General features: G+C 41.2%; 2 protein-coding genes across 2 annotated transcripts; one reads left to right on the top strand and one right to left on the bottom strand.

Moving 5' to 3' along the window:
* The first annotated feature begins 15,911 nt into the window (after window positions 1-15,911).
* LOC148018461 (calcium uniporter protein 2, mitochondrial-like) lies at window positions 15,912-17,885 on the top strand. Its single transcript, XM_087662241.1, has 2 exons — window positions 15,912-16,652; window positions 17,241-17,885. The coding sequence occupies exons 1-2, from the start codon at window positions 16,080-16,082 to the stop codon at window positions 17,694-17,696; spliced, it is 1,029 nt and encodes a 342-aa protein (XP_087518367.1). The 5' UTR covers window positions 15,912-16,079; the 3' UTR covers window positions 17,697-17,885.
* A 32,071-nt stretch (window positions 17,886-49,956) lies between these two features.
* Window positions 49,957-127,554, bottom strand: ERS (glutamate tRNA synthetase). Its single transcript, XM_087661949.1, has 13 exons — window positions 127,214-127,554; window positions 107,014-107,132; window positions 106,576-106,697; window positions 93,652-93,834; window positions 93,460-93,578; window positions 93,241-93,289; window positions 79,377-79,478; window positions 79,138-79,240; window positions 78,979-79,042; window positions 51,484-51,598; window positions 51,223-51,323; window positions 50,921-51,077; window positions 49,957-50,468 (listed from the first exon to the last, which is right to left on the bottom strand). The coding sequence occupies exons 1-13, from the start codon at window positions 127,552-127,554 to the stop codon at window positions 50,241-50,243; spliced, it is 1,803 nt and encodes a 600-aa protein (XP_087518075.1). The 3' UTR covers window positions 49,957-50,240.
* Window positions 127,555-144,179: the final 16,625 nt, after the last annotated feature.

The following is a 144,179-nucleotide window of genomic DNA, read 5'->3' as shown; positions in this document are numbered from 1 at the left end:
CATCATCGCCTTGGGTATATGTCTTTGAAATAAATGAAAACGCTTACCACTTTGCAATATCTTCCACTCCTCAACTATAAGTGTTTTGAGTCTTATGATCATTGTTTATATAGTAAGCAGACACGTAGTATGCATAAGAAGTTTGGCATGAAGGACATGGATAAGCCTTTGGCTTTGCTTCATTCAAATGTATGTGGTCCCATGCTCGGTGATGTGAAGTACTTTGTCACATTCATTGATGATTACTCACATAAAGTCTAGGCTTACCTATTAAGCAAAAATTGTATATCTTATCTACCTTTCAACATTGGCTTACTCTTGTTGAGACTAGGTATATGATGAAATGCCTAAGATCTGATAATGGGAGTGAGGGAGGGATTAAGCGTCAGTTGACCGCCCCTTACACCTCTCCCTAGGATGGTATTGTCGAATGCATGAATATGACGATTTAGGAGAGAGTCCGGTCAAGCAGGCTTACCACAATACTTTTGGATTGAGGTAGTCACTACTGCCATACACTTGATTACTCGGTCCCCTTGTACTATAGTTGATTGCCAAGTTGCAAAGGAGGTATGGACTAGGAAATCTCCATCCTATGCTCATTTGCGTGTCTTTGATTATGAGGCATTATGCCATGTTTCCAAGGACAAGTGCAATGAGCTGGATCCTAAGTACGTGAAATGCATCTTTCTTGGTTATAGGGATGCAAGTGAGATGGGCTATCACCTATGGGATCTGCAAGCTCGCAAGGTTATCCATAGCCATGATGTCATTTTCCATGAGGAAAAGATGCATAAGCACCCTGAGCAAGCATTTGAGGTACACATGGTGATTTTTTAGGAGTCGTCTCCTGCTCCCATACAGTCAACTAGACATCCTACAACAATTGATGTCCTAGTGGTCCAAGGCCCATATGTTGTGCAATATCATCTTGTTTTGAGACGCTCTACTAAAGCCAGACATTAGCTTGAGCATTTTACATCCTCCATGGATTATGTTATGGTTATAGATGCATGTGAGACTCTCTCTTACGATGAGGCCATGCAAGAGGTGATAGCCACGCATGGATAGGACTATGTAGTCAGAGTTTGACTCCCTACATACTACCCATATGTGGGATCTGGTTCCCTTGCCTAGTAGTAAGAAGGCATTGCCATGCAAGTGGGTATACAAGGTAAAAAGTATGCCTGGACGTCCCAAGCCCTCTTATAAGGCCATGTTAGTAGCTAAGGGTTTCAAGCAGGAATATGATATTAACTTCGATGAAGTCATTCCTCATGTGGTCAAAATGACGACCCTATGCTTGGTACTAGCATTGGTTGTTCAACTAGTTCTACACCTTTATCAAATGGATGTAAAAATGGCTTTTTTACATGGGGACTTGCATGATGAGATCTATACGCAACAACCTAAGGGCTTTGAAGAAAAAGGCAGGGAACACCTATGTGCAAGTTGAGAAAGATCCTTTTGGCTATGGATTCGTGTTTATACATAAAGAAGGCTCATGATGGTGCAACCTTATGAAGTTGATGGGCATTGGATGAGATGACATCTTACCTCATCCTGTTGTACTTATGTACATTTCTACTTTGTTACCTTTTTCTTGTTCTCTCCTCACTAGGGAAACATTCACACCTTTAAATGGGAGATTGTTGGGGATAAAGGTACCTGTGCCTAGCCACCAGTGTATTACTACACTGACATTACCCACACACATGCACATTGTAGGTGGCAGGCACCTATCACTATCACTTCATTCTTTATTCTTTCAGTGACATTTAAATAAAGGGAAGGTGAGTCACACATTATGATTGTTGGAGTTCCCATATCTCATGTCTCTCTCTCTCTTGCTCTTATTCCTACCATAGCTCTTGCTTCCACTCACGTGCTTCCACTCTGAGCTCACTCCCTTCACTCTAGTCATGTTGACCATTGCATTGATTGTGAATGACATGTGTTTGATATCTTTCCTTATGCTTGGAAAATCAACATGGTAGCTCTAGAATATTGAAAGTACCCTTCTCTCCTATTAATTCTCCTCTTTTTCTTCTCCAATTTGAGCTTTCTCTCATATGAAATTGAGATATACTTGGATCTTAGCATTGGAGTACTTTTTGAACACTTTTGTTGTGAAGAAAGTGAGATACTAATAGTTTTGTTGTAGAAAATGTGTTGGAAAATGAGTTGTGGAAAGGTTTTTCCTAGAAAATCCCTTGGTGGATTGTCAGATTAATTCGATTTATGAGTTGATTGTTAGGACTTACATATTGTCTTTATGTTTTGGTCAATTGTGTGAGTGCTTGGGATTTAATAATGATTAGAGCACTCAAAAAATTTAATGTTTGGAACTAAAGGCACCATGGACTAGTGTCAATTGTATATGCTAAAGGCCAATTCTAAATCAAAGTTTGTAAGTATTGTTTTTGTTGAGTTTACTATCAAGGTAGTATATTAGTGATTGTGTATGATCCCCTTTGAGGATCAAAGGTTGGTTTCAAACTTTATAACCTACCAACCAAAATTCCTCTTAAATGTTTAAAAAAATGTGGAACCTTGTCAACTCAAAACTACACTCTCGAAACATTAGATTAGACCTTTCCCTCTTAGAGAAAGAAGATGGAATGTGTTAACCTAATTCATGAATTGCCAACAATAACAATTGCCATGAATAATAATGTAAGAGTTTAGAAGTGGAAGAGCTTGCTTATAAGGTGAATATGTAATTTGGACTCTTATATCTTTGTAGAAACAAATTTGGGGCCAGATGAACTTATAGATAAAGGGACTCATCTCTTTGTAGAAAAAAAGTGAGGGATGGGTTCACTCCTATTCAAATTTTAAATTACCCAAAGTTGCATTAGAAGAACCACAACAAAATTTGTAGATATCTCTATTTACTTTTATATGAAAATGTATCCACAATCTTCTAGGTCACCTATCTGGAGGACAAAAGCTCATGAATGAGTAGACACAACATAGGAAAACTTAGAACCTTTCTTACTTGTTTTCAATTGTTTTTGAAGGTCACCCTTGACTAATCCCTTCTATAATAAGTGGAGAGATTGTAGATTGAATATTGTAGAGCTATAATCTTTTCAAGTTTGCCATATTTGTGCCGATCCAAGCCTTTGCCAATATTCATGACTTTTAGATTTTCTTGTGGAATATATAATCTCAATTGAAACCTCTTCTACTGATTATAAAATGCTATATCAGCCTTGTGACTCTTAACCGAAGATAAAGAACTAATGATGACCAAGACTCTTTTGAAGTCTATAGAGAGTAGGCTCTCTCTCAACATTTTTTTGTGTACATTGTAATAGAGCAATTGCTATACATGAATTGCATGCCAATTAATGCACATTAAGATGAGGAGTATGGGGGCTTGAAGGTTCTTGATTTATTAGAACATAACCATATACCTAGGGAAGATTTGCAAGGCTAGTCACAACCATAAGGCGATCGACTCATAATGAGTTTAGAAGAAAACCAATGACAATTTTGGAACCATCCTTATTTCTAGCCTTAACTAGTAATTTTAAGATTTCAAATTGAGACCTAATCAAAGTTATTAGCAAGATTGATTAGGAAGTGACAAAGAATAGAAAAACATAATCTCATCTATGCAAAGCAACAATACTCTATGTAAAATTTGTTAAGAAGCTGAGGCAGTAGTGATGGTAGGAATGGATGCCAACAAATGCAAGAATTGGGGTAGGATAGGGATTTTGTGTAGCAATCTAGAAGGGAGGAAACACTAGCTTGGGTTTAGATAGATCTCAAGTTGCTCCCTTTGTTTGAGAGGATGCTCACTTGAATGGAGCCGGAGTCTCCTATGCAGATGGCTATGGATGTTAGACATGTCACTCACAATCCTGCATCTCCAATGGAGTGAAATTTTGACCGAATACTTTCATACTCACAAATAAATTAACAACCTCCCAAACTTTCAACTAGGGAGACACGTACAATGAGGTTTAGGTAATTTGATTTTGTGTGTTTTTTATCTAAATCCTTATTCTTGAGTATTTTCGGTATTTTCGTAACGCATTGTTTACTTTCCATTGCTTAAAAATAATAGTTGAACATTAAAAAAATGTGAGTGGTCAAAAAACACTTACAATCAATATAAGATAATAGATTTAGTTCATGGATATTGAAGAACAAATCATTTTGTTAAAGTCTTGACTAATGCTTATTGGATATTTTACTTGAGTTTAATAAACTTTAAAAACACTTAAATTCACAATTTTTAAAGCCATGGATAATCTAAAAAGTGAAAGATATCTATTTATTTATTAAAAGTCAAGAAATGTGGAAAAGATCCAGTATGATTTATTCTTGTGCTAAATTAAGTTTCTTCTCTTAAAAAGGTAATATTTTTTATATATTGCTAGGTGTATTTGTGTAGCTTAAGGCATATCAGCTGCATTCTTTTTCAAGATTTTGTCCGTCTCCAAGCTTCTAGCCTTGTCTATGTTATCAACCGTAATCTCTATGTTGACCCCAAAATGATCCTTGAATGATATATAGGTTTGGATGTTTTTCTTCATTTTTTGATGGCCTCTCTTTTGTGTTGTTGGACTCTTTTTTCAAGCTTCATCATGTGATTGATGCATACCTTGCCGTATTTAACTATTTTCTTTCCACTGGTTAACAATAAAGGTGGCTTGCAATCATAGCCTTGCATTAATGATGAGGTCCTTATTGCCATCCTTGTCATATGAGTGCAACAATGGAAGTATGCTTGAGCATGCCCTTTTTTTAATCCAAAAGATAAGACATACTAACGTGATTTCTTTAAGTAGGGCCCATAGAGGTGAATGTGACTCTAGATTATGTATGAACAACATGAACACTACCTAATATTTATAAATTAACAATGCGAATTCAAATAACCACATTGAACCATGCACGCAAATAACCACATGAACATCCAACTCTAGATTGAGCAATCTCCTATCGACACACATCATTGCATATACCTAACAACATGCCAAATGAGAATGGCAAACATTATTGAGCACATACCATTGTCATATATATTGATAGCTTCACAAACTACAATGACCCCCAAAATTTGATAGATACGTCCAATTGCATACCTGGAAACAATCTGTTTGGAGAACATAACACAAGCCCATTTCATATACAAGACTCCTAAAAGAGATACTTGAGAGATCCAAACTCGAGTATGAAGACGTGCTTGACAATCCACAGATTCAGGAATCAAGATAGCATTAAGCTTTGCTACTTGAGGCTTGGGCAATGGGGATTCAAGAGTTAGGGATGGGTGTGGAATATGGATAATGGAGATTAGAGAGGTTGGCAGTTGGAGCTATAGATGAATGCATTACCCTAACTCCTTGATATATATAGTGTTTACTACAAGGAAAAACCCTCAAATCCAAGTGATGCTAAGTTTCAACTCTCTATTTTTACAATTTTAAAGATCTCTAGAATCAATAACCTGCTATTTAAATTTGTCACTTAATATTTCCAAAGTCTAGCCTACTTAATAACTTGTTAGTTCCTAAAATATCTTAGTCTCTTATTTCTAGGTTGAGTCATGGTGGGTTTAGACCTTAGGAATCTAAACTCTAAAGTAGTTTTCAATAATAATTTTATAGAAGGATATATTTTTTAAATATCCCTTATTTTGCAAATTCAAATAAGGCTTCATATTTCTTAGTCAAAACATGTTTTGGTTTGGATAGTATTTTTTAGTGAAAGTTATGTTTATAGTCTAACATATATCTTACCCTTGCGATGAGAAGGGTAAAGGTCATCTCTTGGAAAGCCCTTTTTGAGAAGGCTTAGATCCCTTTGGAAGGGTACTACAACCTTTAAATTTGAGTTCCGATTCTAACTCCCAGAGTTGCATTGCAATTTGTTGCAAAAATTTTTCTAATTCTTACAATATGCTAGTTGGTACGTTGTTGGCCACGCTCGCTACTATGCTTTGTGTGGTTAGCATCATTGCGAAGCTCACAAGGCTATAGCTCAGATGCTTCACATTTTGGTGAGCAAAGGGAAGCAACCACGTGACCGTGTGGTTGCTTCTCTTTGTTTATTCGTGCTTTCTATATCTTCATTTTTGTGAAACCTTCACATGATGCATCCTTTCATATCACATTCTTAGATACAACCACAACTTAGATATATCCTTTAGCTAATCCTAACCACTGACACTATATAGATTGATATATATGTTTCATACACACACACACACACACACACACACACACACACACCTCTCTCTCTCTCTCTCTCTCTCTCTCTCTCTCTCTCTCTCTCTCTCTCTCTCTCTCTCTCTCTCTCTCTCTCTCTCTCTCTCTCAACTACTTTTAAGGCTATCTAGAAATTTTGTTCTTATTAACATTAGTGGGTTGGGAAACTCAACCTAGAGAGAGAGAGCTCTCACAACTACTTTTAAGGCTATCTAGAAATTTTGTTCTTATTAACATTAGAGGGTTGGGAAACTCAACCTAGAGAGAGAGAGAGAGAGAGAGAGAGAGAGAGAGAGAGAGAGAGAGAGAGAGAGAGAGAGAGAGAGAGAGAGAGAGAGAGAGAGAGAGAGAGAGAGTGTGTGTGTGTGTGTGTGTGTGTGTGTATGCATGCGCATGCGCGTGCACATACAAATGATATGTACTACTTATTATTCAATTTAGGATAATTATTCAAAGTATGACACATTAATTATCCATAGTAAGACAATCACATCTTTTATCTTTCCATCTTTGCCCTTGAGTCCCAAATATATTATGTAATTAAGGCCATTAATGTTTGGGTTGGGATTGGTAACTAAAGGTATGAGGATACTTGCAAATAATTGATCATAAAAGTTATGGAGTTGCACATTTCTAGAATGTAAAAACCACTCCCATGGAAAAGACATTTGACCAATGAACCTTATAATTTTCAACTTGATGAATCTAATAAGAGCATCTTATCAAGAGTGTAAACAATATAGATTGTGAGTGTACAGATCATCTTTGTACACATCATATACAACACTTTGTACCACCAATGTCCTTACATGTCATACGATGCCCTTTTGATTGGCAACGATCTATCAAGTGAGGTTAGCCTTTTAGTAACTACCTCTAGAGCTAGAATCTCAATCAATTCATGCTTTTGCAAGATCACCACTATTGGTATATATATACATCAAGGCATGTGACCTAGCAACTATCAAATGTTCGTACCTTGTCATGTGTATCCCTTTTGCCCTACTTGCCCGCTCCTCTTGCTACAAGATCTAATGCAAGCATGATTGTGTTTATAGAGAGGCTTCTCCTAGAAATGGGGGAGTAAGAAACCAAACTCAGGGAGAGAGAGAGAGAGAGAGAGAGAGAGAGAGAGAGAGAGAGAGAGAGAGAGAGAGAGAGAGAGAGAGAGAGAGAGAGAGAGAGAGAGAGAGAGAGAGAGAGAGAGAGAGAGAGAGAGAGAGAGAGAGAGAGAGAGAGATTCACAATACGTATTACTTACTAAGAAGGAATGTAATTATTGAATCGATACTCTTTCACATAGGCTTGTATCTATTATTATCTTTGTACCCACTTGTAACCACTTGCATATTCTTATCTTTGTAACCACTTGTCTATTATCATCTTTGACACCACTTGTATATCTGTTATACAATTGCACAAATCTCTTGAGGGATAAATTGATCGGAACATTTATTTCAAAATATTATTTGTAGAAATTCACTTTAAGATCAATGAGTGTAGGCATATATAGGATAGAGAAACAAATTTTCATCTATCCCAACAATTCTATTCACAATTGTTATCATGCAACATCATTATTTCAAAGAGTGAGAATTGCACACTCATATAAAAAACTTGCATAGTGAAGGATATTGGAGGTATCAGTGAGGCCGCATATGAAACTTGTGCAATGCTCAATTGTCACTACTCAATCTTGTCATCTCCAATGGTTTGAAGCCATTTGGAAAAATGACTCTCAATGGAATCTTTTTAGCAGCCAAAATGTATGTCTGATGTCAACTTTAACACTCCATATGTTGCCACATATATGGATAACATACCACTACATTGGCAATGTACTCATAATTGCTACAAGCAATATTGGCCTAAATTCACAACCTAAGGAATTGCCCTACCTCTAGAAGAAGGTTTTTGGCAAAATATTATGTCTAAAAAGATCTATGCAAGGGTGGGGCATTGATCGTTATGAGGCTCTTGAAAGCTCTGTTATGCCGGGTGCGAAGATTCATGCATGGAGGTTCTATGTGCGGCTGATTTCATCGAAAGCATTGGTTCATACACCTACCACCACTGCCAAGAGAAGGGTGAGAGCTCTAGTAGTGCACCAATCGTCGCAATAGATCCTAAGGCTTATGCTAATAGCATCACTACCACCAGTAGTTCCTTGCCCAATATTGATGATGTATCCGATAATGATCAAGCAGTTACCAGTCCTACCACAATGATAGCATCCTTCAACACTACCCATTTTTAAATGGCATCCTCCTCCAATTGTGCAAGAACTGGCTATTGCACCCATGCAATGGTTAAGGAAAGCTAGATATGGAGTGAAGAGCGAGACATCGCAAAGTTTGCATGCACGGAGAGAGAGAGAGAGAGAGAGAGAGAGAGAGAGAGAGAGAGAGAGAGAGAGAGAGAGAGAGAGAGAGAGAGAGAGAGAGAGAGAGAGAGAGAGAGAGAGAGAGAGAGAGAGAGAGAGAGAGAGAGAGAGATGTTCAGCCTTCACTTCCAATTCATACTAGCCACCTTCTCCCATGCCTCTAAGGCAAACCACATCCTTGTCAACTTCGTCCACGAGTTGTAGCCGGCCGTCTTCGAGGCCTTACAATAGTGCAAAGGCCTGCCCTCCCATGCTATCACCCCCTTACTCATCGACCTTCCCCACCTTAGTGCCACGGCCCATGGTTGAATGCCATAGACCCTTGCCTTGGTTGGCTGGACACGCATGCCTTGTTGGGGGTAAAGGCGCATGTGCCTAGCCACCCATATATTAGTTACACCAATAGTACCTGCATACCCACATACTTATACACTATAGGTGGTAGTTACCCATCACTGTCACTTCATTCTTTATTCTTTCAGCGACATTTGAATAAAGGGAAGGTCAGTCACACATTGTGATTGTTGCAGTTCCCACATTGTGTGTGTCTCTCTCTCTTGCTCTTGCTCCTTCTACCATAGCTCTTGCTTTCACTCCGTGCTTCCACTTCAAGGCGGCTCATCCCCTTCAACTGGTATTAGACCCATCTTCCTTGAGGGCTTGAGCCTAACCCCTTCAGCTTGTGGAGAAAAGCTTTAGCTCCTCACAGTTTCAATGGCAGTCATGGATTTTTCTTCCCGAGTTATGAATCTTCCTCTTGCTTCTTTCTCGATTGCTTCCTCCACTTGAGACTTGTTTTGGAGCTTCAAAACCATTGCCTGAGCTTCAATAAGTGCTTAGTAGCACTCATCATTAGCAATAGGGGCACCAACATCAATGTGATTTGTGCTTGTTTGTTGTCCTTCCTTCTTCCTTATTAGTCTACCCCATCCTCTAGCTCCTGGCACTCCTTTCACGGCTCTTGGAAATCATTGGAAACTTCCCCAACATCTTTGGCATGAGTTTTGTCATTGATTGGAGCTCCTAGGATCAACCATTCACACTTTGTGATAGTTTACTATCATACAGTTCACAACAACACTTCATTCATTGTATGGAGATCACTTATGCTTCTCGGGATGTCTATTTGATGTCAAATCATCTAGGAATGTTATGCCAATGTATTGGAATACTTTTGGATTGATTTGAGTTCACCAATTTAATTAAATCCTCTTATCCTTGCCATTTTCTTTGCTAGCATTGCCTCAGTTTTACATAGAGGTTTTTCATTATTGTTTATGAGAGGACTAAATGCTATTTTATTAGTGAAAGCATATGCCTATTGCTCCTGGATGCTTATCAATCATTCTAAGTGACGTATCGATGCTTATTGTTCATGTTACATGCTTGATTATGCTTTTTCATTGCCTTTGAGCTAAGATTGGAGCTTTAAATCTTGACAAATGACTCTCATCCACTATTATATATGGTTATTTGATACTTCAGTAAGAGCTTTGCAAGATACTTGGATCTTAGATGTATGGATGCCTTCCACATAATGTTTTGTGCTTTGTTTGCTCATATGGCATTTGACTCTCATTCCAGTGGGAGCCATTGACATTTGGAGATTCCATTGAGCTTTTGGTTATGCAATTGAGCTTGAGGGTCTTACAGTGAGATCGTGGGACTTGTTGACATGTATATGCTCTTGTCATGCTTTATGTATGCAATTGATGTATAGTGGGTTGATCTAATATTTCTTTTGGAATGGCACCTATCTCTGTCACGATGTTGTTAGTGATGTATGCATCTTGATTGGTTATGTATTGAGCTTCCATTTCATTGCTCGGTCTGTTGTGCCTCTAGTTGATCTCTTCTGTTACCCATGAGACCCACTCTATGCACGATGGTTATGCCTATGGGATATATCTTAGCCTGACACAATGATTCTTTGATAGTTCTTGGTGCCAATCGCATATATACTCACTGCTAGTTGGAGCTATTCCCTGGCAATTACAATTTATCTTATATCAATGATTGCCCTCTTTTACATTGATCTCTTACTGTTGTACTTCATTTTTAGCATGCTATAATTGTAATTTATTGCACTATTTATGCGAGTAGTTACCTTCATTTGACAGTTCTTTGCATTGAGTTTGTGGCCAGTTTATTACTTGGTCAGCACTCCTTGTTTCGACTAGATCTAGCAGTGATTTTAGGGTTATTTGTAGTAATGACAACAGTATGTTTTAACATTTGTGCACTTATTTACCTTCATTATGGTGGCTTGTGGCACGATTGATAGTGCTATCTTTAATATTGAAAAGTTGGATGGCACCAACTATAGCTATTGAAAGCCCTAAATCTAACAAGTTTTAGTATAGAAAATGCAGGTTAGACCCTTGAAACGTACGGGTGTCAAGCCCAAACTTATTGATGCAAATGATTGGGCTGAATTAGATGAGTTACATAAGTCCACCATCATATTATCCCTCTCTAAGTAGGTATTCTATAATGTTGTCTTTGATGGGTAGTTTGCATGGGAATTATGGGAAAAGATTCATAACGTCTATGACAAGCAAAGCCTCATTTCTCAAATGTATTGGCTAAAGCAACTCATGGACCTTCACATGAAGGAGGACACTTCTATGTCAACCCACTTAAATGAGTTCATTTCCATTATTAGCCATTTTTCATCACAGGGGATTAAATTCAAGAGCACTCTTCTTCCCTTGTTTCTCTTAGTTACCCTACTTGAATCATGGGATACATTTTGTATTGCTATGTGTGCCAATATACTTATTGATGGGTTACAGTTTGCAAGATGTAGAGGGTGCACCTTGACTAAAGAGGTTAATAGGATTAATGTTAATGCTTCCCACACCTCACATGCTTTGATAGCTAGAGGAAATAATGGTAGGGATAGTAATGATCACCATGGCAAAGACTCTCAACAGTCTCGCTCTCAGTCATGTGGATAGTCTCGTAGAAAGTTCTATGGCTGTAAGTCCTCATTGACTTGTCATTACTGTAGGAAAGCAGGGCATATTCAACCACACTGCCATAAAATGCGTGAAGATAATCGCAAAGAAAAGGGTAAGAGTAAAATTCATGACAAAAATGATGATTACAACATTGTCCTTAGCAAGTCCAATGTTAAGATTGAAGAGATTAATGTTGTGCAAACCAATTTTGATAATGATTTCATACTCACAGCTTCTTCTCTTGATACTTCATAGTTGATTGATGCTTTGTTAGGTTATACTCAATGTTGGTTGATAGATTCAGAGGCCTCTTTTCATGTGACCCCTCATAGAGAGTGGTTTCACTCCTATTGTAGTATGACTAGATCTATCCATTCGGGTAATGACCTAGCATTGGAGATAGTTAGTATTGGTGATATCCAGCTGTAGTTTGGTTTAGGTTGCATATTTACTCTTCATGATGTATGCCATGTACCAGCTCTCACGAAGAGCCTTATCTCTACTAGCACTTTGGATTATGTAGGTTATGTAGTTTCTTTTGGTGATTCCTCATGAAAGATTACCCATGGGAATCTTATCATTGCATGTGATACTAAGTTCAATACTCTCTATTCCTTTCTTGTACCTGCGTTAGTTAACCATGTTTTGGTTGTGGATGTAGTTCCACATGTATCTCTGTGGCATCATCGTCTTGGGCACATGTCCTTGAAAGGAATAAAAATGCTTACTCGTTTGCGTATCTTCTATCCCTTAAACTATAAGTGCTTTAAGTCTGGTGATCATTGTTTATATGACAAGTAGACACGTAATACACATAAAAAGTTCGGTATGACACACATGGGTGAGCCTTTGGCGCCTGTTCATTCAAATGTATGTGGTCCCATGTCTTGCAAGTTGTTAGGTGGTACGAAATACTTTGTTAGTTTCATTGATGATGACTATATGCATAATGTTTGGGCATTTTCCATAAAGTAGAAATCAAATGTCTTGGCTATATTTTAGCATTTGCTTGCTTTGGTTGAGAACTAGTATAGGTATAGGTTGAAATGCCTAAGATCTAGATAATGGAGGTGGGTATGTGTCTAAAGCCTTTGAACAGTTTTGTGGCGAGAGGGGTATTAAGCGTTAGTTGATTGCCTCATATACCCTACCCTAGAATGGTATGAATAAGTATATGAATAGTGACAATTGAGGACCAAGTTCACAATATGCTTAGTTAGACATGCTTACCATAGTATTTTTGAGCTAAGGTAGTTACTACTACTGTACACTTCATACATCTGTTTCCATGTACTGCTCTTGACTATTAGATTGTAGAGGAGGTAGGGTCTGAAAAACCTCCCTTATATACTCATTTGAATGTCTTTGGTTGTGAGGCTTTCTACCATGTACCCAAGGATAAACACAAAAAATTGGATCCTAAGTCTAAGAAATGCATCTTTCTTGGTTATGAAGATGCAAGTGAGATGGGATATCGCCTATGGGATTCGCAGACTTGGAAGGTTATCCATAGCCATGATGTTATTTTCCATGAGGAGAAAATACATAAGTAGCCTAAGCATGTTGTTGAGGTATGCAGTGTGATGTTTCAAGAAGAGTCTCCTGTTATAGTGTAGCTAGCTAGACAACATGTAGCAACAATATCTAATGCCCCAATCACCCAGGTTCCTAATGCTTCACAGGATGTACAGGCTCTACAACCAGCTTTGAGGTGGTCTACTAGAAATAGATGATATCCTACACAATTTGAGCCCTCTATGGATTATGTTATAGTGACAGATGTTGGTGAGCCTCTTACTTATGATAAGGCCATATGTAGAGGTGATAGTCACTCTTGGGAGAGGACCACGTAGCCAGAGTATGACTCACTATTAAAAAAATCATACGTAGGATTTCGTTCCTTTGCCTAGTGGCATGTTGCTTTGCCCTGCAAGTGGGTGTATAAGTTAAAAAGTACCATTGGATGCCCCAAGTCAAGATACAATGCCAGATTGTTTGCTAAGGGCTTCGAGCAAGAATATGGTGTGGACTTTGATGAAGTCTTTTCTCCTATTGTTAAGATGACTACCCTACGCTTGGTACTTGCTTTGGTTGCTAAGCTTGATTTGAATCTTTATCAGACGGATGTCAAGATGGCTTTTCTTCATGGAGACTTGCATGATGAGATTTATATGGCCTAAGAGCTTTGCAGAACATGGCAAGGAACGTCTAGTGTGTAGATTGAGGAAGAGCCTTTATGGCCTTAAACAGACACCTCGGGAACGGTATCACAAGTTTGAAGTCTTAATGCATTCATAGGGATATTCTCACAGTGATATGGATTTGTGTTTATACCTTGGAAATGGTATCACAAGTTTTATGCCTTTATGCACTCACGGGGATATTCCCACAGTGATATGGATTCGTGTTTATACACGATAAAGGCTTATGATGGTAGCCTTATGATTTTAATCCTCTATATGGATGATATGTTCATTGCTGGGAGTGCTCATAATGGATGCCTTGAAAGGTCAACTCAAAAAGAGCTTTGAGATGAATAACATGGGACATGCTTCACATATTATTGGGATGTGCATTACATACGATCACTCTAAGGGGCTTCTCTACTTATCACAGAAGGAATACATCCAAAAGTTCCTTGAGCAGTTTCATCTGTAGGATATTCACCCTATTAGATATCCTTTACCTTCTCATGTGAATGTTAGTCAAGTCGATTGTTTGTAGTCTCATGACCAAGACCAAGATCCCTTATACATCTGCAGTGGGCAGTTTGATGTATGCCATGATAGCCACTCATCCTAACTTAGTATTTGTAGTGGAAGTTATGACATGCTATATGACTACACCTAGTAGACGACATTGGGATATCATCAAGGGTATCATGAGGTTCCTAAAGGGCACAACAGCTATGTGCATTTGTTATGGTGGCTAGAATACAAGAGTCATGGGATATAATGACATTGATTATACAGGATATGCAGACAGTAGGAAGTCCACCTCTGGCTATGTCTTCACCTTTGTAGGAGGTGTTGTTTCGTGGATATCCAAGGTGCAGAAATGCACGACCCTATCTACTATAAATCTAGAGTATGTTGCAACCACAAAGGTTTGCAAGGAGACTCTTTGGTTAGGTTGTCTTGTGGCAAATCTTGGCATTATTGATGTGGTCCCTACACTGCATTCAGATTTTGCTATTGAGTTAAAATCAAGTCTCCCATGTGAAGACGAAGCACATTGAGGTGCGTTACCAATTTATTTGAGAGGTCATTGAGGACAAATCCATTGAGCTTATCAAGATCTCAATTGACCAAAATCCTACAAATTTGCTCGCTAAAAGTCTGTCAATCAGCGAAGCGTTCTGCCTTCCTTAGGAAGTTGATGGGTGTTGGATGAGATGATGCCTTTCCTCATCCTGTTGTACTTATGTACATTTGTACTTTTTTACCTTTTTTCTTATTCTCTCCTCATTAGGGACAAATTCGTTTTTAGGTGAGAGATTGTTGGGGATAAAGGCGCCTGTGTCTAGCCACCCGTATATTAGTTACACTAACATTACTACTTTATTCTTTATTCTTTTAGTGACATTTGAATAAAGGGAAGGCCGATCACACATTGTGACTATTGGAGTTCCCACATTGTGTGTGTCTTTCTCTCTTCCTCTTGCTCCTTCCACCATAGCTCTTACTTCCGCTCTTTGCTTCCACTTCTAGGCTCACTCCCTTCAAGCCCCCTCGTCCATCGTCAATGTGGTATTTGGATCCTTTGCCATTGTAACGAGAGAGAAGACACATGCAATGGCATTGGGGCCGGAGGTGAGTATTCTTGTGGGAGAGGCAATGGAGATAGCGTGGTGTGAGGAAGGTGAACATCGGGCAACAGAGATCGTGTGGTGTGAGGAAGGCAAAGGTAGTGTCGGCGTACATAGCCCATCAACCATTAGGCAACAGAGAGCGCATGGTGGGAGGAAGGCAAAGGTAGTGTCAACGTTAATAGCCTAGTAACCATGACATAGTACAGTAGAGAAGATAGCATGAAAGAAAGCATTGTGAGGGTCTGGGTATGAGACACGAGATAGAAGAAAGAAAAGGAGAAGCGAGGATACCGGCATGAAACACGAGATAGAACAAGAAAAGCAAAAAATCGGTCAAATATAATGGAAATTTGTTTTCGAAGGCCTGGGATCACGGAGAGCGTCGCACGTAGGTTTGGGAATAGGCTTGTTACATTGGACAATTATAATATAAATAATAATAATAATATAATGTAAATAGATTTACTTATTTCGCATTTAAAGAAATGCAGCAAATCTTCTGTTTGTTTCTGGGTCAACAGCCATGCCTAGCAGGTAGCAGGTGGATGAAAGCGGAAGGACCGCGTGAGGGGGCTGTGTAAAGAGGAGCGTTGTAAATAGAGAAGAGCGACACAGCGTACAGGGGTTTCAGCACGGGAAGCATTTTAGAGAGAGAGAGAGAGAGAGAGAGGTGTTTCGAATGAGAAAAGAAGATGATAAGCGTCCGCCGATTAGCAAGTCGGCTCTCCGGCCGCCTCTTGGCGCACAATAGACGGTATGACTACCATGCCTGTTCTAGCTCCTGTCGCCATGAATCGGAGCCACATCTGCCAAATATGGTAATGAATCCGCGACTGCAGCAGCTACAGAACCCGACTGTTCGAGGAGGAGGAGGAGCACTGTACGGTCTGTGTCCCTGGTGGTCTCATCATCTTGTGGAGGCTTACTGCAGCAGCGGCGGCAGCACTCGAGATGTTGAGCCGTTACGGGAGGAGGAGCAAGAGCAGCAGCAGCAAGAGGAGGAGGAGGAAGAAGAAAGCGGGGACGTAGAAAGCCGAGACAGGACGGCGTTGTTGCGGCAGTACGTGGTGAGGTTGAAGAGGGAAAGGAACATTGATGGTGAGGATGATGAAAACTGGAGCCTTCCGGTGGCGGATCTGGTGCGCCACTGCAAACAGCAGTCGGGCGTATCGGACGAAGAAGCATGCCAAGAGATGGTGCGAAGGATGGAAGAAGCAGGGTTGCTCCTTACTTTTCGTAACAAAGCCATCTTTTGTCCACATAAGGTAGCTTTCTAGTAAGCCATCCTTCATCCCATTCCCCCCCCCCCCCCCCCCCCCTTAATTCCTTCTCTTCAGAACAGGAAACATTAATCAACGTCTGTTTTGATTTGAGGAACATTGATATCGGATCATTCTACGCATCGGTCCTGCCGTAAGGCAATGACGTTGCTGCCTAATTTCTTTCCTTCTCTAGCTTTTAGTTTTAAGAAACAGTGATGACCATTGCATCTTTAAGCTACCTGGAGCCAAGTTACTGCTCCGTAATTCATTTTCTTTCTGGCATTCTGGTTGTTTGAGAAAGAGTTGTGATCAGTGTAGGTATAAGCTATCTCATCAATGCTGCTCCGTCTAGTCCATACCTTCTCTAGCTTTGTCTACTGAGAAACATTGATGATATTGTACTATCGCGTAAGTCAAGCCAATTTACTGTTTTCTTCCTTCGGAGAAACATTGATTTCTTTTCCGTTTCTAGGTTTTCTGTTGTGAAAAGCATCAATGGCCCCTGTAGGTATAAGGCTGTCAATCCAATCTTATTATACGTTGCTCTTTCCTAGCTTTCGGTCTCTCAACACAGATACACGATTTTCACAGGTTTCGGAGGCCCTGGCCAAAGCCATACCTCTTCCCCTGGCTCTGAATAATGTGGCAGACGATCCGAGGGGTCTAGAATTCCAGCGCCTACACAAGGCAAAGGAGGAGATCGACGCGATAGCCCGCAGGCAAGTGCATCGGACCCTCTATGTAGGGCTCGCCCTCATCTCCTTCCAGTTCATCTTCTTCTTCCGCCTCACCTTCTGGGACCTCTCGTGGGATGTCATCGAACCCATCATGTTCTTTCTCACCTGCGCCGGCATCACTGCGAGCTTCTTGTTCTTCCTGGTCACGTCTCGAGACCCCTCATTTCGAGGCCTTCTGCACACGCTCTTCCTGTCGAAGCAGAGGAAACTCATGAAGAGGAGGCACTTCGACTTGCAGAGGTACAAGGAGCTGCAGCTGCAATCCTGTTGTAAGTCATACTCCCACCATGATGAGCTCGATCTGATGTAAATTGATGAATCCGATCGCGAGAGTGTATAGGCGGAAAATGTAGCCAAGAGTAATGCGGCCATGCCCAATTTTCCAACGGGCATGGGTGAACACTACACGACCCAACAGCACGAAATTGTGGGGCATTTTAACTTTTAAGATGTAAGGTTTCTGCATCGTTGTATAAGTTTTGTTGCAATACTTGTGTTATCTGTGTGTGTTTCCATTGCCTCTGTCTGCTTATGAACATATTTGCGTATTGTATGCTTGAACGATAGCATGCAAAGGCTGTATATAGTTCTAAGTCGTTTTAGGCCCTAGTTAACACATGTAAAACTCTAGTTGCAGAACTCATTGATAGTGGATAGTTGATGTGTGAACTCGTAAATTTCATGTGTGTGTGTGTGTATATTTAAAGCTATTATTGAACATTTTGTTTACACAATTAAATTGTATTCCAAGCTACATGTTCAATTTAACTTGTGTTAAAACATAAATTACATAAGTGAAGTGGTTACAAATTTCCACACACACAATTGTCCCCTCATTGAATTCTACTAGAGATTATCAGCTCCAAATCGAAGCCAATCCTTAGCATATTGTCCAAATCTTGGTAGATACCTTACACAAAATTATGGAGGAAAAAGGTCAAGGATCCTTCAAACCCATGGAGGTAGCAACCTAGTTCAATACTATCCTCAAACAAGATGGAGGTGTGGTGGATCAAATTTACTACATTGGTAAAGGCTTTTTCAAGATGGTCTTCAACAACAAGGAGGCGGCCAAAAAGGTATAATGTCAAGGCGTTTATTTTTGGATCATAATCTTACTTATATCATGCCTTGGCAACCAGTGGATATTTGTTGAGATCATCTCAAGTGTGATTGCCTTGTGTGGATGGAATCTACTTGCTTGTGGAATATGTTGTCCAACATTGTGAATGGCTTGGGTAAGCCACATACGGAGGGATTCATATTTTTTCTCGACGAATAAAATTGGAACACATGTTGGAGATTTCGAATGATGTATGAATCCCTTGGCAATATTCTCATCAATATATTTTCTAAGCCCTATTGATTCATCTTGGGATAGCTTATTGATGGGGCCGAAAGGAGGTTGAGCTTTTTGTAAATCTATTGCACAATCATAAGGTCAGTGTTTCGATAGCATATCCATTATATATTCCTCTTATGGCAAGCCCCTTTTGAATTTGAATGTCTACTTTGGAATACCAATGAATAGTAACCAAAATACTTGGATGTGGAAGTTCCTTAAGTCGGTGGTTGCTTTAAGCTTCAATAGTGCCAATTCGTAGGAACTTGCCACAATTGTGGAAAATGGGGGCACTATTTTCTTGAATGTCTTGAAGCTATCAAGGGAAAAAGTGATACCAATATGGCATGCGAAAAACCCTCCTGATGAGCAGATGTCAAATCACACAAAGCAATAGTGCTTGAAGATATTGAGATTAGAGAAAATCAAGAAGGATGGCATATTGTCAAAAATGGTAGAGGGAAGAACAAACTTGACTTGGCCGTTCTTGAAAGCACCATAGAAAGAAGGATGGCATTTTGTTAGAAATGGCAGAGGTAAGAACAAACTTGACTTGGCCATTCTTGAAAGCACCAAAGGCTACCACATATTAGGAACTTTTGGAATGGAGTTGCCATACCTAAGTCTAGTCAAGGCAAAGCTAACACCTTTACAAACACTAGCAAAATTCCTCTAGATCAGTTGGGATAAAAATATCATGGGATGGATGCTCAACTACGCATGCTATCTAATTATGAAGGGGCTAGTCTTTATGGAGCAAAGACACGATTGATTCACTGCTAGAGTTTTTGCAGAGAAGAATGGGCAATCACTTGATGCTTAGTTTAAGTAGTAGAATACATTGGGCATAGCAGAAAAGGGGTATGAAGGAGGAGATCATGGAAATCCCAAACAAAACGGTCAAGTTTGAGAATCTTAGGTTGGTACTCTTAATGCCAAAGTTCTCAATGGAGATGCAAAGAAAGCACTCTTTTGGGGTTAGGTTTACTCACATCAAGATGATATAATCTTGGTACAAGAGCACAAGCTGCATAAACTAAATGGGAGTTGCTTCATATATAGAGATTACACTTGCTTCTTGGGTGGGATTGATGGAGGTGAATCTTGTTGCATGATAATTATTAAAACTCGCATGAATCCAAAAATGTTTGCGAACATGCAAGATGGGAGGTTGTTGATTGTATCTATTGATTGGGAGGGAGATCACCTGAATGTTGCAAACATCTATGGATATGATGATTCTCAAATGAGGAAAGAGTAATGGAGCATGTTATCCAATGTCTAGTGCAATAGGCTACTACTTGGGGGTGAATTCAATATAGTAACTCAAAAGGAGGATGCTTGCATAGATGCATCTTTGATACATGGGGCAAAGCAAGAACTTTGGATGACTTCATGATAGAGCTTTCGACTTGTGGATTTACAAGAATATTCTGGAGAGGAGAAGACATGGCTCACCTATAATTCATTGAGCTTGCCAGGACACTAGGCAAGGTTGGATTGATGGTATAGCTCTGAGGAAGGTAATTGGCTTCCCACTACAGTAATAATAAAAGTGGACCGCACATGCATGTTGTCGGATCATCTTTGAGTTATGTTGCACATGCATTTGTTTTGATTTGATAAATTGGCAAGGCAACACAAGAATTTGGTTGTGAAAGCTTGGCATTTTAAGCACGCCAATTTTCAATATATGGTCAGAGGTGCGATAGAAATGCTTGGAGAAAATTATGGAAATAGGAACAAAGATCCTTGGGGGATTTCTGGGCAAACAATCCACCAATGCATAACTCTATAAGGAGTTTGGCTATGTGAATAGAAATGAGCTGCGTTGAGTTGGGTAGACAATGTATTGGCAAAACTTTCTGAGGTTGTGGGAATCGAAAGCCTGGATACAACCGGAAGCCAATCTCTTTGTTGAGTGTGGCCTACAAAATCTTCACCTAGGCCTTAGCCTTGAGATTAAGCCCAATCATGCAAAAAGTTATTAGTCGATGCCTATATGGTTTTTTGAAAAAGAGATCTTGTTTGATAACGTATTGAATGTTATTTTGGTAGTTGAATGGGCACACAGGTCTCACCAGCAAGTTATCTTTCTGCAAATGGATGTTGAGAAAGCCTTTGATTAAGTGAGTTGAGACTACCTTAGGAAGGTTATGTTGCATGTCGGTTTTGATAGTAGGATAGCCAATCTCCCCTCTATACTAGGTGAATAGGCACATGCTCAAATTTCAATTAATGGCACACTGATTGAGCTAGTGGCCATTCGACAAGAGGTAAAGCAGGGTTGTCCACTTAGGGTGGTTACACATTGCCCTGGATGGCTAGGGCAATGTGCAACCTATCCAATGTTGTGTTTACATACCAAATTGTGGGTAATGCTAACACCAAATGGAGTGTGGCCCAGTGGCTTTAAGGCTCTGATGCATGGCTATTGGTAGGGGTTCAATTGTTGTTAGATATGCTTTACCCTTTTAATGTAAATAAGTTGTCATGTAGCTTGTTGGATATGGACAAGTTTTAGGTGACGGTGGGGGATCTCCCTCGCCCAAAAGTGTCCAATGTCCATGAATCTTGCGACCTATGAAAACGTGACACATTGTTTGAAGAACACATTTTTTTTGTGAAATATCCATCCATAGTTTGGTGTGTTACCAGCCTTAGTCCAATACTTTTTGCACTAGCTACACATGCCCTCTTCTGTATGCTAGACTCTCAAAGGAAGGAGGGCTTTCATGGGTTACACCACTATGGTCTATTTATGGTATTGAAAACATCCAAAGATAATGTGGACAAAGCCATGCAAGTTCTAAGTTGATATAAGAAAGCAATTGGCCTAAGAATCAATGTGCTCAAATCCTCCTTGATCAGTGTCACGGAGGACTTTCTTGTTGGATAAGGATGGAAAGGTCAAGTAATTAACAGAGGCCACATTTGTAGACATCTTGGATATCTTATTGGCATTAGGATAACTAAAGCATGTAGGACCAATTGGATATTGGAGAAGATAAGGAAGAAGATTAGTGGTTGGAGCACTGCATCCTAGCCACTACATGTCAAATTAAAGATCTTAAAAATTTTTGCCTTCCCTATGGTTAGGTTCTATCTCCCTTCACTAACATGGAGCAAGAATCTACAAAAGACTTGGGATAGTTTAATGAGTAGGTCTTTATGGAGGAAAGGAAGTGGAGAAAGGTTTATATCACCTATAGCTATGTCATGCCTTAAGAAAGAGGAAAATAAAGGAGGTCTTCATATGTTGGACATAATTGCAAAATCAAAGAAAGGCAAGATGAAACTGTTTTGGGAGCAACAAGAACCTTGGACAATCATGTTGCTGGAGTTGCTTAGAGAGGAAAATAAGAATTTTTGTAGGGATTGGAAACTTTATGTGGTTCAACTTTTGAGCACGCGTGCAACAAGGATGGTTAAATATCATGGATTGATCCAAGATTTGATAAAATATTGGGTAGAGTATCTAGAGAATGTGGCTCAATCATTGGGTCACCCTAGTTATGAGATGAATGACAACGTGTTTTGGTCTTGGAATTTCCTTCCCCCACCTACACTCATGTTGGGTAGAAGGGGGAAAACTCTTGCAAAGACGGATGCATATAGAGTTTGTCACTAGTTCAAGACAACTTTCAAAGATGCCGCAACTAAATATCACATTCTCATAGCAAGTATACTTGCTTACGAGTTTATCATGTTGTTGTAGCTAGAGGAGGCAAGGGGTGACTCAACACATTAGATGGGAATTACTCTCTTGAAGTTCGATGCATTCGCGTCGTATCAGTTAAAACGTGCTTTTGCTTCTCACAAATACGACGCGAAGATTAGAATTTTTGACCCACGGTTTGTCATCGCACCGTATTAGTCATCTGCAAATACAGCGCGAGGAGCTTCACTTCAAACCTGTTTTTTCACCTATCGCGCCGTATTTGTTATTTCTCTTTGGGCATTTTTTACTCATAGTTTTTAAATGTTCTAACAAGTCTTATTTTTCTGCAGGTTCATGGCTAGGACAAAGCAAACTGCAAGGAAGGTGTATATAGACAACAAAGAGAGTGAGGAGGAGACAAGGCTTTCAACTTCTCAATCTTTCCATCCTGAGATCCCACCTACCCTTGGTTGCCCTTAGATCCCACCTACTCCTAGTTGCCCTCAGTCTCTTGCCATGGAATCTAAACAATCTAGTGCAGAGATAGTGTCTTCTCTTGCCCAAAGTCAGCTTCATCATGTACAGTCCTACCCTACAACAACTACTAAGTTTCCAACCACCCTTGGAGCCCCTATTTGAGAGACTTCTGGGCCATGCTGCTTCCTCTCAAATATAAATTTTTTGTATGGAAAGTCATGATGGGCACCTTTTTCTTTGCCTAGAAATTGAAAATAAGAGGCATTATAGATGGTTTATGTGCATGTGAAGTAGAGGAAACTCGCATGCATAACACATTCATACCATTAACATCTTTGTGTGTCTATCTATGCCTCTCTAGTCTACCTCCATGAATATCAAACTTCTTATTTTCATTAACATCTCTACATGTTTATCTATGCTTCTCCAGTTTACCTCCATATGCTCACCTACCTTATTTTCATCGATATCTCTATGTGTCTATTTGTGCCTTTTTCTAGTTTACCTCCATAGACTTAATTGTCTTGTTTCCATTAACATCTATGTGTATCTATTTGTGCCTCTCTAGTTTACCTCCATAGACTTAATTGTCTTGTTTCCATTAACATCTATGTGTATCTATTTGTGCCTCTCCAGTCTACCTTCATATATATCAAACCCCCTATTTTCAATAACATATTCATTGATCTATATAGATTACCTTGACACACTCATCATATATTCAACAAAATTGTGCACTTAATTTATATAACTATAACTTTGTCACAACAATCAAAAAGCAAAATGAATACATGGAAGAATGAGCTGCACATTGAGATAGAGCTTGAATATGTCCATTTATTCAAAAGAACAAAGTATACTAGAAAGAATCATTAAGTTCTACAAAGCTATCAATAGATAGAATAGAAACACATGGACTTTGGGTTGATAGGAGAATCTATCCAATTGATCCCCTAACCAATAAACCTCTAGTTTTCTCAAGAACCATAAACTTGGTGAAATATGTGTTTGAGGGTGAAAATGAATTGCTTGGTTACACTAGGTGGCTAAAAGGTATTCATAACTTGCTAGCCAAGAATTTGTAAAAACTGATCATGATGCCATCGTTGCACATCAAATTCAAATAGAACATCTAATAGGATATGTAAAGTAATTGAATAAAATAATAACTCAAAAAATAATCTGACTACCACAATGTAAGACATTCTTCATGACATCGATAGCTTGTATGAGGAGACAAAGCCACAATTGGATGACTTAAAGAAGACCAACATCAAGTTGACATAAGAGTGTAAGCGAAAGAGAAAACTAATTAATGAGTTGATTGTAAACATTGGTCAATGGAAGTGACATATCAAGCCATGTAATGTTACCTAGAAAGAAAATCTAGGTGAGGGTGAGCTTGGATTATCCATTTGAAGATTATTGAAGACAAGTATTTTGGAAGATACTTTGAGCAATCTAAAGTTCAAGGTTAGGAAGGAGAAGATGATTGAATCTACATTAAATGATGTCTCAAACAAGTTCTTAGTTGTGAATGCACCATCTATTTGTGGTAGGGCCGACATTAGCATAGGGCCTTACTCAAAAGTATTCAAGGGTGCTAATGTTGGGTTTGGTTGTAGAAGAGAAGCTGAATTATACATTTTCCTAGACCTTTAAAGCTAACAGAGGCTTGAAGGCTACTCAATGAGGACTGAGTCCCTGAAGGGGAGCTTGTACTTCATGTTGATCGTAGATGACTACAGCAGGATGACTTGGGCCTATTTCCTGGCTTTGAAGTCAGAGGATTTCTCTCACTTCAAGGATTGGCTTCTCTTTGAAGAGAACCGTTCTGGCTGGCGACAAAAGACCTTGCGTTCAGACAAGGGAGATGAATTTATGTCTAATGAGTTTGCTCGTTTTTTTGTGCAGATAGGGGCATTCACCAAGAGTTTGCTAACACCAACACTCCCCAAGAGAATGGCATTTTGGAGCGGAAGAACCGAAGTGTGATCGAGATGGCATGCACCATGATGGAGCACCGACAGGTACCTCAGTTTTTGTGGGCCGAGGTAGTGGCTACTGCAGTTCACATCCTCAATCAATCTCCCACTTCAGTCGTTGACAGGATGACACCTTTTGAGACTTACTTCGAGACTAAGCCTGAAGTCTCTTATTTCAGGATCTTTGGGTGTGACGCTTATGTTCACATTCCGAAGATGCAGCGTGATAAGTTTGAGGCGGCTTCCCGACTATAGGTTTTTGTTGGCTATAGCTCCCAATCCCAAGGTTATTGCTTGTTTGATCCCGTCAAGCGGGATGTCTACACGAGCCGAGATGTGCGGTTTGTGGAAGTTTTGGCCACAAAGGGGGGTGACGAGCACCCCGCCCTTAGAGATGTAGGGGAGAGTTGGGCTCTCGAGACAGTTCATTTGAATCCATAGCCTCTTGATGGAGATTCTTCTTCTGATTCAGAGTCTTCTCTTCCATGCAGCCACCCCTGAGGAGTTTCCACTGATGGATGTTCCTGAGTCTTCCGCAGATGTAGAGTGACGGGGAGAGGTTCATCCCCCTCCTTGTTGGGCCCATGACACACTCCGAGATTCAGGGATCGAGGGGGTCCCTGAGGAGTGGGAACCACAGGATGGACCGCAAAGGTCATGAAGGACCCAGGAACATTCTTCGGAGCTTGTTTGCTCCAACTATTGTTTGGTGACCCGTGTTATGCACGATCATGAACCCACTTCCGTGAAGGAGGCTTTGCAGTCTGATCATTGGCGAAAGGCCATGGAAGCCGAGTTGGAGGCTATTGAGAGGAATGGCACTTGGTCTCTTGTGCCTCGTCCCTCTCACAAGAAGGTGATTGGTGTCAAGTGGGTCTTCAAGACCAAGTACCTTAGTGATGGTTCTTTGGACAAGCACAAGGCTCGCCTTGTTGCTAAAGGTTTTGCTCAATGCCCAGGCATTGATTTCCATCATACTTTTGCCCCCACTGCTCGTATGGCGACTATTCGAGTTGTTATTGCCTTGGCTGGCCATAGAAGATGGCCTATTTATCAGTTGGATGTGAAGTTGGACTTTCTTAATGGTGATTTGCAAGAGGAGATCTATGTTGAGCAGCCTCCTAGCTTTGGATCCTCGAATGGGAAAGTTTACAGGTTGAAGAAGGCCTTGTATGGTCTCAAGCAGGCTCCGCATGCATGGAACGAGAAGATTGACTCGTTTCTTCAGTCGAAGTTGGGATATCCACACTCCAAGGCTGATCCGCAGCTTTATGTTCACACTTCCGAGGTTGGTTGTGTAATGTTTGTGTTATATGTTGATGATTTGATTCTAATAGGGCATCACACACAGAAGGTCCGAGAGACCAAGACAACTTTACATTAGGCATTTGAGATGACAAATTTGGGGCTTCTTCATTTCTTCTTGGGTCAGGAGATCTATCAGTCTCAGAGGGGGATTTTCATCTCTTAGCAAATGTACATTCAGGAGCTCTTGGTGACTTTTGATATATCGGTCCATTACTACTCCTATGGATCCAAATTGGAAGGCGACTTCACACTCAGATTCTCCTGTGATGGATGCTTCACGCTACCAACAGTTGATTGGATCCTTGATTTGGCTTCTCAACACTCGTATTGATCTTTGTTTTGCTATGGGTCTTTTGGTAGGGTTCATGAGACTGAACCCAAACATATGCATGGCAGGTTGCCCTGAGGATTCTTCGGTATTTGAGGGGGACCTTTGACTTAGGGATTTCTTATCCCACAGGTTCAGATGCTTCAAATCTGGTTCTTACAGGTTGGAGTGATGGATTGGGTTGGTGATATGGACCACCGACGACGGTCTACTACAGGCTATTGTTTTACCTTGGGTACATGTGTTATCTCTTGGAGTAGCAAGAAGCAGCCTACGGTCACCCTTTCTTCTACTGAGGTGGAGTATCGGGCTACATCTTCCACCACATGTGAGGTTGTGTGGCTTCGGAGATTGTTGGAGGAGCTTGGCTGCCCCCAAACTCGTCCTACTCTTCTACGGTGCAGCAATGAGAGTTGCATTGCCTTGGTACGGAATCCTATATTCCATGCGCAGATGAAGCACATTGAGATCCAGTATCACTTCATTCTGGAGAAGCTTTTGGATGGGACCATTGATGTGGACAGGCTGTGTTAGGGTTTTTGCACAGTTAGGGTTTGGTACAGCAGTACGGCAGAGGGCAGAAGCCACGTCAGCAGACTGCTCAGGTGCCATTTGGTAGCATGCAGTGCAATCAGATAGTTATTTGGCATTATTTTATTGCTTTCGACTGCATTTAATGTATCCGACCTGGTTATTTTTATGCATTTTATTTCTTCTTTTATATAGTAGTCCTCCAGCACATTGTTGACACATTATTCAGTGATTTCAAATTCTGATCTTGAGATCTGTTGGCTGAGACAGACTATGCTCGGGGGACTAATGGAGATAGAGGTCATCCAGTCATATACATATGCAGATATTTCCTCTGCCTCCTTGTGTATTTCTGCACTCTTAAACAACATACTACACCGCAAATTTTTTACGTTTACACTGTCTCCTTTTCTCTCTCTTCTCTTCTCTCTGTGTTGTTCACTCTCTCTCAATCTTTGTCCTACGCTTCTGCATTGCTGCACTCTGACACTATTTTGGTGGGGTTCGCCTTCCGTTGTGCCGATTCTCATGGGTATCTTTTCCATTTCCTTATACCGTAGTCTCCTGCTATCCATTTTGAGCATATTTAAACCCCAAATGGAGGTACATCCTAAATGGTCAAAATATCTCATGGGATATTGAAAATTACTTAAAATACATACTAGTAGACCAATCTATAAAAAATTGGGCGGTAGTGACTTGCACAACACAATAAGGCATTTCTAAATACAATGGTGGATTCCCCCTTACATTGTGTTGATGGTAGACCTTGGCATTGTGTTGGTGATAGATCCGCACAATGCAAGGACGGGGTATTTAAAAATCTTGAGGGCCCCTCTCGTGCTATGTGCATCCATACTTGCATTGGACCTGCACCATGTGAGGAGGGGTGACTTGAAAATCTCAAGTCCCCCCCACCCTTGGGTACATTGTGCAATCATAGGAGCCCCTCTTGCATTATGTGGATTCCCCCTTGCGTTGTGTGGGTCCTCCCAAGTCGACATTCTAGGTGGAGAATTAGGTAAAATTGATAGTGCCACTATATTTGGAATGGCCCAAAACCCTCGTCTAAGATCGAAAAACACTCAAAATGGACACCATGAAGAGCTTCTCTCGCATTGTGCAGATCCTCCCTAGGTTATTTTCTTTTCTTCATATCTCAGTCTCTCAATGTTCGTTTTGAGTGTTTTTTGACTCTAATTAGAGGTTTTGAGCCATTTTGGATGCAATGGCACCATCGGTTTTGCCGAATTCTCCATCCAAAATGTCACCTTGGGAGGGACTAAACAATGCGCGGGGGCCCCTCCAATTTTTTTTAGGGCCACCCCTCATGTTGTGTGGGTCCACCAAGTGACCCTTTTTCTTTGTATTTTGTCCTTTTGATGTTTGTTTTGAGATTTTTTAATCATAATGGGGTTTTGGGGCTATTTTGGATGCATTGGCAACATCATTTTTGCCAAATTTACATCCCGAAATGTCAATTCGAGAGAAACTACAACAACGTGAAGGTGGATCTTCCAATCTTTTGGAGCCTTCCCCCCCCCACCTCTGCAGGTCCTCAAGGGTGATATTTTAAAAAAAATATATATTGGCCTCCCTTGTTCATTTCAGGTATTTTTGGACCCTAGAAAAGGATTTTAGGCTGTTTCAAATGCAATGGCACTATCGATTTTCCAAATTCTCCATCCAAAATGTCAACACGAGAGGATCAACACAACATGAGGGGGCCTTCTCCACCTATTTTGGTGGGGATTCCCCTCGTGTTGTGTTGATTCTCTTGGTTATCTTTTCCATTTCCTTATATCCTAGTCTCATGTTATCCATTTTGAGCATATTTAAACCCCAAATGGAGATACATCCTAAATGGTCCAAAGAGCTCATGGGGTATTAAAAATTGTTGTAAATACACACTAGCAGACCAATCTATAAAAATTTGGGTGGTAATGACTTGCACAACACAATAAGGCTAAATACAATGGTGGACTCCGCCTTACATTGTGTTGATGATAGACCTTGGCATTGTGTTGGCGATAGATCCACACAACGCGAGGGGGGCACTTAAAAATCTTGAGGGCCGCTCTTGTGCTATGTGGATCCATACTTGCATTGGACCTGCACCATGTGAAGTGGGGTGACTTGAAAATCTGAAGCCCCCTCCCCCCCCCCCCCCCCCCCCCCCGTACATTGTGAAGTCATACGAGCCACTCTCGCATTATGTGGATTCCCCCTTGTATTGTGGGGGTCCTCCTGAGTTGACATTCTAGGTAGAGGATTTAGTAAAATTGATGGTGCCTTTCGATATTTGTTTTGAGAAAAAAAAATTCATCATAATGGAGGATTTGGCCCCACAAGTGTGCGACCATCGTGAAACAAATCCAACCATCTTGGGTGCAATGGCATCATCATTTTTGCTAAATTCTCCACCCAAAATGTCAATTCGGGAGAAATTGCACCATGCAAGGAGGACCTTCCAATTTTTTGGAGGCCCCCCCTCGCATTATGCAAGTCCTCGAGGGTGACATTTCTATTTTTTCATATCTTGGCCTCCCTTGTCGAGTTTAAGTATTTTTGGATCCTAGACAAGGATTTTGGGAAGTTCCAAATGCAATGACACCATTGATTTTACCAAATTCTCCATCCAAAGTGTCAACTTAGGAGGATCAAAACAACATGAGGGGGCCTTCCCCACCCATTTTGGTGGGGGTTCCCCTCACGTTGTGCCAGTTCTCTTGGGTATCTTTTACATTTTCTTATATCAATCTCGTATTATTTCCATTTTGAGCATTTTGAAATCCCAAATGGAGGTACATGTGAATGGTCCAAATACCTCATGGGGTATTAAAAATATCTTAAATAGTAGACCAATCTATAAAAAGATGGGTAGTAGTGACTTTCACAACACAATAGGGCGTTTATAAATACAATGGTGGACTCCCCCTTACATTGTGTTGTTTGTAGTCCTTGGCATTGTGTTGGTGATAGATACGCACAATGCGAGGAGGGGGCACTTAAAAATCTTGCTTGTTCCAATCACATATATTCCTAGAACCAAATTGTGCATGTGTTTGTACTTGCAATACCCTATTTCTAGTCCATCAAATAAGAAAATTGACTTGTAATGATACTCCAAAATAGGATCAAAGCCATGCTTTGATACTAATGTAAAAGAGGCAAATTTCATAGCCAAGAAATTCAAGAAATAGAATCTAGAAAATAGAGAAGTCGTGATTAAGATTATCATAGTCTATGAAGTGATTATTATTATGAAGTATTACACCATGAAAATTGATATAAGCATCAAGGAACTCACTCCTTGTAATGGTGGGGCTAGATACTCACCTCCAACCTAGGTGGGATATGAACTCACCCATGCCATGGTGGAAGGAACCATGAATGATTGTTGGATTCTTGTAAATGATCAAAATGATAAAGATATCTCCATTTGGCTAAGTTACCTTATTTATAGGAAACCCCTAGCTTACCAGGCTAAAAACAAACTAAATTTTAAATGTATTTTAGTTTTAGTATCCATGAAGCTTGTGAGAACTTTAGAAAAGATTACATTACAATTAATTATATTGAGAGATTTTGCAATTTATGGTATATAATGATATATTTATTGGATATTGAATTGATAAATAGAAGGGAGGTTTAAGTACAAACTTTCCATTCCACAATATATTGAGGATGTTTAATTACTACATTAGATTTTTGTCGTGATTTTTTCATTGCTTGTCCCTTTAAGTATTGCATTACTTTATTTTGGATTGGTTTGTGGAGCAATCTTTTTATATGTTCATTAATATAATTCCAAGTCTTTGTGGAGGAATCAAATTTTATAGTAATTCTTGATTATACAAGTCTTTAGGTGATGGTTTTACTACCCTCTTTTGCAACCTATTCCCTTTCTTACATTAGGGGAGATTTGGACTCAAGTTTGGGCCTTATAAGAAATTTCACCTCAGCTTAGAGAGAGAAACATTCAAAATTTATTGAAATAATACAAATTTTAGTTTAATTAAAATTTCATTTTCTCTAAAATGTATAAATTAGCATGAAGCTTTTAAGTTGTCAATTACTCTTAATTAAGATTCTAAAGGTTAGTACACTTTTAAAAAAATAGACTAGTTAGTACTCCAAACTTTATGGCTCGTATCTAGATCAATTTGAAATAATGGCACACTTCCTTTTCACCCAAACTTAAGCCAAAATACCATACCAAGGCTCAAGCTATGTTTTGACATGTTCCGTCTCGACATATTCTCATTTGAGGTATTCTCATTTCTAAGAAGCATCTTCAAATAACATAAAGAAGCTTATGAGGTTTTAGCAACAACACAATGGAAGATGGACAAGGCCTAATCATCAACAAAGAGGTACCACAGGGATGTATATCACCTCAACATCAAGCTTGATATACATACAAATGTTTGAGGAGATGGACGAATCTACATTAGAGAGGCATTCATGACATGTACATTATCTTTACAATGAACATGATCATGAGTATGAATCCTTAAGTAAGAAAAATAAACATTATATTGTCTTCTGCTTCTAACAGAATCTTAGGTTTTTGACAGTAACAAAAAGCTTTGAGATATGTAGGATATGAAGTTGCAAAAGAGTGGTGTAAAGAAGAGGATACATGCAACAAAGTAATATTTATTATAAACATCTCTTGATGCTCATTATTTGTGTATCTCAAATTTATTTTCTTTGCTTTAATAAAATTGACCATGGATTTTTAAAAATAGGTCCATCCATTCAATCAAAAAACATTCAAGTATATGTATCAGAATGTTATTGAATCTATCAAAGTAACAAATTCTTTAAGATAAAAATGTTATTCATTGGAGTTTTGCTTATATAAAAGGTTTGGTTGTATCAAACAAAGAGTTAACACGTTCAACCATGGGCTTCAAAGTGATTTACTAATTTAAAATTTATTGAATTCAACAACACAGCTAATACAGTCACATCCCTCAACTTCCAAAAGAATATAATAGTATATCAATTTCGTCAACTCAAGGGACTAAGAAACCATGGTATGAAGCTCATTCATATTATTCATCCATACAAGATGCACTGGAGTGGACAAAGCTAATATTCTATATGAATTTTACTAGTGAACATATATAAAGCTTGTTCCACAATGCCAAGCAAAAATAAAGTAATGCAACACTTAAAGTGACAAGCAATAAGTGAATCATGGCACAAAACTAACATAGTAATTAAACATGCTTAATATATTAGAAAATCATAATATTTGTATAAGCCCCAAAATCACAATATAATTAATTGTACCAAAAAAATCTTCTAAAGTTCTCATAAGCTTGATGGATACTAAAACATTTACAATTAATTATACCATGGTTATCAAAATCACAATACAATACATTATACCAAAATATTTTTATTATTCTCATATATAAGAAAATCATCACTCCATATTGGAATAGTTTATTCCTTAACCTTCATGGATGAAGGATTCAAAGGCTCTTGTGACCTCTCCATATGAGAAATATTCAATTTACACTGGATCATTTTGAACTCTTATCTTAGTGAAAACGTTATTCTCATGATAGGATACATTATGATATTTCTATGTTAAGGTCCTTGTATTAGAATGAAATTTGATCTTGTTAATATTGAAATCTATCAAAAGATATTAAGACACCTATGGATGGCCATGGTACTATAAAACATGATAGAAGAAATGGAACAACCTCTCAAATTATTGTTATAATTGCACATTGTGTTGACCCTAGGCACCCTAGGCCAACACAAGATGAACGAGGCCCATCGATGTAGTCTCAAGGATCCCCCTTCATGTTGTGTTGACCTAAGGCCCCCCTTGCATTGTAATAGCATACATCTAACATAACACGAGGGGGAGGGGGTCCTCAATAGTTTTAGGAACCCCTTGTGAAGGTAGAGCCCTGAGTGAGAGCACAAGCAAACAAAAGCAACAAAGCTGTGAGATATGGTGGCTGGAGCAAGAGAGCAAAAGAGAAAGAGAAACTCAAGATGTGGGAACTCCTTTCATCACAATGTGTGAATAGCCTCCCTTATTCTAGTAACTAAAAGAATAAAGAATGAACCACCAGTGATGGGCGCTCACCATTACATGCAATGTATAGGTGTGAGGGTACTTTTAGTGTAGTGAATACATGTAGTGGCATAGATGCATATGCCTTTACCCTCAACAACCTCCCACTCAAAGGCAAATGTGTCTCTAGTGAGGAGAGAACAAGAAAAAAGTAACTAAGTACAAATGTACATAAAGTACAACAGGATGAGGATAGATGTCACCTCATCCAACGTCCATTAGCTTCCTAACGAAGGCAAAACCCTCTATTGAGAGACTTCTAATAAGCATATCTGTAAGATTTTGATCAGTTGAGATCTTGACAAGCCCGATGGACTTATCCTCAATGACCTCTTTGATAAAGTGGTAATGCACCTCAATGTGTTTTATCTTTTCTTGGAAAACTGGATTCTTTATAAATTGAATAACATTCATAGAATCTAAATGTGGTGTAGGGACCACATTAGTAATACCAAGGTGTAATATCAGAAGGCCCAACCAAATAGCCTCCTTGCAAGCCTCAGTGGTGGCTGCAACATACTTTGCCTCTACGGTAGATAGGGCCATGCATTTTTGCACCCTAGACATCTAAGAAACAATACCTCCAACAAAGGGGAAGGCATAGCTAAAGGTTTACTTCCTATTGTATGCGTGCTTAGCATAATCATAGTTTGTATATCCCATGACTATGGTATCATGGCCACCATAGCATATGCATATATCTATAGTGCCCTTAAGCTATCACATGATACCTTTCATGGTATTCCAATGCCACCTGTCAAGTGTAGCCACATAGCGTACCACAACTTCCATTGCAAATGCTATGTCATAACAAGTGGCTACCACGGCATATATGAAACTACCCACTGTAGATGCATAGGGGATCTTGGCCATCTCGGCCTTTTGCTCATCAAACTGCGGACAATTGGCATGACTGACATTCACATAAGAAGGTAAAGAATAGCCAATATGCTTAATGTATTGCATATGAAACAACTCAAGGACCTTTTGGATGTACTCCTTCTATAAAGGAGCCCCTTAGAGTGATCTCATGTGTTGCACATCCCAAGAATATATGAGACCTATCCCATATCCTTCATCTCAAAGCTCTTCTTGAGCTAACTTTCAAGGCACCCAGCTCATCATGAGCACACCCAATAATCAACATATCATCCACATAGAGTACAGAAATCATAAGGTTGCCATCATGGGTCTTCTTCATATGTATACACAAATTCATATCACTACCAATATATCCATGTGAATGTATAAAAGCATCAAAATTATGGTACCATTTTCTAAGTGCTTGCTTAAGGCCATAAAGGCTCTTTCTCAACTTGCACACTAGGTGTTCCCTGTCTTTTTCCTTAAAGCCCTTAGGCTACTACATATAAATCTCATCATGCAAGTCCCCGTGTAAGAAAGTCATTTTGACATCCATCTAATAAAGCTCTAGATCTAATTGGGCAACCAAGGCTAAAAAAAATCATAGGGTAGTCATCTTGACTATAGAAGAGAAGACTTCATCGAAGTAAATGCCATGCTCCTACTTAAAACCCTTAACAACCAATCTAGCCTTATACGCAAGCTTGGGGCATCCAAGGGTACTCTTCAACTTGTACACCCACTTACATGGCAAAGCACACTTTCCAATAGACAAAGGAACCAAATCCCACATATGATACGTTTGCAATGAGTCATACTCTAACTACATGGCCCTTGCCCAAGAGTGACTATCACCTCTATGTATAGCCTTATCATAGGTAAGAGGGTCACCAGCATCTATTGCCATAACATAATCCATGGAGGGTACAAATCAATCATGCTAACATCTATCTCTAATAGACCATCACAAAACAAGCTAGGAGGCCTATACATCTTGTTTAACATCATGGTCATAGACCACTAGAGCATCAATTGATGCACGTTGTCTAGCTAGCTATACAATGATAAGAGGCTCCTCCTAAAATATCACCCTACGTACCTCAACGACTTGATTAGGCTACTCATGTATATTCTCCTCACATAGAAAATAACATCATGGCTACATATTACCTTCTGAGCCTGCACATCACATAGGTGATAGTCCATCTAGCCTCTATCTCCATAACTAAGAACGATGCATTTCCCTTACTTAGGATCTGGCTTATTTTACTTGTTCTTGGGAACATGAAAGAAATCCTCACAACCAAAGACACATAAATGAGAATATGATGGAGGTTTCCCAAACCATACCTTCTCTGCAACATGATAGTTAAGAGTAGCACATGGGAATCAATTAATCAAATGTATAGTAGTAGTAACCGGCTCAACCCAAAAGTGCTACAGTAAGCTTGGCTAGCTAAGCGTACTATGGACTCTCTCCTGAATCATCTTGTTCATACACTCAACCATACCATTCTGGAATGGGGGATACAAGGCGGTCAACTAATGCTTAATACCCCTCTCATAGTAAAACTACTCAAAGGCTTTAAATACCTACTCACCCCCATTGTCAATTCATAGGCGTTCCAACTTATACATAGACTGGTTCTCAAATAAAAAGTAAGCCAATGCTAAAATGTAACCAATACTTCTGACTTCTACTTTATAGGGTATGCCTAGACCTTATGTGAGATCAATCAACAATGAAAGTAATGAAATACTTTGTGCCATCTAATGACTTGCAAGGCATAGGTCCATAAACATAGAATGAATAAGGGCTAGAGGCTCATCCATGCATGTAATGCTAGACTTCTTATGTGTACTATGTGTTTGCTTGCCATAAAAGACAATCATCACAAGAATCAAAACACTAAGTCAAGGGGCAGAAGATAGTGCAAACGGTAAGCATTTTCATTCCGTTTAATGGCATGTGCCCAAGTGCCCAAGGCAATGATACCATAACCATACATGTGGTACTACCACCACTGCCAAAACATGGTCGATAGACCTAGATACTAGTAAGGGATAAAGAGTGCTGGACTTGGCACCTCATGCTAGGACAATATTCACATGGATAATCTTCCATGAGGAATCACCAAAAGATACAAAGTAATGTGCATCATCCAACTATTCCAACAAAGAGTAGGCTTTTGGTCAAAGACAAAACATGGCATACATCATGCAAAGAAAAGATGCTACCTCAAGTAAAATGAAGTTATACATCTCCATAACCAATAATATCCAATGTCAAGTCGTTATCCAATTCGACAGATCCTATCATGTTGCAATAGGAGTGAAATCACTCTCGATGAGAGATAACATCAAACAAAGCCATTCAATCAATCGGCCAATACTAAGCAGAGGTGGACGATGCATCAATCAACTATGAAAAATCAAGAGAAGAAGTTGTAAGTTTGTAATCATCATCAGAATCAATCTGCACAACATTAAATCTCTTCAATCTTGACGCTAGACTTGCTAGGAAAATACTACAATTATTATTATTTTCCTACATTTTTCCCTTTCTCTTTTCGTTATGCTTGTCATCACGCATTTTATGGCATTATGACTGAATGCAGACGTATGGCCACCAAACTTACTGTGAGACTATCCACGTGATTGAGAACAAGACTTCTAAGAGCGTCTCCTACAACAGTCATATTACTGCTCTTAGCATTATTTCCTTTGACTATCAAAGCGTGAGAGATATTCAAAGCATCGATATTATTTTTGTTAACCTCGTCATTCAATAATACATCCTCTACATCATGCAATTTCAACCCATGAGTAGTAGCATGCATAGCAATATGGAATCTATCCCATAATTCAAGCAATGTAACCAACAAGAATGGTTGTAGATTGTCCTTAAAGTCACCCTACGAAGATAAGTGGCTGAAAATAAAATGAAACTCATTTAAGTGGGTGGACATGAAAGTCCCCTCTTTCATGTGAAGGTCCATGAGTTACTTCAACCATACATTTGAGAGGCAAGGCTCTACTTGTCATAAACATTATGGATCTTGTACCATGATATGAGGTAGTCTGTGATTCAAAGATTATAGAAATCTTGCTTAGAGAGTGAAAAAATGATTGTAGATTTATATAACTCACCCAATTCAATCAATCCTCTACATCAAAGCATTTGGGTCTTACACCCTCATGTCTCAATGGCTTAATCTACAATTTTTATACCAAAACTTGCCATATATGTGCCTTCAAATAGATGTAATTAGTGCCATCTAGTTTGTTAGTGTTAAAGTTAGTAGTGTTATTTTATGCACTAGTCATCATGCCAAGAAATGGGAGCACATTACAAGAAGGTGGACTTCTTTAAATTACTACAAATCAACCCCAAACTTACAACCAATACAAGGGCTAAGCAAGAAAAACTGCCAAAAGTAGTGAGCTCTCCACTAATTGCAACCAATGAACTATCAAGACAAAGTGTTTGCCCTCATAAACAATGCTGAAAACTTCAATTACAGCATGCTAAAATAGATATATTAGTAAATCCAAAACAACTAGTGGATAAATCAACAAAAGACCAAGCTCCCACTACCAAGAATATACAAGGAAATAACCAAGATATGTAGAAGCAACTAGTAGTGAAGATGCATACAATCAATACTAGGATCTGTCACACCTCAATGTGTTAGTGAACTATACATCTAGTAGGTAGAGACATCATGCATGTAGTAGGTCTTATGAAGAATAAAATAGAATTGCCAAATACATGACAGATTGAGCAAGGGTAACTCATCTCAATACATAGCCAAGAAATTTGTATACATCAATAATAGCACACTGTCAGAGATATGTATCGGGTCCAAATCAAGAATCAAATCAACCTACTAGGCAAGTAACCGCATCAAATAAGCATCAAGAGAGCATGTACATAATGAGTCCCACTGTCTCAATGAAAGAAGCTCAACCGCATAAGGCCAAAGCTCTATTCAAATGCAAAATATCCAAGTAGCTCAAGTGACTCTCACTGAAAAAAAAAGGAATGCCAAATGTGTAGTGCAAGCTCAAAACATCAAGTACATGGCCACCTGAAATCCAAGATACATCAAGCATTGAGGCAAGACCATAACATCTGAGTAAATCTTCAAGCCCATAATAGTAATGGTGGAAGTAACTAAAGCATAAAACCAAAATGTCAAAGCATCCAATATAACTCAAAGGGGAGCCTCAAATGGCATCATAGACATGTCCAAGCCCATACATTAGTGCCAAGTAGTCACATAAGTATGTGTCATTCTTGAGAAGCATGTAAGCCTTCAATACATAAGTCTTTCAAGTTAAATGCTTGCTGCCCAAACACTAGACAACAATAAAACCCTACATAAACTAAGCTCATTGAGCTCAAAGGAAACTAATGAACACCTCAATACATCCTCATGACATCCACTAATGATTCGAGTATCAAATAGGCATCATAGGAAGCATACATAGGCCTCGAGCACTGAAGTAAAACTATCTCAAACCTATATACAATAGGTCTGTTGTTCGTAATTGGCAATAACACAGATTTGTGAGCTCACTAAGTGCAAGATGCTAATGCTAGGACGATTCCAAAGCCTTTTCCATGTGCCAAAGAAGAGCAAGGAGTGTTTGAATGAGTGTTGCAGGTCAAGAAAAGGGCATAAAATTCATGCACAAATCACAATGAGTAGGCTAAGCTCTGTGCTAGTCTTACTAGTCTTCTTGGCTACTACTAAAGCCTTACCCTAAAGAAGCGGGAGCAAAATGCATACCTTGGAAAGAAGAGAGTTGAATTATTATGAAACCTTCAAGCTGAAGCTTTTTTCACGAGATGAATGGATGAAGCTTCTCAAACCAATGCTTTAATAACAGTTGAAGGGAGAAGCCTAAATGAGAGCATGAGCAAGCAACAACAACGAAGGCATGAGCTATGGTGGATGGAGCAAGAGAACAAGAGAGCAAAAGAGAGAGACAAGATGTGGGAACTCCTTTCTTCATAATGTGTGATTGGCCTCCCTTATTCTATTAGTCATTGAAAGAATGAATAATGAAGTAACAGTAATGGGTGTCTGCCACCTGGAGTGTACATGTGTGCAGATGCTATCAGTGTAGTGAATAAACGAGTGGCATAGGCACATGCACCTGTATCTCCAACACCTTGCATTATGCTAACCTAAGGCCATCACGACACATGAGAGAAAGCAAGGATAATGCAAGGAAGGTACCCATGGTAGAAAGACATAGGTAAAGATACAAAGAAATGAGAAAGGTACCAAAGAAGAGCAACATAATAGGAGAGGACCTTGGGCTAACACAATGTAAGAAGGGGCCTTTAAGGATATTGAGGGTCCCCCTAATCGAGGGCCAGCATAATGAGAGGAGGGAGAGAAGAGGAGGGAAGGGAGGGAAAGGGTACCCCTAGAATCACACAATGTGAAAAGAGGGGGACTTGAGATTTTCAAGTCGCCCCTCCTCACATTGTGCAAGTCCAAAACTTATCCAATGCAAGTATGGACCCATATAACACGAGAGGGACCTCAAGATTTTTTAGTATCTTCTCTCCTTGCATTGTATGGCTCCAAGGCTAGCACAACCCGAGAGGGAGTCCACCATTGTGTTTGTAAAGGCTTTATTGTGTTGTGCTAGTCATCACCACCCAACTCCTTCATCAATTAATAATATCAAAATTTATATTTTGGGTATAGAATTAGGAAAATTCAATAGTGTTGTTGTATCTATAAGACCTAAAATCCACAATTGGGATTGAAAAATACTCAAATGGACACTAGAAAACTAAGATATGAGGAAATGGAAAAGATAACCGAAAGGATTGGTACAATGTGAGGGGGCTAGCGATCATCCTGGATGGACAATTTGGTAGAGAATTGGGTAAAACCAATGGTGCCATTACGTTTAGAATGGCCCAAAAACCACATTTAGGATCGAAAAATGCCCAAAATGGTGGACATCGAGAGACCATCCTCCTAATGTTCATTTTGAGCATTTTTTGACCCTAGAAGAGCCTCATGGGGTGCCAAAAAAAATTGCTCAAAATGAACATCGGGAGATCAATTTATGAAGAAGTGGGGTGTTGATGAGATGGGGCACAACACGATAAGGCTTTTTGAACAACAGATGGCCTCCCCCTTACGTTGTGTAGGCCCTATTATAGCACAACATGAGAGAACCTTGGGCTGCTAGAACGCAAGAGGAGACCCTCCAACAATCTTGAGGGCCCCTCTTCATGTTGTGCTTGCCCAAGTCCCCCCTCATGGAATCCACCCACTGGTCATCTATATCTAAATTATTGATAGAAGACAAGAGATTCAAAATATATAGTTTCAAATGAAATAGAAACGAAGCACAAGAAGACACTAAATGAAAAGTAGGAGTGAGAATGTTGGGACGAGAGACACTTCATTTAATACTCAATAGTTTTAAGAAAAAGATAGGGATAATAGAATGGAGGGAGAGCATTTTGATGTAATAATCAAGAATTTCAAGAAAACAATAGGAAGAATGCAAGGATGTATAAGACAAACTTTTGATGTCCCTATCTAGTCTCTTAAATTGTTTAGGAGCCTCCTTCTTTCTGTGCCTCAACGAATTTGTCCCCAAAAATATCTAAAAATGTTTTACATTAGAAAATTTTAAGAATAAGATAGGACATTTTTAAAAATGAACATTTCCCTTTTTATTGTAACAATAGCTCTCTCCTTATTGGTTGAGAGGCTTTCTCTCTCTAAAACTAAAAGGCCCAAATGTGAGTCCAAATCTTCCCTAATGGTAGTAATTTTCATGGCTGCTTCTCCAAATCAACTTTCTAAGTTTGACTTCTAGTTACTACTAAAACTAGAGGTTTCTCAAGATATTCTTCTACTTTAAAATACACTTAGAGGAACCTTTTCTTCTTGATGCTCTTAGTTTTAACACTTTTCTTCTTTCTCATAACTATCTTCTCCTAAAGTAGTTTATGAGGTCATGCAACTCAATCAAGTCTGTTGCAGCTCAAGCAAGTGGATGTTGTTGATGAGGTTCTCGTGCACTCCTCCATCATTGTAGATCCTTACTATTGGCATTGCTCTCTCAATCATGTACCTTGCCCATAATTCACAGTTGGGATCCACAAGGTGTCCTTCATCTCCACAATAATGGCATGCTCTTGAATGTGCTTTTTGTTACTATCCTACAAAATTATTCTACGATTGTCTAACGGAAATCCTTCTTGGTCCCCTTAAGAATAATCACATTCACTCTAGCAAGTTGTACTCTCACCCTGGGTTGTGTAAGCAATACTTGTTAGGTTTTCCAAAAATTAGGATTATACCAACATCCCTTAGTTTCATGACCATTTCTCAAACATATCTTACAAAACTTTTCTTTCCTTTTTCTATCAAACAATCCCACGTCTTTTGAGTTTTGCTTAGTATTTCTATCCATCTTACGATCTGTAATCCCCTTGTTGTCCTTATTCTTTTCCCACTTCCTACTCTTTTAAGAGTCCTTTCTTGAGCCTAGTGAGGTGATTGTTGAGACATCCTTCTTGTTCTAGTTCTAAGACTTAAAGGATTGACAACCAATTGTCTTTATACAAGAGGGCCAAAAGAGAATAGTGCCTACCACAAGAACATCTCACGTTCCTCTCCTAAATTCATCGAGGGGTTTCAAATTAAATTTGAGGTTTAGGATCACCATCCTCTCTTGTTGTACTTGTGGATGGCACATCCTCCTCTATAGGTTCCACAAAATGTAGATGTGAATAATGCAGTTGTTGATGAGAGAGCAAAGATTGAGAAGTCCACAACGGTGCTAAAATGGCTAGTGCAAATATCATGTGATGACAAATTTTGAGCATTAGTCTAGTTGTACTTGCTTTGGCACTCTTGTAGTGCATATTATGCATCCGATTATTTTAGACAAGTTGTTTCTAGTATGTGCAATGAGAATGAACTTGCTTTGAAAAGGCACAAAATTCAAAAAGTTGAATGATTGCTATGCAATTCGTGTAAAATGGTACTATTGTTAAGAAAGGCACTTGGTTTTTATGTGACTTGTCTCCTTGCAAAAAATCCATTAATACCAAGTGGATTTACATGTTGAAACACAAGCCAAATTGTAGTCTATCACTCTTAGTCTAGACTCGGTACAAGTGCTTTAACGTCAATGAGACCTTTGTTCTCACTTCTCATATAACATTAATTTATAGCATTTGTGCATTAGCAATTCATAATGATTGGAACATGTAATAATTGGACATTAAATTTGCATTTTTCAATGGTCATCTGTATGAGGAAGTATACATATTTCACCCTTGTTTTGTCAAAGAATGATAGGAAGACAAAATGTGCAAATAGAAGAAGGCATTATATGGTCGAAGGTAAGCACCTATGGCTTGGTATGAGAAAAAATATGCATACTTAACTACAAATGGTTTTCAAAATAGTCCAACTAAAGCAGCTTGAATGCCAAACATGATGGTAATGAGCTCCTAATTTGTGGCTTGTATTGATGACATGCTACGCATTGGTCTTAAGAAGACAAATATTTCTTATGTTAAAGTTGATTTCAGTTTAGGTTTCAAAGTGGTAGATTTTACCCTATTATATCATTATGTAGAAATTTATTTAAGCCTTGTAATGGAGACATTATTGTAAGACAAACAAGTATATTGAGGCATTGTTGATTTGGTCTTGAGAATTGCAAGGATATTGCTACTCCTATGGAGACACACTTGAAGTTAAGTCTTCATGATGAAAGAGACTATTTTGATGTCTTTCTCTATAAGTATCCTAGTGGATGCTCAATTCATGTATGCATATGAGGTATTACATTTAGTTTTTAGTCTCAAAAATGAGCATTTTATGCATAGCCTAAGTACCAAGCATTGGCAACATCTAGTGAAGTGTACATTTCGCTATTTGATTGGTATTTTAACCCTTGGGCTATTTTATTCCAAGGAAGGACCATAACTATCAAATTTAAATGGTTTTTTGGATTCCCATTGAGCTAGTTATTATGAGCATCTTGTATCAAGTAGTAGTTTTTGTTTCATGCTTGGCGACTCATGCATATGGTGGTTCAACGAGAACACTATGGAACTTAAAGTTGGGAAGCTTGGTATATGAGACAACTTCGAAGGCTACATAAGAGTGTGTTTTGATCAAATTCATTTTGATTGATTTGGGTGTTGGACAACCATCTGCCACTACCATCTTCACTGATAATTAAGTGCATTAGAGCAAATAGTTCTACTTACAATATAAAAGAAATCAAACAAATCACTATGCTCTTCTAAGAACACATTGGCTGATGTGCAAAAAAAAAACTCAACAAATAAATCATGTCAAAAATGATAACATAACAATATGTAGTAATGATAATGACTATTGATCACAAAGTGACACAAAGTGAACAACTTCTACCATATACATAGATGTGTCACAACTGAGAATATGCTATTGATAATGACACAAAAATTTTATTAAGAACAAGTATAGATTAATACATTATACATAATAGAAAGCTATTCTATACAGACTAGACATAATGAAGGAGCAATGAGTCATGACTAATAAACAAAAGTTTGCATAGCACTTTGGAAACATCAAATCCATGACCAGTGCATTTGGTAGTGATAATGAGCACACCTAATTACAACAACCATAATGAAAAACAAGTTGTATAATAGAAATAAGAAAACTTTGGAAACATCAAATCCATGACGAATGCATTTGGTAGTGAAAATAATGAGACCACATCTACTTACAACAACCATAACCAAAAATAAGTCGTATGATAGAAATATGAAAACTTTTTAGACAAACATTTTCTTTATTAGCAACCTTCTCTAAGTTTTGATCTACTCTAGTATTTGTCAAATTTAAGAAATATTTTTCTATTTAGGTGAGCTTTTTCAAGTTTTCAGCTAGTACTTATTATAAGTAGGCAAGTTTTTCCATAATTTATTTTCCTTGGGTAAGCTTTTTAGACCCAACATGTATTTGAGTACAAGCACTAAGGCTCAAATTTTAGAATTAAAGGGCACACTGAAATATTTGCTCCAATGTAATCTTAGAGGGAAGGAAGAGCAAATTTTAGAAATATTTGCTCCAATGTAATCTTAGAGGGAAGGAAGAGTAAATTTTTGTGCTCAAAACTATTAGAATTTTGAGAGGAAGAGACACTTTGAAGAACAATTGATGCTCCCACAAAGCTAATTGGGCTATAGCCTTAGAGGGAAAAGGCAAATATTTATAAGAATCATAACTTGTTTTGTATCAAAAAATGCATCTTCTTTGTACATAAAGATGTTAAATTTTTAAGAGGAATTGAAACGTGAAACATTTGAAAGCCAAGTTATACTTGGAAAAACTCTTAGAAAGTATGTATGCAATATGCTTGCAAATGGAGGTTTGTACATTACTACGTGCATTGTTGAGCATGTGTGACATCCTCATCCTAGTGATCACAAGACAAAAAAGCTCACCTGATTAGGATAAACATTTGGTAAAGCTTCCAAGAAACTCACCCAAATCGACATTAACCCCAAAAAGGCAAGCCTAATTACAAAATCCTTCCCTAGAAACGTTTGCCAAATTCTTTAATCCAATTTGAATGCCCTCCTCACGATACTACAAACAATAAGAACGAACACAAAGAACACAAAACCAAACACTAAGGCCAAGAAATGCAAAGTCCATGGGGAAAAGATAGAGGGAAAATTTTAAGCATTAGAAGTGACTTTGAAAAAACGCATGTAGTCTATACACCCAAGGAAGTTACAACATGAAAAAGATCTCAAACAATACAAACCTTGTATTAAAATTTAAATTTTCCAAACTTTAAAATTGATAAAATATACATGACTACCAAGCTAAAAACCATCCTAAATAAGTGACTCAAAAACACCTATTATTTAGGATCAAAAGATTATTCTTTTTTTGGTAACAATAGCAACTACCATGGAATATACATTAGCTCAAGTTATCCATAATGCTAAAAGGTAACTAAGAAAACTTGTGTCGACTAACATGCATCCATAAGTACGCATAGACATGATTGTGTGTGCATAGACTTTTATTTGATGCACTTGCAAAAAAGCCATACCCTCTTCATTAGAGCACATTAAAAAAAGTAAATCAATTTTCATGGTTTAACATGGAATCCTACCCAACTTATTTTGCAGTGCATGAAATTTAGATCTAGCACAAGTGGTGATAGTACTCTTATAACACACAAAAAAGATAACAATGGTGCCTATTTTGTGTTATCATAGAAGAAATTATTTCTAAGGTTTGTACTCAACATATGTTAAGGTCATAATTGAAAGGGAATCTCTTTACTGAACATAAGGTTGAAGTTGAAAATAAATATTAGGATGTGTTGGTATTTAAAACATTCTCTTTTAAGCAACATGATTGAGGATTCTTTAGTAAAAATTCATCCACTATATAAGTTTTCCTCCATTGCATTTTCAATGCTTAAAAAGTTCCCAAAACTACTTTGATATGCATGAAATACAATAATATAAGCATCATTACTACTGAATAAAAATTGTTAACTTTTTAAAGCATGCAAACTTAGAAGTCCAAAGAAAAATTGTAAGGTTATGGGCTTCGTAGCTATACCATAGCATTGGACCCAGAAACACCTATATGGGGAGTAGTAGTGACTCTAAGCTTACTTGGTTTCCACTCTACATGGGATTCCCTATATTCCATGGTGAATCCTTACACGTGCAGCATCACAAGGGTGTAGTCCTGAGACGTGCCTCAATGTTGTCTTTCTATATCATGAATACAAAGGATTCCTTATTGATATATCTTATGTATCCTTCTGTTGTGTCATTTCTATGTCTCATGACAAGTTATGACTTGAAGACCCGTGAAGGTCCGTAACCTTGGTATCAGAGCAACTCTACCATAGAGCATACTAGCTCAAGAGGGGAATAGGCTCACGAAGGATAAACTACTTATAACACGTCACGCAACACAATGTGACAGATACGATGCAAATGCCCCCTTGGGGAGCGTGTTACCTAGTAAAAATGGAAGAGAATCTATTGTGCCAACAAAGTTGAAAGAGAGTTGTCGCATGATAGAGACATGTGGCATACCATTCGAAGATGCATCAAAGAGATCTGAAGCTATGAAAGGGCACTTTCATTGGAAAAGGAAGACGAGATGTCACTGGCTCAAAATCACATACAAGAAAAATGAGATGTGGCTTAGACTAATCGAGTAGACAAAGAACACCAACAAAGCACTAGAGAAGACCCACAAAGGAACAAATATGCTATGTAATCTCAAAGAGAAGACTAAAGAGTTGGATGAAGATCTGAAGGAGATTAACTACTAGTTCATCATAGTACGCAAGAGACCCAAGCTATAGCAAGTGAAGATGGCACGAGACCTCAATACGAAGCTACAAGAAGAAATTGTGTTGAGATGGAACTAGGACATTTCCATTGGATCTAAAAAAGCCAAAGAGCAAGTCAAACCATACTTCAAGCAAATGAGAGCAGAACGAGTCCAAGAGTTGAAGAATGGAGTGAACCAACCAAAGATAAACCAAGGAGCCAAGAAAATAAGAAACAAATGAAAAAAAAAAGTTTGGTCAGATAAAAATAAAGATAAAAAGAGAGGATGAACTGAACCCAAATTTTGGAACACCTCATCCCCAACAAGGAGTGGACTACTACTACTACGACTACTATCCTAAAGACTACTACCAAGAAGGCTTCCCTGAAGACCAATACCTCTACAATGAATACCTTGCTGAAGAATATGGGTACTACTACCCTGAAGATTTTTTCATCAACCACGACCCAAAAGGAGAATACCTCAACAACTACCCCTATCCCGAAGAATGCCAAGCCGACGGGAATCAAGAGAAGGAATGAAAGAGTATTATGTGAAGGGAGAAGGATGGAGAATAGATGTGTGTTCAAAGGTAGAAAATATTATGCTAGAGTTAGGATACAAGAAAGAAGATGAAGATAGGTGAACATGTCAAAAGGATAAACCCTTGCGTCCACAGGTTGTAGCCCAATTGAAAGAAAAACCAATGTTAAAAGAAACAAAGTTTGAGAAGTGGGAGGACAAGCTAAAACCTAATTTCAAAACACCTCCATCCATTGAGATTTTGAGGGTGAGGCCAAGTTAGCACCCTTCTATGAGGCACGTGAGGCCTTTGATGAAGAGGATGATAAAGAAGTGAATAAGAAGATAGACCTAGAAGATGAGAATGAAATGGCAAAAACACCTTAAGCAAGGCATCCCCTACATGGAGCCAACATTTCTACGTTAGATGATGATATATGTGGAGAGGAAAAAAATAAAGAGTGAGAATATAGAAGCAAAAAATGGAGAGAAAGAGCTCAACCCAAATCTTGGAACATCTCTACCCAACAACCCAAGGAAGAAGAGAAGGGTAAGGACGAGCTCAGCCTAGATCTTGGAACACCCCGAGCCCGACTACCACAACCCCAACCACCACCCAAACCCACAAAGTTCAATGATGATAGGCTAGTAAGAGAGTTAAAGGAGAAAATCATGAAAATATAGGATAAGATAGAAAGAGATAATTGAAAAAATAAAAAATAGATTTATTAGATGGACCCATAAGCAAGATCAAATAAAAGATGAGACGAGAAAATAGAATAAAAAAGATAGGAGAACACGTAGAGTTAGCTAGAAATAAGCTAGATGAGAAAGAAAAGATAAAGTAAAATATGCAGATACAAGTAGGAGAAAACAAGAAGAAAGTTAAGAAAAAGATTAAGCAAGTAGAAAGAGGCAAAGGATCTAAGTTAAAAGAACAAGTGTGAAGAGCTAGGGAGCCAAGGGAAAAAGATAAGCTAAAATAAGAAGGGCGAGAAAATATAGATCAAGGCATGAAAACTAAGGAAGAAGAGATAGAAGTTGACTTAGCCTTGGGCAAGAATAAGAAGGAAGAAGAGAAGCAAAAGATAGCCCTAGACGACATAGACCGAAAAGAAGGAAAGATAGAGAATAAGAATAAGAAGTAGAAGGAGACGAAACCAAACACCAAGAAACAGAGATATGCCGCTAGAGCCAAGATGAGAGATGAAAATGCAAATGCCTCCAAAATCCCCCAAACTAAACTCTTGGCTAAGGATGAAACAAACCAAGCTTTTGATCCAAAGCCACATCCCATCCCAACCAATTTGGATCAAAGTAGAAACCAATTATACTTCAACAATGGAGTCATCGGCTACACCTTTGAGCCTGAAGAGACAAACCCTCATGAGCTTGGACAAAATAAGTTAGAGAATAAAGCCTCATAGAAGAGAGCACGAGGGAGTGCCCACAATGTAATCCAATCAAGGCAACTTAGTGCCATGGAAGAGAACCTTGTTAGTTGAGTCTTGGAAAACTTTCCAACTCTCTGTTAAGGTGAATATATTCAAACAATAGAACTTGTTAGGACCATACTCAATACTAGTAAATATTAAGATCTCGACATTCACGCCACAACCAATGCAAGGAGTTACCATGTTAATTCTATGAGTTCATGACACACCATGCACTCCAAATATAAATATCACCCCAAGAACTTCAATGATACCTCTACTTTTTATAATCCCAATTCTATTCTTGACTTGGAGATCAGAGCAAAGCATCTTGGCAAACCATCCGAGACCAAAGTTTCCAAGGCCCAAGGCGACAACAAGGCAAAAAGGAAGGAATGGCACAAGAAGCAACTCAATGGACTTCCTTACTTAAGGCACGGCATAACATGGCCACAAACACACCACCACGCCTTGACCTTGATAGTGCAACAACTTGAGATCTCACCTTCAAAGCTTGGCATGCAAAGCCATGAGCACCAAGCCACATAAAGTTAGGACTATGAAGCCTCCACTCCTCAAATGTAATTCAATGAAGGGTGGATTAGAATGCAAAGCATAGAACTAAGTCTAGATGGGTAGACCCTAGCCAACTTGATAAAAAAAAGCTTTGTGAAGACCCCCAAGTTGTAGTGCGACAAACACTCACCAACTTGAAAACCCTCACATGTGCGACATCGTGATGTAGTTCTAAGACATGCCTCGATGTTTTATCTTTCTATATCATTAATACAAAGGATTTCATATTTATATATCTTGTGTGCCTTTTCGTTGTGCCAATTCTATGTCTCATGGAAGGTTGTGACTTGAAGTCCCATGAAGGTCCGTAACGTGTGATGGCGATGGTTTGGGGAGAGAGAGAGAGAGAGAGAGAGAGAGAGAGAGAGAGAGAGATGTCTTGCCAATTTTGACAAGCTATTAATTGATTGAGACTTTCCATTTAGCATTTAACCAAGAGCCAAAGCTTCTTGCCATGTATAAAGAGGAAACTAAATGTGAAACTATATCATGTGAACGAGAGCTAGGTGAAATTAGGAGCAATCAATACGCTATGCCTCAAAGATCCTCCAACTTTAACTTTGCACATACTAACCTATGGAAAGGATCTTTGAACTCTCAAGAGAAAAAACGATGTGGAAAATCTCTAAATAGCTTCGTCTGCTTCACCCTCTTCGTTAACGCATGAAATAGAAAGGGCACTAATGAATGCGCGAAAGAATGATCTTTTGGGTGGACATGACTCCTCTTTTCGCCCTTCTCCACCAAAATGAATGAACCAGAGAATGAATGGACCCCCTCCTCTCTTGCATGACATCACTTGCACATGTTTTATCAATTTGATTTTTTCATAATTCTTAGTTCAAAAGTAAATGGCCACGCCACGTGCATTTTAGAAACACGGATTCTACGCCTTGGGATAGGTTTCACAACCATCGATAAGATACAAACGAGCATACGATTTGCAGTTTTAAGTAAGGACCTTCAAGTGTTGCCATTGTAAGTAGGATCCGCCATGGGAGCATTTTATTCCCGCGCAAGTCAATGACAGCAGGTTCAGGTGATAGTTAGCTCCTACAGATTAACGTGTTCATGAACTTCCACTTATATTATAACCCATGTTACCAGGACGTGGCGCTTCTTAGTGGTAAACCGTAAAAATAACTCCACATCCGACTTACTGATGCAATTCGACATCAATACAATACACAACCGCGCTATACACCCCTCGGAATGATCAAGGCCACCAGTATTAGACGATGTGGCTTGATTTGTTTCTTTAGTTTTGAGATTAATTATATGGTACAGTCAGTACTGTAGAGGCCGTACCTGTCACATATTTCATACATATAGCACTTACTGGGCCAAAACAGTGGCACTTTGTGCTTTCACTTTGTTGGACAATCCACTGAAATCTACCATTCTAAGTAATTTTATACGCTCTTCGAGTGTCACCAGACCTGCCTGAGGAGTTATGATGCCACAGTTGCCAGCTTTATAAAGCAGATCAATGGCGCTACCTATATCAGGTCCCCAGGTCTTCCCTGTTAGAAGTAACCTGATGGGCATAAAAAGTCTTTTGCCCTGTGCACGAGCACACAGAAACAACTTCAGTACGTTCAGGTCTGCTTCCGTTCAAACAATTTAAACAACGGCCGGTGCACACCAACAACATAGCTCTAACATTTTCCCTCCCTATGTCTGACGAAACAACAGCCAGCAAAAGCAAACTGCGAGGACACAACATACTGGGAATCTGGAGAGGCTAATATCCATGTACACAGCAGACAGCATCCCAGAAACACAGTGCCCATCCGGATCAGGAACTTCCAACCCACAACCTTACGATTATGAGCTCAGTTCTTAACTACTAGAAAAGTATTGAAAGACTTGAGGACTCTTCTAGCAATATACATCTGTTAAAAACGAAATACTGGGAACAGAATGTTAAAGCTGAGAATGATGCAAACAGATTATCTGAATTTGAAATCAGAAACAAAACACGTCTCACAGGACCCAAAAAGCAAGAAGCACACCTTCCTCTTGAGAGACTTTCCCACACCTTTGACCCATTGTTGCCAGCTATCATGCCCAGTTTTGATTGCACTCTCTAACTCTCCAGTATCATAGGCAGCTAGGATAGCCGCAGCCACTTCATGCAAGTTATCATCGACAATCTCTTTCACTGCAGGACTAAACAAAAAAAATCTATATGAACTTAGAATCCACAATAAGAATGCAAAAGTTCTGAAGAAGAAATAGAACTGAGAAATATACAGCCAAAAAAGGACTAGTAGAAGCTTTAAAGAATGTGAAGGATGGGAAAAGAAATATCTACCTGTTTAATGATTCAGTCAATGGATAAGAAAGTAGATCAGTTAATGCTTTTCCAGAATCAGAAATTACCTCCACACCACCTTTTAAGATTTCAACTGCTTCCTGCACAAAAAATCAAAGAGCCAATAACGGAACAGGAGAGTCATGTTTCATTCACAGTATTATCCTTCCAATGAAATTAACAGCCTGCACCTGCCTATGCAGAGAACATAAAAAGTTTAGAAACCATGTATAACCATCATGAGTTCATTGGCATACTCACTTCTACAAACCTCCCTTCAGATACTACAAGAAGGCCAGTTTCCTTCCAGTAACTTCCAAACGTTTGGGTGATATCACTATTTGGTAAGGCTTTTAGATATTGGCCATTTATCCACCTGTTTGCAACCACAATTAGCTCATTCAAATATTTTAAACATATCCCTTTCGCTGCATGCACCTAAATACAGATCAACTATACTGCAACCATAACAAATTTCAGGTAAAACACCCATCAAATTCATTGCAAAGTTCTCTATTTTGACCCTTTTTGGTGGTTTTTGTTTCCCAGTGGGGTTGGAGTGGGAGATGTTTTCTGCAGCATGCTGCTAAATACACATTCAGCTACACCACTAGGACCATATAGAATTTTCAGATAAAAGATGCATCAAAGTCTCTGGACAGTTCTTTCAGTTTTAGAGGGGGATTTCTAGGAACTTGAGGAGCTCTTTCAATCTTTCCACTCTTACAGGCCCTTTTCTTCATGCAGCTGCTTTGCAAAAGCTTCCATGCTTTCGTTAGCTCATCGGTATTGTCATTTGGTCCGGTCAGCGATGGGACTCATAGATTTCCAACCAAATACCATCTTTTATGTGACTCTCATAATTCAAACATAAACAAGTCCACAAGTATCCAAGGACATTCTATACATCATACTGCTATTACAAACAAAATGAACGGTGCATCATATATTAAGCATCAAGACCAAGTCGATGTTGCAAAATAAATACACAACAAAAAAGTACAAAGAGTAAAGACTCAAGAGCCATAAATGTCTAAAGGCTGAAGTACACATGTCATATTATTCAAATTGCCAAAACATTGCTCAAAGATGGCACACACGCCGAAACCACAAACTGCATTAGGAGCAGCACCTATGGTTGTGGATGCACTCTTTAAGGCAGTGACTTTCTTACACAGGTCATAGGAGCTCCCATGCCATAGATGTCCCAAACTGGCATTGACCTCCTCCAAACAACTAGCAGCAGTGGGCGAGAGGGAAAGTTGGGGTACTCACAAAGGGCAACTTGGATGAGCTTACATGGGTGTGTTTGTCTATAAGCTCTACACAAACAATCTATGATAATAAGTGATGTTGCTTGGTTTAAAACACTCATCAAGTATCAAGAAAGTGTGAGAAAGTGGCAAACCCCTTTTTTGAAACTTGACTGCACTTAACATATCCAACAATATATCCAAATAAATCCTTCTTCAACAACAATTGCATTGTATCAACATGTTTTTAGGAAATACATGCATAGTGAAGTGATTGTGATTGTGTATAATTTGACTAGATAAGAGGGATTATCAAATTTTTGGCCAGCTGGAATTACACGTAAAAAGTGCCAAAGAGATCATCTTGCCCTTGGCATGCACTGCTTCCACAGCATCTTAATACAATCGATGGATATGTCTTGGCTTGCTTGTGTGAGCTGACCACCTCTCCCTCTAGGAAGGAAGATGGAGTTGTACAATAGCCACTTCCTACATCTCATTAAAGATAGATTTAGTATCAAACCACAATATATGGGCATGTACCTCTCCTACAGTATGCAAACTGCTATCCGCAAAATATGCACCTCCTCACATCTCTTGAGGATAGAGACAGGCAGATGGACAAATATTCCAATAGAGGACACAATATATCAGCTTTGTGACTGAGAGTCAAGGCGAATGAGCACTAGATATTGATGTACAATGTACTATACAGTCATGGACTAGTGCAGCCGAATCCCCCTCCACAGTACTGGTCTTTTCCAGACATTCAGCCACAAAATGCCCCAGTTGTCCACATGAAAAGCAATGCCCTGCCGAAATTCCCCACTTCAAGCGATATTGCAACAAAGGCATTCCAAGACAATTCAAACGCAGCCAGTTGGGCCTCTTGTGCGCAGTATCCCACAACATGCACAAACGGTTGCGATTTGCAGCCCACAAGCTAGGGGGAACCAATACTGTGTCAATCCCTCCCATGGCATCCTTAAGCAATGGCCAATAGACTGCCGGACAACATTCAGCTTCAACCCATACTGGGCATTCATGTTGTAATAATCATTGGAAGTCCACCAACGGTTTCCAGCCCAGCACATACATGAGGCATTTGTCGAAGAACAGTGGAACTCTGGCCAAAAGTTCATCCCGAGTGCTTGTTGATTTGAGCAATATCTCATAGAAGCCTCTCAGGCCAACAAAAATATCCTCCACACAATCACCTTGCAACATGGAGTTCAGCCATTGGTGAACCCAAGAAAGCACCACCATCCTACTAGTGAAAAAGAGAATGATTACTCTTTCATAGAAGGCTGAAAAAAGAGCACACAACACTCTTGGTATCCACAATAGCATCCACTACATCCTCTTTATCCTAGGTTGGAAAGGATTTGTGGTTGTGCTGAACATATTCACTCAGCAATGTATTGGCAAATTCCAAGAGACATTCCAAGTCCAAATCCTTGGACTCCTCAACCACGGATGTCGCTTGGGCATAAGAACAAATAGCATGCTCGGATTGTGGAGGGGCTTGAAAATCAGCCATAAAATCATCAAGGTGCTCACTTCAGCAGAAGACATGCTTAGTGCATTTAACAGGGGGTTGCACATGAGCGCCGCGCTAGACATCGGAACAGGGGCAGCCACCTCCGTGCAAGGAACCATTTCTTCCCGCTCTTCATCATCCAAATCAAGCCCCAAGGCATCCACAACTTGATCTATGAAAACCGTGTTTAACTCTTGCATGATGTGGAATATTGGTATTCAGGTACTCTCCTCGGTCTCTCACTTACTCTGTTAGATGGCCTGTGTAAGAATAGCGGGCAGTGCTCTCTTTCTTTCTCTAGTTGGCTCACACAGACCCGACCCTACCCCTCCACAATGCTGAAGCAGAGCGTCTCTCTCTCTCTCTCTCTCTCTCTCTCTCTCTCTCTCTCTCTGTAATCAGTGGTGTCTGGTTGGCGATGTGTAAGTCTCACAGGCCTGCAAACTTCTTTCTCAGACTGTCTGTCTCGTATCTGCAAGGTCGTTGTCTGCTCTCCCTGCCTACAAAGTTGTGGGCAGAACTTCACTGCAAAGAACCCTAATCGCAATTGTGTTTGTGTCAGCTCGCAAGTTGGCCTGCCTTATTGCAGGCCTGTTTTGTGTGCATCTGACTGAAGATCCGCTCCCTAATTCCAACCTGTTCACAGCTCAAGCGCCCTCTTTTGCAAGCTATTTCCCTCTGATGTTCCATTCTCTCTACTCCTTTGGCCTTCAGCAAAACACCAATATCAAAGAGGGAATGTTAGCAATTGTGTTAATCCTTGTCTCTTCCTGTATCTATCTCTTGGTTGTGAGCCTCCATCTGAGTCAAATGGGGGAGTTCATAGCTATAGCACAGGTGATGCTCACCACTTCCTTCATCCTTGGAATGTATGTTGGAGGTAGCACAAGGCACCTTGACTAGATCTGTCCGCCCAGCTTGTCTACCATCCCACGTGCCCCCTGACAGGAGCGCTCAGTTGTGCCTGTTGTGGACTGCCATGTGGCCTCTCTTGCTGATCGGTCAATAATTTGGGCAATCAACAGCTAGTTTAGACCTTCCATGGTCTTGGGGAAACTCTTCCAATAAGCAACACTTTACCTTCCTTCACTGGGATTCTTTTTGTAGAGTCTAACCTGCTATAACAAGATTTGTTGCCTTTTGCCTGTATATAGACTGATTTTTCACATGTCACATTACCCAGATGGTCATCCCCTTTTATATCCATGTGGTCTCCATCATCTTTCCCTTCAATGTTTTGGCTGTTCCAGCCATAATTCTCTCTCTTCCTCCTCATCAAGTTTTTCTGCTCCATCTTGGCACCCTCACTACCCTGTCATCTATTTGTTTTTTGAGCCGGGTGCCTAATCAAACTCAAAGGCGGAACCCTGTGCCACTAGCTGTTGCGCTATTTTGACATGGTATTACATGTCTAGGTTGGATTTTTTAACACAATCTTGGCCAAGTTACTTGTTGATAGTCCCTTGGGAATGAAATGCAACCATGCATTCATTGTGTCAATGTGACACCGACTGTTATGGCCCTAGCAACTGGTGATTGAGCATGTGGTGAAGGATCTGTTGTGCTTGATATGCAATAGTTGGCTGGCTGCTGGCTGTCTTGCCGATGGTGTTTTCTTGCCCTTTCATTGACTACTATCTTGATTTGACTTTTGATTGGTGGCTGATTGGACAACGATGTTTGCTTGCATGCTTCCATCTGTAATCTTTTATCATCGTATTTGCCAACAACCCATTTTGATTCGTTTGCTCAGTCATGTTGGTGGATGAACAATCTTACCCTAGCATGGAGCATTAGGTACCAAGGTTAATCCAAGACAATCCCTGCAATTAAACTTAGGTCTTTCCTCAGATTTTCCTTCCCAAGAAAGAAGAGGAGACACTAGAATTTCCAGCTGCAATGAATTCACCACCTGTCTATCACCTGTCGGATGCCACTGGGACTTGGAAAGGACCATTGTCCATGAACACACCAAATGGTTAAGAAGAGCCAAGGCAAATGTAGAAAAGTGAGCCTCACCATTAAGCACATGCCACCACTAACCGTGAATCTTTGTATTACCATGCTAAAGGCGCCGATCCTCAAGGAAAGCACGGGCAATAAGAGTCTAGGGTTATTGGCCAATACATAGTGCCTGAAACAGAGAAGAACATAGGGTTGTTGTATGAGTCCCCACATCCAAAACAATCACACCTCCCATGGATTTCAAGGTGCAAACATGACTCCACGATATCCAACTTAATCCAAGATATACTTGTTTGCACAAAATCTTTCTTCCGTCGCATGAAAAGGAAGTGTCAAGTGAGATCCTTCAAGGCAACATTGGTCCAAGGCAACAATGTCAAGAAATAGGTGAGCATGGCGAGCATAATAATCTAGGCTACTTTGAGGCGCACATGAAATGGCCAAGCTTGAGATTTCCAATAAACAAACTTGGCTTCCAATTTTTGCGATATCCATTTCAGTAAAACTTTCGGCTGCAAGGGTGACCAAGATGTCTCACAATGTCTACTTGCTGGACAAACATGCCCTACCACCCTAAATTTGGCAAACAGAGCCTGTGCAATCAATAAGGGAAGATTTGGTAGCGTTGATTCGTAACCCCGATGCATACCCAAATAATTCCCATACATCCAAGGCTATCTGAAGAGTAGAAGCATTCGCTTTCAAGTATCCTCAATGAGTGTCTGACCAACAAATTATCGTTGCAAAGGTAGAGATAGACCAACTAATTGCCCCATATCCACAAGATGCGATAGCATGGAAAGAGTAGGGTCAGTAGCAAGTGCAAAAAAGAGTGGGCTAGGGGGACAGCCCTGCCAAACCGAGCACGCAAGTGAACAAGCCTCGATGACTCCACCATTTAGTATAACTCACAAGATGGCACCCATATTGATTGTGTAGATCAACCTAGACATGCAAGGTCCAAAATCCATAACTTGCTATTGGTAATAAATGGCCATCATGCCTCTTATATGTGCATGGGTGTGAACACACCCTTAGCACATTGTACTTTCATATATATATATATATATATATATTCTCTCTAAAAACCTGAAGTGGTACACTCATCATTGTACCAAAAAAACGTATTCAATCTCTACTCTGCTCTCTCGCACTCTCTCTGTCTCTCACATTGCGCATAACGACTGTCTACCTCGATCTCCGTGCCTATTCGATTCCTACAAACTGGTATCAAAGCGTAAGGTGCTGCAGACGATCGTCAGGCTGGGGTAGAAGACCAGAGCTAGCAAGAGATAGCTCAAAGGCGAGCAGGAGAGCCGCAGGCATGCCCCTGTGCTGGAGAGACAGTCGACTGGTGCAGCAGCTAACAACGACTGCAAGTGACGATTGACCAACGTGGTCCAGGCAGCAGGCGTGAAGCAGTTGATGAGCAGTGGCAAGCGTAACAAGCAGCAACGGGGCTCACGGAGGAGGCCAGTGGGCAGCACACGCAACGTCTACAAGCGATGTCTACAGAGAGCTGCGACCAGCCCGTGACGGACAGGTGACGCGCGTCAAACAGCAGCCAGCGGGGTTCCAGGCTCACGGCAACACCTAGCAAGTCAACAGATCCATTAGAATTTTTCGCGTGTAAGCACAAAATCTCAAATTTGTGCAATTTTAGCCCAAAAAGTTGGGGCTTCGCCAGACTGAGCACGGTTTGAGAAAAATTAAGGCATTTGCGTTGAAATTGCAGACATTGTGCGCATTTGAATTGGGGATTTCGCCAAAATTGCTGAAATTTTGCTCATTTGAGTGAAATTTCTCAACATTTGGCCCAAAAATTTGAGACTTTTTCCATAATTGGAAAATTTGATGCAAGACAAGCAAACTTGCCTCAAAAATTGCAGGAATTTGTGACATTTTGTCCCCAACATTTGGAGCTTTTCATGTACATGCACAAATTGGGCTGAAATTAACCCAATTTCTCGACATTGAGGCACATTGGACCCCGTGCAATTTGGGGCTTTTGCCATTTGGGCAAAATTTGTGCAGCATTTGGTCATTTTATGTACATGCAGGTTGAATTCTGTGCAATTTGGACATCAACACTTGGTAAAATTTGGGGGTTTTGCTGAATTGCTTTATTTTGGCAAAATTGGACAGTCCTATGCATGACAGAGGAAATGCAGATGTGTGTTTGACACTTTGAGCATAAAATCTTCGGGCTTTTGACCGTTCGTGTCAAATTTTATGCTCATAGGTACATGTACAACAAAAATTGCAGCTGAAATTTTGGGATTTCTCATGTAATGTGATGCACATGCCCTTGGAACAGCTATAATCAATTGGATAATGCTGTAGCACTTGTTTTGGCACTTCTGAAAATTTAATTACAGATTTGAAATCTGTACTTCTGTGTGGTCATTTATTGCTGATTGGTACTTGTTTGTACCTTGGTCACTCAGGTAACAGTTTGGGCCTGCATTTACTGGTTTTTTGGTCACATTTGGGCTGAAAATCATGGCTGGCAGCAATGACAGCAGTAATCTCATGCACATAAAGAAGCTTGAAGGCGCACACAATTTTGCAGTTTGGCAAAAGCAATGCTACAATATCTTGTTACAAAAGAAGCAAGCAAAGACAATCAAAACCAAAGGGCCAAAGCCCACGGACATGCATCAAGATGATTGGGATGATTTGAATGAGCTTGCACGCTCAACCATAGAGCTATCAATTTCTGATGCCTTGCTATTCAACATTGAAGGTTTAGATTCTACATATGCTATATGGACTAGACTAGAAGAACTGTATGCATAGAAGAGTGCTGCAAGCAAAGTGTATTGGCTGAAAAAGCTTATGGATTTGCGTATGAAAGAAGGTACAGCAATGTCTACTCACTTGAGTGAGTTTAACTCCATTTTCAGCCAGCCGATTGCCTTGAAGTTCATGATTGATGAGGAATTTAAGGCTACTTTCTTGCTTTGCACTCTACCAGAGAGTTGGGATACATTCAGGACTGCTATGAGCAATTCTAATGTGATCCTTTTATATGCTGATGTAGAGAGTGCTCTACTTATGGAAGAAATGAATCGGCATAACAATTCATCCAGTAAGTCTTCCAATGCTTTGCATACTAAGCAGATCACAGCAAAAGGGCAAATATGATGGCAAGGGACGCAATAAATCACGTGGCAAAGATGTTGAATGCCATCATTGTGGCAAGAAGGGTCACTTTAAACGTGACTGCTACAAATGGAAGAAAGAGAAAGGAAAAGGCAAGAGGACAGATGATTGCAAGGAAGAGAAGAAGGACAGTCATCCTAAGAAGAGCAGTGTAAAAATTGAAGAGGTGAATGTAGGTAGTCACTAATGACAATGACAGTGGGAGTGACATACTCTTTGTCTCTTCACATTTTGGTGCACAAGCTTTACTTGCAGATACAAATGATGACATGCATACCTGGATTCTTGATTCAGGTGCTTCCTTTCATGTCACCCCTCATCGTGAGTGGTTTTCTACCTATACAGGGGGTCGACATGGTGTTGTCCATCTTGGGGACAACTATGCATGTGAGATTGCACGTATTGACAGTGTGCAGTTACAGTTTCACCATGGCTCTGTCTTTACACTTCAACATGTACGGAATGTACCTTAGCTTAAGAAGAGCTTGATTAGCACAGGGCAGCTAGATGATGATAATTTTCATACCACCTTTGGTGATAAAAAAATGAAAGATCTGTAAGGGATCTAGGGTTATTGCCAGAGGTTACAAGAGTGATACTTTGTATCCACTTCATGTATCTAGTGTGCGTGACCATGTTGTTGCCGTGACCGAGCAACCAAGCGTTTCTTTGTGGCATGGCCAGTTGGAACACATGAGTCAAACATGAATGAAAGTGCTTTCTCGTTTGGGTTACTTGCATTGTCTTCGTTATGCTAATTTTGAGCATTGTGATCATTGCATTTATGGCAAACATCCACAGACGTCTCACAAAAAGTCTCTTTCTTTGAAATCTTCTCCTCTAGAGTTAGTACATTCGGATGTATGTCAAATGCAAGGATTATCTTTAGGGGAAAAGAAATATTTTGTCACCTTTGTCAATGATGCCACACAGAAAGTATGGGTTTACCCTATTCGTAGCAAGGATGAAGTGTTTGACAAGTTTAAAAAATTCTTGGCATTGGCTAAAAATCACACAGATAAGACACTTAAGTGTCTTCGCTCTGACAATGGTGGGGAATATGTGTCCAAGGCCTTTCAGGCATTTTGTGACAACAAAGGGATAAAGAGGAAGCTCACTGCTCCTCAATCCACCCCAAAATGGAGTTGCAAAGCATATGAATCGGACCATACAAGATAAGGTCCATACGATGTTGTCTCATGCTGCATTACTCCATGGTTTTTGGGCAGAGGCTGTTATGACAGCCGTTCACTTGATTAATTGGTCACCAAACAGGTCTTTGGGGGAGGAGTTCCCCAAGAAGTGTGGTCGGGCAAGCCACCTTCATATGCTCATCTGAAAGTGTTTGGCTGCGAGGCTTTTGTGCACATTCGTAAAGAAAAACGTAGCAAACTTGAGCCAAAGTCTTGTAAATGCATTTTCCTAGGATATGGTAACGAGGGTGAAATGGAGTATAAATTGTGGGATCCCGAGAAAAGGAAAATAGTACGCAGCAATGACGTTATCTTCCGGGAAGATCGCATGCACAAACAGCCCGAAAAGACTGAGGAGGTCCGTAGGGTTGTATTCCGAGAAGAAATACCTTTTGGACAGCAAAATGTGCCTGCTCTACAACAGCAAATACCTTCTGTAAATGAACCTGTAAATGCAAGAAATGATGCTGGTCAACCAGCTATTGCCCATGAAAATGAGCCATTACATGTGCAAGAACAGCCAAAACAGCAAGCTGTTAATGCTGATTTGCAGGCTGAAATGCCAGGACAGCATGCTGAAAATGGAAATTTGCAGGAACAGCCAGCAAACAATGACCATTGGGTTAGGAGATCGTCTAGGGCTACTAGACAACCTGACAGGTTTGTTCTTGGTGCAATTAATGTGGCTGAGTATGTCATGTTGACAGACTGTGGTGAACCGTCTTGCTTCAAGGAAGCAATGGATAGATAGGACAGCAAGAAATGGTATAAAGCCATGCTGTCAAAGATGGAATCTCTTGAAAAAAATAGCACTTGGGACTTGGTGCAGTTGCCTAAAGGGCAGAAAACCCTTCCATGCAAATGGGTTTACAAGGTGAAGGTCACTTCTAGTTCCTCACCAAAGTACAAAATAAGATTGGTTGCAAAAGGGTACAAGCAAGAGCACGGAATCGACTTTGATGAGATTTTCTCTCCTGTAGTCAAGATGACTACATTGAGAACCATTTTGGGCTTGGTTGCAGTTGAAGATATGGAACTCATACAAATGGATGTAAAGACTGTGTTTTTACATGGTGATCTGCATGAAGACATATATATGCAGCAGCCTGAAGGGTTTGTTGAATAAGGGAAAGAAAAAATGGTATGTAAACTCTAAAGGAGTTTGTATGGGCTGAAACAAGCACCAAGAGAATGGTATCATAAGTTTGATATATTCATGCAGTCCCAAGGCTTTCATAGAAGTCAAGTGGATCACTGCTTGTACACCAAGAAGGCAGTAGATGGCAGCCTAACTATCTTGGTTTTGTATGTTGATAACATGCTGATTGCTAGCAGGGATACTCATGCCTTGGATTCATTGAAGCAAAGTCTTCATGGCAGCTTTGACATGAAGGATCTGGGTGATGCAAATCACATTCTTGGCATGCGAATACTCAAAGATAGATCGAAAGGCTTACTTTATCTATCTCAACAGGAGAATATCTCCAAAGTTTTGCAACGTTTCAATATGGAGGGGGGGGAAACAATTGGGGTTGCATTGCCTCCATATATGAAACTCAGTGCAGAGGACAGCCCTACATCTGATGATGAGAAGCCAAGATACCATATGCTTCAGCTATTGGCAGTTTGATGTATGCTATGGTTGCTACACGTCCTAACATTTCCTTTGCAGTGGGAGCGGTTAGCAGATACATGGCAACCCCTGGCAAGAAGCATTGGGATGCAATGAAAGGTATTATGAGATACCTCAAAGGCATAAAGGAGTTGTGCATCTGCTTTGGAAAGCATAAGGCATCTGTTGTTGGCTTTACAGATGCAGACTATGCTGGTTATGCGGACTGCAGGAAGTCCACTTCTGGGTATGTATTTACTTTCACAGGAGGAGCAGTCTCTTGGATCTCCAAGCTACAAAAGTGTGTTGCATTGTCTACTACAGAGGCAGAGTATGTGACTGCCACTGAGACATGCAAGGAAGCTTTATGGCTTTCACGTCTAGTGGGAAAACTTGGCATCTCAAAGTTACCTATTCTCCCTTGTGATAGTCAAAGTGCTATCATGCTAGCACGGAATCCTGTCTTTCATGCAAAGGCAAAGCACATACGGGTGAAGTACCACTTCATTAGAGATGTACTTGACAGCAAGAGCATTGAGCTTGTCAAAGTGCATACAGATGATAACCTTGCAGACCTTCTCACGAAGGGTCTTAAAGCAGAGTGGTTTACTCATTGCCGACAGATAATGGAAGTTGGATAGATATATTTATTTCAGCTTTGCACATACTTAGACTTAGCTGATTCTTTTCTCCTCTTAAGGTACATTGCCTTTAGGTGGGAGGTTGTTGGGAATAAAGGGCCACCGTGCCTTTTATATGTGCACGGGTGTGAACACACCCTTAGCACATTGTACTTATATATATATATATATATATATATATATATATATATATATATATATATATATATATATATATATATATATATATATATATATATATATATATATATCTAAAAACCTAAAGTGGTACACTCCTCATTGTACCAAAAAAACATGTTCACTCTCTACTTTGCTCTCTCGCACTCTCTCTGTCTCTCTCACTGCGCGTAATGATTGTCTGCCTCGATCTCCGTGCCTAATCAATTCCTACACTTGCATGAGATCTACAAACAAAAGACCATTCCAAGAAGTCTAAGGCCTTTTCCAAGTCCAATTGCACCAGAACAATATCTTGTTGTGTGAGCCGTGCATAGTCTATGGGCCTCTGTGCATTCAAGAGCCCATCAATGAAATCGGTCTCCACTATGTAAATTCGAACAGCGAGGGAACTTTAGGAATCAACTTACTCAACCCTTCTTTCCACAATAAAGGCATGTTGCTTGGAGCCCAAACCTATTGGCACATGGCAGCCAAAGGTTTAGCCAAAAGTGATGCATAGCTACTCACGGATATCAACTTCCAAGAAGTCTTGCATGTCATGGGGAACTTGATCTTTGACCAAAGCATAAAAGGGTGCATGGCTTGAGCAATCTAAGAAATCTATCACGAACCCAAGATTTGCAAAGTATTCTCGACACTCACATACAATAGATTGGGGGTCTGGGCCCATGTGACCCTCTCTCTCTCTCTCTCTCTCTCTCTCTCTCTCTCTCTCTCTCAAAAATTAACTCGCCCACTCCCAGTGGCTGCCGACCATGCATACCTACAATTTGACATAACCTGCAGGTATGACCTAAACCCCCCCCCCCCAGCAAGCAACCCCCCAAGATTCCCCAGGTACCACTTTACCAGGCTAACTGCGAGCGCATACTCCGACCATCTCTATTGGAGCCTGCAAGAAATGAATCCCCACGCACCCCTGGAGGAGGTCACAGCTTAGTTGGCGGGCACATTACACACCTCAGCTGCCGAATACTTCCCCCACACATCCCCCTCCCCCCACTCCACCCCTCCGAACAAGAATGTCCCACAATAGCTGGTACGACACAGAGTGCAAGGAAACCCGGCTCCGTCTTCAACAGGAGGAAGCACGGGGAGTACTCACGCATAAACAAGCACGGTTGATCTTCCGTCGCCTAGTGCGACGGAAGAAACGAGCCTACCTCTCCAAAGTGGAACACGAATTCTGCCAGCTATTCTTAGGACAGGACAGCAAAGAGGCATGGAAGGCGTTTCAGGAACCCCGAGCCAAGACGCCCATCACCTCCCTAGACACTTGGCACGCATATGCAACCTCACTATACCAAGTACCCAAGCAGCCTCAGCTACCCCGGCCCCCAGGGAGCAGACCCGGATCATCCACATTCTTCAGCACGGGGCGGGTTCGAGAGCCATTGACAGACTCCAAAATGGCCGTGCCCAAGGCCACGAAGGTTTGGTAGCAGAGCATTTGACCCATGCTAGAGACATATTGGCACCTCTCCTAGCACACATGTTCAACAGAGCCCTATGCGAAGGCTTCCCAGCCAGTTGGTCAACCCACTCCATAATACCTATCCTGAAGGCCGGAGACCCCATGGTTCCCACGAACTACCGAACAGTCATGGTTAGCCATGTACTAGCCAAGCTCTATGGATCCATACTGGACCACGAGCTGAGCAAGTGGGCAGAGCAACACCAACACCGAGAAGCAGGACAAGCAAGGTTTAGGAGGGGGTTCTGCACCCTTGACCATATCCTCACACTGAGAGCCATCATAGAGGAGGGCAAAGCACATGGAAGACGGGTGTACTGCTGCTTCATGGACTTCCGCAAGGCCTTCGACACAGTCCCACGAGCGAGGCTCACGCAGAGACTACAGGAACTACAAGTACCAACCGAAATACGATGGTGGATACTGGCACTACACGAATCAGTAACGGGCCGAGTTCAGGCACCGAGAGGGCTGTCAAAGGAGATCACTAGCACCATCGGAGTCAAGCAGGGATGCCCACTCTCGCCCACCCTATTTGGCCTCTACATTGATGAGGTCTCAGAGTACATAGATAGATTGGGCGAGGAGGGATCGAGCCTGGGAGGGACATTGATACCTATCTTACTATATGCGGACGACATAGTCCTCATCTCCAGCACACCCGAAGGGCTGCAATGCCAACTGGACGCACTATAGGCCTTCTGCCAAGACAAAGACCTAACTGTGAACCTGGGGAAAACCAAGGTCATGGTGTTCAACACGTCAACCCAATGGCTCCGACGGTCGGTACCCCCCTTCACATACAGTGGAGAAACCGTGGACGTGGTCCAAAGATACGTCTATATGGGGATTACATTCTCTGGACCGAGATTTACCCTGAGAAAAGCCGCGGAAGATAGACTAACCCGAGGCTATGCAGCCCTCGAGTCAATGGAGAACCAATGTGCCCGCATACAGTTCCAGGAACCCCGGACAAAGCTCTGGCTTTTTGACACCTTGGTCACACCAGCCCTCCTGTACGAGGCTCCCATATGGGGTCCAATCTCTACCACACGCGGAGGGCCCCACAAGATCAGCCACTGCCTAAGGAGGAGGCCACCTATGAGGGATGGGACTAGATGGAGAGACCCCTAATACTTATGATCTCACGGATGATCCGAAGCAAGCCCTCCGTACCACACGAGATCATCCACACAGAGCTGGGGGCACCGCCCCTCGTGGCTAAGGCCCTCTTCCAGACCGTGACCTTCTTGCGCCGAATATGGGACCTGCCCCGGCACCAGTACCCCAAACTCGCCCTGAAGTCATCCAAACAGCTAGCAACACAAGGGGACACTAAGTGCTAGTATGCCTGAACAGAGACCTGGCTACGGCTCCATGGCCTGCACATGGACCACCTCCCCCCACTACAATATAGCCTAGACTGCCCACACCTGGAGCTCAGCCGAGAGGAGGTAAATCGCATCACCAGAATGGATATCATCCAGACAGACACCGCCAAGACATGAGTGACCCCCACATCGGAACTAGGAACCAATAAGGCTTTCTACCAAGAACACTTCATGCATATCTCCCCGGACGGCTTCATCACCCGCCCAAGCTACATGGACACACACCTGTCTCACAAGGTCAGAAGTGCCATCGGACAGATCCGCACGTCCTCACACCAACTACGGGTCGAAACAGGCGGATACGGGACCAACCCCCTCCCCCCAGAAGACCGAATCTGTCAGCTCTACCATCTCGAGCCAGAGACAGAGGAACACTATATCTGTAGATGCCCAGTGTACTACGAAATCCGGGGACGCTTCCACTGCCTATTCAGCGAAGGATTCGGACCACTCTCCAAGGTGATGGAATTCAAAGACCAGAGATGCCTGGGGCTCTTTCTACTGGAAATACAACGCCACAGAGACCACCTCCTATGAACCACGGAGCAAAGACAAGGAGCCACCAACCAACGCACAGTCAACGATTTCTACCAAATACCAGCTACCCTCCCCACCACCGAGGCCCCACCAGCCCAACCGGCCTCCCGGCCCCCAGGGACCACCTTAGAAATAGCCATAGCGAGAGGTAACGCCCGGCGACCATGCCCCGCCGGCCCCCGTCCCCGCAGAAGACACTGGTCGAAGATACAAGGGATACTACGCTGCCATCGGAGGGCCCTGCCCCGCCGTTTTAGCCTCTCCATGCTGGACCGACCCATGCGGGACATCTTAGGATGAACACCCCAGGAACAGTTCCACACCGCACTGGGAGTACCTCTAGATTGTATCTAGTCCAAATATCATTTTTATACCTACTCAATTTAGTTCAAGATAGCATAAATGTTAGCTTCACTAGGACTTTTGAAATCTCCCAGACATTTGTATGCAACATTTTGGTCTCATAGGCCAACTTGGCCTGTTATAAGCGTTAATATAACTTTCTTTCTTTCTTTCTTTCTCTCTCTCACATAGGTAATTATATTACTTAACGAAAAAAAGTACAAGATTACATGATCTCCTTCCCTTTTTCCAAATCATCTTAAATTACAAGATGTAGGATGGGTCTAGACCTTCATTCATAAACCCACTTTACAGAAGATCAAATAATTGAAGGAGTACAAAAGTCACAACAAAGAAGCAGCAGATTGTTTTATGCCAAGGAGCTAAATCCTCCCTAGGGAGAAGATCAACATGATGCACAAGATCTAACTGCCAATGGAGAAGACCCTTGAGTTTGGCTATGTGTCCCAAGTCGCCCACGGCATAGTCAAAGACAAAAGCCTTCCGCGAGATCCAATTAAGCCAACAGCCCGAAAATCTGAAAAAATGGAACAAGACCTTCATATTTGGCTGCACCAAGGTAGGATACTTGGCCCTAGCAAAACCCCAATCAAAGGGATGCAATAATAGACTAAAAACCGCTTGCCAAATATTTGTCAAAAGAGTCCATGTTTGCCTAGCCAAAGGGTAGGAAATAAATCTATGATGCTAAGATTCCACACTAGTTGTACAAAAAAAGCAGTTGCCATTTGAGATTCCGTGCTTACAAAGGGCCAAGACAAGGGGAAGCCCACCAATGATCTCTCTCTCGAGACGAACGTGTCATCATCACAGATAAACACCAATGACGGGGCGTGGCACCCGCCTGAGGTTTGCAATATGGAATTGCAACGGAGCTATGAAGACACACGCATGACTATTCCAAGACACCTTCACCGACAAGGATATCATCCTATACATAGAAACCCACCAAAGCCCAGGCACACGCCTACCTGAAGTGAGGGGATACAGATGGGAGACGGCATGCTGTCCTAGAGCCCGAATAAAAGAAGGAACCTGAGGGTCCAAAGGAGTCGCAGTGCTGTACAAGGAGGAGTTACAGCCCATGGTGCATGTCATGCGGAAAAATGAGGCGGCCCGGTTCATGTGGATCCGGATACACATAGATTGCCCTCGAGACATCTACATGGTGGTGTGCTACTTTCCCCTGGCACACTCCCCATACGCACCATAGAAGGGGGAGTCACCATACTTATCACTGTACGAGGACATCATGCACTACTCCAACTTGGGGGATGTCATGTTGGCTGAAGACTTCAATGCCCGCACAGCGCAAACACAGACTCCCTTCTTCGAGAGTGAAGACCACATATACAAAGAGATAGCACTGGAGGAGATAGGGCTGAATGCACCAAGTATGGCAACCACCTACTGGCGCTAGGGGACACGCACGGATTAGCCATCCTCAATGGGTTGGACAAATGGCTAGGATCGGCGGACACCCTCACATGCTTCCCACATAAGCATGCAGCTAATTGCAACAAACGAGGGGCACCACGAGCCCCTACACAAAAACTAGGAGAGCAAGCACAGTGGATTACATACTCGGGCCCCTATCACTTATCCTTGACATCTAGTCCTTCAAAAAATAACCCCACCCGCTCACAGTGGCCGCCAACCATGCCTACTTGCAGTTTGACATCGTCTCTAGATATGGCCCAACCCCCCCAACAAGCAGCCTCCCAAGATTCCCCAGGTACCACTTCACCAAGTTAACTGCGAGCACTTATTCCGACCACCTCTATTGGAGCTTGTAGGAAATGAACCCCTACTCACCCTTGGAGGAGATCACAACACAACTGGCAGGAACACTCCACACCTCGACGGCCAAGTATTTCCCCCACACATCCCCCCGTCCCTCCCCTTTGACTTGAACTTCCAATTCCTCGCTAACTTGCGTAGGATTTTTCTGATCAAGGTGGTGGAACAGGTAATCAACATCGGAAGCAGGCTCAGGGAAAATGGCTGATGGAGAGAGAGCATAACCCCCCCCCCCCCCCCTCTAAGGCACAAAGGATGCGGAATTTGGGCAGAACAGAATTTTTGAGGTCGCGAGATCAGTGTCGAGCTATGAGTGCCAGCCTACATGGAGAAGGTGCCTCTGTGACATAAATATGAACACTTGGGTGGCATTCTACAACATCCTCCCATTCAAGCGTAACAACCCGATATTCATGCCATACCCTCGAAGAATGGGAGTGGATTTTGACCCCAAGGTCCACGGCCGATATGACTTCCTTGTGATCTATAACACAAATTGTACCACGCCGGAGGAGACCCTTAGCTTCACCCAAGAGAATCTAGGTGACTCCATAGTCCATTTTGTAGATGAATTTTCCTCGAGCCTTGACCCTACATTTATTACTACCTGTAATTACCTTAGGCTACTTAGGATCCTACTTAGGCAAAACCCCGCCCCACAAGAACACAACCTTCCACCCCTTTTCTTTGATCCCAACGCCATAGATAGTTGTGCCATGGCTCATTAATAATCTTCGCCACTTTTATCTCCTTGTTTTGTTTATCCCTTCTAGAAGATATGAATGATAGCCACTTTACACATTGCAATCATCCATTTCTCTCTACTACCACCCTGCAAGTCCACCTGAACCTCAAGGGATACTTGCAAAGTCGGCAATTTCTAAATAAGTCTCTTAGGCCCCCTTCTCCACCCCACTCGGCTGCCAAAGCCAAGCTCTCATCTTACCTATGTAATCCAAAAAAAAAAAAAAAAAAAAAAAAAAAAAAGCAAAGATGAAAAGCAAAGAAATCACAACGAACAGTAGTCTACCCCACATAGGCCACAATCCCTACATCTAGGGGTTCTCAAGTTAGGTGCGTCCAGTGGCCTCAGTTGGCCGCCTAGCCCTTTTTAATCCCCCCACTACAGATGGTTAGGGCACATCAAGGGTAGGACATACCTAGGGAGATAACGCTCATGTCACCCTAGGCTACACGCACCGCACACCCCCCCCCCCCCACCCCCCCTTATGCACAAATTGGGTCCTCAAGTGTGGGACAACACCCAAGCTTGGTTCAACCCAACTCCCACTTCCACTAGCACAAGCACAATGCACCACACGGCAGAGAAGACACCCCCGGGTAGTGCACCTTATTTTCCTTCCAGGTACAAACAAAAGGGCCCAACCACTAGCTTCGGAGGCTCCATCATCCATGCAATGTGCCCCCGGCCTCCACCACTTTAACCAATTCAAAAGCTTCTTCCCAAGACCAATGCCCCCCCCAAGACCCCATCATCATTGACTCACATGATGGCCCTTTTATCTCGCTGAACCTTCACCAACTCAAAACTGCAAGAGTCCTGGAACTACCACCCATCTAAGAGGGGGGTTATCTTATCTAACATGCCACCATGTAGACAAAACACAGCAGATACATATCCAGGCAGCCCACTCAAAAAGTGAATGAAGAAGCTCATTTGGAACAGTGTAGGACAAGGCAAGCTCACCAAAAAAGGGAAACCTTGTTAAAGAATGACAGATGATCTCTCAAAGACGACCGAGAGCACTGAATGTTTTAGCAAGGACATAGCTGGTATAATGCAGAGTGCAAGGAAACCCGGCTCCGTCTTCAACATGACGAAGCACGGGGAGTACACACACACAAACAGGCACGCCTGATCTTCTGTCGCCTTGTTCAAAGGAAGAAACGGGCCTACCTATCCAAAGTGGAACATGAATTCTACCAACTATTCTTGGAGATAGAACAGCAAGGAGGTGTGGAAGGCATCTAGGAGCCCCGTGATCAAACACTCATTACCTCCCCGGACACATGGCATGCACATGCGACCTCATTGTACAAAATACTCGAGCAGCCCCCACTGCCCTAACAACCAAGGAGCAGACCTGAGTCATCTACATTCTTTAGCACGGAGCGGGTTCGAGATGCCATTGACAAACTACAGAATGGCTGAGCCCAAGACCATGAAGGCTTAGTAGTAGAGCACCTAACCCATGCCTGGGATGTACTTGCACCCCTTCTAACCCACATGTTCAATAGAGCCTTGTGTGAGGGCTTCCTTGCCAGCTGGTCAGCCAACACAATAATACCTATCCTGAAGATTGGAGATCCCATGGCCCCCACGAACTACCAAACAATCATGGTTGGCCATGTACTAGCCAAGCTCTATGGATCCATCTTGGACCATGAGTTGAGCAAGTGGGCGGAGCAACACCAACATCGAGCAACTGGAAAAGCAAGGTTCAAGAGGGGGTACTCCACTCTTAACCATATCCTCACTTAGAGCCATTATAGAGGAGGGCAAGGCACACAGGAGGCGGGTATATTGCTGCTTCATGGACTTCCACAAGGCCTTCGACACAATACCATGAGCCAGGCTCATGTAGAGACTACAAGAACTAGAGGTCCCGCCCGAAATGCGTTGGGGGATACTGGCACTTGACAAATCGGTCACGAGCCGAGTCCAAACACCAAGGGGCCTGTCAAAGTAGATAACCAACACCATTGGAGTTAAACAGGGATGCCTCTCATCTACTTTATTTGGTCTCTACATTGATGAGATATCAAAGTACATGGATAGATTGGGAGGGGAGGGATCTAGCCTAGGAGGGATAGTGATACCCATCTTACTATATGCAGACGACATAGTTCTCATCTCTAGCACACCCAAAGGGCTATATCGCCAATTGGAGGCACTACGGGCCTTCTGCCAGGATAAATACCTCACCGTGAACCTGGGGAAGACCAAGGTCATGGTGTTCAACACTTCAACCCAATGGATTCGACGGTCAGTACCCCCCTTCACATACGGCAAGGAAACCGTGGAAGTGGTCCAAAGATACGTCTATCTGGGGATTACATTTTCAAGACTAAGATTCACTTTGAGAAAGGCAGCAAAAGATAGATTGACACGAGGCTATGCAGCCCTCGGATCCATGGAGAACCAATGCAACCGCATACAATTCCAAGAGCCCCGTACAAAGCTCTGGCTATTTGACACTCTAGTCATACCAGCACTCTTGTACGAGGCTCCCATATGGGGATCCAATCTCTACCACACGAAGAGGGCCACATAGGACTGGCCATTGCCTCAGGAGGAGACCACCTATGAGGGATGGGAGCAAATGGAGAGACCCCTGGTACTAATGATCTCATGGATGATCCAGAGCAAGCCCTCCCTGCCACATGAGATCATCAAAGCAAAGATGAGGGCACCGCCCATTGTAGCTGAGGCCCTCTTCCAAACAATGGCCTTCTTGCACCGACTATGTGGTACCCAAGACTCACGTTGGAGTCGTCCAAACAGCTAGCACTGCAAGGGGACACTAAATGCTGTTATGACCAAGCAGAGACCTAGCTACGGCCACATGGCCTACACATGGACCACCTCCCCCCACTACAATACAGCCTAGATTGCCCCCACTTGGAGCTCAACCGAGAGGAGGTGAACCGTATCATTAGAATGGACATCATTCAGCTACACACGGCCAAGACATGGGTGACTCCTACAGAAGACCTAGGGACAAAGAAGGCTTTCTAATGGGAGCACTTCCTACATATATCTCTAAACGGCTTCATCCCGCCCAAGCTACATGGACACACACTTGTCCCATGGAATCAGAAGTGCCATTGAACAAATCCGTACATCTTCACACAAACTACAAGTCGAGACAGGTACATACGGGACCCACCCCCTCCCCCTAGAAGATCGGATCTGCCAAATCCACCAGCTTGAGCCAGAGACAAAAGAACACTACATATGCAAGTGTCCAACATACTACGACATTCGGAGAGGCTTCCACTGCCTGTTCAGAGAAGGATTCGGGCCACTCTCCAAAGTGATAGATTTCAAGGACCAGAGATGCCTTGGGCTCTTCCTCCTGGAAATACGGCGCCACAAAGACCACCTCCTTCGGTCCTCGGAGCAGAGATAGGGAGCTGCCCAACGCCTGCTCACAGAATTCTACCGAGAGCCAACTACCATCCCCACCCCTGAGCCCCCACCAACCCCACTGACCTTCCGGCCGCAAGGGACCACCCTAGCCATAGCCGCAGCAAGAAGCATAGCCTAGCGCCCACGCCCAACCGGCCCCCACCCCCACAAGAGGCACATGTCGAGGATACAAGGGATACTACGCCACCACCGGAGGGCCCTACCCTACCGATTCAACCTGTCAATGTTATATAGACCCATGCGGGACATTTTAGGATGACCCAGCTCCATGAGCAGTTCCACACCATACTTGGAACACATATGGATTGTACCCAACCTATATACCATTTTGTACCTACTCAATTAGTTTATCATAGCATTAGATGGTAGCTTTACTGGGACCCGGAAAGCTTCCTAGACATTTTGTATGTAACGTTTTGGTCTCATAGGCCAATTTGGCCTTTCGTAGACATTAATATAACTTTATTTCTTCTCTCTCTCTCTCTCTCTCTCTCTCTCTCTCTCTCTCTCTCTCTCTCTCTCTCAAAAGGTAATTGATGAAAAAGGTACAAGATTACATGATTACAAGATACAAGATGGCTCTAGGCCATCATGGATAAAATCTGAGACATCAAAGTCAAAGTACAAAGGAAGCAAAGTGACTAGAGGGGACAAAAAAAAACTGCACTATAATAAGTGAGCAAATCCTATCTAGGGAGAATGTCTGTTAACTCAATCAAGTCGAGCTGCCAATGAAGAAGCCCTTTCAAGCAGAGACTATATGACATTACACTCCCAATGAAGCATCAAAGATGAATGCATTCCTCATGGTCCATATATGCCAGCAACCCTAGAAGTGTAAGAAGGAAAAGATCACTTTTATATCAGCCTACACGGGATCCACAAACTTGGGCTGTCCAAAGATCCAATCTTTTGGAAGTATCGATAGCCATACCACTTGGAACCAAATGGCTTAAAGTAGTGACCAAACCTTCCATGCCAGTGGGCAAGTAAGGAGCTGATGGCAAGGCCTCTCTCTTTTTTCGTGAAGATAATTGAATTAGATAGTGAATATTTACATTATACCATCAGGTTAACATTCTCTCTGTATCTCTTACTTTCTATTACATCAGTCCATCAAGTCAGCATACTCTGTCTCTCCCACTCTCTGTGTAACTAATATTTACATGAGACCTGCAGGCTCTCAGAACCAAAACAACGTATCACAGGAAAACTACTAATAGATCACACAAAAGGAACAGCTTGAGTAGAGCGAACGATCGCCAACCAAGGAGCAGCAATATCCAAAAGAACCAAGTCCGCTAACATCATAGAGGAGATTTGCCATAACACTATTCCACGCACATGGGCCACATGCCCACGAATGCCCGATGCTGAATCAAAAATAAAGGCATTGCGAGTACAACAAATATGCCATAGGGCTGTCCATCTAAGGAAATGAAATAGATAGGAACAATCTGAACTCAAAGAGGGCATAGAGCACATATTTCCCATAATCCACGAACCAACTAATAGGCGGTGCTGAGTCACCGAGGACCACACGGGAAATGAAATTCCAGATCTATTGTGCAACACGGCAGGAAACAAAGAGGTGAAACAATGTCTCATCACACATAGTGTAGAAAACACAACACCCAGCAGAGATCTTTCGGGCGCGAAGCACTTCTCCCATTGCAAGACCCCCAATGAGCAACTGCCACATGAACACTTTTCCCTGGTACGGAACCTTAGACTTCCAAAGCTGGATAATCTTTCCCGCCACTTCTTTTTATTGTCCTTGCGATGCCATAACCTATTCACTTTCCCCATGACCCATCTCTTGGCTTCCACCATCTAATGATATATATGATTAGCTGACCTTTTCCCAAAATTATCAGGAAGCACAAACATCCACTCACACCAAGGATCCAATGGCTGTAACGCAAGCAAAGGAAAGAACCTCTGAAGACAGTCCTGTATGGACGACCAAATGTCCCTGTACCAACGAGGCAGCCTAAAGTACTGACAAATATGCTTAAAGGAATAAAGACGGGGCTGCCCAAGAATAACACCATCACAAACTGTCTTCAACCCCAACCTAGCCATCCAATTGAACTTGTCTGGCTGCAAATCTTTTTGTGGCCAATCCAATAACCTTGAGGAAGCCAGTATTTCTCCTTGCAATGAGTTTTCCTCTTTAGGAATATCCGGGGGACGCCAAACTGCAAAACGAAGAATCTACTGCTAAGAAGCTATCAAATGAGAAAGGAGAAAAGACTTGGAAACCTTTAAAGGCCTCGTAGAATTAAGCTCATGCCACCAGGAAGCATGAATAAGTGTGCTACCATGAGAGATGCAAGTCTTTTCTATGAAGAATTTGGCAATGTCTGACCAAGGATGACACTAAGTACATAAACTCTGCAACAGGGATAGCCTCAAATTGACATCTAGCAAAGCTGCACCCCCCATCCTTTTTGGAGTGGTCACATGCTGCCAAGAGATCCATACCTGCCCCAAACGATTGCCTTTCTTTTTCCAGCACATAAATCTGATAGGCTAAACCAAATCCAAAATGGACTTCTTAGTCCAAGGAAGCAATGGCAGAAAGAATGAGATCATACTGATCATAATGAATTGAGCCACTTTTAGTCTAACATGTAGTGGCCAACTCTAGGATATCCACTACATGAACCTGCCATGAATTCAAGAGGCCATCCAATCCAACAAGGCTCGGGGAGAAACCTCCACACCAATAGGATATCCCAAGTGTCCGGTTATATTACCCCTTGTGATCACAATTCCATTCCAACCCAAGGCCTGCAAATCATTCTCTGTACAAGAGAGAAGGGTGGATTTCTGAGTATTAATGTGAAGACCCGATACCAAAGCAAAAAGATTCCAAGCCACCATTGCCCGCCTTAAGGAACATAAAAGAATCATCTACCAAAGATTGACCCACAAGCTATTCATCGCCAGGAAGAGTTAAGCCAACTGTCTCACCTTGAGCTGCCAACTTATCCAATAATGAGAGAATGGGGTGAGTTACCAAAGCAAACAGCAAAGGGCTGAGAGGACAACCTTGCCAAAGAGACCAAGATAAGGCAATTTCCTCCGTAATCCCTCCATTAAGATCAATGCGGGCCATAGCACCTTGACTTATGGTATCAACTAGAGAAATCATACAGGGCCCAAAACCCATTGTAGACATTAATTGCCGCAAGAAAGACCAACTGACATGATCAAATGCCTTCTCAATATCCACCTGAAGCATAACAACCTGCTGGCTAGAAGTTTTGCCTTAGTCAATTCTAAACTGAACATTCAAAATGTTATGCATTATATTCCGGCCTTTATTAAAACCGTATTGACGTGGATGAATGAGGTGTGGAAAAACTTTCTACAAACTATTGGCAATAATTTTGGAGAAGATTTTATATAATCCCATAATAGAAATGGGTCTCCATTGTTTCAAACAGGTCGGAGAGGGAACCTTGAGCAACAACCTCATAACAGCAATCTTCCAATCCGAAGGTATCATACTAGAGTTTCACACCTGTTGACCAGGGCCTCTCTCTCTCTCTCTCTCTCTCTCTCTCTCTCTCTCTCTCTCTCTCTCTCTCTCTCTCTCTCTCTCTCTCTCTCTCTCTCTCTCTCTCTCTATTCTACTTGCAAGATGTGCCCATTTTTTTGTAGATTAAAATCCATGTAATCTCCATCACATTATATATATTTACCATTCTCATTTCTCTTTAGTTATGATCCCATTTATGCTCTTATGATTGAGAGATTCATTTTTTTAATATACCTCATGAACCTTTGATCAAGTGCTTTGGTGCTTGCTTATGCTTTTCAAAGAGGGTATTGGATTGTTCCGTGTGAAGATATGCTATTTGCAAAGAAAAACACAAAATGTATGTACATGACTAAAACACATAACTTGGACAAAACCACAAAACCCATCTAACACAAAAAATGGGAAGAATAGTAGAGTCTAATGGATGAATGCTTGCATAACCAGAAACAAGGTAGAGCAATCTAAAAATTCATGGCTCGTGGCAATAGGCTGAGAAAGGTATCAATGTGTGTGTCATCCAACAAATACAAATCCCAAGTGCAATCACCAACAATCGGAGCAAAGGCTCATGAAGTAAAGTGTTGAAAACACAAAAACAATCTGCTATGGATGAAAATGCAAATCAGGTTGATGCCAAAAAGTGTCAAAGGCAAAGCAAACCAGCAGTCAATGACCCTCATGGAAGTGGGCTGAGGGAGGTGTCTGTGTGCATCTTCTATCGAAGACAGATCCCAAATGCAGCAGCCAACAGTTGGAGCAAAGGCTCATCAAGGAAAGTGCTGAAAATGCAAAAGCGACTTCCTGTGGATGAAAACACAAATCAGGTTCATGCTGAAAAGTGTTGGGAAACTCGAAACATAGAATTAGCAAGTGGTCTAATGATGTAGCAGTCGGGGAGGCTTGATTTGCAGCCTCCAGGTGTCAACCAGCAGCTAGATGGTGATGAGGAAGTGTATGATTGATGAAGGCAGCACTCAAAGACAGCAATGAGGCCTAGGCGACCTGGTCTGATGAAACTGCAGCTGTCGAAGGTGACATCAGCAATGACCTCCAGATGGTGGCCAACAACAAGGCAGTCTATTCTCATGTAAACCTAGAGAATCGGAAAGGGGGCTAAAGTGATGGCAATAGCAGCTAGAACAAAAAGGAAGCATGAGCAGCCTTCGATGAACATGGTAGCGACCGGTAATGATGAGCAAACTAAAAGGCTAAAGGTATACAAGTGACCTAAGGCTCTCTATTTATAAAGATGGAACCAACCAAAGTTTGTGGGCTTGCTTATGGGACACTAAAGCACACCAAGTGCATTTGAGCATTGGGGCCTACGGGCCAACTCAAATTAGCCTAATGAGCTAAGAGTAATAAGTAATGCTAGACTAGCCTATTGTATCCTAAAGGACCTAGAAGGTGCTGGCTGAGGGTCCAAACACCAATGCACATGTCCATCAATAGGTCTAGCAAGGTGAAGAAATTATCTATAATGGTTACTTCCCTTCTACCTTGGGTGTCTTGAACTCTACAATGCTGGCTCTACCGTGTCTGTAGACCACCCATTTTCCCTGACTTCGGGTTTCATGTACTTTAGCCAATTCTTGCTTCTTATTCTTGAGCTCATCTGCCATCCATATCTTAGTTCCTCGCAAGGATCTAGCTTAGCTTCATTACTTCCATTTTTTCTTGCATGGCTCTCTATTATCTTAGAACCAGATGATTTCCTTTGACCATGATTGATGGACCCCCAATGTTAATGAAAGGGATGGCTCTAAACACCTTTCTTTGTATGATTTCGTGTTCCAGAACAAAAACATATTTTTCGATCTCTTCATCTTCCAAGCCTCCTACCTTGATTTCCTTGGTGAACCAATTTCAAGCTATCTTTCTTCAATCTATGTTACCACTTCCTTTACTAGAATCTCTTTCTGTGGTTCAAATTGTTGTACCTGATGGATGGTCATGTCTTTGCATTTCTTCATCCAGCGGATGTGCTCTTCCAATTCTTGAACTATATTCCTTGTTCCATTCAGCTCCTCCTTTAATGTTTTGTTTTCTCGTTACAGCTACTAGACCATATCCAGTAGGTATTGCTCCCAATGGGAAGGCCTTGTTGTTAGTTTTGATAGTAATGAAACCAATACCTTAAAAAAGCTCGGTTTGGATGACATCTATGCATGTAGATGGAAATGTAGATGGAACAGCAGGGCTGTTATTATTGTGCTGTCCTGGCCATCTAAGGGAAAGTCCCTTGCCCTCATGTGGCAAGGACTACTTCACCCTAAGGTTGCCGGTCTGTAACAGATGTCAGCTGAGGTAGAGCAAAGCTAAGAAGATGACCTGAGAAGAAGATGGTGGCACAGTCAATCAGCAGAAGCGGACAAGGCAGGGGTGGGGTGGACACAGTAGGGCAGGGCAGGTGCGGGTAGATTATGGCAGGGTGGGTAAGGCAGGGGCAGATGTGGGTAGGTCACGGCAAGGTGGGTAAGGCAAGGGTGGGGCAGGACAGGTCAGGGCAGGCAAAGCAGGGGCTGGGGAAGAAGAGAGATGCACTATGACTCAATCGATGACTTTGGTGGCAATAGTGATAGTGGGTAATTGTAAGTATATGAGTTGCAGTTAGTTTGGGACTCAATGGATGGCTCTGATGACAATGGTGATTGTGGGTGATTGTAAGTATTCAAACTATGTCTAGAAAATTTATAGAAAGAGCTAAATCATTTTCTCAAAGAGTTTCTCAAACTCCACCCATATTTGGAACTCTTAGTGAAATAAAAACCATGCAAATTTTTGGGACAATCTAACTGCCTGAAAACAGTACTATAAAGGAGTGAAATGCAGGTAACAACACAGCTCTTTTTGGTCTAAGCATGGATATTACCAATATTTTGTGAGAAACAACACCATTCTTAATATATGCGTACCGGAGTTTTGCAATGTCAAATATTGCTGCACTTTTTGTGATTCGCTCAATAGAAAACTTCTCAACTAAACAGTATACAGAAGAAAAATGGCCCAACATAAGCGATGTATGAAAAAAATTATAACCATAAATAGACAACATGGCTAATCAAATAACTTACTGAGTTGATCTAGCGTGAAAATTTCATCTTCAGTGCCATCATTCCACCCAAGAAGAGCAAGGTAGTTCACCATAGCTTGAGGAAGGAAACCCATTTCCTTAAACTGAAAATGATTCCCAAACACTGAATAAGACTAACACAGCATGCATGCATTTTTGTTGGTGTGAATACATACTCAACCCAATGCATTAGTCCAGTCAGAATTTGGCAAGATGCTTCAAAACCTTCCACAATATCACCTGGTTCACAGACGTAGCCCCATGTCGTTTTGACAGTTTGCTTCGATCGGGGGCCAAAATCAATGACACGTGAGCAAATTTGGGCATGGGAAATCCCAAGGCCTGCAAATATCCAAGAGATTAATATAAGCATCCATTTCTTCACACTTCAGAAATTTGCACTCTTTAACAAATATGCCTAAAGGCACAACACTGAAGTTCACACATACTTGGATTAGGACAATTGACACACGACAGTGGGAGATAGTAGCTACAAATGGGTTTGGCAGGGCATTCCAGATTACCATCTTTTATATCTTTATGCCTTGAAAACAAATGAGACCACCTACAACTTTATCCTCGCCATAGAGGTTTACATGTAGGAAAAGGCAACTAATGAATTACTTTCTTAGATATTAACTTAAATACAGTGAGCTAAATGATCAAGGGCGGCCTTGGAAATAGCATGGAGAATGCAAGCTAGCCTGTGGCCCTATGAGCAGGGCTGATTTGTCAACTCAGCAAGATGGAAGATTAGCAGGGGCTGAATCTAGTGGTGTCTCATCACTCTGTCGTAAGCTGCCGAGAAGGGAATGTTAAAGATGATGAGCAGTACACTCAGTTTCACATTCCGATGTAGTCAACTGGGACTTCTAGAAGGGACCATGCTTCACTAGGTGAATGAATGGGGCTTTCTGCCTTTTATCAGGGAGCCAAAATAAGACCATCATTGTGAGACAGGTGAAAGATGTGTTTTGAATCAAGAGAGCTACCTAATTTTCTAGGGAGTTCATTTCCACAAGGAAGTCATGATTGGGTATCCATGGCTCCAGCAGTAGACATCAAAGATACTTGGATGGAATAAAACATCTCAGTGAAGAGAACCCAAGGAAACCGGTATAACCACTTGGAGATAGCTAGTCACACTCTTGACAATGCCTTTGCTTGTGCTTCTGGCAATTCCACACTCACGTTGCACCATCGCACATAAATATTGTGAAACACACACATGCACATGCATACACATATGCACCTAGGTACATGCACACTTACCAGCTATTCTGAAGTTTTACACCATTTGAACTGTCTAGCCATAGTACCCCAAATGGGTATTTTGGGGCATCCGAAACGAAACGACCATTTCCAGCCGAAACGGAAACGGTGAAACACCGTTTCAGCGTCCTACGGTAAAACAGGCAGCAGGTTATCCAATGAAAAAACAGGGTTCGTTATGCATTTTCGCATGGTCTTCGGCGCATTCGTCTCCTGCACACAACATCCAACTCTCTACCTCCTGTAGCTCACTCCTCCGCCTCCTCCTCCTAGGTTCCTCCTTCTTACTTCTTTCCTTCTTCTTCTTCTTCCTCTTCTTCCCTCCTTTTTTTTTTGCAAATAAAATGTGGCTAATTATATTACTTCAGAAAAAACCTGAATACAAGGAAGTGCTCATGCTCAACAGACTAGCTGGAGCTGATGCAAAGTCACAAAAATATCAAATGTACAAGCCTCTGAGGGCTGTCTAGGGGGGGATGGGGGCAAGAAGCCATGGAGGGGGGGTGTGTGTTGCCATTTGGGGCTGCTTGCCTACATCACGAAAAACAAGTCTTGGCCACCCCAAGTGCGCATGAAATGACAACAGAGCTCTTGACGAACCCTAGACTCGCCTTGCACCTGATCCCATTGGCCGCAGAGGGAGTGGATGATGGAGGTCCAGAGCTCTCCTAAGGTCGTCTGTACTGAAAATCTCTCTCCACCAAAAGCCTCCCGACACCGTGCCTTCCAGATATGCCATCCAATAAGACTCCCTATGATCTCCCATACCTCAGAGCGGTCTGATGTGGGCTCCAGTGCCTGGCAGATAGGTAGAGCCTCCAAACTGACCACTGCGCAAACGACCTTGCCTCGATAATGAATATCGTGTCCTGCATCCTGACCTCATACAGAAGGTGACAGCCTTGGCTGATTACCTGCCAGCACAAACCTCCCTATGAGATACATCCAAGGCTAGGTGCTATACGGCGAAAGATGTTGCATGCTCCTCTCCACACAAGCTACGCCGCCTCACATGACCAAAGGCAATGCTTTGGGGTTTCCAGAGGCTGTTGTATGCAGTGCTTACAACCTCCCTCCTGCATCTGGGCAAGCCAACTTCCCACCGCCAAGCCACCATGTGCCACCAGCCATGAAAAATACGATACCCTCCTTGGCCTCCAGCTATCCCATAGGCGGCGCCAAAAGGTCCGTTGGAAAGGCTCTGTGATGCTGTGCTCTGCCCAGTGCCTGCTACATGACGACGCCCAATCCATATCCTCCTGCATCAGTACGTGTCTGCCAATCCTGACAGTGTACTCCAGGAACCTCAGTGGCTTCTTGGCGACCACAGTGGTTGGCCATAGCCACTCTCCCGAATCCCACTCCAACTCATCAAGTGACCTGCCCTCCCAGATCCAAAGGCGCCACTCCCTGAGCTCCTCCCAGAAGACAAAAGGATCCAGCCACCATGTCTTCCCCTTAAGGTCAATCACCCAGATCCTCCTCCATGAAAGGATAGCTATCCCCTCATCCTGCTGCCCTCTGTCAAAAGCCAAACGCCCCCCCTCTTCCACAGTGAAAAAGGTCCCACATGGAGCACTGCCCACTCTACCAACCACCTGTAGGGGGATGCCTGCTGGTGAAAACCTAGCAACCCATACCTCCCCAAGCTCTATCGGCTCTCATATCGGGGGAGCAAGCCACTCCTGAGGTATTGTTGCGTCTATCTCCATTCTTCTCAACTCCACTCCTCTGTGACAGCCTGATACTCGTTGCACCACCTCCTCGTCCACCATCCTGTACATCTCCCCCCATGTCCTGATGGTACGAGCCGGGCCAACCTCCCAACCAGCCCACTGGATGTGGGGATGCTTGCCAATCTGTGCCCCTTCCCACACTCTGACCTGGGGGTTCCAAATCACCGGCTGACAATCTATCTCCTCCTAGCAGCCTGGGGGGCTCTAGATTAGGACCTTACGGAGGCCCTCCCACATGCGAAGCAAGTTGCACAGCAAAGGTGATTTAGGGGGAGGGTGATCTAGTATGCCGTAAAGATCCATCTCAGGAACAGCCTCGGTCTACAATCCCCAAGACCCTCCTACAATAGGACCTTCCAAGTCTGTCATCCTGGTGTGGGGCCATGGACTGCTAGCTTGCCCAAGAGGGCCATACTTTAATACTTTGGATCTATGATCTCAAGACCTCCCTCTGACCGATGTTGTATGATGGTCGCCCACGCCACCTTGGCCCTGGAATCCTTAGGGCCGTCTGACCCGGGCCAAAGGAAGTTCCGGACTAGGCGGCAAAGCTGCACTACACAAGATAAGGAGAAGCACTAACATGAGGCAATGTACCAGGCTGCCACTAGGAGGACCTGGTTAACCATCAAGGCTCAGCCTGCTAGTGAGAGACGAGCAGTGCTCCACTAGGCCAGCTTCCTCCGAATAGAATCGAGAACTAGAAGAAACTGTTGGGCGGAAGTGATGTCGAGTCCCAGCTGGAACCTTAGGTAATGAACAGTCTACCCTCTACTCACCCATCTAAATCCCAGGTGGACGCCCCTATCTGCGCTGAGGAAACCAATGGACTTTCGCCAATTGATTTCACTCCCGCTGTAGAACAAAACACCTCAAGAGCCAGCCTCACTCTCTCCAGCATCAACTCATCATCCTCTATGTAGAGTGATGTATCATCTGCATACTCTGAGTCTAACAACTCAATCTCCTCTCTCACTAGAAGTCGGAGGTCACGTAACCGGCTCACCCGTGACCTGAGGAAGTGAGACATCGACTCTGCAAAGAGTAGGATCAGGTACGAGGGAAAGGGGCATCCCTACTAGACCGATCTCTCCACCCCAAACTCCTCCCCTCGCCTACCACCTATGAGAACCCTACCAGTAGAATATCTGTAAAGTGCGAAGACCCCGCAGATCCAAGCCTGGGGAAAGCCCAACCTTATCATGGTGCCCTCTTGGAAATCCCAATCCACCCTGTCATTAGCTTTCTCGAAATCCAAGAGAAGTACGATCAGTCCCTGCCCATTGTGTTGAGCCCCCTCTGTCGCCTCAAAGAAGGTGAATACATTGTCTAGGACGCTCCTATCCTAGATAAAGCCTGTCTATGTGTCATGAATGATGTCTCGAAGCACAGGGCATAGTCGCCTACCAATCATCTTCGCCAATGCCTTATAGGCCACTAACAATAAGGTGATCGGTTTCCATTGGGAAAGCTCCAACCGGTCTCCCCCTTTGGAGAGAAGATTGATGAGGCTTGCCAAAAGACTCCCTGGTATCTAACTTGAAGTGAAAATCTCATGCAAGGCCATCAGTAGGGGATCCTCACCACCTCCCAATTGTCAAAAGATGACATACCAACGAGACAGTAGGGTTTGTGGGAACGAATACAGAGTAAACTCGGCAAACATGAAGAAGAGAAGAGAAGAGAGAAGAAACTTTGATGAATGGAAGGACGAAGTTCTGATTCATGGAGTGAATGTTATACAAGGGAACAAGAATGCCGTAGCACAAGGAAGATGATGAAGACAACCATGAACCACGAACCGCAATGTCCTCCTAAAGGGGTGTGAGGGTAGTAGAGAGGCTGGAGAAAAGAGGTGACGGACTTAATGAATCAGCCGTAAGGAATGAATGAGAGAGTGGCCTATAAATAGGCACAGTCAGTCTAGGATGGCGCCTCTTTTTGGGGCTCCAAACCCTAAACACAAAACGCAAAAACGCAAACTGCGGGTGAAGAGTGAAGAGTTTCTCAACACCCCTTCTCTGGCTCAAAAAGCGGAACAAGAGAAGAGTGAGGTGGAGATGCAATGCTACATGCTCAAGAATACTCATGCAGCAGGTGCCACTTGGACAATGTCTCTCGTGGGAAAATTGTTCACTTGCCCAAGCACCCTAGTACAAAGATGATGAAAACATGCAATGCATAGGAGGCATGTCGGCCTTTGTGTGGTACCGAGAACCATAAGGATATGCCCGTACTCAATCTCAAGAGGTGGCTCCATGCTAACCAAGTGACCAAGGCAAGAAGAGAAGAGGAGGAAGAAGATATAGAGGATCCCTATGATCCAAGATTTCCACTGCAAAGGGAACCTGTAGTAAAGAATAGTAGATAGAGTCAACTGGAGAACCCGAAACTCAACCTCGAGAGAGAAGCCACTAGCTCCGTGCATCCATACTGCAAGGAATACGAAGGCCTCGTTACCAAGTCGCGGCTGAACCTCCGAGGTCCCGATCTAGGTGGTACATGAAGATCCTGTATAGCAGTAGAAGAGATGACTAGTCGAAGACAGCCACCCCAAGAAAGTAGAGGATGGGTGAAGAACTTCATGTGGAGTAGGTTTCCCCTCTGAGGTGGGAGGTGGAGGGGCCCCCGATGAAGTCGAAGAAGAAGTAGATGCCCCCTTTGAGGGCAAAGAAATTGCATCCCCCTCTGAAGTAGATAGGGAATCCAAAAACTCATGGATCATGGACTTCGAAATGTCTAATGACGAAGAAAGTGCCCCCAATCGTGCCAAAGAAGGTATCTGGGGTGCCAAAGAGCTCCCAGAGGTAGCCTCTCGAACCTGAGTAGTTGAGAGTGGGGAAGGGTGGGGCTCAGAATGAGCAAGAGATAGGCAACAATCGTTGTCTCTAAGTGGAGTAGACTTGGTAGCTAAAGAATAGAAAGGAGTCGCAGCCACTGTCTCTTGAAGGAGTAGACTGACGAGGAGACGGTATCAAACAATCATTGTCTCTCAATGGAGCAAACTGCAGATCCGTAGGTCGTGGAAGCTATTGTACCTGAAAATAAGTGGGAGAAGACTGCCGCTAGCATTGCGGCGATCTCCAGGAGGTCGTAGCACCAATCAATCCTCCATGTATTGGAAAGGACTTAGTGTCCATCAGATGCTTCTTATAAGCTTGAGCATAGTACTCTGATAGCCGATGCAGAATGATCTCTGTGGCCCAGAAAGGAGAGGTGGCACAAGGAGTGCCTGGAGGAAGACACATATACTCGGGGGGGGGGGGGGGGGAGTAAAGGTCAAAGTCGGCAAGCATCGGTGGTGTGTCCAGTGATGCCACAGTAGAAGCACCCAGTACTCTGGTCATCTGTTGGTAAAGAAGCCATGGATACCAATGTGCCTTGCTGAAGAAGAAAAAAATTCAACCACCATGAACCACAAACCGCAATGTCCACCCTAAGGGGTGTGAGGGCAGTGTGAAGCACGAATCGCAATGTCCGCCTCAAGGGGTGAAAGGGTAGTGGAAGGGCTGAAAGTGAGCTGCTAGTGGGAGGAGGATGCAACCAGCAGTAAGAGATTGCAACCAGTAGAAAAACGCAGGTGAGGAGAGAGAAAGCCTAAAAACGCAGGCAGGACAGCCTACAAGAGAGAGAAAGACTAAAAATGCAGGCATCAGGTAAGAGAAAGACTAAAAGCGCAAGAAAAAAAATTCAGCAGCAGTTAATATGCTGAAATCAGCTCCGAACAGTGTGTGATAGGCTGGAAACAAGCGCCGGACTGTTCTAGACAGCAATGGCCAGCTTGGACTGCGATGTCCTCCGTGTTTGGGGTGTGGGCAGCAAGCTGAAATACCTGAAATCTGCAAAAACGAGATTGTTTTCTAAATGGAGAGTGATCAGCAACAGTCGTTCTGCTGTAAACAGCTGCAAACTGCGGGTGGAAGGCTGAAAACAGGCGCCAGACTGTAGATAACAGCAAGGGACAGCTGAGACTGCGATGTCCTCCGCGAAAGGGGTGTGGGCAGCAAGCTGAAAACACCTGAAACATGCAAAAACAAGATTTTGATGCAGAGGAAGAAGAATAGAAGTGGATGCCGAACCCGCCACCGGTCTTTGCCTTCACTGGAGTGAAAGATCTTTGCTGTTGTTTAAGCAGATGCAGCTCTGATACCATGTCAAAAGATGACGTATCAGCGAGACAGTAGGGTTTGCAGGGAGGAACACATAGTGAACTCGGCAAACATGAAGAAAAGAAAAGAAGAGAGAAGAAACTCTGATGAATGGAAGGATGAAGTTTTGAATCATGGAGTGAATGTGATACAAGAGAATAAGGGTGCCGTAGCACAAGGAAGATGATGAAGACAACCATGAACCACGAACCGCGATGTCCTCCTAAAGGGGTGTGAGGGTAGTGGAGAGGCTGGAGAAAAGAGGTGACGGACTGAATGAATCAGCCGTAAGGAATGAATGAGAGAGTGGCCTATAAATAGGCACAGTCAGTCTAGGATAGCGCCTCTTTTTGGGGCTACAAACCCTAAATGCAAACCTTAAACGCAAAACGCAAAAACGCAAAAACGCAAAAACGCAAACTGCGGGTGAAGGGTGAAGGGTTTCTCAACACCAATAGGTACTGAAGAAAGCCTTGAAGAGGCCATCCTCTCCGAAGCATTTATGCCTATCTTGTGTATAGAAAGCCTCCTCTAGTTCCTTCTCTGTGAAGAGGGCTAGAAGGGAGCATCCCATCACCTCTATGACGAGGGATGGGATGTGTTCCCAGACCTGCTGTCTACATCATTGTCCTCTAGCTAAGGCTAGCTCTTGCTCGAAAAGGCGTCTATAGTAGTTGGTGCAATCTCCATCACCTCATCTGGGCTAGAACGAGTCCTCCCATACTGATCCCAAAGGTTACGTATCTCCTCTCCTGAGGTGCGAGGCTAGTGCACTTGGAAAAACTCCTTGCACATCATATTCCCCTTCCGTGCCTAGAAGGCTGCAGACGTGCAGAAAGAGAACTCCGAGTGATTGTTCTCTAGCCCAGCGGTGGTTGCTCGCGCGTGCATCTCTTGTACATGGAGGGTGGGATCCCTTGGTGCCTCCTGTAATAATCTTTGCGTGACTGCAAGGTCTCGCAAGAGTGCTCTCTCCTCCTCCCAGCTCTGCTACCTAGCCTATATGGTTGCCTCTTGGCAGATGCTTCTCAACTCCGCTAGGACCTCTGCAATCCGGTCCCTCTTGCCCCACTCCCTCGTCCAAATTTGCTCAATCTGTCTCTTCACCTCCTCCCTCCTGTAGATTTAGTCAGGGATCCAACAAGATCGTGTGTCTAGGGCAAATGCTGGGAGATCAAGTGATAAGAGAACCGGGCAATGATCGAACAACGTGGTGCCTGCCAATCGCCCAATCTGGCCTCCACCAAAGCATCCCCACTCTCCCATATAGAACCTGTCCAACCGCTCCAGCAGGACTCCACCTAGCCACATGTATCCCCAAGAGAAATCCACCAACCTCTCCCTCCTATGGAAGGCAAGGTCTCTCCAAGCATCGCGTGCTCATACTACCAATAGAAAGACCTCCCATGCCTCCTACTCCTCCCCAGCCATGCCGTGGTAATTTTTGCCTCTGCACTGCTGGTCCTCTAAAGCCTCCAGGTTATTGAAGTCTCCAACAACGATCCAGAAGTCCACCTCTTGGAGTCCATCCAGATCTCCACCCAGAACCTGCTGCATGCCCTAACCTCACTAGGGGTATAGGCATAAGTCCCCAATATCCAATCTAATCCATAGAACCCTCCCTGCCACTATCATCCCATGGTCTCGTACACCGGCGGTGAGAGTCGAGCCAATAGAGGTGCATACACCTCCACTCTTGCCGTGGGCACCGATAGCATGCTCCCACTAAGTGTGCGAGCTGCTCGAGAGTACCTTGCCTACCCGTTGGGCTTGTGTGGGAGTGAGCTTGTGCTCCTGTAGAAGTAAGATATCGATCAGTCTGGCAAGGACAGAAGGCTGCAGCTCCTGCCGAACAATCAACTTTCTGGAACCACATGCCCCACTATAGTGGAGGCTATTCACATTCCAAGATACAAGGTGTAAACTCATAGGGAGACATGTGACTGACCAAACAAGCATTTGTTCGGTGTGGAAGCTGCTGACGAGAAGAGAAACTATGAGGCATGCGGATACGCTTCGTTGCCGGCCTGGATGGTGAACTCCATTCCCCCATGGTAGCCCTCAAGCAGCGGACCATGGGGGTGATGGATATACCTGGTGGTGCCACCAGGGCATCTATTAACCAGGTTGAGAGGCGAGACTCCGTACACTGGTAGAAACGGGCCGCCTGTGCCAAGGGCCACTCAATCACATCCATCGGCGCTCTCTGCTACGGAGAAGCTCGAAAGATAATGCTCAGACGAGGGACCTCAGCCCCAGCCCACCAGTTGATGTCCATCATACAACCTGGCCACTGTTGTGAGAAAAGAGTCAGTCCAGCTTCTCCTATCCACTGGGAGATGTGATCTGCCACCTAGCTCTTCACCTCCTCCTCTATCCGAGCCATCGTCCAGTCTCCTATGTAAGAGGTCTGAAGGAAGAAGACGTAGTTTGGACCATCCGGTGGTGCTAGTAGATGGACCTTGCCGCTCCTAGACTTGCGCACCATGAAGATTCCCTCCTCTAGAGGTAGTGGAAACACTCTGCACCCCACAACTCTCAAGTAAGACCACGGTCCACTGCAAAGAAACTCCTGTGGTAGCAACTGCACCTATCTCAAGAAAGTGTGACGAGCAGTATGGACGAATGAATTGGTGGCTGTGTGAGGGGGGGCTAGACTGCCGGTGGATGGAGGATGTCGGCGTCTGCGGCTCCTCACCTCCTGGGCACTCGTTGAATGCACCGGTGTCTGACCAAGGGTTTCCATTGTCCGTTTCTGCTGAGAACCTATCAAACAGCTTTGCAGTGTTGCCGGTCGAAGGGGAGGGGAATGTGTTTCACTTTTCAACAGAGATTAAGGTGCTGGTCTCCACTGGTGTCATGATCCCGCAAGTGGCCTCAGGGGGATTTCTGGCTATCAACAGGAGAGGGGAGCGCGATAGCTGCTGGGGGGGAGGACGGAGCGTGTTGCGGTCGATTGGGGGGGAGGCGCAATGGTGACCAGAGAAGGAGGGGGGTGCAATGGCTGCCGGAAGTGGGGAAGCGTGAGGTGACTAGGCGATGGGAGAGCGCCGCACTGGCCGCCAAGAAGGGGCGCGCGCATATAGACAGAGGGTGGGGAGGCGTTGTAGTGGCAAGATAAACGGGGGAAACGTGATGGCGGGCGTGGCGGTAGGATGGTAAACACACAACACATCGGCCAGGAGCTGTCGAGTGCCCACAGGCTCTCCTTCGTCTTGCAATTGAGCATTGGTTCTTGTAAAAACTTGGGGAATGAGGTATCTGGCTTTTTGTTGCAGTAGTGTTCTTCCCTCTTAAGTTCTAAGTTCATCTCCTTCCAAGTTTTTTCTTTCCTTCTTCTTCTTCCATCCTTCTTTTTCTTTATTTTTTTTCCAAGTTTCAGCCTCCTCCTCCTCCTCCATCAATCTTCTTCTAAGTTCTTATTACTTATCATCTTTTCAAATTTAAATTTCCCATAACCTAATCATGGTGTTAGATACACTTTGGAGGCATGTCACTCCAACCAAGGGATACAAGGGCTCCGACGGATCAAAGAAGTGGCAATGCAACTATTGTGGATCGGAGAAATCGCGAAGCATAACGCACGTGAAAGACCACTTAGCATGCATTCCCAACAAAGACATGGAGCCTTGCACAAATGTGTCAACAAAAGTAATAGTAAGTCTCCATCTTTGGTACCGAAAGTGTATGGGCATTGAGCTAGAAGAGAATGAATCCTCTCATTCAACACCGCACCGGGCTAATGAAGCACAAGTGGAGTAAGGAGAGGCTAGTGGGCCTAGTGGCACTAGCCAAATTGGAGGTGCCACTGGCCCATCAAAAAGAAGTGCATCCATATCCGCAGCGGGTCCAAGTGCAAAAGGACCCCATTGCAACCTTTTAGTCGTGGTGGAAAAAAGGGCTCCTTACATAGTGCAAGTGTCCATGCAGGACTTCAAAGGTAGGCAATTGTAGGGAGACAACTAGGAAACTCACACTTATATTTATTTGGTGTGCTATCTCTTTCAATGTGGCCACTACACATCAATGGAAGAAGATAATCAGGGTAGTAAGCTGCACAAGGTGTGAGTTGAAAGGCCCATCTGCAAATGCATTACGCATACAAGAGCTTTAAAAGAATGAAGCATCCATAGAAAGTCAATTGGAGCCCTTGAAGGGGACATGGACGAAATATGGATGCACAATATTATGCAATGGATAGTCAGATATGCGCCGAAAAAATGTTTACAATGTTTTAATATCTTCATGCAAAGGCACTATGTTCATTAAGGCCCATCATAGGAGCTTTCATTTGGAAGCACATGTGATAGGTCATCATGGACGTAGGAGTCCAAAATGTGGTGCTAGTGGAGACAGATAATGGAAGCAATTGTGTGTCTATGGGATATATGCTTAAGGAGCAATTTCCTAGTATAGTTTCCTAGCATAGAATGGACTCCATGTGCATCCCATTGCCTTGACTTGCTTATTAAAGATGTTGAGCTAATATCTTGGGTCAATGACATTTTCAAGATAGCAACAAGCATGGTAAGATTTGTGAAAAAGAGATTATCTGTCACAAGCATGTTTCAAGCCAATAGCACACTTGAGCTATTGAAGCTTTCTACCACTAGATTTGCTTGTATATTTATTGTATTAGAGAGGTTAATACAGGTCCGTCCAAATTTGATACAGACCATTGCATGCCAGGAATGGCTCACATGGAGTGAGAGAGAGTCTCCAAAGGCTTTAACTTTTAGACATAATATTTTAAATGAGAATTCGTGGGTTAAGGCAAAGATTCGTGAAAAGTTTCACTCCTATTTATAATGTACAACTCATCACTAATATGGAAGAAAGTACTAAGGGCCTTCTATATGAGCATATGGATAAAATTGACGAGACCTTGCTTCGCAACAGCTTTTTGTCCCAAGATAAGTAAGTTCATGTTTAACTTCTATGCATGTAATTATTTAGTATTAACAACTCATTGATGATTTATCATTATTTTAACTTGTAAGTTTTTAAATCATTTTATCTATGATCCATCATCCTTCACTCTCAAGGGTTGATAAGATTCGTGCAGTGTGAAATGTATGATGGAATTGGTTTTATAAATCAATCCATACTATTGCAAATATCTTCCATCCCCTTTGGCACAGTGACGAGAAATACACCAACGTGAAGTTAGAGGAGGGATTTATGCAGTACATAAGATACCTCATAAGGGATGATAAAGATATGATGAGGAGAATAGATTATGATTTACTTTCCCAATCATTCTCTTCATTTTAGCCAACCCACAACTAGGCTTCGAGAGACATAGCTTCAACATGTCTCTTGGTGGAAGAAATACGGCAATTCCGCTCCTACTTTGCTATGTGACTGGTGACTTTTATATTCTGAATCTTGATAATCTAATGTATTATGAAACCTAGGTAACGCTTTCTATAATCTGTTGCCCACTTAAATGTTAATTTTGCGGCTTGCTTATTAGCAATTTCCAATCACTTAACTTCAATCTCTTAAATTTGAATAGACAAGCATTGTCATTCGTGTCCTCTTGCAAGATTATAGTTTCAGGCTTGCTGAAATGAATTAGAGCATATAAGTCCTCTTTCACACGAAAAAGAGAAATGAACTCACAATTGTCCAGCTGGAGTGTTTAGTGTTTTGTCATTGCAATCTCCAGCTCCTTGAGAAGACCGATCTGTCTCTTAAGCCTTCACTCATACACTGATAATGATTAGTATTATGTATAATTAACTTTTTAACCTTGACACTTGACATTGCTTGAAAGTTGGATTGTAAATTGTGATATGTATTATAGATGAATATCAAATATATTGAATCGTCTCTCGTATCTTTGTCTCGTTCACCTTTACAAGTGAATGTTGACAAGATTGATATAGAGAATGTGCATAAAATCCCAAAGATACTACAAGACGAGTAAGATATCTACTCTATGCTCTATGATTAGCTATCGGCATCAGTGTATGAGACTCGTGCTGAGAAGGGCTAGAGCCACTAAAGCAAGAGCCACACATAGATATGCATCACAGGCAAAGTCAGAGCTCGAGTCCGAGACTGAGGCTCAAGTTGCTTCATCAACTTCTCGATCAAGGTTCTCGAAGTCGGACGAGAAGATCGTTCACAGATCCTCGAAGCTCGGATGAGTCATGACTCATGATATACAGGAGTCAGTTTAGCATTACAAACTGCAGTTGCCAATTATTCATTAATATTGATATTTATTACTCAAAAGTTACTAGAGTCTAGAGAATAGTACACATTGCTCAATGCTCATTGGACTTTGGAGTTTTGACAAATTATTCACATGACATAGTTACATATATCATTATATCTTGATTTGACATATTATGCATTTTGATTCTTGTTCCACTATTCATAATGTCAGTCTCCACTGTTCTTGATGTCAATCTTCACTCTTCAGATCATAGATGATTCATGAGTCATAAATTATAATTCAATTCATTTGCCTTAAGTTTTAAAAATCGAGTCTTAATTGTATTAAGTTGTCTTAAGTTTCAACCATTGAGTCTTCACTCTTGAATTTTCACTTGTGAGTCGTGACATGTGTAATGAATCACGATTTCAAACATATGATATTAAGACTCAAAGTCTTGTATAAATTTTGGATATATATTATAGGCATTGATATATTTACATACCCACATAATACCGTATTTATTTTAGTATACAATCTCAAGCGCCATTTCCCAGTTTTCAAAATTTTGTCAAAACTCTAAAACTCCAGTTTTTTCCGTTTTCGTTTCCCCCATTTCCAAAACTCCCCCGTACTATGTTTCTAACCCTTTCCTTAGGCCATTGTGAGCATGGAGGTTGTGCAATGTCACAAACAGATTCAACATTGAGCACATAGAGGTTCATCTACACCTATGAGGTAACGGAGAGATTAGCTCACCAGAGAGATTTTTCTGTTAATACCTGGTATATTAAGGCCTGCCGCAGTGTGTTGGCAAGATGTTCCTCTGCTCTAAACAAACAAAAGACAAACATTCAGTACATCTGATTGTCCTCTTTGTGATGCAAAGACAAAGACCACTTTCAATAAGAAGACCATCTCCTCACAACGCATGTTATCAGCATAACTTAAGAAATAAAAGAAATACAAAAGAAAATCCTTCTGCATAACCAAAGACACACCTTATCACATGTGAAATCCCCATCATTGCATCATCCACAGCAACACAGAAGTTGTAAACGGGCTGACCATTACTTCTCATGATAATGAAATCACCTAATGTGTTCAAGTCCCAAGACACCTTGCATCAACCACATCATCGGATCATTTTCTTTCCAAGAACTGTAGAAGCAAATTCAGCTGCTGAAACTCACTTCACCACGGATAATATCCTCAATTTTGATCGAGCCATTGCTTGGTACTCGAAATCTGTAGGTATAAGATGTGCCCTTTTGTATCTCATCTTCAATTTCCTCTTTGCTGGCACTTGCCCATTTTCCAGTGTACTTGGGTGGCAGGTTTTTTGCCCTAGCTTCCTCTCGCATAGCTTCAAGTTCCTGGAATACACAGCCAGTGACATATTTGAAAACCCCACACATGTACTAGAAATCTAAATTAAAAACCAAGTCATCAACCCCACACATGTACTAGAAATCTAAATTAAAAACCAAGTCATCCAAACATGCATAAAAGTTTTAAGAGAGCTAGTGACATTTGAAAACCCTGCACATGTGATAGAAATCTAAATTAAAAACCAAGTCATCAACCCCACACATGTACAAGAAATCTAAATTAAAAACCAAGCCATCCAAACACGCATAAAATTTTTAAGGGAGCTACGAATCAAGTGTGATGCAGTAGAAACTTAATGTAAGAACTGAATCATCCACACCGCATAAAATTAACCAAGCTATGAATCAAACACAAATTGGTAGACACCAAACAAGAAGCCACTGAAATTGCAATTTAACTATAAATACATAAGCAAAATGGCAGACAGTCTGCCTGGCCAGCAGGCAACATTGATTATTTTTCCAACATCAAAACAAAATGAAACAAAATATGAAAATTTACGGTAAACGGGCAGCTACAGCTTTCATCATGGAGTTCCCAAGGTAATTATTTCTCTTTTGACACAGCAATCCATAATGAATGATCGATCCCATATGTTATTCTTTAGGAAAGAGATGAACAAACTGGATAGATCTAATCATTTGAAAATTGTGTCACGCTCCAAGACTAAAACTCGAGGTAGGGGGAGAAATAAACATTAAGCCTTTTCCAAAGGCCCAACTAAAACAGTCTGGTTCAATGGTTATGCTCCAATTGGACTGTTTGCATGAAAATTGGATGGTAGACTACCACATCCGAAATTTAAACCTCTCCAATAAACAAATCGAGGAATGTGTCATCCTGTCTTGTTCGGAGCAACTGCGTCAGATACTATCCATACAGTGCTCCACTAAAGCAAGTTTGTATCCCCTAGAGGAACAACATTTTCAGTAGCAAAAGAACTCCATGGCACTGCAATGTCACCTCCAAGAGTTGAGTGTTACAGTAATCTCCTTGTTGTGAGCCCTAAACTTGAGGGAAATTGGAGCTTTCTCCAATCGTGGTCATTTTGGTTTACTTTGCCCATTATGTGGTCAGTTTACTTTTCCTGGGCATCCTCATGTTAGTTGGAACTCAAACACATTTTGTGGCACTTTGGGCCAGGTGCTTATATTAGGACAGCCTATTAGCTAGGGGCCTTGTCATTTCAATCACACTTTCTTCCATCTTCAATCTTCACTTTCCTTGCACCCTCACTGCAGTCACACACTCAATACACATAGTTAAGAGAGACTCTAAAATGCACACAAAAAAAAAAAAAAAAAAAAATCAGCAGCATCAATTTTTGAAAAGAAGGAAATGGAAATGCACATCATTAAGGGGTCAGAAAGGAGAGAGGAAGAGAGAGAAATGTGAAAAAAAGAAAGGGTGAGAGCATCCTAAAGAAGAAAAAGCAAATTGGCATGGATATCGTAAAGCAAAGGTGAGGTATAGGCCTTGAACTATGTTCATTTTCACAAATTTGTGAATTGACATTCCAAATCTTGTTGAAGAGGCAAACAACAAGCAAAACGTTTCAGACCCAGGGAGAGATGCCAGGCACCGACAAGAGAAAACATTTCCCACAAGGAAACATGTTTCAGAAATTTTTAAGCTGTTTTAAAGCTTTAAGCACCTCCAAGAGGAGTCTCTCGATTCTATGATGACATGTGTAGGGGATTTTCTTTGTATAAGCCTTCTTCAATATCAATACTGTTTTCACATCACATTCATCGTTCCTCTTCAGTTTTCTGTTGTCTATTTGCAAGTTCCTACTTCTATCCGCATACTAACATGGTATCAATGATCATAACCGTGCATCACAGCAATTGCTAATTTCTAATGCAGCAAACTGCATCTTCTCTGCAATCCCTGTGTTCTGAAGACTGAAAACTCATTCCCACTCCCCCAGAGTCTTCCATCCAGCCTCACATCAGGCATTGCAACCATTTAGCATCAGATCCTGCTGCATTTACTGTTGTTGCATTGGTCCACCAAAACACACAATATCTCAGCCCTAGTTTTTTCATAAGGCATACTCATACACGTATAGAAAGATGTGCTATGAAATAAGTACAGTTCAGTCCCCTGTGAAATTCGATGCATGGTATTTCATTCGCAACCTTTGAATTCAACGGAATATGACAAACAAGACACTTCAAATATAGAGAGACTTCAACCCATTCAAAAAAAAAAAAAAACTGTTAAAAATTTTATAATCAACAATTTGACAAGGTTGAGACTTGCTTGAACCGCGAATCACAGCAGACTGCTTGCTGCAGCCTACATGTGTAATCTCAGAACAGGGACAATGTAAGCCCACAAAACAACTAGAGAGAAGAAACAAAATAGGAAACCAGCAAGCATAAAAGATAGACGATAGATATGGTCCCTAGGGCACTGGACATGGGGCCATTGGGCCATGGCTCATGAAGCAAGCTGCAGCCTCATGACTCAGCTCTCAATTGAAACATCATCCTCATCAATATCCTTATGTGGGATCCTCCTCACCATCATCATCAACATCATAACCAAAGCACCAAGTGAGCTACACCTGCATCATGGCTGGAGGATGCTACATGATCATCCAAATCCTCATTTCAATAGCCTCTTGTCGGTCCTACAATGCAATCGATTGCTCGTCGTTCTTTTCCTTGTTTAGCATATCCAATGTAGCCTCTGTATCATCTCAAAGCACCTTTCTTGGACTCTAGACATGAGTCATAGATTTGTATATATACGCACACCAGCTTCTCTATATGCAAAAGCAAAAGCATATTTCTTCTCTTTGTATGAACAAGGGAAAGATGCTCCAATTCCTATCACAAGGTGAGGCACATGTGCCTTGAGAAAGCACTTGAAGAGCTAGTGCTTGCAATCTAGTCGTGCAAGCCCCAAATGTTTCCTGCCATTTTATGCCATGCTAAAGCCCTTTCTCACTTTGCTATTGGAAGAGAAAAAGAGGATGCCTTAGTCTTATATATGTGCTCATCATTATTTTTCCAAATGGGATGCAACATGTAGCCCATAGCATGTAAAGGTGTATGCAACATACCCCTTTAATCAATGCAAAGAGGATGTATTTCATCCATAAGCTTCTTTCCAACATTCTGCACCTCTTGCACCTCTACCATGTGATAAATAACTTCATAAATAAGGCCATTCTTGCTTCTTCCATGTCGCCAAGCCCAAAACCTTTAAAGTAGGGACACAAATCTTCACAATGAGTTTGCCTTGTTGCCAAAATGAAGCAGAGTACACAATTTCAAACACCTCCAAATCTTGTTTGTTGCTTTCTCCAACACAAGGGAGACCCAATCAAGTTCACCAATATCCTCAAACAGTAGATCCAAGCAAGCACATATGAATTTGACCAAAAAAAAAAAAAAAAATTATCATTCTCATTCAACCAGCTCACCAGCTGGAACATAATTTGTTGCATTGTCCATACATACTTGAACCGCATTTGATGGCCCTACTTCAATTATTCTTGCTTTAGATGCCACCTATCATCTTTCCACCACTTGGAGGCTGTTTTGACCCAGATTGCTGACACCCTGACTTCCAAAGACCTTCTATTGCTGCATTTGCTGATTTTCTCTCTCCTTTGACTGTCTGTCACAGATCTAGCTGCCCGCAGCTACATTTGCTGCTGCCGAACACCTTCAGAGGCTGCATTACTACATTTCACAATCTGTCAGAGTACAACACTCTCTCCAACTCATACTCTCTGCCCTGGTCCTCAAGATACGGGAGTTCAGGGATAGGTATTCATTCACTACAATCTGTCAGAGTACAACACTCTCTCCAACCCATACTCTCTGCCCCGGTCCTCAAGATACGGGAGTTCAGGGATCAGTATTCATTCACTACATAGTGTGTCAGCTGCACAAGCATTGTATTCTATTCAAATTCATTTAGTTCCTTGCTCACTGTGTTCATTGTCTCTGTGTTATCCTAACCCTAACTATGTTCTATTATCAATTTGTGCTTTGTCGTACAACCGTGTTTAAGTTTCTATGTTAGAGTACTTCTCCACATGGTATTAGAGCTAAGATCTCTCTGAAGAAATGTAAACCTTGATCTCAAAGCTTTTCTCAGAAGCCAGGAACTATAGTAGGTCAAATGACTTCGAATATGTCTACACTAACTCGGTCCCTAAAGGACCTTATGCCAAGAACTGAGTAAGAATGGCATCCACTACCCACAACGCAAGGATCCAACACAACTGGAGATCCTTCTAACAACATTGGTGACATCATAGAGCCAGGCAATCTAAAGAATTACATCAACAAGCCTTCAAACAAAAGTTGCATGAAGAAGCTATATTTGTTTCTTTCTCATCATATGTAGTGCACAAGTTTGATGATGTTGTCAAGACCGTCATTAGGGATGGACCCCCCTCTTGGAGAGAGAGCTCCAAAGTATGTTCCCTACTTTTAACCTATCTCTAATACTTCCGTGCAAGATACACAAGTCTCTACTTTTGTTGCTTCATCTATTTCTCTTTCTTCACTACCTTTGCAACATGTTGGTAAAGACCAAGTTGAAGCAAGAGTGCCATATGCGGAACATAGCAAATTCCCCATGGAAGACCCACTCATGTAAGTCATTACAAGGAGTGGTAATAAGAAAAAGTCGGATATCACTTCTTCTTCCCTTCCTTCTTCTCATTATACTTCTAATAGTCAAAATGAGTTTGATGCATCATCTTCTTTGCATACTACATCTTCACGTTATTTTCAATTTCCTTCACCTAATCAAAATCAACTTAATGTAACACAACAATTTTCAAACCCATCCATCCCACTTCTTCTGCTAAATCACCATTACCCTTCATTCCATTCACCTTCGCATATCACTCACACTACATAGTCTTGCGCACACCACACCAGGGGTTCATCAAACATATGCACAACCTTTAAGACCTCTACATCTTCCGTTCTAGCTGGTGCTCATGCACCTTTGTGGGAGGCTCAACCTCCATCCTTCACACCTTTGGATGGCACCCAACATGGTGTTCCTACCCCTACTTACCCAGATGTAGAGTAGTTGTACCACAATTTGCCTCCATGGCTTCACCTAGTGGACCTACCGGTCACTCTATCATGCCCCGGCCAACATTTGAATAAGGCTTAGGTGCTCTAGTGCCTCCACCTCCATTGACACCTTATGTAAACATTCATGTTTCAATGCCTCTACCATGGCACCACATGGACACTCACGACCTATTTCTACCTACCCACCGCCTCTTTCTTCTTTTACCCCCCCGCCCCCACCACAACCGGGGAGGGGGGGGGGGGGGGGTTGGGGGGGTTTTATAAATCATCCATCCCACCCACTTCTTCTACTAAATCGCCATTACCCTTCATTCCATTTACCTTCGCATATCACTCACACTACATAGTCTTGCGCACAACACACTGGGGGTTCATCAAACATATGCACAACCTTTAAGACCTCTACATCTTCCGTTCTAGCTGGTGCTCATGCACTTTTGTGGAAGGCTCAACCTCCATCCTTCACACCTTTGGGTGGCACCCAACATGGTGTTCCTACCCCTACTTACCCAAATGTAGAGTAGTTGGTACCACAATTTGCCTCCATGGCTTTACCTAGTGGACCTAATAGATTCAAAGATCGGATGAGGACAACAACAAATCTTTGCTGAATTGTCAAAGGATCCTCAATTTACTCAATTTTTGAATGCCCCAAAAAAGAACAGCAAAGGCAAAGAGAAGAAGACACCTTCCAAAACTTCGAGACAACCAGAAGAACAAAAGGAAATGCCTAAGCCTCTATTGGGATAGCCCAAAGTTACTCATGAGCACAAACAAATGGTACCCGTGCAACAAGTGCAAATGCATGGCCAACTTGGTAGTGTGAATCCATGGAAATATTGACAGCAAGGTATTCATGCAAATGTAAACATGGAACAACAAGGATAATTTGGCGGTGGCACCATTTTTCATGCAATGGTTTGTCAAGGACCACATATGGGAATGTATGGTACCAATCCCTATGGTATGCAACAACCAATGCAACGTTCTCAACACCCAATGTGTTCGGGTAAGTTAGGTGGAATGTACAATCCCATGTATGGCAATGTAAGCATGATGCTTGGGGCACAAAGTGGGCCATATGGAAATGTATTTGCACCCCCAGGGCTGTTGGAGCACAAGGATTTAGTGTTGGTCATGCAAATGCATCTAATAGTACTCGTTATCATGGAAACGCAGCATGTCATAGGCTGAAATTTCTCCCACATTGGCAAATACATGATGCCTTTCAAGTGAGCTTAGTGAGGCTTTTTCATGGTGATGTGCCAAAGGATGTATCTACTGAAATTCAGCCCGAGGTTGAGGAGCTGGATGAGATATTGTACCTAAGCAAATATTGGCACACAAAGAGAAAAAGATCACGGGTAAGGTTTCCAAATGGTATTTGGTGAAGTTTCAAAACTATTCAGCAACAGATGCCAAAAGGATGGAGGATGACTTGGTAGACCATCCTCAGTTGTTGCAACTTTACCTTGATGCTTCCCCGTTAGAGCCAACTTCGGATCAGGTTCAATCAAGTTCAATCGAGCAAGGGTCCAAAGTATTACCTGATGCTCGTACGGAAGCTAGCACCTTCACTTCTCAACAATGGACAGCTCTAGATGTAGTGGATCTCATATGTATTCAGCATACATTCAGGGTACTATGGCTGACAATATGTTTGCCAAGGGATCACTATTCAATGTACTAGTCACTATGTTTGATATACATATGGCATAGTTTATTATCTATAGCTTTGGAACTATATATTTGCATCACTTTATGCTCGGTGTAGCATCAGTTATAATCAGCATTGGATCATTAGTATTTTATCATTACAAACTATTTATGCTATATTGATTTGCGGTAAATGGTCATTAGTTTTCACTGGTATTCAGCTGATTATATGGACAACAATGTGTGTTACAATGCCATTGATGTTTCAGCCATGGTTTACACTATACTATGGTTTGGTCTTGCAAATAAGTTGAGCTCATGAGTAATGGAAGCATCCCATGATATTTTGGCAATGCTTTTGAGATTCTTGGAGACTTTTATGGTATGTTATGCTTACTAGTAATTTTCAGCATGTGTTTGGCAGTTGCATGGTTTGGCAGTAGTGGCCAATGTTGTCCTAACTATGATGCCTTGTGAAGTTCTAGTGCAATACTTTGCTTTTGATGGATCTGACAATGCAATCAAGGACGATTGCAAGTATTTCAAGAGGAAAGGTTGTCACAGGGATGTGATATTTTGATTGCTTTACTTAACATTTGGATTATTCAAATGTTTAAGTATGTGTTGCACATGTGAAATGCAACTGAGATTGATGCCCTATGAAAATTCCAGTGTAGTACTTTGCTTTTGATGCATTTGGCAGTGCAATTGAGGACGATTGCAAGGATTTCAAGGGGGAGGGCTATCATGAGGACATGTATTTTTGAAACCTCACTTAACATGTGGATTAATTTTTAATCACATGATTAAGTAAATGTTGCACATGTGAGGTGCAACTGGGGTTAGAGTAAATTTACAAGCCCGGAACCCCAAAAAATCACAGGATGTCAAAGGCAAAAGTTACTATAAGGGTGTCAATTGTGAGGTCATTCATTTGGCCATAAATGTCAGTTGGTGACACTAGAGATATGGCATTTAATGGTTAGGCTGAAAATTAATATTTAATTATGGATAATGTTGGAAAAACCATTTGGGAAGGCTGCCACTTAGCCAACTTGGCCATACAGGCTCGTAAAAGGACAAAGAGGAAAAACGAGATCATTCTGACTATAGCAAATATGGGAGAGCTGTGAGCAACCATGGCCAACCTATTTTCAACCATTGCAACCAGCCACACGAGTGAGTTTTGAGGAGACAATGGTAGATTCGAACCCTCCACAGCTAGGCAATTGTAGCAAAGGAGGTTGAAGAACCTCAATGCGCTCTATCCATTTGTAATACAACTTAAAGAAATACTAAAAGAAGCATCAATTTTGGGGCCAACCGAGTGTCCAATATCCAAGATTAATTGAAAACATTTGCATTTTCAATTTATGTGAATTTTATGCTTGCTATAATAAGTGCTTAATTAGGTTATTCAACACCATATCCAATAAGGAAGGCTGGTTTCATGGTTCCATTGCTAAGATATCATCAACTCCCTCGAATCGGTGAGCCTATGGCACTTGATTGGAAGTTAGAAGCATTGCTTTAGTACTGCGATTGTATTCAGCTGAGCATTACAGCAAGAATGTCTTCATATAGTGAGATGTGATCAAGCAATCACAATGCCTCTCAATCTGAAAATTTACTAAGTGTTGGGGAAAATGCTATGCCTAATCTTGGACAAGACACGCAACATGGGCAATGATCTAAGAATGTTGAAATTGTACAAGAGGTGGGCTCTTCTAGGCCCCTTGGAGCTGATAACCAGCAAGAAGAAGAGAGAACAAATTATAGATGCTAGATTTGAGCACGTCACAAGAGAAATGCATGATATTTGGTAGAGGTCTTGCATATTTCAGCTATGTAAGCATTCCAGATCACCTTGCCCCCATGCAAACATCCAAATTCTACAACCCCTCAAAATGGCTAGTACAATGATGAGTAATTGGACACTAATCATCACATCACCAAGCAAGGGTGCTCTTTAGATGCCTTGTGTGGACGAAGAAGTAAGACTACTTCACAAAAGTTGAGACAAGGTCAACTATTTTTGGGATAGGATAGCAAAAGAGAGTAGAGGATGTTTCATGGGAGAGAGTCCCCCATACAAATTACATCGCCTAATACTTGGATCCATAGGGACACAATTGTATAATGTGTAGGGATGGCCACCCATGTAGCCTCCACAAGCCCACAAGCCAACACAATGGTCCTTTACCAATAAGACAATCAAAGAGGTGATCTACGAACTACAAAACGGGGGGCACAAGATAAAGATGGTTTGGTGGTAGAGTACTTCTCACATGCATGTGACACATTGGCACCCATATTGGCATGTATGTTCAATAGAGTAGTGTGCAAGGGATTCCTTGAAATTCGGTAGAACCATATTATAGTCCCACTCTTTAATAGTAGTGACCCTTTAGTCCCTAGTAATTAAAGAACCAACATGATCCAAATACTAAAGGTATATGGATCTATATTTAAGCATGAGCTTAATGTGTGGGTTGAGATGTAGGATAGAAGAGCGCAAGGGCAAGCTGGTTTTAAACGCAAGAAACACCACATTGAACCATATCCTCACACTCAAGGAGACCATTTAGGAGATCATGATGCAATCTAGGTTGCGGTCAATCAACTTACAAAAATGGTTCAATTCATTCCTACAAAGACCACCATGAAAAGCCATGGGTTGGCTAGTCTCTTTGTCGATCACCTTTATAGACTTTATGGTTTGCCCAACGAAAATGTCAATGACAAGGATCCTAAGTTTACTAGTCATTTCTAAGAAACAATCTTCCAAAAACTAGAAACTCAATTGTACATGTCCTCAAAACATCCATAAACTAATGAACCGAACAAACGAATCAAACTATGGAGAATATGCTTCATGCATATGTCCTTCATAGACAATCTGATTGGGAGCATTATCTTTCTCAGATTGCGTTTACTTATAACAGTCCTAAGCATTTGGCTACTGATTATAGCCAATTTATAATTCATGGATAGCCAAGTGGACGGAGTATTTTGATTTATATCAATTTGATGCCGTTTAGCATATCAAGCAGATACAAATCATGTTACAAGGGAAGGTGTACGCTTAGTGGGCAGGTCTACACTCTAAGCTCATGACTTCGAGCGAGTTTTTAATCCGTTTTTCAAAAACCCTTGGTGATCGATAATCAAATTAAAAAAATTTTAAATTTATTTAAGCTTGATATGAAAAAGAAAAGCTCGAATACATGTTCGTAAGAATTTAAAGATTTGTTGCATATAAAACAAAGGCCTGCGACGATCCTCAAGCATTGCTCTACATGTGATACCTTTTGGGATTGCCACTAGACTCCCAAAATCAGATGTTCTACAATCCTATTTACTCACTTGAGGACGCCTACACATATACAAAGAATTTTGATAATACTTTGCCTATAAGTAGGGGCAACAAGTCAACATTGGGTTCCCATCAAGCTACTTCAATATTTAAGTCAAAGAAGTCATCTACCCTGGCAACAACTTCTCAACCGACTTTGGAGTTGGATAAGAAAAAAGATAAGCGAAAAGTCACTCATAGTGAGGAACGCTTGAAGAGTTGTTATTTCACCTGCCATTAGACAAGTCATTTTTGCGGTGATCGCTTGTGTTCCCAAAACAAAAAGGTGAAGTCTACTTCCAAGACTTCAATAAATACTCTGGAGTCTTCAAGTATTTCTTCTAAAATTTTACTCGAAGAATATTTCGTTGCTGCTAGTAATAGTAACAGTAATCCCACTACCAAAACTATTTTTGACCCGTGTGATCTTTTAAGGTCACAGAGCATATGCATAGCCATGATATTACAGTTTTATTTTATAATGGTTTTACTCATAATTTTATTTCTTCTCGCTTTATGCAAAGACTATGACTCCACATGGTACCTGCTGACCAAGTTTATTGTATCTAATATACGAAGCACCCTACAGTGGATTGTTGGGATCGCATGGTACTAGACTTGGACCTCTCAATCCAACAGTACCATCAGATCATGGATTTTTTATTTATGAGTCTTGACCATGTGGATATCATTATTGGCATACCATGGTTTTTTGAAAATATTCGTCCTCGTATATTGATTATAAAAACCAAACACTTTTTTTTCAACTTGATAGTCGTTTTCATGTGATCAAGGATTGTTTACTCTCTAGGGCCACAAAAAATAATATATATATGATTTTAACAATAGAGCTTACTCAATGTTTTTCTAATCCAACTATTACTACTTATACTTCTTTTGTTGAAAAAGTTAAATTGTCTTTCTATTAATATAATTTGTTTTTTTAATAATAATCTTCATATGAGTTTAAATGTAACCGAGTATTTGGATCCGATATTACATGAGTACATTGATGTTTTTCCATCCAATCTAACTCGATTGTCCATGTCATGCTTGCAACATTCAGAAACCAATAGGCACAACGAACGCATGAACCAAACCATGGAGGATATGCTTTGTTCATTAGTCTCCCACAAGTGACATGATTGGGAACGTTATCTTTCTCTGATTGAGTTTGCTTATATCTGTGCTAAGCATCTGGCTACTAATTATGGTCCCTTTATGCTTATGCACGGTTATGAGCCCAAACCACCGATTGCCACAGAGCTCATGGGGGTGAAAATGCAATCCGTAGTTGACTTTCTGCACAATATACAAGAGATGTTAACAATTGCAAGGGAAAGCATTAAAACAACAAAATATCGTACCACATTTTATGCTAACTGATATCGTACTCCTACAAAGCTCCAAGAAGGTAAGTGGCTTTACATTAGAGTTCCAAAGGACTCCAATTCAATGACTATCGACAAGTGCTATAACTTGTCTTCAAGGTATTGCAGTCCTTTCCAAATGACCGAGAATATATGAAGTAGTATATTCTATGAGTTAGACTTACCTTTGAAAATCCGAGTTCAACCTAAATTCCACGTGAGTCGTTTCAAAGAACAGCTCAAACAAGGTGAGCATATTGCTCTGATTGAGTAAGTCTTGTGGCTTGAGGATACTACTTGTTATGTTCCACTAGAACCCGAATTGGTTCTTGACCTTACAACTAAACAATTCCGTCGAACTATTTATCTCAAGTATTTGGTCAAGTAAAAAACCACCCAAAGGTAAAGGCTACTTGGGAGTCGGTACATTCATTGAAGAGTCATTTTTCTCACATTGTTCATGAGGATATTGCTGAGAATCATAACCATTCATAAAGAGGAAAGTGTTATGTCCCTGGACTTCTGGATGGGCTCTAGGAGCATTGGTCACGATGGTTACGAAGTGGCTTAGTGAATGCACTAAGGATACTTCAGGGTTAGTACAGGTGAGTGCTATTTATAGGACTTAAGGCCCTATTGTGTACATTCATTGTGTAATCACCACTCTTGAACTCTTGGCCCATTGAAAGGCGAACACATCCGTACACCAAGATGGTGTGGGATGGTGATATGGGACGCCAACCCTTAGGATCTGGTCATGACCTAGATTGCTACTAGCTTCCAAGCTTAAGGGTGAGCCCATTCGGCTCTATGGCTGGGAGGTGAGTTTCATGTCTAGTTTCTTTTATGGTGAGTTTGGCTTGCATCTTGTCTCGTGTGCAAGTTGCATCATAGGGGGACGTATCACCTACTAGCCATGTTGATCAAGATAAGCTTTAGCTGAAAAAATGTCCTTTTAAACTATAAGAGAGCCCTTCCTACTTGATCGTGTTTTTATGCATGTTAAGGGCGGGAACCATAAACACAGCAAAAAGAGTTGCTTATACTCAGGAGTGAACATAATTTGGACTAAACATGCATTTGAGAGCCTAAGAATGGGATCAGCCGCTCTGAATCGTGAGTGCAAAAATCCATAATACTATCTTTTTTAAAAACTGTAATCCGCAACATAGCACAACATTATCAAAGCTTTCTACACAGATATACACTCTTGAAAAAATGAATCATTGAAGTTGGATTAAAAACTCAAATTCAGATATTGCTAACCTCATCTGTACAAAAACACCTGTAAGCATGACCAGATGCAAGCAAGCGCTCTGCACACTCCCTATATAAGCTAGTCCTCTCTGATTGGCGATATGGGCCCACATTCCCTTCCTTATTTGGACCTGCCACATTGAACAGTGTCAGCAAATAGTGACATCAAGAAGCTAATAAAATAGTTCTGAGAATTTGAACATATGGAACTCATGACTGAAAAGAAAAAACTAACTTCAATTAAACATAATGAGGATCCCGAATGATGGCGTGCCCTAATCAACTGCAAAGATACAGCTTGAAGCTAGAAGCTGAAGGAAAAGAGACAGACATCATAAACATACCACAGACACAGCTTTCAAGCTAGAAGCTGAAGGAAAAGTGACAGACATTATAAACACACTCCACAATTTGAAGGGTAGAGAAGACAGGTTGTGTCAGACCAACCTTCATCCCAGTCTAGGCCAAGCCATTGGAGGTCACGCAGCATAGCTTCTTCTGATTCACAAGTGGATCTTTCCAGATCAGTGTCTTCAACTCGAAGAATAAACTTTCCTCCTTGTGATCTGACAGCATAAAATAAAGTTCACAAATGCTCATTTTGAAGCTTCAAACATATCTAGCTTGATACTTGAACAACCTTTACTTTTGAGCAATTTTACCTTAGATGCAAAATATAGCAATTTATGTTCACTTCTGATAATTACTCTGAATCTTATCTCATATTTACCTTTGTTGTTCAGCTGAGGTGTAGTTGACAGAACTATATTCTCTTGGGGTTTTCTAGAAACAAGAGCCAAAGAGTTGGAAAGGGTCCCGCCAAAGCTACTTTGGTGTTTTATTTCTAACTTGGAGCAGTTTGTAAAAGAGTACATTTTAATAAGATATTAAAGGAAATAAAAAATCTGCAAGATATTACAACTTTGATAGAAAGGGAAGACTTTGGGGTGAGATTTAGTCTAAAATGACAGATATATTTCAGCCTTGTAGTTCATGCCACACGAATGGAAATTATTATCAGGTCATTGACTTGCTCTTACTAATGTGCAAGGACACTAAAGATTCGAATGGCCATTCAGTCCTTAAGGCACTCCTCTATAATTCAAGCAAGCCTCAAATGAATAATTACTCTCTCCACATTAGGTTACCCTCCTCTTTAGCCATCCACCATCTTCAACTACTCACACCACTAGAGATTGTCACCGGCACTGAGAATGCTAGGGCTGTGCACCTTTTGGAGACCTGAATGATCACGCACTGGACATCTGGAGCAGCCCTAATGGGTAAGGAGACATATGGTCCTCAAAATCAAGTACAAAGTAGCTTGAAAGTGACTAAGATAGTAAGTGTCCCATTCAAACGTCAACCCCTCTAAACCACCGTCTTTCAATAAAGGAGGATAAAAACTTCTATAAAGCATTTGCTTAATCTTGGGGGATTTGCTAAAATAAAAAACAAATGGGATTTTCACTCAAGCAAGTATGAAGAGACGAATAGACAGACACCCGAGACCCAAATGGTTTCCTTGTTTCTTCCAAAGCATAAATTGAATTGGTTGCACCAATTTACCAAAAGATTTTTGAGTCCAAGGTAACAAATGTAGAAAGAAGGAAATCATATTAATCATAATACTCTATGCCACTTTGAGATGAACATGCAATGGCCAGGCTTGAGATTTCTCATATACAAATTTTTCCCTTGAATAAAGACGTCCAATCCTACAAATTCTTACATGCCACATCCACCCCCAATGGGATAACACAAATGTCAAGTAATAATCCCTTTAGAAACAAGCTTGCTCTGCTATTCAAAGTCAATAACTTTCCATGAAACTAATAACTGATTGTTTCATATTTACATGCAATCCTAATGCTAACCCAAACAAACCCCAAGCAGCCATAGCACTAACCTAAAATCATTAGACAACGATTGGCCAATAAACTTCACACCACTAGGAAGATTGAGATCTACAATATTTCCATTGAGACAAGCTTATCCGATAAACTCAACATGGAATAAGCAACCAAAGAAAACATTAAAGGGTTGAGAGGGCATCTTTGCCTCAAAGAACAAGAAAGTGAAATCTCTTCAAAGACTACTCCATAAAGTGCAATTTGTGCAGTCCCATCTTTATTTATCACATCAGCGGCCTAAGGGCCAAAACCTATAGTAGCCATCAATTCTTGTAAAAAAGACTAACTCATACCATCATAGGTGTCAAGTTGAACCATTACCACATCCTATCTAGATGCTTGCGCATGCCCAAACCCTGGTTGAGAACATTGAAAATATTGTGCAAAACCCAAACTTCCATAGATCTCTTGTTGATACATGAGAGAGAATGTCATGAGGACATGGAATTTTTTAGATGCTTTAATCTTGCTAGTAACATTTGATTAAGTTAATAATCAAATGTGCAAGGTTGTAAAGCACGTGTTGCACATGATAGTTATTTCATGGTAACACACCAAGTGCCTTGAGGATACATTGGGTGTCAAAGGCAAAAAATGCGATAGATTATGATAGCTGGGCTTTGGTTGTTACTTGGTGCCATTTTTGATCCTAAGACGATTATTTAACCAATAAGTGTCAATGATGAGGGACTACCACCAATTAATTAATGCCAGTCTAAGGGACCATGGTCAACAAAGGTTAGGCACCACTCTAGGTTGCAAATGGCCTACCCGATTTATTTATGGATGGGTACATTTAATTTAGAGCAAGGTCAAAAGGCCTACTTTAATGGCTAAAAATTGTTTAAAAATGGAATGCCAGTCTAAGGGACCATGGTCAACAAAGGTTAGGCACCACTCTAGGTTGCAAATGGCCTAGCCAATTTATTTATGGATGGGTACATTTAATTTAGAGCAAGGTCAAAAGGCCTACTCAATTTTTCAAAATTAATTAATTTCGAAATTAATTCAATGGCTGAAAATTGTTTAAAAATGGGATTAGAAGGCTACCACTTGGCACAAATATCCATGCAACTCCAAAAAATGCTTTTGTGGCTGGAGGAGACGTTTCAACAAATTTTTCAGCTTGAGATAGAGGAAGAAGGAATTGCTGGTCAATTTTCTGCGGAGAAAATAGCCATTAGAGGCAAGCACCAGCTGCCAAGAGGGCCTAGAAACTAGGCGACTGCATTTAATGCAGCAGGTACAGCAGGCGACAGCGACTTGAATCACACAACAGCATTATGATGCTCCTTGGATAGCAAGCAACAGCTCCAATTGCAAATTTGACTAGGCAGCAATTAGTTTTGGGGTTTTCCCACATGGAAACTCAAGGAATTATCTCTCCTACATTCTCTCACCTCCCCCAACCAAATCACAGCCAGATTTGGTGGACAGTAAGAGAAATTCTGTTGTAAACCTAATTACTACCCTAATTTATAGCAGTGATTAGGGTTTAGCAGCCACCTTGAGACCGATGCCATCAACCAAGGGCATTGTACACTGCAATCAACACCTGAAATTCAAGGAAATGTCAAAGGATTTCAAATGCTGGCTCATCCATTGCAAATTTAGGGCAAAATTTGACCAATTGGGGTCGCATTTGTGCCAAGTCCTGGGTGAAAATCAAGGGGCAATTGGGCTAAATTGTTTGCTATTATTTGTACAAGAAGGAGCTTTTGGGTCAGCAAAGGAGATCGTGAAGTCTTGGCTTGCACTCAATCCATTAGCAATTTGAAGTTAAAGAAATACCGAAAGGGGCATCAGTTTGGGGCCAACAGGGTGTCTATTATCCAAGATTGTTAAGGTAAAGTGTACATTTCGGTTTATGCTCATTTATTGATTGCTATAATTAAGTGCTTAATCAAGTATTACCACCCTATCTGAGAAGGAAGGCTGGTTTCAATGAAGGGAGCCTTGAGATGCTCCATGTAAGCCATTCCAACCTGACTCTTTCTATGGGGGAGATACAACAAAAACATACTCCACTTCATTCTATGAAATGTCCACATCCGAAGTTGCTGCCCACACATGTGACTTGATCCATATACACACTAAGTTGCGCTGCTAGAATCTATAACAAACCCTATCTAGCCCAAAAGTGATGAATAATAATCCATACACATACTGCAAACTATTTGTGGTTCTATAACTGTGATAGTCCAAAAAATCATGCGATTGACAATTCTCATCTCCCAAAAGCATTCATTCGATTGACAATTGTTATCTCCCCCATTTGGAATGCCAATCGCTGCAATTTAGTTTCCAAGTTTGCATAAGATGCACCAGCCTAGATCAATGCTTCTGGCTACAAAGAATATGTGATTAATACTTTCCCAATTAAATATGTCCAAAGTTAACTTCAATTGGTTGTGTCCTCATACATAGACTTGCCATGAACATCCTGACCAATTGTTTGAATCAGCTGCTGCTGTTTTGTCTTCTTTTACTGCTGAGAGTCTGATTATTCAAATCTAAATTGCTCGTCGAATCCCTGTTTAATTATCTCAGCTGCTAGTATGACCAATATAAGCCCATTCACTGATGTTAGGGCATTCACTGAACCTATGTCTGCTATGTAATACTTGGAGAAGAGTCTTTTGCTGCAGATCACATCATTTTTGCTTTTTATTGGGCAGAATTTGATGCAATCTAAACCAGATTACAGTAATGGACAGTGCCAGCAATTTGAAGAAGAAGAAACAGTCATTTTGTCTTATTTTTATATCATCAAGTAATTTAACTTCTCCACACACTTTTTTTATGTCAATGATGTGCTTCTAACTTTCTTCATTATCTAATGCTGTTGACTATTTCCAAAAGTCAACTGCTTGCTGATATCATCTGTTTCCCTTGCAAGCATGGCAATTTAATACTCTTCCTCTTCAATTCCATTCACATGTAGACTCTGATATCAATGGAAGATGGCTGATAGTGATTGTTGCTGTCCACAATAAATTAGGGTGTATTTCAGATGGAAGAAAAGTGGATGCTGTCTCCGTTTGCCTCCTAGCTAAATACGGCTATTTTCCCTTTGATTATACCTCAATCCTCAGTAAGTTAATGCATGCAAGCAGCTCGCTAACTTACATGACCTTAGCCCCAATTCACACACTTAAGTTGATTTAGAGCCCATAACTAGTTAGTCTTGGCCTACATTCATGCATATACCTCATATGTGCGTAGTACTCATCATGTCCCTTGCAGATATGTGCATAATACAATACATAGAGTCACAACTTATTGGTGTTTTCCCATTATGTCACTTTGATCTTCAAGATAGATGCACTACACTTTACTTTCCTCTACAAACTTTATCCAGCCCCCATATAAATGCCCCAATTTTCAAAAAGTCATCTATCCCATCTCATTTGAAGATTATATTGAGGCATAGAGCTCTCATTTTCATATTATTTTGTGGTACCCCATGATATACGTCAACAAGGGTCTACCCTCATGCATGACCTTATCCCAATCCTTTGATTTCTTTCAATTTCATTCTCACAAATAAATGAAAAAATTCGTAAGAACAATTTGAAAATTGAGCCCAATCCTTAAAAATCTTATGGGCCTCTTTAATTTAAGCGTTATTCTCCACCTATATGCTTTTGGCACTAAAGAGAAATAAGCCTGAAGCACTTGGTAATCTGATTGCACATTTTAACTTGACATTTTTTAGAAAAAAAAAATTTACATTTTCATGTCTATTTTTGTCTTCCCCATTCAATTGTGGTGGTTTCATATCTTAGCTAGTTACCAGCCATAGGCAATTTGAAAATAAGCAAAGGATTCAAAGGCCACTATAATGGGCGATGATCTCAACCCCACCTCCGTCTTGTTGCACTTCAAACCCAAAATCTGTGATTCTTGAGCTTGTGCTCTAGCAATTGCGCCCATGTGGCATTTTAAAACACAAAAGCTTTGTCAATTTTATTATCTTTATAAAAGAAGGTGTCATGCACAAAACCATTCCACCAATCAAAGTGACTAATGCATAGGAGCCTATGACAAGGCTCCTATATAAATCTATCAATGTAGCATGGGAAGATAGACCAATGGGCCCTTGACTACTCCGACATTTGTCCTTCAACATAAAGATGTATTTGTATCTAAGGGTGGAAATCTAATATCTTAAATTTCTTTTTTTTTAATCACTCGCCATTTTTGCCACTTCTAACAACACGATCGATTGCAATTTCATGGTATCCAAAGTTTCCATAAAAGCACACAATTGCATCTTTCAAATATCTACCTAGATGCTCGAGTAGCTACATGAACTTCCCAATTATCTTCAAACTCTTCAAGTTTCAGCTCTAGATTAGCCATAGGCTATTTCTTTTCAATCTCTATATCTTGTTCCACCCCTTTCCTTCTCTTTAGTTTGCTTTTGTTTTTCCTTTCTATTAACTACACACTGGATTTAAACAAAAATAGAATTTATCTTTGCACACTAGTGATAAATGTACAAATAAACACTTTCCCAATTTGTTTTGTGGCTATAAATATATTCAGCATGTTGTCAAGGTCTCTTGCACATTTCAAACAACCCAAAACACCAAATTGGATGGAGCTCCTTGCTGAATTAACTTGTCATTGCTCTGAGGGGCTAAATCGGCTAAAACCAATTCTTTCAAACTGCTTCAAAAATAGTTATTTGCTAGTATTTGAAGACTGTAGTTCACTCTAGTGAGGACATGATTGCTATCTTTTTCGCAAGGCTGATAAGACTAGCCCATCAAAAATAATCTGAAGGGCAATGAACATAAACGAACTTATACACATGAAATGAATCAACAAATAAACAAAAGACTCACCGAACAAGAGAGTAAGAATGCTCTTAGATGGTAGATGACACATGATAGGCCCCAAAGGTTGGCACCCCTTTCAGTACTTCGTTGTCATTATTCAAAGCCTACACGAACCACAAGTGACCTATTGTCACAAACTAATACTCTTAATATCAATGACACTCATGTGCCTTACTCTTGAATCAACCGAGACTTGTCACCAATGCAATGTCCTTAGTTGTTCTCACCAACCTTGACCAAATGCATGGCAAATATGTTGATTCACACTCTAACAAGTGTCATGTATAAGAATGCATATTGTCCTTAGTCCATTGACCTGCAAAAGTGTCAATTGTTGCCAAGAAATAATCGAGCAACCAGAGAGACAATAGAGTTTGCAAGGACAAACATAGTGTGTGTTCAACAAACACTAAGAAGGGAAGAGAAACTTGTATGAATGAATGAAATAATGAAGTGAATCTGATACAAGGGTATTGTAGCGCGAAAGATGTCCTAAAGCAAGGAGACTACCAAAGAGAACTCTAGTCTACAAACGTAGGGATGATGAGATGTCGCCTAGAGCAGGGAGACTGTTGTCAAAGAGGAGCCTCCGAATCCGCAACACAGGGATGAAGAGTGGCTAATGAGGGTGACCTCCCAAACAAGTCAAACGCAAATGTTGGATGCTACCTAGGACTAGTGCATTGTCGCTTGAGGGAAGGGATGCCAAAAACTACCAAACGCAAGGATGAACAACCTCTAATGATGGAAGCACCAACTAGAGAAGTGACGCTTGGTGAAGGAGAGCATCCAAGAACCAAAATGCAAGTGTAGGGAGCCTGGAAACACTAACACCATGCTGATAATATAGACATCATGTGAAAGAGAACCTCCAAGACAGCCATATGCAAACTCTAAGATGACGCCTGAGGGGTGAGAGCTATCGCCAAGCTAGTGGAAGCTGACACCAAACGCAAGGGGATGAGCACTAAACGCAAGGGGGAAGATGCTTGAAAGCTATTGTCTGTGTGGGAAGTAGCACCAATTGGAGAAGATGCCACTGTCACCATGCTGATAATATAGACACAAGGTGAAAGAGAACCTCCAAGATAGCCATATACAAAGTCTAAGATGACACCTAAGAGATGAGAGCTATTGCCAAGCTATCTCATCTCTCGCCAAGCTAGTGGAAGCTAACACCAAACGCAAGGGGATGAACACCAAACGCAAGGGGGAAGGTGCTTGAGAGCTATTGCATGTGTGTGGGAAGCAGCGCCAATTGGAGAAGATGCCACTGTCACCATAAACACAGCCCAAGTATACTGAAGATTGGAGTCTAGCAACAAGGAAGGTGTAACCAGCCTTCCTTCCATGGATGGGTGGTAAATCCATGATTACAACTTTATTACAGCAACAAACAATTAATGCAAATCTGAAAATACAAATTTACCTACTGATCTTGGACAATGCACACCACATTGCCCCCAAAATTGATGCCCCTTTCGGTATTTCTTATCTTTATCAAAGAAAAAGTTGATTTACAATGGGATTCTCCCAATCCCCTTCGCAATCCAAACTCCCCTTGCTATCCAAAGTGACCAGCAAGTCTTCAATCTGATTTGCCCCTTGATTTAGGCACTTAATTGGCCTTCACCCACTTCATAGACGATGGAAATGCCCCAAATTCAATGGCTGGCTAGTCCTCCACTTGAATTTAGCTAAAATTCACCTTCAGCCCTGTTGAATCCAAGTCTTGGAGCTTCCAATTTCTGGCACACTTCTCAAGGCTACTGCTAAACCCTAATTTCTGTTGTAAATTAAGATTTACAGTAGAGAATTTCTCAGCCTCCAAGAGTCCAAATACTAAGATTTTCAAAGCAAGGGTGTGAAATGGCTAAGAGATGAGAGAGAAAGATGTAAAGAGAGAAAATTCAAAATTTTGTCGCAAAGAATGACTGAAAATCAATCAAATGCACCTGCTACCCTGCCACAACAGCTTGTAGATGCAAAGAACTGAAGAAAATCAATCATTTACTGCTACTGCCCTGTCTCAACAGCCTGTAGATGTTGTCACCTGCTGTTGATTGGTCTTCTCCTGCCCCTGGCTACCTTAAAAGGTCCTCCAATGGCTGCAAATCAGACCACCACCATCTCCTCCCTCTCTCTTGCAACTAAAAATGCCTCTCCAGCCTCTAAAGACGTTTTTCAGTCTTGCATGGGCATTTTTGACAATGGCAGCCTTCCCAAATGGTTTTTCCAGTATTAGCCATAATTAAAAACTAATTTTCAGTCTTTAAATACTGAAAATTAATCTAATAATTATTTCGATGCCCTGGAAAATAATCTAACTGGCCAATAATTAATTTGGCTAGGCATCTTCCACTCCCGAGTGTCTCTACGCCATCTTTGACCATCAGATTGGCGTTAGATACCATACCATTATGTCAGAGTGTAGTGATGCGAAAGCGTAGGATAGACTAAGAGAGAGTGAATACAGAGGAGAGAGAGAGAGAGGAGTCAGTGTAACACAGAAAATCTGCAGTGTAGTATGCTGTATAGGAATGCAAAAATATGCATGGGTGCAGAGAAAATATCTGTGTGTGTCTCCGCCTAGAGGACCTCGATCTTCGTCAGCCCGGGTACTGTCTGTCTCTAGAGTCTGCAGTCTGTCTCTGTCAAATCTCAAGATCAGAATGTGTGTCCAAGTGCTGGACTGGACTGCTATAAATAGCAGAGAAAATAATCACAAAAAATGGGCAAAATCAGGTCAGCTGCATTTAATGAAGCCAACTGCACAGAAAACCTGGCCGATTGCTGCTATGCCACGTGGCACCTGTCTAACTGCTGCTGATGTGGCTGCGACTACTGACGTGGCATCGACTGCATTGTCCATACTGCCTGCTGCAATACTGGTGTCCAAGGAATGACATCTCTAACACCCCCTCTCAGATACTGGACAGGGTAGAAGACTGAGGGATTTGGAATGTTGACGAAGAGGAGCTTGGCAAAGTGCCTTCGTGAACAAATCTACAAGATTATCCTCCGTCTTGCAGTACTCCACATCAATGGTGCCATCCAAAAGCTTCTTCCGAATGAAGTGCTACTGGATCTCAATGTGCTTTGTCCGAGCATGGAATACAAGATTCCGTACCAAGGCAATGCAACTCTCATTATCGCACCGCAAAAGAGTAGGACAAGCTTGGGGGCAGCCAAGCTCCTCCAACGATCTCTAAAGCCACACAACCTCACATGTTGTGGAAGACGCAGCCCAATACTCCGCCTTGATAGAAGTAAGGGCGACCGAGGGCTGCTTCTTGCAACTCCAAGAGATAACACCTATACCCAAGGTAAAACAGTAGCCTGTAGTAGACCGTCGATGGTCCACATTGCCAGCCCAATTTGAGTCGCTCCAACCTGCAAGAACAAGATCTGATGCATCTGTACCAGTTGAATAAGAAATCCCTAAGTCAGAGGTCCCCCGCAAATACTGAAGAATCCTCAAGGCAGCCTGCCAATGCACCTACTTGGGTTCACTCATGAACCCCACCAAAAGACCCACAACAAAACAAAGATCAACACGAGTGTTGAGTAGCCAAATCAAGTATCCAATCAACTGACAATAACGGGAAGCATCCGTCAAGGGAGAATCTGAATGTGAAGTGGCCTTCCAGTTCGGATCCATAGGAGTAGAAATGGTCTGACAAGTCTCCATCTCAAAAGTCACCAAGAGCTCCTAAATGTATCGCTATTGAGAGATGAAGATCCCCCTCTAAGACTGATAAATCTCGTGACCCAAGAAAAAATGAAGCAGCCCCAAATCCGTCATCTTGAACATCTAATGTAAAGCGGTCTTGGACCTTGATCTTGTGGACATTCTGTGCATGATCCCCTATCAGAATCAAATCATCAACATACAATACAAACAACACACGACCAACCTCGGAAGTGTGCACATAAAGCTACGGATTGGCCTTGGAGCGCGGATATCCCAACTTCGATTGAAGAAACGAGTTAATCTTCGCGTTCCATGCACGCGGAGCTTGCTTGAGGCCATACAAGGCCTTCTTCAACCTGTAAACTTTTCCATCCAAGGATCCAAAGCCAAGAGGCTGCTCTACATAGATCTCCTCCTGCAAGACACCATTGAGAAAGGCCAACTTCATATCCAACTGATAGACAAGCCATCTCCTATAACTAGCCAAGGCAAGAACAGCTCGAATAGTCGCCATACGAGCAGTAGGGGCAAAAGTATCATGGAAGTCAATGCCTAGGCACTGAGCAAAACCTTTAGCAACAAGGCAAGCCTTGTGCTTATCCAAAGAACCATCGCTAAGGTACTTGGTCTTCAAGACCCACTTGACACCAATCACCTTCTTGTGAGAGGGACGATGGTCAAACTGCAAAGCCTCCTCCATGAAGTGGGCTCCAACTCGGCTTCCATAGTCTTCCGCCAATGGTCAAACAGCAAAGCCTCCTTCTCTAAAGTGGGCTCTCGATCCTGCATAACACGGGTCATTAAACAATAGTTAGAGCAAACAAGCTCCGTAGAATGTGCTTGGTTCCTCCGTGACCTCCGCGGTCCGTCATGCAGTTCCCACTCCTCAGGAACCCCCTCGATCCCTAAATCTCGGAGTGTGTCACGGGCCCAACGAGGAGGAGGCTGGCCCTCTCCCCGTCGCTCTCCATCTGCTGAAGACTCCGGTACATTCACCGGCGGAAGCTCCACTAGGGTGGCCGATGGAAGGAACGACTCTAAAGCAGAAGAAGAATCTCCATCAAGAGGCTCTGGCTCCAAAGGAACTGTCTCGAGAGCCCAACTCTCCCCTGGATCTCCAAGGTCAGGGTGCTCCTCACCCCCCTCTATGGACGAAACTTCCACAAACCGCATATCTTGGCTTGTGTAGACATCCCGCTTGACGGGATCAAACAGACGATAACCTTGGGACTAAGAGCTATAGCCAACAAAAACCTATCGTTGGGAAGCCGCCTCGAACTTGTCACGTTGCGTCTTCGAGATGTGCACATAGGCGTCACACCCAAAGATCCGGAAATAAGAGACATCAGGCTTAGTCCCAAATTAAGCCTCAAAAGGAGTCATCCAAGCAACGGCCGAAGTGGGAGATCGATTGAGGATGTGAACTACCGTAGCCACTACCTCGGCCCATAAATACTGAGGTGTCTGTCGGTGCTCCATCATGGCGCGTGTCATCTTGATCACACTTTGGTTCTTCCACTCCAAAATGCCATTCTCTTGAGGAGTGTTGGTGTTAGCAAACTCCTGGTGAATGCTCCTATTTGCACAAAAACGAGCAAACTCATTAGACATAAATTCATCGTCCTTGTTGGAACGCAAGCTCTTCAGTCGTTGCCTAGATCAATTCTCCTCAAAGAGAAGCCAATCCTTGAAGTGAGAGAAAGCCTCCGACTTCAATGTCAAGAAATAGGCCCATGTCATCTTGCTATAGTCATCTACGATCAACATGAAGTACAAGCTCCCCTTCACGGACTCGGTCCTCATCGGGCCACAAAGATCCGTAGATACAACCTCCATAGGTGAAGTAGACCACCGCAAAGCTTTGTTGGAAATCGCATCCCGATGTAATTTTCCACGAATGCAAGAGACACATGGCTAATGGCTCACTACTATGTCCGACAAACCTCAAACAAACGATCCTCGCGACGCCTTCCGAAGATACTCATAGTTCAGGTGTCCAAACCGAGCATGCCATAGCTCGAACTATGTCTGAGCAGTAAGAAGAAGAGAGGTAAGAGCTGCAGAAGACTTCAATTTCTAGATGCCATTCTCCTCATAACTTGCGGAGAGAACCTTCCACGATCAAGGACTCGAACAGCATCACTATCAATCTCCACCAATAGGCCAAGAGAACAAATCTTATGGACCAAAAGCAAATGATAGCCTAGGCCTGGCACATACAACACTTCGGAAGTGTGGGTACCACCACATCCATCTGGAATCACCACCATCTCACCCCCGCGCAGAAACAGACACAGAAGAGCTGTCTCCATTGAGAATCTGCCCGTGCGAACGTTGCAAATAGGCAACACCAACGGGAGAACGAGTCATATGCCGTGGGGCACCGCTCTCCACGATCCACTCTCGAGCCTAGGGAGCTATCATCACAGCATCAAAAGTCATCGGTATAGGGTCCTCAATGACCGCTAAATATAGAAAAACAACTGATGAGGGTGCAGCCACCACTCCAGAATCATTTGTGTCCTTCTTCTTGGTGTCCTTGTCTTTGTTGGGACAATCCTTCTTCCAATGTCCGATCTTACCACAAAGATAGCATATTGATTCCTTCTCCTTGTCCTTGGATTTGTTGTTCTCCTTCTTCTTTTGATCCTTCCCCTTCTTCTGAGAGACTTGACCAACCAAAGCCTCCAATTTGAAAGCATTAAGTCCCTTCAACTGTTCCTCTTGGTCCAAGACCATAGGAATCAACTCTTTCCACTGAAGAGTCAACTCCCGCCCTGATGCAATAAGAGCGGAATAAAAGATACCGAATCGTGGCGGTAACTAGGACAACAAAATGATCGCTGTGTCTTTGGAGGAAATAGGCTTCCCCGCATTTTGAACCTGCATCTGAGGCTGCCGAAGCTTGTTGATGTGTTTCCAAAGCGAAGAAGACTTATTAATGGACAAGGTCCGCATCTGCACCTCTAAAAAAACCCTCTTGATCAGCGTCATCCGGTTATACATCTGGTCGAGCTCTAGCCATATCTCTCAAGCCACCGACAAGTGCTCGATATGAGCTATCACAACTGTAGTTGAAACCAACCTTCCTTCTCGGATAGGGCGGTTTAACCTGATTAACCACTTAATTACAGCAATAAATAAATGCACATAAAATGAAATACACACTTTACCATAACATTCTTGGACAGTAGACACCTTGTTGGCCCCAAGATTGGCACCCCTTGCGGTATTTTTTTAGCTTTCATTCAATTGGAAGGAGTATAACTCGAGATTCTTCAATCTCCTTCTACTAACCAATTGCTCTTGTTGTCATAAATGACTAACAAGCCTTTTGGGTCATTTGCCCCTTGATTCAACCAACACTTCTCCTCCAATTTGACCCTTGGCTAGCCAAATGCTGCCCCAAATCAATTCGGGATGGGCTGGCTCTTGAAATCCCTTGATAATCTTCAACTATCAGCTGCTGATTTCAGTCCCTTGAGTCTTCAATCTCTGGCACGAATCCCAAGGTGGCTGCTAAACCCTAAATTCTGCTATAAATTAGGATTTACTGCAGAAATTACAAATCAACCCACCAAAAATGGCTGAGATCTCCTCCGAATGGCTGAGAATTGCTGAGAATGGTTGAGTATAGGCTGAAGGAGATGAGAGAATAATGTAGAGAGAGAAAATTCTGAGATTTGTCGTGAACTGATCAAAATTAGCAACTGCCCTGCTGTACCAGCCCCAAATGGATACACCAACAACAATAGGAGCATCAGAGACTGTGATCTTCAAGAGAAAGTGCATCAGCAGCAATTGCCAGCTTCCCAAGGTCAAGAATATGCATTCTCCATCACCAAAATGGTCTCCAATGACTGGGAAATGGCCCCAAAAGCTGGCAACAACAGTCCAACACCTCTTCCCAACAGCTCCAAAATGAAAAAACGAGATTTCCCTCTCCCTTCAGCTCTATTTAGCCTTTCCCCCACTTGCATGGGAAAGTTTTGCCAAGTGGCAGCTTTCTTAATTCATTTTCAGCAATTTTCAGTCATTTAATTAATTTTCAGAATTAATTAATTCTGAAAATTAATTCAGCCCTTGATCCATGCCCAGAAAATTGACCTTGCCCATCCAAAAATTAATTGGCTAGGCCATTTGCAACCTAAAGTGGTCCCACGCATTAATTGACCCTTGGACAAGCATTAATCCATTAATTAACGCCTAGTCCCTAATGTCACCAATGACACTTAATGGCCAATTAATGGTCCTAGGGGCAAACTGACACCAAAATTCACCTAGAATCTAACAAGTGTAACTTGTTTCAACTTTTGCCTTTGACACCCATCTTTTTCACAGGGTCCTTCGGCCTTCAACTGTAAAAAAGTAGCTTGCACCTCACATGTGCAACACATATCCATCTTTTAATTGCACATTTGATTAATCCTTTGATCAAATGTCAATTAAACATAAGCAAAGCATCAAATTTTCACATCCTCGTGACAGTAGTACAAGACAAAAAAAGAAAAGAACGAATCCTAGCATTCAATTTGTCCCAATGAGATTGGGCCTTGGTCAACTCCGCACGAGCATTGGAAGAGAGTTTAGACTCATCTCTCACCGAGAGCATGTTAATCTCCTCCATCACAAGCTCCGCCAAATCATAAGAGTCCAAAATGACCAACATCATCACCCACCAGATACGATAATTGTCACCATCGAGCTTTTGATCTGATGGAAGAGCCGGTAAGTCCATGAGTGCCTAGAATTCCAAGTCAATCTCTGTAGACATTTTCACCTGCAATGCCTGCACAAACGCAAAAGCAGCCCCCTCTGACTATGAAGACGCAGCCGGCTAGGGCTCTTTCCTCCACTTCCTGAACCTTCTTAAGTCGCCGGAGGCAATGAAAAGGTAAAATCTACAGTGGAAGGCCTAAAACGCAGCCTTCCTCCCCTTCAAACAGCAACAACCTGCAGCAAATTCACCAGCTGGACTCCTTTCCCACACTCGCTTCAGCCTTGATCTGGTACGCATCCCTCCCACTCACCCTTGAATTCTGGAAATGCAGTCTTGTGTCGTGCTAAAATCTCCTCTTCAGGTAGGTTCTTCACTCAATCAATCTGTCTTCACTGCTCTGATACCATGTCAAAGTGCAGCGATGCAGAAGCGTGGGACCAAGACTGAGAGAGAGTGAACATAGAGAGAAGAGAGAGAGAGAGAGAGAGAGAGAAGACAGTGAAATGCAGAAAATCTGCAATGAAAAATGTTGTATAGGAATGCAGAAATATGCACGGGTGCAGAGAGAATATATGCATATGTCTCTGCCTTGAGGACCTCGATCTCCGTCAACCCACGTGCTGTCTATCACCAGCAAGCTGTCTCTATCAGATCTCAAAATCAGAATGTGTGTCCAAGTGCTAGACTGGACTGTTATAAATAGCAGAGAAAATAATCACGAAAAATGGGCAAAATCAGGTCGGCTGCATTTAATGCAGCCGACATTTAATGCAGCCGATTGCACAGAAAACCTAGCCGACCATTGCTATGCCGCACGGCACCTGTCCGACCTATCCGACTGCTGCTGACATGGCTACAACTGCTGACGCGCCATCGACTGCATTGTCCGTACTGCCTGCTGCAATACTGTGTCCAGGGAATGACATCTCTAACACATTAAACGCCACTTCTCTAGTGTCACCAACTGATACTTATGGCCAAATGAATGACTTAGGCCAACAACTGGCACCATATACCACCAAGTACCTATGCGGCATAACTTATAGCAGCTTTTGCCTTTGACATCCTGTGATTTCCTCGGGTCCCGAGCTTGTAAATTTACTCTAACCCCAGTTACACCTCACATGGTGGAAGGAGAGGAGAGAGATGATCGCCTCACAAAGTGAGTGAGTGGGATGAGTGAATGAATTGATGGTACCGAACATATAAGCACAACGATCTAGAGTCTCACCCACTGAAGTCCCTCAAGTGGCACCATGACTCTCTCAAAAGCCCTAGAAAGCCTTTTTGGGACTAGAAACAAAAACCAAAAATGAAAATGAAGAAGGCAAACTATACAAAATGTGGTTTCTCAACAATTGTTACATGCTACAAACAATATATAAAACATATAAATGTCAACTCCAAACTAATCCGATCTATTGTACGAAGTCTCACCCTTATTCATGCATCAATCCTAGTACTAGCATTCATTTCATGCCCAAAACCAAAGGGCAATTGTTATGATCACCTGCTATTTGCATTTTATCAGGCACTACCTTGCATTTCCCTAATTTTTTCATGCATTTTCCATGATAGAATGGTTGTATTTTAGTTACTCACGAGACGCAACTAATCAATGAGTGCACAATGGCCTTGTTACCTTCAACATTAGCCTCCAACTAATTATAGAGTGTTCAAAAATGTATATGAACACTTTAGCCTACTAAATCCTAAAAATGATAGACAAAGTTTAAGCTCAATTTCAAGGAGCATTTGATTTGCAATTGTCTTGCATAGTCCCCGTACAATCCCACTCTTCGTCTCACATACAAAGAAACTTCCCGTGATGAAACCGAGAGAGAATCACTTTCTTTGCAACAAAGTTGTTCAAAAAGTGCACGAGGTTTGAGATCTCGAGGAGAAGAGAGGATCTTAATCCATTGTGCTGTAATAACCTATTTTGATGAAATTTAGATCAAAAACAATATTATACCTTGCTACCATTCGAGTCTCTAAACTTGTGCTTCTCAAATGAGAGAGAAAGAGATCCCAAATAGAGATTAACTTTCTAAATGAGTAAGTCGCTGCTTCTTAATTAAATCTCATTTTTTATTAAAGGCTAATTATTGCTAGGGTCATTAATCATAAGTGAGATGCTCATTGGACCAAACTTAAGCTCAAGGCCTACTTATGACTGAAGTCGGTTGCTTACTGAGCGAAACTTTCAAATGACTACTAATTCTAAGGTGCAAACTTTTAATTTATTGTCCTGCCTTGCACGCCATCAGCCCTATCTACCTATTCCTTTGCGCAAAACCTGTTCGTCAGTCCTCCTGCATGCAGGCCTATTCTTGCTAACCATCAAACACCAAGAGCGAGAGAGAAGAGAGAGAGAGAGATAGATGACTTGCACGCCAACCCCTCGGTGATTACGTGGGGTTGGGGGCCTAAATGTCGCTTGCTCACTACACAATCTACATGCCGCCCTATTTCTACAATGCACAAAAACAAACCGCATGTGTGCAACACACACTGAGTGGGTGAGAGCGAGAGTCAGCATCCTCTACTCTAAGTAGTTTTGTTTGCTCTAAGCATGCCCTATCTTGCCCTGTGCATTGTCTATTTTGCATAAGCTATCACCTTCTTGCAACTAAGCAAGAGAAATCTAGCAACGAACAATAGACAAAGAGATATAATCTATGCAACATTCTTCTCCAATGCTTGTGCAATCGATACTAAACTGTTCTGAATCCTCAAGCACCGCACCATGCCAAAGTTGAACACAACCTTCATAGACCAAGTGGTGGAATCCTTGGGTCCTGATTTGAATGATGAGAAGTGAGAAGAAATGGTTCTCTATACGGACATGGTCGCCCCTTGTCCCAAGATTCAGCCCGGTTCTAATATACAACCCCTTGTTAAACACAACAAACATGTCTTTGATGCCATGATGAACGTAGCAAGCACATCCCTAATGATGTGACGGCAAATTCTAAAGCTCTTTCACAATCAGAGCATTGCACTCGCTCTCATGCACAGGTTACCTGGACTGCTAATGAATCCTAGGAGTTGGACTAAGAACATCTCTTGGAATCTGCTAATAAAACGTTACTAAAATATGTTCAACACAATTGGGAATCCTTTCCAAACCAGGACAAAGAGGATATTCTCGATGCTACCGTGGACACCAAGACTATATTGTGTTCCTTTTCAACCTTCTATGAAAAAGGGATCGTCCTTTTTTATATTTGCAAGAATTCGATACTCTCCTCAATCTGCCAATGGTTGAACTCCATCTTGCAAGGGGACCGTGTGGACAAAATCTTTGTTGGCCCACGACTCATGAGACTTCTATGAGGTCATACTCAAATCAATAAGCACTCAGGTTGATCTTCTGGCCAAAGTTCCACTATTCTTTGATAGACGCTTGGATCATGTTGTGGCTTGGAGATCATTGGCAGATTTCCATGTTTGCTTCAACAAGAATGCCCAATGTGGGTCAAAGTAGAATGCTTTCGTGCAATCTATTGGCCTTTGCTTAAGGATGCTACTACAAGGGAGATTGGTACAGTTTTGGATCCCCCCCAACTTACACATTACTAACCATAGCCACACATAGCCTTGTGAAGCGCTAGGCGTGACTGTTGTCATGCCCACATCAGACTTTTTGTCTCTTCTTGCATGAACATCAAGCAAATTTTGGTTAGGTGAATCCAATAGCTACATAGGTCGTTTCCCTTTATTCATATTAGTCCTCACAAGGGCCCTATCTGTTTAAGGGTAATCATCCATGAGGGTGTCACTGACTAAGTCACTAATGGAGCCAACCCCCTATTCACAACAGCGGTCTTCTCCAGACATTAAGCCATGAAGTGCCTTGGTTGTCCGCAAAAAAAAAAATGCCTTATAAAAGTACCGCATTTCAAACGGTAGTGCAATGAAGGCATTCCAAGACAATTTAAGTGCAACCAATTGGGCCTTTTACGCAAGGTATCCCATTTGTTCATGCAATAAGCAACATGACATGTGGCGTATCTTGCATGATAATCAATGGGATATGTTATATGCTCTTGAGCATTAAAGTCATGGTGAAGCTGACAAAATCACAAATTGCCATGGTTTTTATTTGTTTTATGCAAGGGGTTCAACACAACATTATTCAAGTGTACTCATGGTCATGCATGAGAAGTTCTAGCTAGTTCTTGTCAAGAATGGCATCCATGACCACTTTCTAGTTATTAAAATTCCACTTGACTAGGAGATTCTATGGCTAGTAGGCCTCTATGCACCGAATGATCCTTTGTCTAAACAAGATTTGTAGAAGCATCTAGAAGTGTGTTTGTCACTTAGCAAACCAAGAGTATATTAATATGAGATTTCAATATGTATGTTCATCGTTCGTAGTCTACCCTTCGAGCACTCGATGATGAATGCACTTGAAAGCCTTGCCTAGTATAATTTTCAATCGGTCAATCTAAAGTACGACATTTGATCTTGGCTCTGTCCATCATAATCAATATTTTACTTTTCATTCAGCACAATGTTCTACCACATGGTCTCACTTGGACCACATGTATGTTATGCACGATGATGCCTTTCTACCAAAGATTTTGGACATGTACATGTTGTAACAATATGCCTTGTTGGATTGTTTCTCTTTGTAGCTTAACATGCTTCCACACGCTATTGCCCCTTTTGCATGATTTTTGGGACCACTCCTCTTGCATTTTAATTCATCTTATCTGAAGCATCCAGTCTTTAATGGTTATACAAGACAACTAGTTGACAGGTCTTTGCTTGATTTTCCCTCTAGGGGTAGTGACTCTTTTGAGAAATTGCTCCATAATGTACGGAGGGTTGCCAAGCATTATGGTATCCATGATGCTTCTCTTTGCAAGCAACATCGGTCAAGCAATGCTGCCCTGGGTCCATTCTTTGATACTTGTTTCTCCAAACAACCCATTTCTACTACCATTAGCTACAAGGTTGACAAATCTCATTCAACAATTCCATTTGAGATCACATCAACAACCCAAGTTGCAAAGCTAGACTAAGATTTTGCAAGATGCTTCATGTCAATCACATAAAGATTTTCAACGCTTGCATAACTCTCCTACTTGAGAGAATATGATTCCAGTTCAGCATACGCAATGCTGCCCTTGGTCCACTCTTTGATACTTGATTCTCCGAACAACCCATTTCTACTACCATTACCTACAAGGCTGACAAATCTCATTCAACAATTCCAATTGAGATCACATCAACAAGCCAAGTTGCAAAGCTAGACTAAGATTTTGCAAGATGCTTCATGTCAATCACATAAAAAATTTCAACGCTTGCATGTCTCTCCTACTTGAGAGAATATGATTCAAGTTCAACATGCACGAGACCAAATGGTTGTGGATCAACTAGTTATACATCGCAAAAGTTGTGGTGTTGAAGTGCGATAAGGCACCACCGGTTGATTACGACGAGACGGGTAAAAGCGAACCTGGCGAACAGATAATTGAACAGAGCAGTCCTGGCTCCCCCTACGTGAAGATTCCCGGTTGGTGATGGAGCGAAACGGACGCGAACGCTAGTTGTCTCTCCTGCCGCAGGCGAATCGGCCTGAGACAGCACTCTTGTACCTCTCCTGGTTGTAATGCTGCTGCTGCTGCTGCTGCTGAAGCGACCCAAGCACGCACGTTGGAAGAACATGCGAGGAGGAGGAAGAAGATGAGCAAGAACACAGCGAGGCTTGGTGAGCAGGAAGGAGGCATGGAAAATAGCCCCGGTAGAAGAGGAGGAGGATGACGAATGAGGAGCATGCGCAAGCCTAGCTAGCGCCATGGTCTGCTATGCTAAAATACACCTAAGCCTGTTCTGTGAAAACGCGGTGATATATATATTATGCTAAGTCCCGCAAATGGAGAAGTGTCAAAACTACCAAATGGTTTTTGCTCACCCAACTCTTTCATAAAGCTATCTCTAGGCCTATGCATTGCTTTTCTAACCTTTTGGTTCGTGTTGGATCACACAACGCTGAATTGAGCTTGGAACATTCTTGGCGTATGTAGCATGGAGCAGCACAACAACAACAAGCAATAAAGAGAAGTAAGTTTGTCGTGTGGCTGCTAACCTGTGTGCATACAAGTGCTGCAAGGGGAAAGAGGCAAAGAGTCAATGAGATGTTAAAGCAAGGTGATTGGAGAGCTCGAAGCAAGATCCAACATGCATGGACTCTCTACAAGCACTCAAGGCTGCAAACATCAACATATCCAAGATCAAGATGCAACTTAAGATTGAGCAACACCATTACAATAAAGCAAGGAAGTTCTTGATCACCCAACTAGACAAGTGAGTGCATAAGGTAGGTATGGTGTGCTCTTTGGCATGAGTCAAGCAACATTATGTTGATCTCTAGGAGGACAAGAAAAGGGGTCAAAAAAGTGATGCTCATGCAAAGAATAAAAGCCCCATGGAGCCACCCTTAAAGAATGGAAAAAAACCCACATTGTGATGTAAAGAAGCGCTACCTAGAGCCTCTATTGATTGCCTAAATGGTCATTATGTGCATCAGTTTTTGCAAGAAGTTAAGTGTATCAAGCATCAAGAAGAGCTTTGTATACAAGCCACCAGAGTCCAATAAGGGGTGACTGGGAGGTCTTAGGGATGCTTAACAACTTTTTACTTTAATGCTTTTAAGATACTGTATAAGAAAGAAATGGTGGCTTTCGCAGAAGACAACAAAGGGAATGATGTTAGAGATTATGAGAGAATAGTCGTTGTTTTCAAAAATCATATTACTTTAGTAGTGGAATTTGAGCCTATAGCCCATCGTTATTATGAAGAGACTCTTCAAAAGTTATTTAGGGATGTGCTCTCTCCAATTCCAAGTAGGAGACATAGCCCCTAAACGTCCTTTCTCTATAGAGGAGATTAAGATCATGGTGGACATAATGAAATTCAAACAGCTTTGGGATGTCTGCAATAGGACCTTGTTGTGAGATGCTTAATTGGGTAAGGAAATCAAGGTCCTTACTTGATGACTATTATAGGGGATTAATTAAGCTAATCCTAAGATAGTGGCTAGAAACAAGCCATTTGGTTTGAGATCATTGACAATGCTCAACTTCTTATATAAAGTGTTAGGCAAGGCCCATAAAGTGTTCACCAAGGCTCTTGCCTTGAAGGTTAAACAACTCGTTGCCAAAATTACAAATCCACACCAATATAGATTTGCATTTGGGTGGAAAATACATTATATGCCATTTTGAATAAAATCCTCTCTTATGGATCCTGCCTCAAGCCTATAATCTAATTTTGTATTGACCAATATGGATGTAGATAAGGCCTATGAATGGGTAAACTGATCTTTCATTATGGGCACCATGAATGCTCTTAACTTTGGCCGATTGCTCATGAGGATGGTAGGGACACTATTCAACAACGCCTCTACATGTGGCAACATCAACAAGCAGTCTCCTCGCCCTTTGTAAAGACGAATAAAGGAGGGGAGCCTACGGCAATGCCTCTACATGTGGCAACATCCACAAAGCATTCTCCTCGCCCTTTATATCGAAAAGATGAATAAAGGGGAGGGGGGTGGGGGGGGGACGCTTTTTTGGGCCCCCTCATATTTTTCATAATATAAAACCATTGCTAAGGAAATTTGACAAAAAGTTGCAAGATGGTGTTATCAAGGGTCTCCTAATGCTAACGAGGCTTATTTACTACATTGATGATATTGCAATGTAATGTAGTATTACAACACCCCTATGTCTATAAGACTAACGTGTCTTGGAATTTTGTTTATAGTTCACAAGGTGTCAAAAACTAAATTTTATGAGATCTATTTGGTAAACTAGAGTCCATAGGAACTTTAATAAGGTTAATGATAAGTGCAAGGTGATAAAACTAGCTAGGTTTTTAAAAGTTTGAAAAAACCCAAAATAATAAAGTAAAATGTTAGATGGCACAATCAAGTAAATAAAATAGTATAGATTTAATGAACTCAAAACATTTGACAGATCTAGAATTTCACAACACATCCATCCAACATCACAAACTCACTAGGAAAGAAATAGAGAATCAAACGTGGACATGCTCAAAAGCACTAAAAACAGTCAATTTGGGAATGAAAAATGGGGGATAAGTATAGGAGATATGTCGTTCGGAGTGCATGTGTTAAAGGGGATAAACATCAGCTCAATATAGGACCATGCCCAAATGGGAAAAACACAATGTATTATGGAACACATCAAGTAGATACCCTTCCTCCATCCTTCCTTTGTAAACCCCCTCCTTTAAGCTTAAAAGAAACTCATATTCCCTCTCTTCATGTAAGGTGGCACCATATTGGGATGCTGGAAAGCATGAAAATGTGTGTGTGTGTGTGTGTGTGTGTGTGTGTGTGTGTGTGTGTGTGTGTGTGTGTGTGTGTGTGTGTGTGTGTGTGTGTGCGTGCGTGCGTGCGTGCGTGCGTGCGTGCGTGCGTGCGTGCGTGCGTGCGTGCGTGCGTGCGTGCGTGCGTGCGTGTGTGTGTGTGTGTACATACATATGTATATTTATTTATTTATTTATTTATTTATTTATTTGTCTCTCTCTCTGACATACTCTTTTAAATTTATAAGTGATAAAGAATCTCTTCTTTTTGTTGAATTAGTTACCAACAATCCCCCCCCCCCCCCAAAATCACAAGCCCACCTTTACAGATTGAAGGGCAAAGCATTGTTTGAAGGGTTGATGCTACCAAAATTCATCTAGAAATTGCATATTGGAAGTGTGTGGCTAACACAAAGAAACTAATGGAGGTCAAGGATGCTCCAAATGGAAAGACCATGATCAAGAGAAAGAAAGACCAAAGCATTATGATGCACGAAAGATGTCATGATCTTTATAAAGATTTGCTAAGAGAATAGACTATTTGATGTGATGGTGAAGCCCAAGGTAGTGGTGGTAGTGAAGATGATGAAAGTGACCCAAGTGAAGGAAACTAGGTTCTTTAGTTAAATTTATTGTCATAATACTATTAATAGCATCCTAGAAGATTGAATTTAATAACATTAATTTTTTATCTTAACACAAGCTATAAATCAACTAGAGATTATGGTTAGCATAGTAAATTAAGCATGACTATGAACATTAGTCTAAATGTCCTTTAAAAAATTTAAACCCTAATGTAATTTAGTAAAATTCAACTAGAAGAAAGAGTTTATTGAAGACTTAGAACTTGATATTGAAAGAAAATCAACAAGAAAACCTGAAGAACTAAAGAGTAGTTAGGAAAATAAATTAAAACCTCAAGAAAGGAGCAAAGCTAGGTGATGTCATTATAACAAGTATCCTTGAATTAAGGGGTAGCGATCAATAGACATTGTTTCGAATGCATGTTACTTGTTTGAGAATGATGAAATTTTGTGACAATAAGAGGAGGAGAAAGATACAAATCAAGTGAATGTTGGAATCCTTGATCCAACCAAATGTAAGCATCTCGAAAAATGTAAATTGCTCATCTTGCAAAATGAGATACTCCACCTAGTGTGAAGAATTAAAAGACTGCTCTACCCATGCTTTAGCTTCATATGAATTTGTTCTCCTTATGGCTTCAATTAAGAAGTTATTACTTGACCATTCGGGGATCCTCTCATTTGATAGGGTAAAAAACAGAGTGCCAGTGCCCCCATAATGTAGAACGACTCTTGTGGTGCAAGGAAACTTAGCAAGGTTTTGATCAAATAAAGCCCCTTATTATTATTGAGGACAGTGTGATCACATTTAACCTATCATTGCAAGGTTAAAAGGTCCCCCCCCCCCCCCCAGGCGTGACAATTTTGTCCATCTTACGAGATTGAGATTATATATAGATGCATTTGAATAAATATATGTTTTTTGAAGTGTTTGGTATTTGATTAAAGACATACCAAGGAATCTTATTTAATGGACTATTAAAGAAACTTACTTTTACATGTTTCACAATGAGGTAACACAAACTATCTAGGTTGAGTACTTGAAAGCCAAAGAGATAAATCCCAACAATTGATTAAGGATGGGTGGAACCAAGGAGTTAGATAACTTTCCAAATAAATAACATTTAGAAGTGGATGCTCGATTAGGCCTCTTTGCATGGGATAGAATGTGAGCTAACATGGTTTTAGGGGACATGCTGTGTGACTATGCTATGGTAGAGGGAGTGGCTTTTAGATCCCCTTCATTTTGCACTCTCTTTGAGCCAAGTGTAGCATTGGCTACTACCCATACATGATGTCAAAGCACAATCAAATTAACTAGCTATTTGATTTAGTAAATGATAATTAACTAAGACTTAAAAAGAGATAACACATTAAGTGATTTCTTAGGTATTACTTTTGATGTTAACTTTATTATTGATGTGGATTGGGCATTGGAGGAATCAATTCATCTAAGTTAGATCATTCCCCTAGTATACCAAGTGGCTCACAATTTGGGGAGCTATTAGTTCCAATTAGGATTATTTGAAACAATGTAAATGATATTTGTTCCTCCACCCACCTGAAATTTTTTAGCAAGAGGAGTTCTTTACAACCCATGGCCTCAAAACACAGTTTACTTTATAAGTTATGCCAACCAAACTTGTTTTATCCACTATGATTTATGGATCCAATGTATTGAAAAGCTAAAGATTGTTAACCTATTTCTCCTCTCTACTTCTTATGAGAATAGCTTTGTATTGATAATGTACTAGTGTTTGAACTCTTGTAGGTTAAATCAACAAAAAATACAAGTAGTTCCTAAAGAAAGGGTTGCTATTATTTTGAGGACCCAGCTCACAAGAAGTGCTCTATGGGGAGATGCCTCATCATCACATTGTTTGTCATTCCCTAAAAAAGCCATTTGCTTATGAAAAATTAACACTAGAACAATTCTATGGTAAAGAAGGGTGCTTATATGCTTATAATCCAAACTTGTATAAAGTAATGTGAACAATGGCTCAAATTTTGTATATACTAAGAAAACTATGTATATTAAATATATATATCCAAGTACTTTGAGGCCAACCCTATGTGGAGTTAGCATGCAATTTTGTGAATTCATTTAAGTCAATCTTGAATGGATCTTATGAAAGTAAATAGGCCTATATTCTTTTTATTGACAATCTCTATGTTTTAAGCTGAGTTATTATTATTATTGTTTGGCTTCTTATGAGTTACTCTAGATAGATTCTCGTAAAGAGGATTGATTAAGCGAGTATCCTAAGTTTCTAAATTTATTTTGATAACTACAAAAAGAAGTCCATTGTATACAATTTATATTTAAAATCATAGGCATGACTACTTGTTGATCCCTAATTCTAGAATTTAGAGAGAGCATCATGACTATTTTAGAGAATATGATTTTGACTTTCCTTAGTACACAAAGAAGAAGAAGTTGGAGTAGAACATGGAAAACAACAAATCCTTTCCTCTATTTAGATGCAAGTAAACTTGGGGATATGGCAAACAACATTGAGTTGCTAAGTAGATTGAGGAACTCAAGTAAATAGAAGTTTGTAAGTTTGATAATTTGCAGCGAGATAATGCCAAATTAAAAATGTGACATTTTCTTCGAGGAAAAATGGACCTATGATCAAATGAAGGAAATTTAAGAGCTCTTAAACTTCTTAAATATATTGATCTTTCGAGTTCTAGATCCCAAGGTTGATTTGCCTATCTTTGCACAAAAAAAACTTAAAGACATTCATGGATAAAGCTATATTCAATCATTTATGCAATAGACTATCCTTATCTCTATGTTTCTGAGAATGTGCCATTATACTTTACTTTATGACATTGAGCATTCTTATTCATGGCTTATGGAATTTGAAATTATCGAATAGCTTGCCAAGCTTTGAGTGGCATTGATGACCATTCTTAAGAACCTCTAGAATCCCCTCCAAACATAGATTAAACTATAATCATAATCCAAAGCCTCTACCTCATTTCAAGATACAAAGTTGCATTTTCAAGGATCATAAACAAATATTTACTATTCAATCCTATTTTCTCAAATCAATAAATTTGCTTGACATGCTAAGAGAGAGAAATATCTTAAGTACTAAATTTTAAGGTTGATGTATTTTCAAAATCAAAATGGTGAAATCATAGGAATAGACAATGCTTACACAAAATTACAAGAAATGAAATTTATTCTAAAACAAATCCAACTGCCCAAAAACTTAAATTCTAAACTAACCTAAGGTTCAGTGAGATGCAAAAGCATGGATTGAGTCAATGGATGATTGCATCGCTATTATAGGTACCATAGCTGCAAATCCATTCATGGGCACCTATCTTCACATCACTAGTGAAGCCAAATTCTAGTTAAAGTAATGGTGCGAACACAAGGTAGTAATAGAAGCCTCTCAAACTCAACAATAGGTTAACGAAGTTGTGAAGTGATAGTACCTATTTCCATCTATTGAGTCCATCAAGATACATGGGTTTTATACTCTCCATCAATTTAACTTGACTTTGGAAGGCTATTACTTGAAGTTTGTGAGCATCAAGAAGTATGCTCCACCAATAACCACACAAAGGAATCATGTCGCTCTTGGAGCCCAAACGATTTTGTGGTTAGCTTCCCTATTATGACTTAGGATTATCAACTCTTTAGAAAGTTTATTGTCAAAACTATTGATTCAAGGGGGTGCGTTGTCTTCTTTGCATTCTTCTAATTTGTTCAATTGGAATAAGCATATCAATTATCCCTTCATTGTCTATTTCCGAATTTGACTAGCCTTATGCAACTAAAATCTAGTTCTTCCAACCTAAGGTATTTTCTTCTTTTATGCATAGGATTCGGTCCTTGTTTGATTCAAGCCAATCCATCCCTAGTATACAATCATAATATCCTAGTGGTAATATTCTAAAGGTGGCTACCATTATTTGCAACCTAGTTCAAATTATATTTCACAATATCTCTTTTTTGTTGGCCAATTCTACAACCGGTTTTCCCATCACCTTTTCAGTTGCAATCTTTTAACAATTTTTAGAGACAGAAAATAATGAATGCTTCCACAAGCAATCATGACTAACCTAGAGAAGTTGTTCGTATCTCAATGATTGAGCATTGGCATTTTACTCCTATGTTTTCGATTGCATCATAGATGGATCCTTGCCCCATTTCTTCCTCGAAAGTAGGCTCTTCTTGAATGGGTTGGCCTATCATAGGGTTGATATGGCCTCCAACTACTCTTCCTTTCTCTCTCGCCCTATGATTATTTTCATTTTGCCTTCCTCTCATTGTAGGTTGGTTGAGATTTGGGTTCCTTGGGTAATCAAAACAATCTACTCTCAAATGTTTGGTCTTTCCATAGAGTGAATCCTTGGACCTAAACTTATGTCGAAAAGACATTACAAAATGCCTACTTCAGAAGCCACTAAATGGAAGGAACAACTAAGGCAACTAATTGAATAAGCATTCCTTTGAATAAGCATTCACCTTGGGGCGCACCTATACTTCTCTAGAAGAAGAAGTGGATCTCTCATGTATTGGTTCTAAGGGGTCTAATATAGGTTACCATAGATAAGAAGTACCTTATACCTTGAATGGATGAACCAAACATGCTACATGAGGTGCTAAAATCTTTCCCAATATCGATTCTAGGTGAGGATATTATCATATCACAATGAAGGAGAGCAATATGTTTCCAGGGAGCCTTTAGTACATAATATGGCCAGTATGAATTTTGCACCACACCATTTGGATTAACCAATGCAATGGTGAGTTTCAATCATTTCAAGACATATTCCAACATTGCATGGATGATTTGTTCTATTATTCTCTTGATGATATCCTTGGATAATCTAAGTCATTCAAGGATTAAGAAGTGTAACTAAAGTTAGTGCTTGAAATTCTTCAACAAAATAACTTTATTCTAAGTCAATCAAGTGCATTTTTTGTGGACCAATTAGATGACACAAAATCTTTTATCAAGCACTATTCCCTTGCAGTAATACCCTCAACAAAACTTTGAGAGAAGCAAACGTGTATGGCTACTAGAGCACCAAAAAAGCTTTGATAAGCTCAACGAATGTGCCTTGTATGTCTAAGCCAATGAAGGATCAAGAAGTACAATTGAGGTTATAGTCATTCAAACTCTTTAACAAATTTAACTTTATTCTAAGTGAAGCAAGTGCATTTTTTGTGGACCAATTTGGTGACACGAAAACTTTATGGCTATTGGAGCACCAAAAAGCTTTGATAACCTCAAAAATGTGTGACAACAACCCTTGTATTAAAGCTCCTTGATTTCATCTAGGAGTTTAAAGTAGTTATTGATGCAAGTATAGATGCAATTGGAGGGGATCTTAGCACAAGAAGGGAGACGTGGCCTATGCATCTAGGAATTTGAAGCCTTATGAAGCCAAAGTGGATCTTCAACCCATTGGATCTTAACACGAGACAAAGAAGGTGGGTAGAAATTCTTTAAGAACTTTATTTTGAAATCAAATATAGGCCAATGAAGGATGATAGGTACTTTGAGCAAAAAAACATCCTTAAATAATATTCCAAGAGTAAGAAGTATCTACTCCTAACAACACCGTTCTAGATCTCATTCAACATGAAATCTCCCTCGATGAAGAAGACCAAGCACTCATGGAGACACTTCTTCAAGGAGGAAATTATGCCAATGATAAACCCAAAACAAGCAGTTATCATGTGAATGGTGGATATCTCTATTCCTAGAATTAAAATTGCATTCCTAAGAATCATGAAGTCAATATGAAGACCTTGTGCAGAGCATAGGATAGCCCTATAACTAAACATTCAAGTTATTTAAAGACCCTTAATGTTGTCAAAAGAAGTTGATATGGATCCAAAATAAATAAGGATAGTTTATATTATGTACCTTAGTGCATATCTTGTTAGAGAATACAACATAAAGAATCAAGAATCTAGGAGAACTTCAACTCCTACATATCCCTCAAATGAAGTGGGAATTCACAAGCATGGACTTCATAGTCGATCTACCTACTACTATTGGTGGATATGATTGTGTTATGGTAGCAATAGAATAGATTGATAAAGGTAGCTTACTTGATTCCATCAAGACTACCTCTATTGGTTCATTGACATTGTAGGCCTCTTTATCAAATAACTTTTTTGACTACAAGGACTATCCAAAGGCATAATCAATTATAGGGACTCAAAATTAAATTCTTAGTTATAAAATTGTTTATTTCAAGCTATCAGAAGCTCTAGTACTAGTAATTACCCCCTCAAAATTATAGACAAATCAAAAGAGTAAAGTAGACCATTGAGAATATTCTAAGGGATTACTATGAATGCGGATCCAAAAGGTGTTCTAAGGATCTATCCTTGGTAGAATTTCTTACAACATTGCCAATAAATAGATTTAAAAAATGATACCATTTCAATCTCTCTACATCCAAGAATGCCTTAACACCTTAAACATCTCAAATGCCACTCTCAAAGTTGAAGCCTCAAAGGCTATGCTTGAGGAGATAGATCAACAAGTCAAGGCTATTTGCCAAGATACTAAGGCAACCCAAGATCAACAAAAAGCTTTCTTAGACCCCCAAAGGATAGAAAGAAGCTTGGTCCAAGAGTGGATCCTATGAGATAAGCAAGTCATTAAGAAAGCAAACTTACAACCTTAACTTGCTTGAATACTTAAAGTTCAAATTGTTCCATGTTAGCCTATTCAAACCTTATGTATCAAATTCTAATGTATCCTAGATGATGAGCAGTTTGTGATGCCAAATGAAGGAGTTATTGAGATGTAGCTTGAAAGAATTATCGATACCATCTAAAGGAGTTCTTGAGATGTAGCTTGAAAGAGTAGTCAATACCATAAAAGGGCCTCTTAGGTCTTGCATGCTAGAAGAATATGTTGTATAATGGAGAGATTACCCCAAAGAATATGCCACATGGGTAGAAGAAGCCACCCTTGTAAAGAAATACCCCCAATTCCTCGAGACGAGAACACCTCAATTTCTCTAGGGCGGGATGATTTAATACCCATTATGCCAATTATAAACCTATAATACCACTGTGTCTTAGATTCTTATTTTGTACTTTAAAAGTCACGGAATATTAGTGGTTATTAGAGAGACATAGTAAACTAAAGTCCCTTTGAAGTTCTATGAGTTATGATGAGCATAATATGTGAAAACTAATTGGATTTTAATAAGAATGCAAAAATCAAGAATAATGAAATGAGACATCATAAAATAGAAAAAAATAATTAAATGGCCTATATGTACAAGGTCTTAAAAATTGACCACTACAAGATTTTGCAACATATCTATCTAGCCACAACTGACTAGGCAACAAAGGAAGAAACAAACATGAACAATTGTTGAAGGCATGCTTTTCAGAGTACTAGCTCAAAGAGAACGAGGCACATATATGTTAAAGCTCAAAAGAAAAGTCAAGTGGAGAAGCATATAAGTCAAGTAGCAGACAAGAAGCTATGAAGCCCAAGCGCACTCATGGAAACCCTAATTCAACCCCAATGTATTAAAACCCAAAAGTGAATGGAAGAGCTCATTCTTGTGTGTGCCATTTTGTGGGATCTAACTTTCTTCATTCCTTACTTCTCCATTGCTTGTGTGTGTGTGTGTGTGTGTGTGTGTGTGAGGCACTCTATTACATCTAACCTTCTCTTTTTTTTCTTCCTCTTATAATGCATATTGCTCAAGCTCAGAGGGAGGCTTGAAAGAGTGGATTGAAGGCTTGGATTACAAAGGGCTACAACGAGGGTTGTGAGACCACCAGCTTTTAACTTCAAGTAAGGACTATAATACGAAGGTATTGAACAATTGTACACATCTCCTACAATGTGATGAATTGTTGAGATTTATTTCTTATGGATATCATAAGAGGAGAGTGTAACGGTTTTGAGTTGGAAGGTTAGCGATTAGGTGAGAGATAGTCAACCAAGGTTGGTTGAACTCTTGAATGAATAAGAGATCCATCCATGTCTCCTTGTTGAGTGCTTGTAGAGTCCAACATTTTAGATGGAATTGACTAACTGAGATACTTGCACTCTTACTATGTATAGGAATAGGAGGTTTGTGCATGTAAGCAAGATGGATTAGTGAGGATCTTGCTTATGTGCCATGTTTTGTCTAAAACATGCATGCTAAGTTATGACATAAAATGGTGTTTTTTGATAGATTTTGATTCAAAACCATTGTGACGTTAGGCATAGCTTAGAGAATTACTTTTTAAATTAAAATTAAAAATTTTAAAATTTTAAAAACACAAAAATAATAGGAGAAAAAAATGACAAAAATCTCCCTACCATATATCTCTATGCTAAGCTTTTGTTGCATATGGATTTGATGTTGCATGAGCATGATGGTATGGCGAGAATCATTTCTGGGATTGTGGAATTGCGAGAAGGTAATCAAGAATAGACGAATAAAGAGGTGGTTATATAATAAGTTGGCTCTTTGGATTATTACTATGAAACTAAAGGCATTCTGACACAAGATAGCACTAAAGTGAAAATACACGACATGCCAAAAAGGAGGCATAAGAGTAAGGATTCATAGCCCTCATGAAGATGCTAGAGAGCATATGAGTGCAAGAGGGTAGTCTTAAAGAAGCGAAGATGTAGTTGATGAAGACTTGAAGTGAAGATTGAAGTGATAGTGATAGTAGTGAGCTCTATCACTATCTGTTGTCTCTTTGGATCAAACATACCTTTTGGAGAGCAACTCCACAACCAAAAGAGGATTATTGAGTTTTATTCTATTGTATTGGATAAGGATTATTATGTATGAGTGATTGAGAGTATACATGAGAGAGATATTGAGCACAAGGTAGCCATTTCTATACCAAAACATTGCAATCTATGGGAGATTGTGAGATATTGAAAGAAGAAGACTATGAATCATGAAAAATGAAGACTATGTGATCATTTTCATTCAATATTTAGCATTCATTTGCTTTCTAGTTTGCGGATTTGAAGAATATGTTATGATAAATCCATGGGAGGAAATTTTTATGATACCATGTAGAGAATTCATGTGTGGCATTCTTTTTCTTCCAATGGTTTCTTAAAAGCATAAAGAACAAGCTTGTTGATCATACAATAAAGATTTTATTGTAGTAATTTTTCAATTTCTTTGGTATTCTTTAGAGAGCTCCATGTTTTTGTGTGGAACGGAGGAAACCTACCATCAACAAGCATCCAATAAAGGTTGAAAATGGAAGTAGTGGTGCTGTTTAATAGAAAGAAAATCAATGGAAGAGTGTAGAATTCCTACTACCCTTGAAAAGTTTGAAATTTTCATTGCAAAAACCACTTTTTAGAATAATTTCATTCGTCAATGGCAAAAACACATCACTATCTTGATGCAAACTCTCTGTGACAAATTGTTTCATTGTCTTTTGAAGCTACAAAGAGTTGTATCATTCTAGCCAACTATCTTCCTGAAAGCTTAAGAAGAAAAAACATAAAGAATGATCATTAGTGGAAAATTTATATTTCATCGAGGAGTTTCTAGACATTATTAAGTGGGAGATTGTGAAGAAGCTCCAAGAGTTGTGGTCAGTGGAGGTCCACAAGAATAAGAAGGAAAAAAGTTGGGACTTGTTCATGGACGCACAATAGCAAGACATGTGAGATGCTTAAATCTCCTCTTTGTCTAATTGGCAACAATTGGAAGCTAATAGATAGAGTATTCTTCGCAACTTATGCCATTGAAACCCTTTAAAGTTGGTACTACCAAAACAATGGCACAATGGCAATTCTCAGAATAATGAATTTTGATGCTTTCAAAACAAAAAACCTTTCCCTCTGTAGTGGTATGAAAGCAGAATTCAAAGATAGTGAAAAGAAAGAAGTAAAACAAATGTTGGAAAGAGAGTATTTGAGAGACTAAAGCCCCTCCGTTTCCCATTCCCTTTTGTGGAGTATTAACAAATTGGGTGGAGCCAACTCCTTGAAAAATGATACGATAAAGGGACAAGTACTAAAGCCCCTCTGTTTCCCATTCCCTTTTGTGGAGTATCAACAAACTGGGTGGAGCCAACTCCTTGATAAATGATACGATAAAGGAACAAGTACTAGAATGAATCCAGAGGTATGTGAGAAGACAAAAGACAAAGCTCAAAGTTGAGAATGAGTTAGTAGGAAATGCCTTCTTTGATGCCCTCATGGTACTCTTGACGAAAGTCCCAAGGGTTAATTAAGGTCCCTTCGTAGCCAAATTTTTCCTAGAAATGTTGATGGCATGCCATCGAATGTAGAGAATTGTGCCAATTTTCAAGGGAGAATACATTGAAGGCCCTGATCTTCATGTAATCAAGTTTATGGTAGCCTATGTGGCTAACAGTGCCAAAACCCCAAATCATTGGCAGTATTCCCCACCACTTTCAATGTTTTAGTGGTATCAGAGATGAACAACATGAACTTTCGGCATATAAGATGAACTGAAGGTGGCCTTTCTAACCAAATTTAGGTATGAAAGTTTTAAAGAGCGGATGCGAGAGGGGTTCATGAATTTAAGATATTCCTTTGAAGAATGAGTGGAATCATATGTTTCTAGAATGGAATCCATATTGAAGGGATGGACCAACCATAACTTGGATAAAGGCATCTAGAAGGGAATTTTCCTTTGAGGCCTACAACCAGAGGTTCATAAGTTCATGGAATTGAGAAGATTTACTAATCTACAAGATGTAATGGAAGTTGCAAGACTATATGATGAAGGTGAAGCAAGATTTTCTATGACCTTAGGAAGAGGAGTCCTACCTCCTCGAATTCCAAGAATGGTGTATCTACTAAATGTAGTCCTAGGGATTGTTTCCTACCCCTACCCACAAATGCCAATAGTGCCACAATACAATCCACCAAATCCACAATGGTCGTAGGGATGAGGAAAGTTTTATCTCATCCAATGCCCATCAACTTCCTAAGGAAGGCAAAACGCTCTATTGAGAGACTTTTCGTGAGTAGATATGCACAATTTTGGTTAGTTGATATTATCTCAAGGTCAATAAATGGGTCCTCAATGACCTCTCTCATGAAATGATAATGCACCTTAATGTGTTTTGTCTCTTCACATGGAAGATCGGATTCTTGGCTATAACTGGATAGCACTCATAGAATCCAAATGAAGTGTAGAGACTACATTAGTAATACTAAGATCTACCACTGGATGGCCTAACCAAAGAGCCTCTTTGCAAGCCTTAGTGGCTATAGTGTACTTGACCTCGATAGTAGAGAGAGCCATGCATTTTTGCACCCTAGACATCCAAGAAACAACACCTCCATCAAAGGTGAAGATATAGCCAGAGGTGGACTTCCTATTGTCTACATATATTGCATAATCAAAGTTAGTACACCCCACGACTCTTATATCCTAGCCAATATAACATATGTGTTTAGCTATTTTGCCCTTCAAGTACCTCATCATACCCTTCACACGATATCCTAATGCCATCCACTAAGTATAGCCATGTAACGGGTCACAATTCCCACTGCAAATGCTATGTTAGGATAAGTGGCTATCATGGTATATATCAAATTGTCTATTGTAGATACACAAGGGATCTTGGCCATCTTAGCCTTATTTCATTAGATTGTGGACTATCGGCCTAGCTAATCTTCACATGAGAAGGTAGAGGACAGCCAATAGGCTTACCATTCTGTATATGAAATGGCTCAAGGACTTTCTTGATTTACTCCTTCTATGATTGATAATAGAGCCCCTTAGAGCAATTGTGTGTGATGCGCATCCCAAGAGTATGGGAGACCTGTCTGTAGAGGCGATCAACCACCAAGACCCACGGATTGCTTATTGCTTCAAGCGTTCCAAGCCGAGCACTAATGGCTACCTCTGACATAGTTGACACGCTATCCATCCCTACGAGTGTAGTGAGCTTACCTCCATGCCCGATTGAGTTGCCTCCTCTCCCGAGCACTTTGGTAGCTCCACGATCCAAGTGCAAGCTTCAAGCAAGCTCAATCCTCAAGCTCCATGTTCCAAGCTCCATTGCTGCAAGCAAGTCTAGAGAAGATAAGAGAAGAGAAGAAGAGAGGATAAGATGGAGAGCTTCTCCACCATGGTCCCTCACCCTCACACACTTACTCCCTCACACTTCCTCTCTCAAGCACAAGCTCAAGCAAGCAAGAACAATAAGAAGAAGAGAGCTACTTTTGGTGCCATACAAGAATGAGCTTCTCATTCACTTTTCAACCTTATATACAAAACCCTATATCCCTTTTGGACAATCATCCCCTTATCCCTTTTTTTACATGGCCTTCTATCTTCCTAGCTTCCTTCTTTCCTATCGCCCATCTACCTTTACAAATTGCATAAGTGAGAGCCAAGCGCTCTTAAAATACATCACGGTGCGCCTTGCGCTCTTTTACAAAAGTATTGACTTGTGCTTTTTCTTGTGCGCCTTTCTCCTTGATTTAGGACTATTTTGCACTCCTTGTATTTCCAAATTCTTATTTGGCACGCCTTCGTCTTCCATTTCACTTTCGCCTTACCCTTGTCTTCTACTTTAGCTTTTTTGGATTTTTCACCTTGTTCGTTTGAGGGTTAACATTGTCCCATATCCTTCGTCTCAAAGCTCTTAAGTTTTTTAGACATCCAAGTCATCATGAGTACTCCTAGAAATAAGCATATCATCTATTTAGAGTACCAATATCATAGTGATGGCATCACAAGCCTTCTTTTGTATAAACATGGATCCATAGCACTACGGTTATATCCCTGTGAATGCATAAAAGCACCAAACTTGTGGTATCATTCCCTAGGTGCCTTCTTAAGGCCATAAAAGGCTTTTTCTAAACTTGCATATTAGGTGTTCTATGCCTTGTTCTTTAAAGCCATTAGGTTGTTAATCTCATCATAGAAGTCCCCATGGAGAAAATTTGTCTTTACATCCATCAGATCAAGGTCCAAATCTAGCTACCTAACCAATGCTAGTACCAAACATAGGGTTGTCATTTTGACCATAGAAGAAAAGGCTTCATCAAAGTCGATACCATGTTTTTGCTTGAAACCCTTAGCTACCAATTTGGCCTTATAACCAGGCTTGAGGCATCTAGAGATACTTTTCAACTTGTATACCCACTTCCATGGCAATGCCTTCCTACCACTAGGCAAAGGAACCAAATCCCATGTATGGTCAGTATGTAAGGAGTCAAACTCCAACTGCATGGTCCTATCCCATGAGTGACTATCATCTATGTGCATGGCCTCATCATAAGAGAGAGGCTCATCTATATATGTCACCATAACATAATCCATGGAGGGTGTAAAGTGCCATCTAGCTCTAGTACATCATCTCAAAATAGACAGATGTTGCATAGTAGGCGGAGCATCAATTGTTGTAGGTTGTCTAGCTAGCTATACAATAGTAGGAGTCTCCTCTTGAAAAATCACCATGTGTACCTCAACCACATGCTTAGGTGTATCTTTTTCTCTTGGAAAACTACATCATGGCTACAAATAACCTTGTGA

The sequence above is a fragment of the Lygodium microphyllum genome, chromosome 21, assembly GCF_053477565.2.
Source record: "Lygodium microphyllum isolate KBCC chromosome 21, Lygodium_microphyllum_v1.1.10, whole genome shotgun sequence".
In the NCBI taxonomy this organism is placed as follows: domain Eukaryota; kingdom Viridiplantae; phylum Streptophyta; class Polypodiopsida; order Schizaeales; family Lygodiaceae; genus Lygodium; species Lygodium microphyllum.
The sequence above is the reverse complement of the archived record's forward strand: the minus strand, read 5'-3'. Positions and strand labels throughout refer to the sequence as shown.

Bases quoted from the DNA above. Each gene is read 5' to 3' on its own strand.
- ERS (XM_087661949.1), bottom strand. From the start codon at position 127,554: ATGGCGCTAGCTAGGCTTGCGCATGCTCCTCATTCGTCATCCTCCTCC. The intron at 107,133-127,213 runs GTTCGCTTTTAC...TTATGCTGTCAG, and splicing joins TTCAATTATCTGTTCGCCAG to ATCACAAGGAGGAAAGTTTA. The intron at 106,698-107,013 runs GTTGGTCTGACA...TCAATGTGGCAG, and splicing joins TGGCCTAGACTGGGATGAAG to GTCCAAATAAGGAAGGGAAT.
- LOC148018461 (XM_087662241.1), top strand. From the start codon at position 16,080: ATGATAAGCGTCCGCCGATTAGCAAGTCGGCTCTCCGGCCGCCTCTTG. The intron at 16,653-17,240 runs GTAGCTTTCTAG...CGATTTTCACAG, and splicing joins CCATCTTTTGTCCACATAAG to GTTTCGGAGGCCCTGGCCAA.